This window comes from Schistocerca serialis, chromosome 1 (genome assembly GCF_023864345.2).
Source record: "Schistocerca serialis cubense isolate TAMUIC-IGC-003099 chromosome 1, iqSchSeri2.2, whole genome shotgun sequence".
Lineage (NCBI taxonomy): Eukaryota > Metazoa > Arthropoda > Insecta > Orthoptera > Acrididae > Schistocerca > Schistocerca serialis.
The window spans coordinates 290,233,885-290,378,063 of NC_064638.1; the positions used below are offsets into that span (position 1 = coordinate 290,233,885).

Genomic DNA, 144,179 nt, shown 5'->3' on the forward strand with positions numbered 1-144,179 from the left:
CCTTCACAGGTGGTGGTGGTCCAGATTGCTGTACACTCCAGTACCTCTAATACCCAGTAGCATGTCCTCTTGCACTGATGCATGCCTATATTCGTCATGGCATACTATCCACAAGTTCATCAAGGCCCTGTTGGTCCTGATTGTCCCACTCCTCATCCCAGGCATGTACGATAGGGTTCATGTCTGGAGAACATGCTGGCCACTCTAGTTGAGTGACGTCAATATCCTGAAGGAAGTCATTCACAAGATGTGCTTGATGGGCATGTGAACTGTTGTCCATGAAGACGAATGCCTTGCCAATATGCTCCTGATGTGGTTGCACTATCGGTTGGAGGATGGCATTCGTGTACATACAGCCATTATGGTGCCTTCCATGACCACAAGCAGCATACGTCAGCACACAGAATGCCACCCAAAAACAGCAAGGAACCTCCACCTTGCTGCACTCACTGGACGGCGTGTCTAAGGCATTCATCCTGACTGGGATGCCTCCAAACATGTCTCTGACGATTGTCTGGTTGAAGGCATATGCAACAGTCATTGGTGAAGAGAACATGATGCCAGTCCTGAATGGTCCATTTAGAATGTTGTTGGGCCTATCTGTACTGTGCTGCATGGTTTTGTGGTTGCAAAGATGGACCTCACTATGGACATCGGGAGTGTAGTTGCATATCATGCAGTCTACTGTACACATTTTGAGCCGTAACATGACATCCTATGGTTGCACAAAAAGCATTATTCAACATGGTGACACTGCTGTCAGGGTTCATCCAAGCCACAATCCGTAGGTAGTGGTCATCCACTGCAATAGTAGCCTTTGGGCAGCCTGAGCAAGGCATGTCATTGACAGGTCTTGGCTCTCTGATCTCCTCCATGTCTGAACAACATCACTTTGGTTCACCCCAAGACACCTGGACACCTCTCTTGTTGAGAGCCCTTCCTGGCACAAAGTAACAATGTGGACATGATCGAACTGCGGTATTGACTATCTAGGCATGGTTGAACTACAGACAAAATGAGTGGTGTATTTCCTTCCTGGTGGAATGGCTGAACTGATCATCTGTCATTCTCCCTCCGTCTAATAGGTGCTGCTCATGCACGGTTGTTTACGTCTTTGGATGGGTTTGTAACATCTCTGAACAGTCAAAGGGACTGTAATTGTGACACAGTATCCACAGTCAACATCTATCTTCAGTTCTGGGAACTGGGGTGATGCAAAACTTTTTTTATGTGTGTAGTTTCTTGAACATTAATAAATGGCTTTCTGAAAATGGATTCTCAGTGTGTTCAAATAAAGAATAAAGAACACTATTTGCAGTCCAGTACTGCACCAGTCCTGACCACACATTTAGAAATCATTCAATAAATGAAACAAAATATTTTAAATTCTTAGTTGTTCATGTGTTTACATGTTACAGGTCTTCTTAAATATATAAGCTCCAGAATCTTTGAAATATAAATAATATCAGATTTTGGAAATGGAAATGTCAAAAGTTAATCTATTTTTCCAATTGCATAAATATAGTGACAGAAGGAGAAATGATTTACACTGTCCATCACTCAGCATTAGTGTGGCATAGAAAAAGTGTAGGATCAGACACAAAAATCTTTGATCAACTACCCAATGAAACTAGGAATTTCATAGATAATAAAATAACTTCAAATACAAGCACAATGCCTACTCCATAGGAGTTGTGTGTGTGTGTGTGTGTGTGTGTGTGTGTGTGTGTGTTTGGCACAATTAAAAGAGGGTGAATAAACTGAATGTTGATAAGTATTAAATCACTGCATGAATGTAAAAAAGTAAAATAATAAGAAAGGGAGAAAGAGATAGGACATAAAACATAGCTAAGTATAAATCACTATATACATGTACAAAAGAAATAACATAAGAAAGGGAGAGTGAGGCTGAATGTAGTTAAATATAAATCACTATATTTGTGTAAAAACATAGATTATGAACTTATGTAAATCGGTCAGCATATTGTCACATTTTTCACTGAGGAAGTGCACTGTAATTGAAAACTGAGTCAACCCACATCATATAGAGGTTACAGTTATGATCCACTGGCATGTCAAAAATACAAACTAACTAGCTAACTAACTAGATCAAGCAATTTCATGAGAACACACTGTAAAGTGGACCTTCATGGCAGATTTGTATGAGTAGACAAGTTTATTTTGGCATGACTGTGCTTATAGCTTGCAAACTGTTAGAGAAGAGTGTACTCATTGTCATACTAACTGTCCCCAGATTTCTTCATAGGGTTAATGTTTGAGATTTGCATTTTCAGATATCTGTACCAAAGTTGCTTCTTAAAAGCAAGTACATGAATGTGAGTACTATCTCAGTTTACATGCTGTAAGTGACCATTAGCAGTTTTCAAAATCTGCTGATTGAATTAAATCCTGCTTCTGTACATGAGTCAAAGCTTTCGAGCTCCACGTCTTTTTACAAGATATTTCTTTGTTTGAAACACTTACTTATATTACAGAAATGGACATTAATGGCTTAAACAGAATAAGAGGTTTCTCATTAGAGTCATTCCTCCATAAGAGAATGAAGAATGCAGTAGATGTGTTATACAGCTGCTATTATTGTTGTGGTCTTGTATAGCTGAACCACATCAATTAGGGAAGATGTATGGCACAAGTGATAGTTTACTGATGATCTGAGGAGAATAAATCATAACTACAATGTTTATTTTCTATATATTTATGTAGAAGCAACCACTCAATATACTGAGTATGAGGAGTTTTACAAATTCGGGGCTTTCTGTTTTTTCTGGAGCTCATTTTTGGTCCTTCTTGTAAAACCATTTAGATTATCTTTATTGCATCAGAATATCTGAAGATTAAGGGGTAAGCTTAATGATTTACTTATTTGTTTTGAAGAATTAGAGTTGAGCAAATCATTTGACATAATCTGCCTCTCCGAACATCATGTGACCACTGGTATAGATACGTTAAATGTTACAGGATTCAAGTTACCTTCTTACTTCTGTATAGATAATATGGAGAAAGGAGGAGTTGCCACATTTATCAGACACTGTTTTGATTTCAAGAATATTGATATTAATAAATTTTGCTCAGAGCAGCACTTAGAAGCTTGTGCAACAGAAATAGTATTTCATAATAAGTGCTTTATAATAGTAAATATATACAGATCACCTTCAGCAAATTTTAACCTCTTCATAAAAAATCTGGAAGCTCTGCTGTCCTATCTTGTTGTAAAAAACCAGGAAATAGTGGTTGCTGGTGATTGCAATGTGGAGTTATTGAAAATCCCTGTCACTGAACAGTTATTGCAGTCAATAACATTATCATTCAATTTAGTTCCTTCTGTGATCATTGCTACAAGGATACGTAAATTCTCTGAGACTGCTATTGATAATATCTTTGTAGACTAATCTATGGAAAAAAAAGTCATATCACAAAACCAATAGCAACTGATAATGACATGCAGCATCTTGTGTTAAATGTTGAAACTTCTCAGGATAAAACGTCTATTAAATCTGAGCAGAGGAGGGAAATATATAAGTCAAAAACTGATAAATTCAGGAAATTGCTCAAAGACATGAACTGGATAGATGTTTGCAATACTTCTCACTCAAATGGAAAATATAAAGTGTTCATTAATAAAGTTACCTCCACTTTTGAAAATTGTTTTCCTCTAATGCTAACTCAAATCACACAGAAGTCAAAAAATAAACCATGGATTACACAACGAATAAAGATATCATGCAGGACAAAAAGGAGATTGTATCTCCTATCTAGGAACAGCTCTGATGTTACAATGGTAATGCATTCCCTGTCTCACTCCTTTCTCAACCAATGCTTCCCTTTCATAACCCTCGACTCTTATAACTGCGCTCTGGTTTCTGTACAAATTGTAAATAGCCTTTCACACCATGTATTTTATCCCTGCCACCCTCAGAGTATGATGAACAGCTTTCTCTAAGTCTACAAATGCTAGGAATGTTGGTTTCCCATTGCTTAACCTATCCTCTAAGATAAATTGTTGGGTCAGTATGGCCTCACGTGTTCCAATATTTCTATGGAATCCAAACTGATCTTCCCCAAGGTTAGCTTCTACATTCTTCTGTATAGAATCTGTGTTAGTATTTTGCAACTGTGATGTATTAAACTAATAGTTTGGTAATTTTCACACCTGTCAGCACCTGCTTTCTTTGGGATTGGAATTATTACATTCTTCTTGAAGTCTGAGGGCATTTCACCTGTTTCATACATCTTGCTCACCAGATGGTAGGGTTTCGTCATGGCTGACTCTCCCAAGGCTATCAATAGTTCTAATGGATTGTTGTCTGCCTCCAGGACCTTGTTTCAACTTAGATCTTTCAGTGCTCTGTCAAATTCTTCATGCAGTATCATATCTCCCATTTCACCTTCATCTATGTCCTCTTTCATTTCGATAACATTTCCCTCAAGTACATCACCCTATATACTCCTTTCACATTTCTGTTTTCCCTTCTTTGTTTAGGACTGGGTTTCCTTCTTAGCTCTTGATGTTCATACAGGTGGTTCTCTTTTCTCCAAAGGTATCTTTAATTTTCCTTCTACACCCTTACATTTTTCCTCTAGCCATCCCTGCTTAGCCATTTTGCACTTCCTGTCAATCTCATTTTTGAGACATTTGTGTCCTTTGTGCCTGCTTCATTTACTGCATTTTTATATTTTCTCCTTTCATCAGTTAAATTCTTTATCTGTTCTGTTACCTATGGATTTCTACCAACACTTGTCTTTTTACCTACTTGACCCTCTGCTGCCTTCACTATTTCATCTTTCAAAGCTACCCATACTTCTTCTTCTGTATCTCTTTCCCTGCTCTTGACAATCGTTCCCTAATGCTCTCACAAAAACTCTCTACAGTATCTGGTTCTTTCAGTTTATCTAGATCCCATTTCCTTAAATTCCTACCTTTTTGCAGTTTCTTCAGTTTTAATCTACAGTTCATAACCAATAGATTGTGGTCAGAGTCCACATCTGCTGCTGGAAATGTCTTACAATCTAAAACCTGGCTCCTAAATCTCTGTCTTGCCATTATATAATCTATCTGAAACTTTCCAGTGTCTCCAGGTGTATTCCATGCATACAAATTTCTTTCATGATTCTTAAACCAAGTGTTAGCTATGATTAAGTTATGCTCTGTGCAGAATTCTACCAGGTGGCTTCCTCTTTCATTCCTTACCCCAAGTCCATATTCACCTACTACTTTTCCTTCTCTTCCTTTCCCTACAGTCAAATTCCAATCCCTCATGACTATTAAATTTTCATCTCTTTTAACTATCTGAGTAATTTCTTTTATTGCATCACACATTTCTTCAAATTTCTTCATCATCAGCGCAGCTAGTTGCATATAAACTTGTACTACTGTGGTAGGCACGGGCTTTGTATCTAACTTGGCTACAAAAATGCAGTCACTATGCTGTTCATAGTAGTTTATTTGCATTCCTACTTTTTTATTCATTATTAAACCTACTCCTACATTACCATTATTTGCTTTTGTGTTTATAACCCTGTATTCACCTGACCAGAAATCTTGTTCCTCCTGCCACCGAACTTCACTAATTCCTGTTATATCTAACTTTAATCTATCTATTCCCCTTTTTTAAATTTTCTATCCTACCTGCCCACTTAGGATCTGACATTCCATGCTTCGATCCGTACGATGTCAGTTTTGTTTCAGCTGATAATGACATTTTCTTGAGTAGTCACCACCCAGAGATCCAAATGGGGGACTATTTTACCTCCATAATATTTTACCCAAGAGAACTTCATCATCATTTAACCATACAGTAAAGCTGCATGTCCTTGGGAAAAATCACTGCTGTAGTTTCCTCTTGCTTTCAATTGTTCACAGTATCAGCACAGCAAGGCAGTTTTGGTTGATGATACAAGGCCAGGTCAGTCAATCATCCAGACTGTTGCCTCTAAAACTACTGAAAAGGCTGCTGCCCCACTTCAGGAATCACATGTTTGTCTGGCCTGTCAACAGATACCCCTCCATTGTGGCTGTACTGTACACCTATCTGTATTGCCGATGCATGCAAGCCTCCCCACCGTCGGCATGGTCCGTGGTTCATGGGGGGAGAAGTGTTTTAGTAAGAAGGAATATATGTATTAACATTTCACACATAATGTGGGATTTTGACATGCATCTCAATGTTTATGACATCATATCTCTTGAACTATGTGTTGTACAATGACATACTTGTGTAGGTATATTTAGCAGCATATGTGTATACTGACTGTGAAACATGTTATGAATAGAGTTACTAGCAAAAAATGAATTAAAACATCATGAATGATACGACCATTTCTGGCATCTAGTGTTTATGATGTCATATCTCGTGATCTATGTGACCTACAATGATTTAATTTTGTAGGTACATTCATAAGCCTACTTGGATGCTGTCTGCAAAAGTGTTGTGAACAGAGTTAGCAGCAAGAAAGTAATAATGCACAATGCAACAGTTTTTCATACATATCACTGTTTATGACATCATATCTCCTGAACTATGATAGGTAGGTGGTTCTTACCCCCACAGCAATCTTGCCTGACAATAAGGGATATGTGAGCCAAGCCTGGTTGATCACACTGTCTATTCTTCTTCAAATCCACATCTCACTAACCTCTAAGTGCTTCTCTTCTCTTCAACTATTCTTGATTTTATTTCTTGATTACTTGCCATATCACTGGTTATTTTTTATCCTTAATATCTGAAAGTTAACACGTTATCACAAAGTAGCAGTTTCATCTTCCTTGATTGCCTCATGAAAATAGTAGTTTTCAATGATTTCTTGGGAAGAGAGCGGTTTCCAATAAGATTTACAAAAGGGATAACAGGTTTACAAAACTTGAAAATGTTGTAGCCTTTGAATGTGCAGTTAATAAACTTATTAACTGTACATTGGAACTACTCATATCATGCAAGTACTTAAGACTACTAATAGCATCCTGATGTAGGGGCAGTTGTAGGTAAAGCAGATAAAATACTTCCATTTATTGGTGGGATACGGAGAATCAGCTTACTGTTATGGAACAGTTTACTAGTATAGACTATGATGGAATACTCCTTAGGTATGTAAGAGTCATGTTGAAATGGACTAATGGGGTGAAGAAGGGCAGTGCAATGCTCATTGGCATGTTGACTTGTGAGAGTGCATGACAGAAATTCTGAAAAACATTCATCTCTGGATGGAAATATGAGGGTTGGAACTGTTTATTCTGCTTATCCATCAGTATGGCTGTTGGTTGGCTGGTTTATTTGGGATAGGGGACCCAACAGCAAGGTTATCAGTCCCATCAGATTAGGGAAGAGTGGGTAAGGAAGTCGGCCGTGCCCTTCCAGGAAGTTGGCCATGCCTTTTCAAAGGAACCATCCCAGCATTTGCCTGAAGCAATTTAGGGAAATCATGGAAAACCTAAATCACAGTGGCCTGATGTGGGTTTGAACTGTCATCCTCCTGAATTCAAGTCCAGTGTGCTAATCACTGCACAACCTCACTCGGTGAGTATGGCTGTCAACCATTTTCATTTCTGTATAGCATTGTAGCACTTGAATCATTTCCATTTCATCTCTCTTCTTTTTACTATCTTGTCATCATTATTATTATGGTTTACGTACTTTTTATTTCACTTCTCTTTCATATTTCTTTTTTTTTCTCTTTGAAAGACACATATATTTCTTTATTTAAATCATCAGTTTTTATAATTGTTATGATTATAAATTATCCACTTTGTAACTGTTCTTCTCTGTTTTCAAAGTTTGTTTTTCTTATAAAATTCCATCCTTATTTTCTTCTGAACTTCACCCTCTTTTTTCACTTTAATAAAGTTTTATTTAGTACTACTATCATAATTATTGTTATTATCTGTATTTTTATTTTGTGGCCTGTCTCTTTTAAGTATAAGGGTCTTCTAGAGATTATATTCCAATTTCAGTTCTTCATCTTTTGTTGTTACTTGCTTTTCTTCCATTACACCTTCATTGGTTCATAGCATTTCCTTTACTTTTCTTCAGACTGTATTGTTCCTGTTTTCTTTTTGTTTTGTTTCCTTGGAAACCTCCCATTTCTAAATTTTTTTCCCAAACACATTTCTCTTTCCATTACATTTTCATCTCTTATGTTCATTCTCTCCAAGTCTTTCTGGACCTCTCATACCCAGGTGGCTGCTGATATTTTCTCAAGGTACTTGAAGATCCATTTGGTTAGCATATTGTCTTTCACTCTGTAAATACAGGAATATCAACAATGCAGGAAAAGACAGATTGCTACTTACCATAGGGAAGAGACATCAAGTTGCACAAAGTGAACATTGTCTCTTAATTTTGCCTGTCTGTAGCTTGGCATGCCTTCTTTATAATAAGTAGCAATGTGCCTTTTCCTTCATTGTTGTAAATACAGGAGGTGGACAAAACTATGGAAACATCAAAAATGCCATAAGCTGCACATCAGTACTCTTCCACCACCACTGCCATGGCATATGTCACATTTGAGTAGCGTACCATTCAACAGGTCCAGGCACCTCCAACAGAGACCACTGATCATGGACGGCACCTCAACTGCTAGCAGCAGAAAGCCAGCAGCCCCTGGTGTGCAAATACCCTTTATATTGTCATGTGCTGGCTCTGGCTGGCCTCTTTTGTATCTGTATTGAACTCTCTACATTATGGTGTCACGTAGTGACTGAATAAATAGGTGTTGGTTTCTGATAATGGTGTTTCTGTTTTGTTCGGAGTTAGAACACAAGTGGTGATGAGAAGAACTTTCGTGTTCTCAATTTCTGTGACTGTTTTTTCATGTAAGTTTTCCATGGAGATGGTACTCAATCACTTCTCCACCATCAGCAACTTACTATTGCCACCTCGGAAAACTTGTGGCTAAGTTGACTGTTCATGCTCTACCGTCTCAGATGCATCCACTGCTGTTTCAGCTGTACAATGACTCTGCTGAAGATTGGGATGGTTGTGTAAATTGGCTCCACTAGCACTTTGTTGCATTATGGTTTTTGCATTTAGCCAAGACGTTCGTAAGGCTCTGTTTTTGTCATGGATTCCTCCTTGTGTGTAGCAGTTGTTGTGTCAGTTGACCCATTGCAGGAACCAGCCTCACTCACCTTTGATGAAGTGTGTAGTTTTGTGTTCTCTCATCATCAGAAGTGCACCCATGTTATTGCCCTTGCATCAGTCTTCTGAGAGTTGGGTGGCAGAGCTGCAGGGTTTAAGCCTTAAGTGTTGCTTTATTTCTAAAACCTCAAAAGAGAATCCTATGCTGACTCCATGGCTCACAACGTGATCATTCACCTCACATTCAATAAGGGAGTTCAACAGAGGACCCTTCAGTATGAAGATCCATCCTTGGAAGAAGTTTCAGATATTGCTTGGTCTTTTGAGGTGTCCCGCGCAGTGAGCCACCAAATCAAAAACAGGTGTGGAGGAATGTTGTCGCCATTGACAGTCACAGTAACACATAGCAACTGTGTCACCAAGTGAAGAGGAAGTCGACACTGCACAGACCAGAAAATCTGCTGCAACAGAAAGCAACATCAGCAGCAACAACCACAAGAATGTCGCATGACACTTCTGTCATGTCCCTCTTGTTATGTCCAACATGAGAGAGCTGCATGTCCCAGGTGGTGGGCATCATGTTACACATGTCACAAGAAAGGTCACATTGGATCTGTTTGTTATTTTCAGCCTTCCTCTAAACAAATGGATGTGGACATTCATTCTGTTTCATCATTTTTTGCAAGTAAGAATAATTTCTTATTGAAGTGTCTGTGTTGTATAAACCATTGTCACTGCAAGTGGATACAGGAGTAGCTGTTGTGTTCCTCAACTCTAAAAACGTATGCATGGTTGGACTCCTCAGTTTCGGCTCCCATCAATCATCATCTCATAAGCAAAATATTGCTTTTCTCAGTCAATTTACTGTGGCCAAAGCTTATAAATCTGTTCTCTGTCCTGTCATGTATTTGGTTGGCAACAATCCTCATACTGAGAATATGTTTGGCTTGAACGCTTATGTTTCTTTTGAATTTTCTGTTACTGACTCTGTACATCTTGTGTTGGATCAGGTTCCTTATCAAGACCTAGAGTAATTGATCCCTGAATTTTCAGATTTGTTTTCTGAGGTTTTATGGTGTGCAAACTATTTCACAGCACATACCACACTTAAAGCTTTGGCTGGGTCAAGTTCTTTCCAGGAACATCACATACCATAATAAAAAACAAAAAAAAAAGATTGTTTGCTGTTAACATGCCATTTGGTCTTCATCAATATCAATGTTAATGTTTGGGGTAGCTAGTACCCTGGTTACATTTCAATGCTTTTTGGAGAGATTTATGGTAGGTTTTCATGGCCACATCAACTATCTTGATGATATTGTTGTAACTGGCACTATGACAGAAGAATATTCAAGTAACTTCCATTCTCTCTTTACTGGTTTGCACGCCACATGCCTTAAGGGTAATCGTAGTAAGTCACAATTTTTTCAACCATCTGTTGCGTATTGCAATTATGAACTTTCCCACCAGGGTGTTTGACACCTGGAAAAGCATGCCAACACTACCTTAGCTTTGCCTCATCCAACCAATTTGAGGGAACTGCAGACATTCTTTATTAAAATAGCATACTTCATCACTGGTTTCTTCCAGGTGTGGCCACTTTGGCTCACTCTCTTCACAGGTTGGTTCATACAAATGTTCCTTTCAAGTGGCTGTCAGCCTGTGAGCATGCATTTGTGAAACTCAAAAACAAATTATGCTCTGCACTTTGCCTTGCAGCCTGCTAAAAGTTTAGTCTTTGCCACAGATGCTTCCCAGTATGGGATGGGAGGATTCTGGCTCATCATCATACAGATGACTCTGAGCAGCCTATCGAATTTGTTTCCAAAATGCTCACCACACTTCAGCAGCTCTATTTACAAGTACAAGAGGAAGCTCTTGTGATCATTTATGGCATAAACACATTTCATGTCTTCTTCTGTGGTACAAAATTCAAATTAATAACAGATCATAAGCCTCTAGTTCTCATGTTTCACTCTTCAGCTGCTTTCAGGACAAAGCTGCTCATTCCCTTCAATACTGGGCCTTATTTTTGTCATAATATAATTATGAGATCCATTTACATTATACATTGCAGCATGAAAATATAGGCACATTATCTCAAATGCCCCCCTCCCCAGGGGGCCCAGTATGTTGTTTGATTAAGAAACACTGTTTTGTTTTCAACTGGACACAAAGCAAGACAGACTGTTGATCGTTTCCCAATATGAAATTCGCCTGACTGTCTGCCATGCTAGGCATCTGGCCCACTACAGAACTTCTATGACTTCTGTCTTTTCTTTCCTTGTTAGATGGTGTCACTTTCTTGTAGCAACACTGCATAGGGAGATTCTCAATCTAGAACATTGGAAAGCTGCCCACATTACACAATTGGCATGTCAGCATATGTTGTGATCTGATATAGATTGTGACGTGGAATGCCAAGTCACAGGCTGCCACCAGTCCTTCACTCAAAGGGTGGCACTGCACACTATTTTTTCTCTTTGGAGAGTGCTCACCCTACCTTCATAAAGAATCCAAATAGACTTTTCTGGACCTTTTCACATATTTTTTTGGTTGTTGGTTGTTGATGCCTTTTCTAAGTTTCCTTCTCCATCCACCAAAACCTAATTGACAGTTGGGCACTGTTTGCCATTTTTTCTATCAAAGGCTACCTTGCACAGTAGTTTTGGACAATAGTCTTCAATTTTTGGCTCAATCATTTAAGGATTTTTGCTCACACATTGGCATCCACCACGTCACAGCACCTCCATTTCTTATGAAATCCAATGGCAAGGCAGAATGACTCCTATGGACTTTCAAAATGCAGATGTGCTAATATGTAACAGAATTTATGGTGGATGAGACCCTCACATTCTTTCTCAGTTCTTACAGAACAAATCTAGTCAAGGCCAAGAGCCTGGCCAAACTCTTGCACAGCAGCAGCTGTGAACACTGCTCCATCTCCTGCTCTCACACAAGTGTCCTACAGCAATACCGACAGCTTTGTGATTTGTGCCTGAACCTGTGGTCTGGTCCTGAGGTTTTTTACAACACCCTTCTTGGATTCTAGGCACCATCCACAGTCAGTGAAGGTGCCCTGTGTTCATGGTACACATTGCCGACCACCTTACGGCATGCCCCCTCCAAGCAGCTGCAACCTCGGGTAGGCACGGATGTCTCCCAGTGGCTCACCATGCCAACAACTCTTCTACTGGTGCCTCTTCCACTGGCATTGAAAATTCACTGCTGGCATAATGCCATACAGGCCATGCCCACCCACCCTCCCAACATGGTCTCCAGCTGCTATGCTGGTGACCCAGTCACACGCGAGTGACGCAGCTCAACTTCTCAATGCCCCTCAGTGCCTGTTCTTATGGTGGATGGGAGAAGGGGAGGGGCGCAAACGCTGGGGCTTCATCGGTGCATATACAGATACCCCCTATTCCTGATGCGGGCTCTTCCTCCACTGACACTGGCACTGCCTATTCCGCTGTCAGCACCTGCCACACGCTAGCCAGTGCCACCTACATTGCATCCAGATACCTCGGCTCCCTACATCATCTACATCTACATCTACATGATTACTCTGCTATTCACAATAAAGTGCCTAGCAGAGGGTTCAATAACCACCTTCAAGCTGTCTCTCTACCATTCCACTCTCAAACGGCACGTGGGATGCTATTCACAATAAAGCGCCTAGCAGAGGGTTCAATAACCACCTTCAAGCTGTCTCTCTATCATTCCACTCTTGAACAGCGCGTGGGAAAAATGAGCACTTAAATTTTTCTCTGCGAGCCCTGATTTCTCTTATTTTATCGTGATGATCATTTCTCTCTATGTAGGTGGGTGCCAACAGAACGTTTTCATAATTGGAGGAGAAAACCGGTGATTGAAATTTCACCAGAAGATCTCACTGCAGCAAAAAACGGCTTTGTTTTAATGATTTCCACTCCAATTCATGTATCATGTCTGTCACACTATCTCCCCTATTTCACGATAATACAAAATGAGCTGCCTTTCTTTGTACTTTTTTGATGTCATTCGTCAGTCCCACCTGATGCAGATCCCACACTGCACATCAATACTCCAGAATAAGGGCGGGCAAGTGTGGTGTAAGCAGTCTTTTCAGTGGACCTATTGCACCTTATAAGAGTTCTACCAATGAATTGCAGTCTTTGGTTTGCTCTACCCACAACATTACCTATGCAGTGGCTCCAATTTAGATTATTTGTAATTGTAATCCCTAAGTATTTAGTTGAATTTACAGCCTTCAGCTTTGTGCAACTTCTGGTGTAATCCAAATTTTCTTTTAGTTCTCATGTGCATGACTTAACACCTTTCTTTATAGAGGGTCAACTGCCACTTTTTCGCACCATACAAATATCTAAATCATTTTGCAATTCGTTTTGGTCATCTGATGACTTTGAAAGATGGTAAATGAGAGCACCATCTGCAAACAATCTACGACAGCTACTCAGATTGTCTCCTATGTCATTATTATAGATCATGAACAATAGAGGGCGTATAACACTTTCTTGGGAAACGCCGGATTTACTTCTGTTTTACTCCATGTGGAATTTCTGACAGGAAATCATGAATCCAGTTGCACAAATGAGGCGATAATCCATAGGCATACAGTTTGGTTAGAAGACACTTGTGGGGAACGGTGTTGAAGTCCTTCTGGAAATCTAAATATATAGAATCAATTTGACATTCCCTGTCCATAGCTCTCATTACTTCATGCATGTAAAGAGCTAGTTGTGTTTCGAAAGAACAATATTTTCTGAATATGTTCTGGGAGGAACCTGACTGGTATACGATCTGGACCAGAGGCCTTCCCTTTATTAAGTGATTTAAGCTGCTTTGCTCCACGGAGGATATCTACTTCTATGTTTCTCATCTTGGCAGTTGTTCTCTATTGAAATTCAGTTTTATTTACTTCACTTTCTTTGGTGAAGGAGTTTTGGAAAGCCATGTTTAATAACTCTATTTTAGTGGCACTGTCATCAGTGACTTCACGGTTGTTATCGCACAGTGAAGGTATTGATTGCGTCTTGCCACTGGTGTGCTTTATGTATGACCAGAGTTTCTTTGCGTTTTCTGCCAGGTTTTGAGACAGAGTTTCATTTTGTAAATTTATAAAAGCATCTGGCATTGAAGTACGCACTATATTTTAAACTTCTGCAAAACTTTGCCAGTCTTGGGATTTCACAACCTTTTAAATTTGGCATGATTTTTACTGCTTCTGCAACAACAATCTGACCCATTTTGTGTGTCATGGGGGATCAGTACAATCACTTATTAATTTATGTGGTATATATCTCTCAACTGCTGTTGATACTATCTCTTTGAAATCATTCCAAAACGTTTCTACCCTTACAAGATCAGGTCAGAAGGAGGGAAGACTGTCTCTTAAAGAGACATTAAGAGCATGTTTATCAGCTTTTTTAAGTAGATATACTTTGTGTTTCTTTTTTATGGTTGTAGTTGTTATGGTATTCAGCCTAGCAGGAACTGCCTTGTGGTCACTAATCCCTGTATTTTGTCCTGGATTATTTGTTGCTAAGAGGTCAAGTATGCTTTCGCAACCATTTACACTCTGAGTGGACTCATGAAATAATTGTTCAAAATAATTTTCTGAGAAAGCAGTCAGTCCAATTTCAGATGACGTTTTATGCCTGCTGCTGGCTTTAAACGTATATTTTTTCCAGCATGTCAAGGGTAGATTGAAGTCATCAGTGACTATAATTGTGTGAGTGGGGTACCTATTTGAAATGAGACTCAAGTTTTCTTTGAAGTAGTTTAGTCTGACTATCAAGTATAACCTCTACCAATACTATTTCGCAGGACCTATCTACTTCAATTTCACTACAAGGCGAACTGCTTCTGACAGCAATAAACACTCCACCACCAACAGTATTTAATCTATCCTTACTGAACACTGTTTGATCATTTGAAAAAATTTCAACTGAACTTATTTTCCATGTTAGCCAGCTTTCTGTACATATAACTATTTGAGCTTCAGTGCTTTCTATTAGGGCTTGGAGCTCTGCTTCTTTCCCAACACAGCTATGACAATTTACAACTACAATACTGATCATTTCTACAACTACCTTACTGTGTTTTACCTGCCCCATTTCAGACAGATGCCTTTTACTGTGGTTCCCTGAGACCCTCTAACATAAAAGACTGCCCAGTCCCTTCCACACAGCCCCCACTACCCATGTAGCCACTTCCTGTGTGTATTGGACTCTTGAGCTATTAAACAGAACCCGAAAACCCGCCACCCGATGGCACAAGTGAAGGTATCTGCAGCCTACACAGTCACAGAACCATCTGAGCCTCTGATTCGGACTCTCCACTCAGCTCTATACCAAAGGACCACAGTCAGTTCTATTGACGATGCTGCACATGGTGAGCTTCACCTTAACCTCGCAAGCAAGACTGGTAGTCTTTACCATTTTTGCTAGCTGCCGGAAACCAGAGAGAATCTCCTCCAATCTAAAGCAACACATGTCATTTGTACTAACATGAGCCGCCACCTGCAGTTGGCTGCAACCTGTACTCTTCATGGACTCTGGAAGTACCCTTTACACATCTGGAATGACTCCCTCAGGTATGCACACAGAGTGCACCCTGGCTTTCTTCCCCTCCTTTGCAGCCATGTTCCTAAAGGTCCCCATTGTGTGCCTAACATTGGAGCTCCCAACTACCAGCAAACCCACCCTCTGTGAATGCCCAGACCTTGTGGACCAAGAAGCTTTCTCTGGAACAGGGCGGATGATTGCATCTGGCTTAGAGACATCGTCAGCTACAGATAATGCTGGAAACATGTTCATCAAATGAACCGGAGAGGCCCTATGATTGGCCCCTATGAATGTTTTTCACTGCCAGTCAGACTTTGTAATGATATCCCAACAGACCACAGGTGAGGGGTCAACCTCAGTGCAGGCAGTACCTGGGGTGGCCACAGCACTGGACTGATCAGAGGGCCCATGGGACATGCTCGATGTCTCTTGCATCTCCATGTCAAACTCCCCACAGTGATACCCCTTAGCAGCAGCCTCAAGCTGTGAGACGAAGCCAACACAGCCTGGAGCTGTGAATGAAGGGTCGCCAACTCAGCTTGCATCTGTACACAGCAATCACAGTCCCTTGTGCCATGCCTGATGTCAATTTGACCCTTGCCTATGGGATGCCTGAGACATCCACATGCTCTCTATGATGGGGAGAAAATAGCATGTGTTTGCACTCATGCCAATTCCACCCCTACACACTAGTTTTTTTGGAATGGGATCTGTTCATGCCCAGGACAATTGTTTCCAACACCATGGATGCATCAACTATCAGAGCACCATGGAGGAGCCATCACAAGTGCACTCTTCACCTTAAAGAAGGAGGAGTGTATTAACCCACACATTACTATACCTCCACCACCACTGGTGCAGTGTGCATGACATTTGGGTAGCATGAAGTTTAGTTACTATGGCCCTTACAGCAGAGGCTGCTGACCATGGACAGTGCCTCAATCACTGGCAGCAGGAAGCCAGTGGCCCCTGGCAGGCAGATACCTTTTATATTGTCATTAACTGGATCCAGCTGGCATTTTTTGTATCTGCATTAAACCATCTATATTATATTGTCTCACCATGACTGAATATTCTCATAACCCTGTTTCTTACTGTACTGAGAATTAGAACAAAAAACACAGTGCATTATCATGTCATGCCTCACACAGAGTGGGAAAACTGTTGGCACTCAAAACAGATTCCAGTCATCTCAGATTGGATAAATACAGGTCCAGTATGGTTTTCAAGGAAACTTATACCATTCTTCCTGCAAAACAGTAGCAAGTTCAGATAACAATGATTGAGGTGGATAGTGATCATTCACCCTTCTCTCCAAAGTGGACTACAAAGGCTCAGTAATATTGAGATCTGGTGACTGTAGTAGCCAGCAGAGATCAAAAAATTCATTATTGTGCTCACAAAACCAGTCCTGGATGATGCAAGTTGTGTGAACAGTGGCCCTGTCATCTTATAAGACAGCATTTGCGTCTACATCTATATATATACTATGGAAGTCACCATACAATGTGTGGCAAAGGTACCCTTTACTGCTATTATCCATTTCCTCTCCTGTTCCACTCGCAAATAGAGCAAGAGAAAAGTGACTATCTATATGCCTTCATATGAGTCGTAATTACTTGTATCTTTTCGTCCTTGTTCTTATGTGAAATGTACGTTGGTGGTGGTAGCATTGCTGTGCAGTCAGCTTCAAATGCTGGTTCTCTAAAATTTCACTACACTGTTACATGAAAAGAACATTGTCTTCCCTGTAGGGATTCCCTTTTGAATTCTCAAAGCATCTCAAACCGATTGGTAACAAATCTAGCAGCCCGCTTCTGAATTGCCTCAATCTTCCTTTAATGTGACCTGGTGTGGATCTGAAACACATGAACAGTACTCAAGAATATATCACACTAGCATCCTATATGTGGTCTCCTTTATAGATGAACCACATTTTCCCAAAATTCTCCCTATAAACTGAAGTTGACCACTTGTCCTTCCTACCACAATTTCACATGCTTGTTCCATTTCATATCACTTTGCAACATTATGCCCAGATATTTAAACAATGTGATTGTGTCAAGCAGGTCACTACTAATACTGTATCTGAACATTATGGGTCTGTTTTTCCTACTAATCCACATTAACTTACATTTTTCTACATTCAGAGCAAGCTCCCATTCATCACACCAGCTAGAAATTTTGTCTAAGTAACCTTGAATCCTCCTAGAGTCACTCAACATTGACAGCTTCCCATATACCCCAGGTTCATCAACAAATAATTGCATATAGCTTCCCACATGGTCTCACAGATCATTTATGTATGTAGAAAATAATATCAGTGCTATAACATTTTTTTGGAGCTCACCTCACAATACCTTTGTCTCTGATGTACACTCACCTTTGAATTATGTTACTTAAGACGTTCTATTACTTAAGAAGACTTGTGAGTCACTTAAATATCTGGGAACCTATTCCATATGCTCATACCTTCATTCACAGTCTGCAGTGGGGCACCATGTCAATTGCTTTTCAGAAATCTAAATATGAAATCTGCCTATTGCCCTTCATCCATAGTTTGCAGTGCATCATGTGAGAAAAGGGTAAGCTGAGTTTCACATGAGTGATGCTTTCTAAAACCATGCTTATTAGTGGATATAGGCTTTTCAATCTCCAGGAAATTTATAATATCTATACTCAGGATATGTTCAAGAATTCCACAGCACTCTGATGTTAAGGCTATTGGTTTATAATTTTACAGATCGGTTCTTTTTCTCTTCTTACACACAGGTGCCATTTGTTCTTTTTTTCGATTTCTTGGGACTTTGCACTGGGTGAGCAATTTGTGATAAATGCAACCTAAGTAAGGGGCCAGTCCCATAGAATACCCTTTGTAAAACCAAACTGCGATTTCATTTGGACCTGGTTACTTTTTTTTTCAAGTCTCTCACTTGTTTCTCTATGCCAGCGATGCTTATTTGTATGTTGTCCATACAGGACTCTGTGCAATGGCCAAATGATGGTGTGTTTGTATGATTCTCCTACATGAATAATTTCTTAAATGCTAAATTTAAAACTTTGGGTTTTGTTTTCCATCTTCTGCTGCCATACCAGACTGGTTAACAAGTGACTGGATGAAAGCCTCAGACTTGCTTAGCAATTTTACACAGGACTGGAATTTTCTCAGGTTCTCAGCCAGACCTTTTGCTAAGAAATGATGGTGGTAGTTGTTGTATGCTTTGCCCATAGATCTTTTCACAGACACATTCCCTCTTGAATCAATAGTGTAACAATCTCTGCTTCTTCAGCATTTTGCAAATTTCATATTTAAATTTTACATTCTTAACCGATTACAAGGCACATACTTCTCAAGAGCATGATTTGCAGTCTGTTTAAACTTTGGCCATCATTCCTCTATGTCCATCATACCAGAACTAAATGATGTCAATTAATTATCTAAGTGATGTGCTAACGACTTCTCATCTGCTGTTTCTGGCAGAAACAAACTCCTGAACTTCTTGAATGATTTATTTACTTTTGCAACCACTGTCACTTTGATAACATGTTCACTAATCCCCATCTCTATATTGACACTGCGTTAGAGTCCAGTCTGTTTGTATTACAAGGTCTAAGATATTTCCATTGAATGTGAGTTGCTAAACTAGCTGCTTAAGACAGTTTTTGGAATATGTATTCAAAAGTTCTTCAAAAGACTGTCTGGCTGTACCCCCTGCAATAAATCCATAGATGTCCCATTCTAGGTAAAAGTCACTCTCAACTGGTATGGCATGATCTGGGTTGTTTGTGCTACTGATCATAGACTTTATTTCAATGACTGTAACTGTCACAATGGAATCAGATAGTCAGTAAAAACATCCACCAATTAACTCGGGTTCACATAGACCTTTTATATATAACTTTTATATGTAACTTCACTGTTACACTCAATTTAGACCTCAATAGAGACAATATTCTTGTCAACTGTAATGAAGACTTCTCTTTCTACGGCATATAACGCAAATGTCCAGAACAGAAAAATGTGGTACCAAAGCCATAAAACCTGGACTCTGGACCAATGGAAGAAAGACATTCAGTAGCTGAGTCTTTTTGTACACTGTTTCCAACATGTGAGTTTCCGTCCCAAGAGTGTAACATGGCATGGGTTTGGTGGTGATTTGGGCAGCTGTATCATGGTATTCATGGGCTCATGGTTACTCAGTATGGTCACATTACTACCAAAAATTATGTGAGCATTTTGGGTGATCAGGTCCAACCCATTGCGGAACAAACATTGTACCGTGGCATGGACCTCATTAGCCAAAATTGTCACATAATCCTTGGTAGTAGAATACTACAACACAGATATCCTAATTGTTACTGAACCCTACCTTGTTGCACTTTTGGAAAGGAAACTCAGGCAGATTTAAAAACAGTGTACAACAAGACTCAGATGACTGAACGACTGTCTTTCAGTACTCCATAGGGTTGGTTTTATGGGCTTGGCATTATGTTTTCCTGTTACAGACATTTGAATTGGTGATGTGTGGCTTTTGAATTCCAACTCATCTTGCAATTCCCTGCTTATGGAGCTCCCTTCAGGTTATTTTGGTGCTATGAGGTTTCACAGGCAACAGCCTTGCCGCAGTGGATACACCGGTTCCTGTCAGATCACTGAAGTTAAGTGTTGTCGGGCATGGCCGGCACTTGGATGGGTGAAATCCAGGCCGCTGTGCACTGTTGCCATTTTTCAGGGTGCGCTCAGCCTCATGGTGCCAATTGAGGAGCTATTCAACCAAATAGTAGCGGTTCTGGTCAAAGAAAATCATCATAACCAGTGGGAGAGTTGTGTGCTGACCACATGCCCCTCCTATCCACATCCTCAGCTGAGGATGACATGGTGGTCAGATGGTCCCGATGGGCCACTTGTGGCCTGAGGATGGAGTGCTATTTATGAGGTTTTGCAGGTGCAACATTATGTTCTATAGAAACTATTGCAGCTGTTGTCCTGCTATTTTTTATCACAATCCTCTTCAATGACCATCTGTCGCAGTCAATAAACATGCACTTTCACCTTCATTGGGGCTTAGTGGATGATGTTTTTCTGTTTTCCCTGTAGGTGGTATAAATCTTGTATCTGGTGTCTCTTGAAACATGAAAAACTTTGGCTACTGTGGTCATGAAAGCACCCATCATACAAATAACAACAATCTGGCAACATTTGAAGTTACTTAGGTCTAATATAATACACTCACAACTACACAAATCGTTTTCTGACCATGACTGAAAGTTGCAATGTATTGAGGACATTCCTCAGGTGCTGTTCATGCTCAAATACAACAGTGCAACCTATAAACTTGACTAATATCTGCATTTATGTTCAAGCTTGCATTTCTCACAATGTTTCCATAGTTTTGTCCAGTCCCTGTATATCTAAAAGGATAGCAGTTATCCCTTTCTTCATTGTTTCTAACATGCTACTACATTTCATTGTTATTTTATAATATCCAATAGCCTTAAGACTTTAGAGGATCTAATGTTTTGCTTACATTTCTTCTTTCTAATACTTCTAATGTTTCATGTGTATAATTCAGTATTAATCGCCTGATGGCTTATAGACATCCTGGTTTCACTACTGTGCTGCAGCATTTTATTTTACACTTTTTAGATAAGTATCTTTTTGTTGCATGTATTCTTGTACATCATTTCCTCTATAGAACACTTTCCTTGAATTGTTTTCCCAAAATATATGAATAGTTTTATCTTTTCTATTGCACCAATATCTCTTCTTAAAGTTTAGAGCTATTTAAAATCCTCATCAATTTTTATTTTCCCTGCAGAGACTTTTAATCGTGCAATGTTGGCTGCCTCTTCTAGGAAATGAACTTCTGTTACAGCATTTGTCAGGCTTTTGGAAAATATGTCATTATCTTCGGCAAATGCTATCAATGCATTTCAACACATTTATTCTTTCTTCTTAGCATGAGTGGTAATTTTTTGTGTCCTTTAACTTTTTCATTCGAAATTTTTACAATTTTTTCATGAAAACACTTGAAAAGTAGTGGAGATAAGACATTGCCTCGTCCAACCTTTATATTTGTTTTGAAAGGTCTGCATACTTGAACCATAGTTTTTTTGAGATTATGTCTGCAAAGATTTCATGGATTAGACTTAATGCAAAATTCATGGATGATTTTATCTATGGTTTCTGTATCAACAGTTAAAAGATGTTAGAATTTTATCTTTGGAGTTCATTAATGTCTGAAAAACTACAGGCTTTAACCTGAAAATCTTGTTTCAAGCATGATCTTCCCTTTTTTAAAACCAGCTTGATGTTCACTGAGTTAACAATCACATGTATATTATACCCTGTTCAGTAATACTGTTGAGAATGTTTTATAAGCAGTTATTAAAAGGGGCACAACTCTCTAATTGTCAATAATGTTCTTGTTACCCTTCTTGTGCGATGGTTATATTGGAGTCGCTTTCCATTCCTCTGGGACCTTTCCTGTTTTCTAAATTTCTGCAAAGATTTTTTGTAGATGTTCAGTGATTCTTGAATCAGACCACTGTAAAAGCTCAACTTTTATGAAGTCCTCTGCGTTGGCTTCTAGAGCATTCCTATGTTTCCCCTGTTTCTTTCTTTTTGTTAGTGCTTAGTCACACACTTTATTCTACCATAACTTCTTTTAGTTTTCACTGCTCCATATGTTTATAGCCCCTATTACTGTTAGAATTCTTTAATTTCAAGCAATAAACAAACTCCTATATGAGAGATAAAAATTGCATTAAGCAAAGCAATGTTTTGAAAAATTTCATCTGTATCTCCAGTCTTCTTATATCCCTGTTGTTCAGTGTTGTGAGTCTAATTGAATTGACAGATGGTAGTAGATGAATGGACAGACATTAAAATAAGTTGGTGGCATTCTATACTCCCTGGTCACTGCCAACTTTAGCTAGCAGACAACACTATTTTCAATGAATGTCATAGTGCAGTATTATTTCCATCTCAGTGAAGTACAACATTTCAGTGATTGTTAACTCAGCATGTCACTTCTGCTTTAGTAAACATCAATGCATTATATATATATATTGTCATCTGCTAGCTAAAATGGGATCAATCAAACAACAACTAATATCAGTTCATTTACTCACATCAGCTGTCTTGTGGAGAGTCTTCTTGGAGCACAAGTATAGCATGATACTTTCCTTTCTCTGCACTGATTTTCTTACTTGGTAGGCTATTCTCAAACAACCATTCTGGCAGTTTTACATCTGCCTTTACTGTTTTAGAAGGCTCTTATAACAAGAAGGTTTGTTTGAACTCCCAGCCCCATTACATTTTTTTACCTCATTCTGCTGATACACATTATCAATTTGTGCAAACTAGGAGCGACAAGTTCCTGTACTCCAGGTAAACAATACAGTTTTGGTAGGAACTTTTTGCTGATTTTATTCAAGCACTGAACATCTTCAGATCATAATGGATGCTCTGTAAAAATTGTGACCTGAAAATGTTCAGTACTTGAACACAACAAGTGACTGGTGTAAAAAAAAAAAAAAAGAGAGAGAGAGAGAGAGAGAGAGAGAGAGAGAGAGAAGAGTGCACTGTAGGCTGCACAAATGATATTTCAGAACTTATTTTGTTGTAGTTTTCTCCACTTACCAACATGTGAAGGCAGCCTAAAGTTTTTATACTTTTCCTGTAATAATTTTTAATACAGGGACAAGTCAATTAGTAAAGGTGATTATTTTCCTGCTCCTTAAGCTGATAGCACTGATTCAAAACAATGTGCCTTATGTCACTGTTGTTTTTTGTGTGTTAGCTGTGTTGGTTCAACGAATAGCTCTACTCATAGTAATTTCACAGCATTTTATATGAGTGCCGCATTGTCAATTTGCTGTATTAATGAATAAAACAGCTAGTGTGGAAAAATCACTTTAAAAGTGAATATATATTTTCCTGCAAAGAATAGCAACTGAGTAGGACATTGACTTCAAAAGTAGATAGGAATATCAAGACAGCTGAGTGAATGGTTTATGATGATCATCGTGCCAGAATTGATGATTATACATGAGTTGGAGATTATCCATGGTTCCTCATTTGCAATCACCCATGAATCTCTAAACAATCACTAAGTTTGTACCACATCAGCTGACCAGACAAACACAAACAGGAATGTTTCTTTGGAAATTTCAAAATCACCTGTAACACATTCTGAAGAGGAAAAAATGTCTTTCCAGTTGCATAGCAAACACTGATAAGACCTGGGTGCATCATTATGAGCCACTAAGTAAGTGGCAAAGTATGAAAACTTCCATCTTTGCTTACAGTAAAAAGGTTCAAAAGCAAAGCCTCTTCAATAAAGTTGGTTATGACAGCGTTTTGGGATATGAAAGGTCCACTGCTGCTTCATTACTTTTCTAAATGTCAAACATTGAACAATGACAGCTACAGTGAGGTACAGTAGGTTCTGAAACCTAAAAAATCAAAAGGTATTGTTTTGGTTCAAGATTATGTCTATCTTCATACTGCTATAAAAACAATTCAGTGCATTCATAATTTTGGTTTTCACCTGCTAGAGCACCAGCTGTACAGATCTGACTTAGCTACAAGTGATTTTAGCCTTTTTGTTTCTGTGAAGGAGTACCTGCATGGATCTGAGTTTTCACTGGGTTACATGCCTAAGAAGGCAGTGCAAGAATCGATGGGTATGGTGACACAAAGATTCTTTCAGGAATATTGTCAGTAGAAGGAACAAGTGCATTGAGTTTGTGGGAGATTATGTAGTTAAATTATGTTCTTGCAATATTGTTTTTCCACCAGAATGTTAGGTTTCAAAAAATTTCATTTACATTTTGATTAGTCCTCATATCAAATAATTTATAACTCTTAACATTTCTTTACTGCCATTAAACTCATTAATAGCTGCAGGATACTAAAAGAACTTTGATATACATTTTCAACATATTTTCTAATATAAAAGTAGATGTGTATTGGCTATTGTGAATTGTTTGAAATGCGTTTTATTCATCTCATAATGTACATTTGCAATCCATTTGGTTTGCATACAGGAGACATCTCAAAAATTAATAATACAGTTACAATGATTTTTACACTAATAAATAACAGAACTACAATAAATAATAACACTGTAATGATATTTCCTGGAATATGTAATGCATTGTATCCAGCTCAAACTCCCAGCTTGTCCTGCATGAATTCATCCACTGAATAATAACATTTGAGTGAGAGTTCCCCGTATAGCTTTGTTTTAAATAGACTTAAATGCATCTGCACCAGCTTGTTCACTTTTAATTTATTACACATTTTCATTCCTATGTATTTAGGGTCTGTGATCATACAGTCTGAGGCAGTCGGTGGGGAGCTACTTTTCATGTGTCCATGTCAGTTGCAGTTGATAATATTTGTACTGAAAATGCAAAGATGCTCAGTTTGTTTGCTAGGTATTCAATGTGTGCCTGCCAGCTCAAATTTTTATCTACATTTAAACCTAAAAATTTGACTGTGTCAGTTTCTTCTATATCTTGGCTAGTGTGAACAATCTTAATCTGCTCACATTTTGACTGTTTGGTTTTGAATTGCATCATGTGAGTCTTAGATATATTTAGATTCAACCCATTTTTCTGAAACCAGTACTCAAGGCACTGATCACAGACACTGAACCCTGCCTTAAACAGTTCAGGCCATCATCCCAACTTGATCCACTACCTCAGAATCATCCCTTACAAGCCTTACAAAAATTCCTCACATCCAATATTGCCTCACAACCCTTCCTCAGATCCCTACAACATGACCCTAAGCTGTCCTCTGCAGAAGTCCAGGCTCTACATTCCCTAAAAGCTGATGACTCCATCATTGCCCTCCCAGCAGACAAAGGATCTACCACTGTAGTACTTGACCAAAAGGAGTATGTTAGTGAAGGTCTACGCCAGCTGCCTGACACCTCTACATACAGTGTCCGCCGTCAAGATCCCAACCCTGTGATTCAAACTGACCTGCAGTCCCTCCTTAAAACCTCAGGACCCTCACAAGAACTAACACCTCAATTCACAGAACTTATCAACCCACCCACACCACGCACCCTCACCTTTTACCTTCTTCCTAAAATTCACAAACCCAATCATCCTGGTCGTCCTATATTTGCTGGCTTAAAAGCACCCATTGAACATATATCTGCCTTAGTTGATCAACACCTGTAACCTATAGTACAAAAACTCCCCTCCTACATCAAAGATACCAACCATTTCCTAGATTGTCTGAAACCCGTGCCCTTCCCACTCCCACCACACACCTTGCTTGTCACCATTGATGCCACCTCCCTCTATATGAACATCCCCCACATACATGGTCTGTCTGCTGCTGAACATTTCCTCAGTCAGCGTCCACCTGATTCCAAACCTATGACATCCTTCCTACTCACCTTAATCAACTTTATACTTACCTACAACTACTTCACCTTTGAGGGACAGACATACAAACAGATCAGAGTTACAATCATGGGAACCAGGATGGCTTCATCCTATGCCAACCTTTTCATGGGTCACTTGGAAGGGGCTTTCCTGGGATTCACATGTCTTCAGCACCTAGTTTGGTTTAGATACATTGATGACATATGGATTCATTGATAACATATGACAAATGGACTCATGGTGAGGCTGACCTGCTAAAATTCCTGGGATCTCTGAATACCTTCTCCTAATTAAATTTCACATGGTACTATTCCGAATTCCATGTCACTTTCCTTGATGTTGATCTCATTCTCACTGAGGGCCAGCTACACACTTTTGTCCCCATTAAACCTACCAACAAACAATAGTACTTACATTTTGACAGTTGCCATCCTTTCCATGTAAAACGATTCTCTCCCATACAGCCTTGGCAGCCAAGGCAAACATATTTGTTCAGATGCAGGCTCTTTACAGCAATACACCACCATTCGCAAATCAGCCTTCAGTGCATGTAATTACCCCACCAGCCTAGTTAAAAAGCAGATTTTCCAGGCCACCACATCCAACCCTGGTACTGCTGACCCCTCCACAAAACAGTTTTGGAGCACACCATTGGTGACTCAATATTATCCTGGTCTGGAATGTGTTAATCAGCTACTTCTACAGGACCATGATTTCATGCCATGAAATGAGATCCATTCTGTCTGAAATTTTGCCCACTACACCTAGAACAGCTTTCATCACCCTCCCAATCTCTGCAAGTCCGCCCCGGTAGCTGAGAGGTCAGCGTGACAGACTGTCAATCCTGAGGGCTCGGGTTCAATTCCCGGCTGGGTCGGAGATTTTATCCACTCAGGGGCTGGGTGTTGTGTTGTCCTAATCATCATCATTTCATCCCCATTGACACGCAGGTTGCCAAAGTGGCATCAAATCGAAAGACCTGCACCAGGCGAACAGTCTACCTGACGGGAGGTCCTAGCCACACGACATTTCCATTATTTATCTCTGCAAAATCCTTGTCAGACCCTATGCTTCTTCTGCACCCATCTCCCTACCCTATGGTTCCTACACCTGTGACCATCCCTTCTGCAAGACTTTCCCTATGCACCCTCCTAGCACCAACTATAATAGTCCTGTAACTGGCAAAACATATAGTATCAAACGTCATATACCAGCTATTATGTAAACACTGTTCAGCCTTCTACATCAGCGTAACTACCACCAAATTATCAATTAGAATTAATGAGCATAGGCAGAGGGTATATCCTGGCAACTCACAATAACCTGTTGCAGATCATGCTCCACAACATGACATTTGTGATCTCGGAACCTGTTTCACCGCACATGCCATCTGGTTTCTTCCCCCAGACACCAGTTTCTCAGAACTATGCAGGTGGGAACTAGCACAACAACATGTCCTCAGTTCTTGCCACCCACCTGGGCTTAATTTATGTTAATTTCTTCTGTCTCAGCTTTCTTCACTACAATTACTCTTTGCTTCAATCTGTTTTAATTTCCTACATCTTTCGTTGTCCTCCCCACCTATTTTTCATTGCCCCCTCCCACTTCTGTTACATACAATGCACTTAGCTTCTCACTCTTTTTAACTCATGTATGATGTTTTAGTGGTAATCTCTGTCTTGCATATTACCCTGTCTTCCACCTTTATGCTCTCAGGTTTTCAAATCTCGTCTGAAGGAGTCCCCAATTATCAGTCTTTCCTTCTAATCCCCTATGGTAAGTCTCCCCTGACCTGCAGTTTTGGGTGACTTTCCCAAAACCTACCCATTTTCCTAGGCCTCTCCAGTCCTTTTCCTTCATCCCTCTTCCATCCCCTTCAACCCTTCTGCCGGAAGAAGCCACTGGCTCTGAAAGCTTTTCAATCACAACAGTCTTCTATGTGTGTGTTTTCTGCCACCACTTGGTGAGTAGAGTTTTTATGTATTGAATTAAATAATTTTATCACAGGTTTGGAAATTTTTTCTGAATCTCGATCTTGAACTAAGATAGAAGTATCATCTGCTAGCAGAACTGGTGGGGAGCATATTTTGGTTTACAATTAAAAATGCAGGCAGTTTATTGACATGTTACAGGAAAGTGCTGGGGAATGCAAATAATGGTCAGAGCTATGCATGGCTGCTTTGCCTTGACATTGCAGTTGAACTTGCTCAATTAGACTGCAGTACCAGAACAACATAGCTGTATGGTTTATATTTGTTAGTTTGTTAACGCTCAAGAAGGACTTAGTCTGAAAGCTTATTTATTTATCATTAGTGTGCTGAGGATTGTGTGTGTAAGTAAGTTGTATATCGCTATACAATAAATATCATGAACATGACTGAATTATATTTCTTGTTCTCATTGCTTAAATACTTCTATGTTTCCTTAGTTTAAGTCATGTATTAGTTAATTAACCTTTCTCTGCCTTTCCCCAGGGAGTCTGACAAAGCACTATAAAACACATGCAGGTGATAACACTGTGACATGTAGAACATGCCATGCAACATTTCCATCAGTGGCAGGCCTGCTGAACCACCGCAAGACACATGCACCTCCTGGCTCCTCTTCAGATTGGGAAATGAGTCCTGTTGCTACCAGTTCTGTTACTAGCACTGCTCCAGTTTCAAATTTTGCTGGAGGGGTGCCTCTCCTAACGGCTACACCAGTTTCTTCCCCTTCCACAACCAACTTAAATAGCAGTGGCTCAGAGAGTTTCCGCTGTCCAAGGGTTTGTTACATGTTTTTGCTTATGACATTTTTAAAGTAATTCTTTATTATAGATTTTAGGTTGTGTATTGTGAGAGCAATAAAATGCATACAAAATATGTAGTTTACTTAAAGCTGTCATTCCAGAAAACCATAGATAATGATTATTTTTATGTCCAAGCAATATTTGTCATCTGCTACATGCTTTATTAAAAGATTTCCAGGCTGTCCTAGTCACTAAGAGCAAGATACACTGTTCATCCAACTTGGATTAATGTCAGAAATAATAGTGCAATGGGAAATAGTGCTACTACTATGCCATAAAACTACTGCAAAATTTTCAGTTTGCTAGAACTGCTACAAAAATTACTAGATCATTTTAACTCAGAATTTGTACATCCATCACATTAACTCACTTAATAAATCAAAACCGTTTTTTAAGTTTTTCTGGCCACTCAATAATAAACATTTTTACTGCTGTAAGTAATTTTTATTTATTGCTGCATATATTGACTATTGAATATGTCATATTAATATAAAATGTTTTTATACTGAATAAATGATTCTGACATACACAAAAGTACAAGGAACATAAATAAATTTGTCCTCAAGCTGAAGCTTGGTTTGAATGCCACAGTGCCTTACTTGGCATGGTCCTATTGTTGATGGTATGTCCTTACCTTCCTCTGACATTCAAACTGTTTGCACAAACGGTTATAGGGGTATCTGTTGTTTAGTGTGGACTCCAAACCACAGAGCAGCTCAGTATTTTTCACATTAATAAACATTACCATAGCTGAAAAGCAATAAGAGTCAAATGAAAATCTTAGGACTGACAATTGCATCCAAATCCATTCAGGACTAAATATTACAAGCCACCACCTTAGAGACAAACTGTTATTAATTGGTGCAATCATTTAACCAAAACTGGTTGTGTGTCACATAGGACGCAAGGCCAGGGTTGGCCAGCATTCTCTGACACAGCAATCAAACAAGTCTTGGAGTCTTACATTTATAGTCTCTTCCTGTTTCATTCACATGTGGAGCAAGGGAGAAATTATTGTTTGAATCCTTCTGCGTGTGTAGTAATTATTCTAATCTTATCTTCATGATCCCTATGTGAGTGAAATGTAGGGGGTTGTAGTATACCCTAGAGTAATAATTTAATGCTGGTTCCTGAAACCTTGTTAACAGACTTTCTTGGGGTAGTTTACACTTCTGACTTCAACAGTCTGGCAGTTCAGTTCCTTCGATATCTCTGTGACACTCTCCCACACATTAAACAAATATGTAAGCATTCATGCTATCCTTCTCTTTATGCATTCAGTATACCCTGTTAGTCCTATCTGGCATGGGTCCCACACACTTGAACAATATTCTAGAGCAGGTTGCAGAAGTGATTTGTAAACAATCTCTTTTTAGACTGATTGCATTTCCCCAGTTTTCTACCAATAAACTGAAGTCTACCACCTGCTTTACCCACAACTTAACCTATGTGATCTTTCCATTTCATATCTTTACAGTGTGTTATTCCCAGGTGTTTGTATGAGCTGGATAATTCAAACAGTGACTCATTGATATTACAGTCATAGGATAGTATATTTTTTAATTTTGTGAAGTGCAAAATTTTATGTTTCTGAACATTGAGAGGTAGTTGCCAATCTCTGCACCATGTTGAAATCTTATCAAAATCTGATGGAATATTTATGCAGCTTCTCTCACATAGTACTTCATTATAGATAAATGCATCATCAGCAAAATGCTTGATTTTTACTATTAATATTATCTGCAAGATCATTAATGTACAACATGAACAGCAAAGGCTCCAACACACTTCCCTGGGTAAAACCCAATGTGACTTCTACATCTGCTGATAACTCTCCATACAAAGTAAGATGATGTGTCCTCCCTACCAAAAAGTTCTCAATCCAGTCACAAATTTCACTTGATACCCAATATGATCATATTTTTGACAATAAGCATGGGTATGGTATTCAGTCAAATGCTTTTCATAAATAAAGAAACACTACATCTATCTGGTTTCCTTGATCAAAAGCTTTCAGTTTGTCATGTAAAAAAAGTGCAAGTTCACAATAATAGAAATTCCAAGATGTAAACTAGAAAAGTTTTCCTCCTCTTACATTTTCTACATCACATCTCCTCTATGCAAATCTTCAACTTTGTGTACATCACATTTTTCAATCTTCATTCTGCTGCTGCCACTTAGAAGTTCCTATCTCCCCATCTAGCATACCTTCAAGTTAATACACATCTTTCCTCTCCCCATCCTGTCAATATCAATAACCATTCATAAGCAGTAAGTGCCTACATCATCATGGGTGGGCACATTTAAATGTCAGTTGTAGTTACACACATTTTCAATGTAGAACTATGATGGTAGTTTGAAAGCTAGTAATTTCTATGTTGAGTTACTTATTTCTATGAGCTGGAAATCAATCAGCAATAGGTGAGTGGTTGCTGTAGAAACTTAAACTTATCTCCATGTGTATGAGGACATATTTATGAGAGATCATTTAAAAAAAAAAATAGTGTTTTGAGTGAACCACCATCAGTAAATAACTTAAATAAATGTCTGATGCAACACCAAATGCAGTATATTTTCAAGTTTTACTTACAAATATTCAAGGTGTCTACCTTTTGAAACTTGAAAAATGTCCCATCTGTAATCAGTTTCCTGCCAAATCCTATAAAACAAATCCTGATGATTGGGGGCAACTGCTTGTGTTATCAAATGTCACAGCTTGTTGATGTTTCCTAGAAGCAGAGGAACAAATACTCTGCCTTTAATGTAACCCCTTACACAGAGCACATTGCAGTTAAATCAGATGATCGTGGTGGCCAGTCCATGTCCAATCCAAGTCAACATGTTCCTATGGAGAGTTTAAGTTCAAAATGATAATGTGATGGTACACCATGTTACTGGGAAATAAATTCTGTGCCCTTATCCTGGCATTCAACAATGTTCAAGCAAAATTTTCAATGTGATAGGGTCTGCAGCTGTGATGAAGCTCTTATCAAGCTTTGCAACAACTGCTTGAAAATAATGTGCTCCTAAAATACTGAAAAACATCTCAGATTTATTTTAGGAGCATATCATGGAATCATAGGAGCAATGACATACACGGCATAATTCACAACTAAAAGATCATCCATGAAATATTCAAAAATGGCCTAAGGTCAAAATTGTACAATTATACTTGAAATGGCAGCTGAAGGTATCATGAAATCTTTCAAAAAATATTCAGGCATATCCATTTATGATATGCCAGTTGCAGGTGACTTAGAAAAAAATAAAGGATCGTAAGTCTTGTTACAGCTTACAGCATAAAAAAATACACACATCAAAAAAAGTTTTGCATCACCTCGGTTCCCAGAACTCCTGAAGATAGACGTTGACTGTGGATATTGTATCACAGACACAGTCCCTTTGACTGTTCAGAGATGTCACTAAACCCACTCAAAGATGTAAACAACCAAGCATGAGCAGCACCTATTAGATGGTGGGGCTCCAACAGCCAATCAGTTCCAGTTATTCCACCAGGAAGGAATTACATGACTCATTTTGTCTATAGTTCAACCATGCCTAGATGTCAATACCAGGGTTCAATCATGTCTGCATTGTTACTTTGTGCCAAGAAGGTCTCTCAACAAGGGAATTGTCCAGGTATCTCAGAGTGAACCAAAGCAATGTTGTTTGGACATGGAAGAGATACAGAGAGACAGTAACTGTCGATGCCATGCCTTGCTCAGGTCGCCCAAGGGCTACTACTGCAATGGATAACTGCTACCTACAGATTATGGCTTGGAGGAACCCTGAGAGCAACATTGCCATAACACTTTCCGTGCAGCCACAGGACATTGTGTTACAATTGAAATTGTGTGCAGTAGGCTGCATGATGCACAACTTCACTCCTGACGTCCATGGTGAGGTCCATCTTTGCAAACACTACACCATGCAGTGTGGTACAGAAAGGCCCAACAACATGCTGAATGGACCAATCAGGACTGGCATCATGTTCTCTTCACCACTGAGTGTCGCATATGCCTTCAACCAGACAATCGTCGGAGACATGTTTGGAGACAACCCAGTCAGGCTGAATGCCATAGACACACTGTCCAATGATTGCAGCAAAGTGGAGGTACCCTGCTCTTTTGGGATGGCATTATGAGGGGCTGACATACACTGCTAGTGATTGTGGAAGGTGCCGTAACAGCTATACGATATGTGAATGCCATCCTCCACACAATAGTACAACCATATTGGCAGTGTATTGGTGAGGCATTCATCTTCATGGACGACGATTCGCACCCTCATTGTGAAAATCTAGTGAATGACTTCCTTCAGGATAATGACATTGCTCAACTAGAGTGGCCAGCATGTTCTCCAGACATGAACCCTATTGAACATGCCTGGGATAGATTGAAAATGGCAGTTTATGGATGACATGATCCACAAACCACTCTGAGGGATCTAGACTGAATCGCAGTTGCAAAGTTGGACAATCTGGACCAACAGTGCCTTGATGAATTTGTGAATAGTATGCCATGATGAATACAGGCATGCTTCAATGCAAGAGGACATGTTACTGGGTATTAGAGGTATCGGTATGTACAGCAATCTGGACCATCACCTCTGAAGCTCTCACTGTGTGGTGGTGCAACATGCACTGTGTGGTTTTTCATGAGCAATAAAAAGAACATAAATGATGTTTATGTTGATCTCTATTCCAATTTTCTGTACAGATTCTGGTACTCTTGGAACCAAAGTGACCCAAAACTTTTTTTGATGTGTGTATTTACCTTAAGTGTGACTCATACATATTTGATAATGTGACATGGTTTCTGTACACGCCATATCCAGACATTATTCCAATTCACTTTCTGCAGGTATTGAAGGTGACTTCATCAGTGAAAACAATTTTATTAAGAAAATTGTTTTCAGTCTTCATTTTATTAAACATTTCTACAAAAAAGTGCTCATTTATCTCATCACTTTCTCTTAAAGCTTGCAACAGTTCCAATTTCTGGGGTTGAATGGCATGCATTTACATAATACCTTACACACAGTAACATGACATATTCAATTCTAAGCTGGTAAGTCTCACTGTATTAGCTGGACTGCAAATGTAAGACTGCCAAACTCACTTCATTGCTGCATCAGAGAATGCTGGGCAACCCGGCCTTGCCTCCTATGTGATACACAACCAGTTTTGGTGAAATGATTGTACCAATCTGCACAACTCAGAAAAGCTGGTGTTAGTGGGAAGGATCCAGATGGCACAGGCTATGAAGCAGCTACTGAAATGAAAAACGTGAAGTCAGGCAGCTTGCTCAGCAATGGGGTGGTCGAGTTGTTGCATGGGCACAGTTTGTCAGTGGCCATTCATGTGGACAGACAGATTGATGGTTGTCATGCTCACATACAATGAAGCACAGTGGTTGCAACTGAGCTGATAGATCACAACTGGTTTCACAACTATCCCTGCCTTTGATGGGATAGGTGATGCCTGTGATCAGTCTGGAGTAGGTAGTGGTGGAATGATGTATGGGAAGGGTCTTGCTTCTAGGTGTATGACAGGTATGTTAGCCATGAGACAAGGGGTTGGGAGCAGATGTTGTGTAGGGATGGACAAGTACATTGTGCAGGTTTTAGGGTGTGGCAGAATACCACTGTGGGAGGGTTAAGAAGGATAGTGGATAGGGCACAGTGGGAGCTAGTCGGAACCATACTGGAGAATGTGATTGTTGCTCCAGTCCTGAGTCCTGAGGGGAATGCTCCTCCATGGTTGGATGGTGGGACTTTGGGAAGTTGTGAGTGATTGGAGAGTTAAGGCATGGGAGATCTGCTATTGTACAAGGTTAGGAAGGTAATTATGGTCAATGAAGGTCTAAGTGAGACCCTTGGTGTACTCCGAGAGTGACTGCTCATCACTACAGAGGTGACAGCCATCAGTGGCTAGGCTGTATGAAAGTGACTTCTTAGTGTGGGAAGGGTGGCAGCTGCCATAGTGGAGGTATTGTTGGTGGTTGCTAGGTTTGATATGGACGGAAGTACTGATGTAGCCATCTTTGAGGTGGAGGTCAAAATTGAGGAAGGTGGCTTGTTGGATCAAGAAGGACCAGGAGATGTGAATGGGGAGAAGCTGTTGAGATTCAAGAGGAATGTGGATAAGGGTTCCTCACCATTGAGTCAGATCATGAAGATGCCATCAGTGAAACTCAACCACGTGAGGGATTTGGGATTCTGGGTGTTTAGGAAGGTTTCCCCTAGATGGTCCATGAATAAGTTGACATAGGATGGTGCCATGCAAGTGCCCATAACCATACCCCAGATTTGTTTGTAGGTGCCCTGCAGACCAACTACATTTACATCATTCTCAAAAATTCCCTCCCACCATCGTACAGAATCCAGAACCTAAAGACATGAAACACAGTCATGAACCCTTCCTCCAAAAGCCTTAGCCTCACAGAAGTATCAGTCCTTTCAAAAGGCCTCACTTCTTTCCCCACTCCCAAATTCAATCATGCCAGACTTGTCAAAGACCTTCCCTCCTTCTCCCGGTCCCTACAATGGAAAAACTTTTTCCCCGCCAACCCTACTGATCAGACTCAACCTAATACCAGTGTTGAACCCTGCCCAAGTCAGTTCCCTTCTCCACTCCCACTGCCCCCAGATGACCCCCTGCTAATTTTCCAGAATTTCTGAATCACAAAACTTGCCTCCCCATCATCCCGCAAATCTCTCAACATGCAAACTAAACTTGCATCTGCAGAAAGAACTGCAATCTACCACCTAAAAACTGATCCCATCCTTATAATCCTGCCTACTGACAAAGGCTCCACCACTATTGTTTTGAAATGCAAGAATTGCCTGGCAGAAGAACTCTGCCAGCTATCAGATTCATCCACCTACAAACCCCGCCACAATGACCCCATTTCAGAAATCCAGCAGAGTCTCCAGTCTCTCCTCAAGTCTTTGGGCCCATCCCAGGACTCTCCCTGGAGCCCATCTCTCTCCTCACCCCTACCACTCACTGCACCCCTACCTTCTACATGCTTCCTAAAGTCTACAAACCTAACCACCTGGATGCCCCATTATGGACTGTTATTGTGCCGCCACTGAGATAATCTCTACTTTTGTAGACCAACACCTTCAATCTATTACCTGTAACATAACCTCCTACATAAAAGGTGTCAACCATTTCCTCCATTGGCTGTCCGCAGTTCCTGTTCCTTTACCACATGGTGCCCTGCTCGCCACTATTGATGCCACTGCTCCCCCCCTCCCCCCCCCCCCCCCCCGCCCTTACACTAACATCCATAATGCCCATGGCCTTATTGATATTAAACCCCATCTTTCCCAACACCCAGCAGATTCCGAACGTACAATCTCCTTCCTATTTGCCATGACCAATTATATCCTCACCTACAATTACTTCTCCTGTGAAGGCATTACCTACAAACAAATCTGGGGTATGACTAAGAGAACTCACATCTAGATGAATCGTCCCTAAACACCCAGAATGCCAAACCTCTCACCTGGATCAAATTCACTGATGACATCTTTATGGTCTGCAATGTGCATGGTGGACACACTATTTACATTGCTCCTGAACCTCAACACCTCTCCTCCATTTGCTTCACCTGATCTTACTCAGCGCAACAAGCCACCTTCCTCATTGTTGCCTCCACTTCAAAGATGGCTACATCAGCACCTCCATACATATCAAACCTACCACCCATCAACAATACTTCCAACTTGACAGCTGTCACCCTTTCCATACAAAGAAGTCTCTTTCACACAGCCTAGCCATTTGTGGCAGTCACATCCGTAGTGATGAGTGGTCCCTCTTAAAACACACTGAGGGCCTCACTGAATCCTTCAAAAACCATAAATACCACCCCAGTGGTATCCCGCCATCCACTGAACCTACACAATGTACTCTTCCATCCTTACACAACCCCTGCTCCCAGCACCTTACCTCATGGCTCATACCCCCCGAATAGACCTAGATGCAAGATCTGGCCCTTACACCATCCCACCACCACCTGCTCCCATCTGGTCACAAACACCATCTATTCCATCAAAAGAATGCTTACATGTGAAATATGTCTGTGATCTACAAGCTAAGCTGCAAGCACTGTGCTGCATTTTATGTGGGCATGACAACCAACAAGCTGTCTGTCCTCATGAATGGGCACTGACAAACTGCGGCCAAGAAATAAGTGAACCTCCCAGTTGCTGAGCCCATTGCCAAACATGACATCCTTCATTTTAATGACTGATTCACAGCTTGTGCTATGTAGATCCCATCAACACCAGCTTTTCTGAATTGCGCAGGTGGGAACCCTTCCTGCAATATATCCTGTGTTTACATATCCCTCCTTGCCTCAACCTTTGTTAGTCATTGTCCTTGCCCCCTATCCACTTCCCTGTTTCCATTCCAGCACTAAACAGTCCTCTGTTCCCCCTATGCACATACTGTCTTTTTACCTCTTTCCTTCTCTGCTAACCCCCAGCCTCCGTCTAATGTCCCAACTGCACCTACCTGCCTACCCTCTCTCCATCTCATCTCTGTATGCTCCCACAAGCAACATTTTACCATCCCCCAGCCCTACTCTGCTATCACTCCACCTCCATGCCCAGCCTCCTCCTTACCCTCACCACCTGGCTGTGTCTTCCATAATGCGCTGATCCTCACAGTGTGGCCTCAGCAGCCAGAGACTGCGGTCATATGTGTATGAGTTGTGTCTGCATGAGTATGCGTGTGTACATTCTATCTCTGATGAAGGCTTTGTTGTGCAAAAGCTCATTTTCTGACAGTCTTTGTGTTAGGCCTATCTGCAATTCAGCATCTTTGCTATATGGTAAGTAGCAACTATCCTTTTCACAATACATTGTAAGAACAGTACGACTTTAAATATGCATCGTTTAGCACATGAGGTATATGCACACTTCAAATTTATAATTTCTTTGGATTTCATTGATTTGCATAAAAATGGGAATGTTACTCTACTAATTCATTGTATTTATTTGTCCTCAGAGCTTTATTTCCACCAGAATCTTTTCTCCTACCGTCCCAACTTCACAGCCACTCTCCTGCGAAACTTGCAATGCTAGCACTCATGGCAGAAAGGATATTATGTAGAATTGGTTTAGCCACAGCCTGGGGGCTCTTTGCAGAATGAAATTTTCACTCTGCAGCAGCTTTAATCTGTCTGGAAATTTCATATCAGCACATGTTCCACTACAGACTGAAAATTTCATTCTGGAAATGTTCCCCAAGCTGTGACTAAGCCATGTCTCCACAATATCCTTTCTTCCAGGAGTGCTAGTCCTGTGGGTTTGGAAGGTAGGAGAGGAGGTACTGGCAGAAGTAAAACTGTGAGGATGGATCAAGAGTCCTGCTTGGGTAGCTCAGTTGGTAGAATACTTGCCCATAAAAGGCAATGGTCCTGAGTTTGAGTCTCTGTCAGACACATAGGTTAAATCTACCAGGAAGTTTCATTATAACCACCTGCTTAATAGTATGCTAGTACACAAATGGAACACAATGCAGCTACTATTCTGATAGGCATGGATTCAGCAACTCCTTCTGAGGTTTCAGGAGATATGTGGCACTATAATATCTATGTGGAGGTCATACAGTTCCAGTAAATTACAGGATGATAGTTTGGAGGCACAGACATCACACCCGCTACCATCCTGTGTTACATCATGTTCAGATCAGGCAAATTTGGTGATGAAGACCTTAATGTGAGTTCACTGTCATTCTCCTCAAACCAATATAACAGAGTTATGACTTTGTGACATGAACAGTTACCCTGCTGAAAGGTGCCATGGCCACCAGGGAAGACATCAACTATGAAGGAATAAACATTGTCCACAATAATGTGCACATGTGCACATTGTCCACAGCCTTCAGCTGCTGTCTCATATCCCATGTAAGTCGAGGTCAGTGTCCCTCATAGTGTAATACTGCCCTCACTGTCCTCCATCCATGGCACACAGCATTTTTCAAGCACAAATTCATCTTGTTGACATATCCGCATGCAACCATCAACTTTGTGCAATGAGAAACATAATTTGTTTGACCAGAAAACAAAATTCCATTGAATCATCGTCCAATCTTGATGATACTGTGTGTACTGAGATCATATTGATGAATTTATTCGGTCAATATGGGTAACACATTAGTAGGGGCTGTGTGCTGTGGAGCTCCGTGTTCAACAGTAAAAGCTGAATGATGTACTCTGTGACACTTGGGGCTGCACCAGCATCATACTCTGTCATCATATCTGCAAGAGACTGCTACCTACCCTGCTTTATAGAGCAAGTAAAGATCTACCTACACGTTCTGTGATGAGTTGTCGATATTCAACAATTCTTGGTTTAATCATCCTTCAGCCACTTTTCATAGGTTCACATGATTGGCAACTCATAAACAAGTGACCAACTTTTCCATTTCCTAGGTGTTTATTCCCAGGTGTTGGGCCATAACACTCTGTGCTTTGTCAATATTGCTTAGTTTAGCGGATATCCACTTACGTGGCCTGTATCATTCCTGTAGTGATTCATCATTCATCTCTCCCCACTTACACACTTTCTTTAGTGAGTTACAAGCCCTCAGTGCCATCAGCTGACATTCAATCTCATGGTGGGCGGTGGTCATAATGTTTCAGCTCATAATTGCGTCTTTTCATTTCAGTAGTTTTAACATATACTTTAGGGGTTCTGTTCATCCCAATTTTATCTGGGACAGACTCAATGTTTAAGAAAGTGCCCTGGTGCTTCAAAAACATTACATTTCCTTTGCAAGAAAGAACTAAACCATGTTCATGGCAAGGTTCAATATAATATATCAACAATGTAGAAAAGACAGATTGCTACTTACTGTAAATGAGACACATCAAGTTCCAGACAGGCACAATTAAAAGACACTCACTAATAGCCTTTGACCACAGCCTTCATCAGTAAAACACACACACACACACACACACACACACACACACACACACACACACACACACAAGCAAACACACCTTACACACACGATTGCCAACTCCAGCATGTTGGCCCAAAATCATGTGGGATGCAAGCAGCAAGCTGGAGGGGTTGATTAAGGGGATGGGGAAGAGGAGTGTACAGGTGGAGAGAGAGATTAATACTGTCTGGTGGAGTGTGCAGGGTCTAGTCTGCCAACAGGAACAGCATCAGTAGGTTGTGGGGCAGAGAGGTGGGGAACAAAGAAGCAAAAAAAGGAGAGGAGTCAGAAAAGACAGGCTGATGCATTGGCAGAGGGCTGCAAATAAACAAGTTGGGAGATGAGAATGAGGAGGAAATGATAGAACACAAAGGGTGGAGACAGTTGGGTGGAGGGTGTGGGGACAGTTTGTTACCGTAGGCTGAGGCCGGGATAGTTACGGGAGCGGAGAATGTGTTGTAAGGATATAAGAATAACTCCCATCTGCGCAGTAAAGAAAATCTGATGGTGGAGGGAATAATTCAGATGGCTTGGATAGTGAAGCAGCAATTGAAATCAAGTGTGTTACATTCAGCTGCATACTGTGCCACAGGGTGATCACTTTGCTCTTTGCCACAGTTTGACAGTGGCCCCATTGTAGCTGGCCATTGTGCCCCCACTGAAAGAATTCTGGCCCTCATTCACCAACACCTCCAACCAATTGCCCATAATCTAGCCTCACTCATCAAAGACACTAACCATTCCCTTCACCGACTCTCCACCATCCCAACCCTTTACCTCCTGAATCCCTACTCTTCACTGTTGATGCCACCTCCCTATACACCAACATACCTCATGCCCATGGTCTCACTGCTATTGAACACTATCTTTCCCAGTGTCCTTCAGACTCCAAACATGCTACCTCACTCCTCATACACCTTACTAACTTCATCCTAACCCATAACAACTTTTCATTTGAAGAGAAGGTGTATAAACAAATCCATAGACCAGCCATGGGCACCCACATGGCATTCTCCTATGCCAACCTTTTTAGGGGCCATCTAGAGGAGACCTTCCTAGCCTCCAAAAACACCGAACCCTAGTCTGGTTCAGGTTCATTGATGATATTTTGATGATCTGGTCTCAGGGCCAAGACACTCTCGATATCTTGATGATCTGGACTCAGGGACAAGACACTCTCTCTTCACTCCTTCACAACCTCAATACCCTCTCGCCCATTTGCTTTGTGTCGTCTTCCTCAATTCAGTGTGCCATGTTCCTAGATGTTGACCTCCTCCCCTCTGATGGCTCCATCTGCACCTCTGCCAACATTAAACCCACCAACAGCCAACAGTACCTGCATTTTACAGTTGGCATCCCTTTCACACCAGAAAATCCTTCCCATATAGGCTGACTACCGAAGGACAGCATGTCCACAGTGACAAAAACTCCCTTGCTCAGTATGTTGAGTGTCCCACAAAGGCCTTCACAGACAGGCACTATCCACCAGACCTAGTCTGTAAACTGATCTCCCATGCCATTTCCCCTCACACTCTAATTCTCCCACCACCCCCAAGAAACAGCCACAAAGGAGAGCCCCTTTCATCACCCAGTATTATCCCAGACTGGTACAACTGAACCACACCCTTCTCCAGGGCTTTGATTACCTATCATCATGCCATAAAATGAGGGACATTCTACCTGAGATACTTCCCACCCCTCCTAGAGTGGTGTTATGTCACCAACCCAACTTGCACATCATCCTTTTCCATCCAAGTGCCACTCACAATCCCAACCCCTTGTCACATATCCCCGTGGAAAAACCAGATACAAAACCTGCACTATCCACGTACCCAGCACTTCCTATTCCATCCAATCATGGGTTTATCTTTCCCCATCAGAAGATAGGCCACCTGTGAAAGCAGGTTACAATCATTGCACAGCTCTTTATAATGGTATGACTACCACCTAGCTGTCCACCTAGATGAACAGCCACTGCCAAATTGTGGTTATGAGCAAAGTACACCACCCTGTAGCACAGCACGCAGCTGAATATAACACACTTGATTTCAGTCACTGCTTCACTACCTGAGCCATCTGGATCATTCCCTCCACCACTATATTTTCTGAATGGCATAGATGGAAGTTATTCTTACATGTTCTCTGCTCCTGTAATTTCTCTGGCCTTTACAGTAACATACTGTCCTCACACCCTCCATCCAACAGTTTCCACCCCCTCTGTCCTATCATCTCCTCCCCATTCTCATCTCCCACCCTGTTTGTTTGTAGACCTCTGCAAACGCATCTGGCCATCTTTCCCATTCCTCTCTTTTTTGCTCCTTTTTTCCTCACCTCCCTGCTCCACAGCCTCCTGATGCTGTGTCTGTTGACGGTATAGTGCCTACACACTCTAGCAGGCAGTGTTTGACTCTCTCCCCACCCATACACTTCCCTTCCCCTTCACCTTAACCACCCCTTCCAGGTTGCTGTTTGAATCCCACGTGATGCATTCTGGCCCAAGATGCTGGAGTTGGCAGTCATGTGTACAGAAGGTGTGACTGCTTGTGTGTGTGTGTGTGTGTGTGTGTGTGTGTGTGTTTGTGTTTTACTGATGATGGTTGTAGCCGAAAGCTGTATGTGAGTGTCTTTTAATTGTGTCTGTCTGCAACTCATGTCTTCTTTATGGTAACGTAGCAATCTGTCTTTTCCTACATTGCTAATATTCCTATCTGGAGTTTCCATTGTGCAATACAATGTATCAATTTTTTCAGAATACTAATGGTACCATTATATATTAAAATGTTTCATGTGTTTTAACTTGAGTGAGTTGTACTGCTGTACAGAAGTTTAATATTTACAGTGGTTACAGTAGTGACTTTCACAAACTTTATCTTAACATTGTCTATGTTGATGATGGGAAATTATAAATCCAAAATAAACAGTAAGTCCCTAAAATATTTCCCAGTTTTAAGAGACATTGTGAGGAAGTGATAGGACAGTTCACAGTGCAAAATTTTGCATTGGACATAGACGACACACTGATGTAGTAACTTAGATCCAAGAATCATAAATGTGCACTTCACATTAATGTGAAGATCAAAAATAGGTAACTACTTATTAGTGAAGTCAGCTTCAGACATGGATAAAGAACTTTTGGCACATTTGGCCACATTTGTATACTAATCAGAGTTTCAAGTCCAAGGCTGCATCACTGATATAATTATATCACTGTTCAATAAGAATCTCTTGTGCTTGTAGAAAAAAGGCAGATCATTTATCATGAATGTGATTGTGCTGTTTGCTATGGAACAAATAATGAAGGAACTGAAAGCAGTAGTCTATTTCACTGTTGATCAATGTCCATAAGAAAAAGTTTGAAAACCAATGAAAGGGTGACTTATTAAAAGCTAAAATGTAGAATATCAGAAGTTTAAACATGGTAGGGAAGCTAGAACATCTCAAAATGGAAGAGCAAAAGTTGAATCTACATATTGTTGGGATCATCGAAGAGAAATAGAACATATTTAAGTTTTTTCTGGTCAAATGAACATAGGGTAATATCAACAGCAGCACCAAATTATATAACAGGCATATGATTCATTATGAATAGGAAACTATGGCAGAGAATGTGTTATTGTTAACAGTTCAGTGATAGGTTTTTTCTCATCAGCATTGATAGCAAACTAATGCCAGCAACAATAGTTTAGGTACACATGCAGTTATCACAAGCAGAAGATGAAGAGATAGAGAAAATATATGATGATATTGAATGGGTAATTCAGTGTACAAAAGGAGATGAGGATTTAATAGTCATATAGGATTGAAATATGGTAGTAGGCAGAGAAACAGAAGCAAGAGTTGTGGGAAAACATGATCTTGGAAGTAGGATGAAAGGGGAGAAAGACTGAGTTCAGCAACAAAATTGAACTATTAATAGTAAATATACTGTTCAAGAATCACAAGAGGCAGGAAACATGGGAAGATTCCAAAATCAGACATTGGATTGTAAAGTTTGCCCTAAAGCAGATGTAGACTTTAATCACAATTAAGTAATGATGAAGAGTATGCTGCAGTTTGAGAGTATCATCAGGAAGAATCTGTGTGCAAAGAACTCGAATACTGGAGTACTGCAGAATGATGAGATGCACTCAAAGTTTTCTAAGACTATACATACTGTGATAATGAATACCACAGCTGGCAGCTCAGTTGAAGAGGAATGGACACCTTTCAAAAGTGCATTCACAGAACGTGGACATACAAACATAGATACATAGGTAACTGCAAAGAAACCTTGGGTGACAAAAGAAATTCTTCAACTGATTGTTGAAAGAAGAAAGTACAAAAATATTCAAGACAATTCAGGAACATGGCAGCAAAAGTCACTTAGGAATGAAACAAATAGGAAGGAAGTGCAGGAACTTAGAAATATGAGCCAATTAAGAGTGAAATAAATGGGAAATGCAGGGAAGCCAGGGTGAAACAGATGAAGGAAACATGTGAAGAAATTGAAAATGGAATTGTCGTCAGAAGGGTTGATTCAGCATACAGAAATGTCAAGATAACCTTTGGTGAAATTAAAAGGGAGTGTATCAATGCAATGAGAATTCCACTGTTAAGTGCACAGAAAAGAGTGTATAGTTGCAGAAAATACATTAAAGGACTCTAAGAGGGAAGGGACTTGTATGATGAGGTGACTAAAGAAGAAATGAGAGTCAGTTTGGGAAATATGGAGGATCAGGTATAGGGTCAGAGTTTAATAGAACTTTTAAATACTTTTGTACAACAGACAGATAATATTCCTTCACAATTTCTGAAATGATAGTAGGAATTGGTACCCAAGGAACTATTAAAATTGTTGCATAGAATCTAAGAGCTGCAGACATATCACCAGACAGTCCATTATAATTATCCGGGCTGTTATGCCATGGTCGGTTGATGAATTCTGTGTCGATTCCCAACGTTTCATCTCTGACTGCGGGACACATCTTCAAGGGGGTCCGTAGCTCAATGGAAGGTCCAACACACCCACTGGCTCGCTACTGACTGCTGCTAAATTCCGTGCCCGCGCACTCCCATGCCGCGGCATGACCTCACGTGTTTTTAAAACGTCAGTGCAATTGGCCGCAGTCCGTTGCCGTCGATCGCCATTGCCATCGCCCACTAGTGGGTGGGTGGTACACATCTTCTTCAACACCGGCATCCATATGCCATTTAATTTCACACCCTCCTCCTTATGGTTGAAATTATTAGGGTGTTTAGTGATTTCGATTGCCTCCCTGTAGAGCCTTTCGTAATATCCGCTTGTGGCCGCTAGTACTTGCGTCTCCTCGAAACGAATATTGTGGTTCCCTGGCTGGAAAGCATGTTCCGCAACAGCTGATCATTCCGTTTCTCCTCTTCTGCAATTTCCCTTGTGCCCTTCCAAACGTTTAGAAATAGTTCTTTTAGTGGTACCCACATAAACATCACCACAGCTGCATGGGATCCTATACACTCCAGCTTTTTCCAGTGGTTTGCGAGCGTCCTTGGCAGGCTTAAGGTATTCCTGTATCTTCCTGGTGGGCTTGTAAATTACGGTAATATTCCACTTCATCAAGATTCTCCCTATTCTTTCCGTTATATTTTTAACACACGGCAGGAGAACCTTAGATTTTGCAGTAGCCTGTATGTCAGTATGATTTCTGTGTGGGTGCCTCAACGCACATTTTATTTTGGCGGATGAATATCCATTCTTCATTAGTGCATTGTGGAGATGTTCCATCTCAGCGTCGAGCAACTCAGGTTCACAAATATTTCTAGCTCTGTCCGCTAATGTCTTGATAACACCCCGCTTCTGTTGTGGGTGGTGGTTCGAATATCGGTGCAAATAACGGTCCGTGTGCGTGGGTTTGCGGTATACTGAGTGGCCCAAACTACCATTTTCATTTCTAAAAACAAGCACATCGAGGAAATGTAACTTACCGTCTACCTCCTCCTCCATTGTAAACTGAATTCTCGAGTTTATACTGTTTAGATGTTCATGGAACCAGCCTAGTTCCTCCCTACCATGTCTCCACAGCACAAATGTGTCATCCACATATAGGAAACATACATTTGGTTTTTTGCTGGCAGTACCTAAGGCCTGTTCTTCGAATTTCTCCATAAAGAAGTTTGCAATTACGGGACTTAGGGGGCTTCCCATAGCCACGCCATCCATTTGCTCATAAAACGTTTGGAAGAGCATAAGGGAAATTGCAGAAGAGGAGAAACGGAACAATCAGCTGTTGCAGAGCATGCTTTCCAGCCAGGGAACCACAATATTCATTTCGAGGAGACGCAAGTACTAGTGGCCACAAGCGATATTACAAAACGCTCTACAGGGAGGCAATCGAAATCGCTAAACACCCTAATAATTTCAACCGTAAGGAGGAGGGTGTGAAATTAAACGGCATATGGATGCCGGTGTTAAAGAAGATGTGTACCACCCGCCTACTACTGGGTGATGGCAATGGCGATCGACGGCGACGGACAGCGGCCAAATGCACTGACGTTTTCAAAACATGTGAGGTCACGCCGCGGCGTGGGAGTGCGCGGACACGGAATTTAGCGGCAGTCAGTAGCGAGCCAGTGGGTGTGTTGGACCTTCCATTGAGCTATGGACCCCCTTGAAGATGTCTCCCGCAGTCAGAGATGAAACATTGGGAATCGACACAGAATTCATCAACCGACCACGGCATAACAGCCCGGATAATTATAATGGACATGATATTTCTGGTCGTGAAAGTCTACATTTTAGTATATCACCAGACTTTCAGAAAAACATCATCCACTCAATTCCAAAGATAGCAATGGAAAAAGTGTGTGAGAACTATCACATGGTCAGCTAAAAGATTCATACATCCAAACTGATGACAAGAATAATGTGCAAAAGAATGCAAAGGAAACTGAGGATCAGTCAAATAACAATCAACTGCCTTTAATAAAGGTAAGGGTCCCAGTGAGGCAGTTCTGACATTGCAGTTGATAATGGAAGCAAGATTTAAGAAATATCAAGATGCATTCACAGGATTTGTCAACCTGAAAATGCATTTGCCAACGTAAAATTTACATCTAGATCTATATTCTGTTAACCACTGTGAGGAGCATTGCAGAAGGTATGTCCCATTGGACCAATTATTAGGGTTTTTTCCTGTTCCATTAACATATGGTGCAAGTGAAAAATGATTGTTCAAATTCCTCAGTGTGTGCAGTAATTATTCTGATCTTATCCTTACAATCTCTACACAAGCAATACATAGTGGGTTGTAGTATATTCCTAGAATAATCATTTAAAGCTGGTTCTTGAAACCGTGTTAATAGAATTTCTCAGGATAGTTTACATCTGTCTTCAAGATCCTGCCAGTTCAGTTCCTTTGGTATCTCTGTGACACTCTCCCATGGATTAAACAAACCTGTAACCATTCATGCTACCCTTCTCTGTATACATTCAATATCCCCTGTTAGTCATATCTACATACACTTCGGCAATATTCTAGAACTGGTTGCACAACTGATTTGTAAGGAATCTCTTTAGTAGACTGATTGCCCTTTTCCAGTATTCTATCAATAAACTGAAGTTTACCCACACTGAACCTATGTGACCATTCCAGTTCATATCACTGTGAATTCTTACACCCAGATGTTTGTATGAGTTGGCTGGTTCAAAAGTGACTCATTGATAATATAGTCATATGACACTACATTTTTCCACTTTGTGAAGTGCAAAATTTTACATTTCTGAATATTTAGAGCAAGTTACCAATCTCTGCACCACACTGAAATCTTATTAAGATCTGACTGAATGTTCATGCAGCTTCTCTCTGATAGTACTTTATTATAATAACTGCATCATCTGGAAACAGCCTGACTTTACTATTAATAGTATCTGCAAGGTCTTTAATATACAACATAAAAAGCAACATACTTCCCTGGTGCACACCCATAGTTACTTCTACATCTGATGATGACCCTCCATTCAAAATAATGTTCTGTATCCTTCCTACCAAGAAGGCCTCTGTCAAGTCACAAATTTCACTTGATATCCCATATGATCATACTTTTGACAATAAGTGTACATATGGTACTGAGTCAAAGGTTTTTTGGAAATCAAGAATCACTGTTTCTACCTGATTGCCTTGGTCCAAAATGTTCAGTATGTCATGTGAAAGAAGTGTGAGTTGGGTTTCACATGACTGATGTTTTCAAAATCCATGCTGGTTAGCATTTAGGAGGTCATTCTGTTCAAGATACCTGATTAATGTTTGAGCTCAGATTTTACAACAAATCGATGTCAAGCATACTAGACAGTAGTTTTGTGGATCATTGCCACTGCCCTTCTATCAGATGGGTGTGACTTGTGGTTTTTCCAAGAAATGAGCATGGTTTTTTGTTCAGGGGACACACTACAGATTATAGTGAGAAGAAGGACTAACTGAGCCACAAATTCAGTACAAAATCTGACAGGGATTCCATAAGAGCCTGGAGCTTTGTTCAATTTTAATGATTTCTGCTGTTTCTCAACACCACTGAACTAATACTTACTTCATTGACCTTTCAATGGTATGAGGATTAAATTGGAGCAATTCTCCTGGGTTTTCCTTTGTACAGCAACATTTGAAAACAGAGTTAAGTATTTTGGCTCCTGCTTTGGTATCCTCAATTTCAGTTCCTGTCTCATTCACTAGGAACTAGACACTAACTTTGAAGCCACTAACAGCCTTTATGTATGACCAGAATTTCTTTGGGTTCTTGACAATATTCTGCTATGCTAGTCACTGAAGGCATCATGCACTGCTCTCTTGATAGCCAAATGCGTTTCATTCAGCATCTCTCTATCTGTAGCCTACACTTTGTTCTAAACCTAGTATGCAGTAATCTATGTTTCTTTAGAAGTTTCTTTACAGCTACTGTATATCATGGAGGTTCCCTCCCACTGTGAACTGTTCTACTGGGTACATATTCATCCAGCGTGTGGTCAACTATTCTTTTAAACCTGAGCCTTAGTTCCTCTACATGTGCCTGACCTGTGTTGAAAGTTTCAAGTTCCTCACTGAGATATAACACTACTGATTTTTTTATCAAGTTTACTGAACATATATATCTTCCTGCTTGTTTTAGTTGTACTTTGTACTTTGGTAATCATTGTTGCCATAACCGTGTTATGGTCACTGATACCAGGTTTGATGCAGACAGCCACTAAGAGGTCAGGTCTATTTGTTGCCATTATATCCAATATATTTTCATCAGAGTGGCATTCCTAATTATCTGTTCTAGGTAGTTTCCAGGGAAGGCATTTAGTAAAGTTTCACAGGATGTCTTACCATGCACACAATTAACAAAACTGTAATTTTCCTAATTAACTGTTTGATGATTAATGTCTCACCAATGATTGTGGTATGATTGGGGAATTTACATAGAAGTACACTGAGGTTTTCTCTAAAATTTTTGGTTACATAGGAGATGAATCTGGTGGGCAATAGAGGGATTCTATTATCATTTTATGCCCATCCCCGATACTGAGTCCTACCAAAACAGTTTCTCATGTAGCTTCCATTTCTATTCAGTGGATTTGTGTTTCCTGTCTATTATGACAAATACACCACCTCTGTTTCCCATTTGCCAATGCTTTCAAACCACACTTAAATTTCCCCCAAAAATCTTACTGCTATCAATTTCAGGTGTCAATCAGTTTTCTATACGTAGTATTATGTGAGGTTCACTGCTTTTCACAACCACTTCAAACTCTGGCACTTCATTGTGAATGCTTCAGCAGTTTACCATTAGGATTTTAATACTCTCACCTTTGGGAGTCATTTCTTTCAATCTTACATTGGTACTTCTGGGTTTCTTACAGCTATAATTATGTGGATTGGGTGGAGAGTCACCTAATCTAAAATGCTCTTGTGTGCACCCCACACACATTCAGCTACCTGATCTGTAGTGCTGCCTGATGTGCAGTGCATACATGACCCATTTAGGGGGACCGTAATTTTTCTCAACTGTCTGGTGCAAGTGCAGGAAGTCACAGCCCAGCTTGCCATAGAACTTTCAAAGTGTCTGGTTCAGCCCTTCCATTTGACTCAGAACCAAAGGGCCACAACCAATTCTGGAAACAATGCTGCAAATTGTGAGCCTCATTGAATGGTCACTGAAAATGGTGCAAGATGTTCAAAATTCTGAAAAAAGTATAAGTACACTATAGGCAAAGACAAATACTATATGATACACACAGGAACCAAGAGGAAGAGCAAGAATGAAGTGCTCTGGTTAAGAGGGTGTAAAACAGCAATGTACTTTTTTGCCACACTGTTCAATCAGTACATAAAAGAAGCAATGGCAAAAATAAGAGGAAGTTTGAAAGAGGGATTAAAATTTGAGATGAAAGGATATCAATGAGAAGATTTGCTAATGTCATTGTTATCCTCTCTGAAAGCGAAGAATTACAGGACATTTTGAATGCAATGAACAGTCTAATGAAAATAGAATATGGACAGAGAGTAAACTGACAGAAGACGAAAGTAATGGAGAATAGCACGAATTTGATTAGCAATAAACTTAACATCAAAATTTGGGAGCACAACATTAAGGAATTTCACTACCTTGGAAGCAGACCAACACATGACGGACAGACGGGGGAGGAGGAGGGGGGGGGGGGGGGAGGGGGGGGGGAGGGGGGGGAAGAAGAAGAAGAAGAAGACTGGCACAGACAAAGAGGGCATTTCTGACCAAGAGAAGTCTGCTAGTATCAAAAATCAGTCTTAATCTGAGAAAGAAATTTCTGAGAATGTACATTTGGAGTAAAACACTATATAGTATTGAATAATTGAATGCAAGAAAACTATTAAAAGAGAGAGGGAAATGAGATTAGAGACTGGAAGGATTTAAGATGTTGTGCTATAAAAGTATATGAAAAATTAGATGAATTGTTAAGTTAGTGAATTACGAGTTTTTCAGCAGAACAGGCAAAGAAAAAACATATGTAAAACTCTGCCAAGAAGAAGCAACAGGAAGATAGACCATGTGTTAAGTCTTCAGGGAATACCTTACATGACACTACAAGAAAGTTGTAAAGCATAAAAACCGCAGAGGAAGACAGAGATTGGAACACTTCCAACAAATACAAATGTAACTTAGAGTGTATGGTGCAAGTACTACTCTGTACTCTGAGATGAAGAGGCTGTCACAAGAAAAGAATTCCTGATGGGTCCCACTAAACCAGTCTGGTGGCTCAAGCTGGTTCCTTCAGTGACAGAGTTGTTGAAGTTGGTGGTGAAAGTACATAGCATTTGACTTAATATGTATCAGAAATGCTGGAAAAGTTTGAGCATAAGAAAAAGGATGTATCAGTTTGGCTGATGACACAAATACCGGCTATGGAGGAAAGGAAAGCAGAGTTAAAAACAATCTTTACTTTAACCTGCAAGAAAAGTGCGCAAATAAATTAACAGGTGTAGGTGTCATGCTCATATTGCACACAGTGCTGTACAAACTGGCACAAATGGTTAACTCATTGATATGAAGCCTAACTGATAAAAATCTACCCACATTTCCATATTTATGGAGCATGTATTGAAAAAACTGATACAGGTCTGTGAGAAGGCTGAAGTAAAATACAAGAAAGACTTAGGTCATACTAAAACTAGGTGATTATCTCTTCTATCAATTGCTGAAAGAGCTATTTATGATTTCTAAGCATTAAAATTCTGCTTGCCATCCCTTGACAAGTTTCCCATGTAACCAAAGAATATTTTTGACATTCCATTCTCCTTCATAACCCTTCACTTCCATTCAAGCCAGTTAATGTTTTCTCCAACAGTATTCTGTGTATCAGAAAAGAAAGTGTAGCTATAATTGAAGTTGCAGACAACATAAATATATTGCTCAACAACTTAAAAGCCAGTAAATCTATAAGATTTTTGACACCTGCAGTAAAAAAGCATTACATGAGCTACAAAGTGAGGGGCTTGTGACGTATGATCAGTTTAATGATATCACCACAGCTTTATATGATATCTGCATTGGATATATTCATGAATGGTGTGAACCATTTTTTGAATCTGTTCAGCTACTGTGACTGAAATAAGAACAAGATGCTTCAAGTCAATCTAAGAACAATAGACCTAATGGATTATGTGGTACCAATGAGAAATAAGTTTGATTACCTGCACACACATGAGGATGAAGAAAGGTCAAAAAATAACATTAAGATGGCAAAAAGAGCTGTAAGTCATGCATGGAGTATCACTGAAATTGTAAGAAGAAACTATAGTGTAAAGGTATTGGTCTTTATTAAACCTAGTGCTGCATCATCTGAAACACTGAATATGGCAAAATACTCAGAAGGAAACAGTTTGAATCTGATCAATTTTGTTGTGTTACTAGTGGGTTGAACTGGCATGTACAGAAACCAATTGATTATGGCTGCCACAGCTTTAAAAAATCTACATCAAAAACCTAAGAAACGTGAGTGTAATAATCATAAACATTCTTCAATGCTTCAACTATCACCATAGTGGTGCATTAAGACAGAAATCTGTGGCACAAATCTGAAGTAAAAAAAAGAGAGAGTGGAGAATGTTTAAGAATGCAGAAACTGAAGGTATACACAGCTTGTGACAAAGATTTCACACCAATTATGGACTGCACCTTAACAACCTAGCAAAACATTTACTCACAATGAAAGTAATCTCTGCTGTAGGATGACTGGAAATCAGAGGCACATGCAAAGCAGCACACAAGCAATTGCTGATTACAAAATAGTTAACATGAAAAATAAGAAGTGAGATGAAAACACCAACAAAAGCAAATGTGATATGTACTGAGCCTACTGTCATAAATGACAAAAGGCAGTTAATGTCAACACCATGAAGAGGATACTTCCAAATACTGAATCTTCCAAACTCATCACCATCAATAGCAGTAGTAAGCTAACTAAGATAAAAAGCTCCATAGAAAAATCAGCAGCAGCAGATTCTGAAAGTATCAAGAGAATGACCCTGAGACCCAAAATATGTACAACACAATCATCGTCTGAAACAATAGCAGCAAGGACCCAGAGAATGTGACTGGCAGACCATGAAGGGCCACAATACAGGATGAGGGTTTTTCATGGTATCATTGCAGAATGAGGAGAGATCCCTCCCATATGCAAGTAAGATGGCCCAGCCCTATAATGATCAGCATCATTACCTTTATAAGAAGTCTTCCTTCTCTACAAAGAATAGATCCTTTAATATGTTGAAAGAAATAACAAAATCTGGCTCACTGGGTCCAAGCACTACAGAAATAAAATACTTATTGTGCTGTAAATCAATATGTGCCATGTTAGAGATAAGATACTAGAATTAGAACATTATGGTGGAAGGAAGAAAGTGATTATACAAGGGTAAGTTAATTATTATCTGCAACTTAGAGATATTTTTGTTTATTTTGGTTGTACTGTCATTTTACATTGATGATGCATGCTTTGTTTATTTGTTGCTACATCTTTGCAATTTTCAAGCTGTTAGGTTGATTTGTTTGTTGCTGCCATACTGTTAATAATGGCTGCTCTTCTGTCTATTTACACCAGAGAAGAGCAACGTTCAGTGATCCATTTTTTGTGGTTGGAAGGCATATTAGGGGCCGTAATTCATCAAAGACTTTTGGTACAGTATGGGAATAGTGTTTTGCCACAACTGAGTGTCTATGAATGGATTGAAAAATTCCAAAATGGTCACACAAGTGTTACACACGATGAAGGAACTGGATGACCATTTACCATCACAAATGAAGAAACAATTGAGAATTCACGTGAAATGATTCTCTTAGACAGATGATTAACTATTGATGAAGTGGCGCATCGTCCGCAAATTAGTCATGGTTCTGCCTATGAAATCATCTACAACAGACTTGGGTTTCATAGAGTTTGTGCAAGATGGGTCCCAAAAACCTCATCTGGTTGCATAAACAAATGCACTTGGAGATCTGCAAAAAACACTTGGACAACTGTGGTAATGAAGGGGACAACTTTTTGGATGGGATCATTACTGGTGATGAAACATGGATTTATCATTATGAGCCAGAGAGTAAATGGCAGAGTATGGACTGGAAACATCCAAATTTGCCATGCAAGAAAAAGTTCAAGACCCAACCATCCACAGGAAAACTGATGCTTACAGTTTTTTGGGATGCACAATGTCCAGTACTGGAACATTATGCAGAAAAGGGAAGAACAATAAACAGTGTATGTTACAGTGAGATGCTTACTGCCAGGCTAAAGCCTGCAATTTGAAGCAAACTCCAAGAATTGCTGTCAAAAGGTGTTGTGTTGTTGTACGACAATGCCCATCTGCATACTGCTGCCCACACTGCTGAAATGCTCCATAAACTCAAATTTGAAGTACTGGATCATCCTTCATATAGTCCCAATCTTGCCCCTTCTGACTATCACTTGTTAGGTCCACTCAAACAGCTATTAAGGGGCTGTCGATTTACCTCAGATGAAGCAGTGAAAGAAGCTATGCATTCCTGGCTCGCAGCTCAACCGAGAACCTTCTTTTATGAGGGTATCAGGAAGCTCGTACAGTGATAGACCAAGTGCATTGAAATGCAAGGAGATTATGTCGAAAAATGATGTTCTTGTAAGTTTCTTATTTGATTACAATGAAATTTTATAGCTACTTTGTGGATAATAACTGACTTACCCTCATAGTTTGTATATCAGAACATTGGCTAACTAAACCTGAAATAGACATTTTTTTGTCTCTGAGTGATATCAAGTGAAGGTTGATTTCACCTGAGGAAAAGTCATCACAGCATGATGCAAGTTGCTATTTCAAGTGAAAAACTTTCTGCTGATAATGATGCAGGTAGGAAATGTACAGAAAATTTTGAAAACAAAATAGTCCCAGAAAATAAACTGGTAGCTGATCAACTACACAGTGTAGATTACATGGGGCTAAACAATAAAATGCTCCCCTCAAAAAACCCTTGTCTCAAAGAATGAAACATTCACAGGCAAAAAACTAGTAAAGGACAGGCTGACCACTGCAATATGCAGCAATGCAAGTGGTCACCATAAATTGTCATTGTTTGTAATCATCAAATCTAAGGAAATGAAGCACTTTCAAAAACATAAACACCTCAGCGCATCCTATTTATTAGAAAACTCAAAAAAGTGCTTGGATTAATGTTAATTTGTTTAATGAACAATTTTTGATGCATTTGTTTGGCTGTTAAAAATTATTTGAAATCGAAAAGATCTATCACGCCATGTAGTTGTATTGCTAAACAATGACCCAAGTCACCCCTATGATTCTGAACTTCAACACAATTACCTACATGATATGTTTTTGCACACGCACATACACATACAGGGTGTTTCAAAAATGACCGGTATATTTGAAACGGCAATAAAAACTAAACGAGCAGTGATAGAAATACACCGTTTGTTGCAATATGCTTGGGACAACATTACATTTTCAGGCAGACAAACTTTTGAAATTACAGTAGTTACAATTTTCAACAACAGATGGCGCTGCGGTCTGGGAAACTCTATAGTACGATATTTTCCACATATCCACCATGCGTAGCAATAATATGGCGTAGTCTCTGAATGAAATTACCCGAAACCTTTGACAACGTGTCTGGCGGAATGGCTTCACCTGCAGATGAGATGTACTGCTTCAGCTGTTCAATTGTTTCTGGATTCTGGCAGTACACCTGGTCTTTCAAGTGTCCCCACAGAAAGAAGTCACAGGGGTTCATGTCTGGCGAATAGGGAGGCCAATCCACGCCGCCTCCTGTATGTTTCGGATAGCCCAAAGCAATCACACGATCATCGAAATATTCATTCAGGAAATTAAAGACGTCGGCCGTGTGATGTGGCCGGGCACCATCTTGCATAAACCACGAGGTGTTCGCAGTGTCGTCTAAGGCAGTTTGTACCACCACAAATTCACGAAGAATGTCCAGATAGCGTGATGCAGTAATCGTTTCCGATCTGAAAAATGGGCCAATGATTCCTTTGGAAGAAATGGCAGCCCAGACCAGTACTTTTTGAGGATGCAGGGACGATGGGACTGCAACATGGGGCTTTCCGGTTCCCCATATGCGCCAGTTCTGTTTATTGACGAAGCCGTCCAGGTAAAAATAAGCTTCGTCAGTAAACCAAATGCTGCCCCCATGGATATCGCCGTCATCAATCCTGTGCACTATATTGTTAGCGAATGTCTCTCGTGCAGCAATGGTAGTGGCGCTGAGGGGTTGCCGCATTTGAATTTTGTATGGATAGAGGTGTAAACTCTGGCGCATGAGACTATACGTGGACGTTGGCGTCATTTGGACCGCAGCTGCAACACGGCGAACGGAAACCCGAGGCCGCTGTTGGATCACCTGCTGCACTAGCTGCGCGTTGCGCTCTGTGGTTGCCGTACGCGGTCGCCCTACCTTTCCAGCATGTTCATCCGTCATGTTCCCAGTCCGTTGAAATTTTTCAAACAGATCCTTTATTGTATCGCTTTTTGGTCCTTTGGTCACATTAAACCTCCGTTGAAAACTTCGTCTTGTTGCAACAACGCTGTGTTCTAGGCGGTGGAATTCCAACACCAGAAAAATCCTCTGTTCTAAGGAATAAACCATGTTGTCTACAGCACACTTGCACGTTGTGAACAGCACACGCTTACAGCAGAAAGACGACGTACAGAATGGCGCACCCACAGACTGCGTTGTCTTCTATATCTTTCACATCACTTGCAGCGCCATCTGTTGTTGAAAATTGTAACTACTGTAATTTCGAAAGTTTGTCCGCCTGAAAATGTACTGTTGTCCCAAGAATATTGCAACAAACGGTGTATTTCTATCGCTGCTTGTTTAGTTTTTATTGCCGTTTCAAATATACCGGTCATTTTTGAAACACCCTGTACATGCACCAACACCCCCGCTCCCACCCCCCGCCACACATGACTGCAATAATCCAACCAACGGACCAGAGTGTTGTTGAGTTGGTTAAAACAATGTTACAGGAAGAAATACCTCAGCACTTTGTTAGAGAAAACAGAGGAGGGTAGTAAACTTCTTGAAGCAATGAAATCCTCAGCATAATCCCTTTGTCAAAAAAGTTTCAGGACAGGGTTTTTTTTTCTGAGTTTGTAACACATGATTTTCGCCATGTTTCCACAAAACTCACTTGGTGGCAGGGCTGTGCTTACCAAAAACTGTTTGGGTTTTTGGCGCATCAGTTACTGTGACACAATGGACACTGACTGTGAGCAAAGAGTGAACATCAAATTATGCATTAAGCTTGGAAAAGCCCATAGTGAAATGCATCCAATGCTTAAGCAAGCATATGCAGATGAGGCACTTTCAAGAAGTATATTTTCCTAGTACACAAAAAGGTTCCATGAACTCAGAGATTCAGTGCAAGATGGTACCAAAGCTGGTAGCCCATTTATGGCACATACTGATGCAAATGTGGAGTATATAAGGCAGTTATTGCAAGAAGACCATTATGTTACTGTGCATACAATATTGGTAGAACTTAATTCCAATCATGACATTTATCATAAGATTTTACACAAAGATTTAGAGAAATGAAAACTTAATGCAAAACTTGTCCCTCACACACTAACAGACGAACAGAAAGAGGAAAGATTTGAAATTCTGCTGAGCTACTGGGTGGAGACAGATGTACTCCACATTTCCATCAAAAATTATTGCTGAGGATGAAAGTTGGTGCTATGACCCTCATATGGAAGTTCAAAGTGCTGAATGGTGGAGTCCTTGATCACCGGCCTTGAAAAAACCCAAACAACAACCTTCAAGAGCAAAGACAATGGTCATACCCTTTGATAGTAAAGGAGTAGTTCATCATCATGAGTATGTTCCTCCAGGTCAAACAGCAAACCAACCTCTTTACATCCAACTCCTGAAACGTTTGCAACAAGCAATTCGATGCTGCTGCCCTGATTTGTGGCATCCTCAGGACTGGTTCTTATTGCATGACAATGGAAGACTCCATATTGCTTTATCTGTTACCAAGTATCTGGCCAGTTAAGTTACATCTACATCTATACTTTGCAAACCATCGTGAGGTGCATGCCAGAGGATATGCCCCATTGTACTAGTTATTAGGGTTTTTCCTGTTCTATACACATATGGAGTGAGGGAAGAATGGTTGAATACCTCTGTATGTGCAGTAATTATTTAAATCTTATCCTCACGATCTCTATGTGAGCAATACTTAGGAGGTTGTAGTATATTCCTAGAACAATCATCTACAGCTGGTTCTTGAAACCTTGTCAATAGACTTCCTCTGGTCAGTTTACATCTGTTTTCAAGAGTCTGCTAGTTCACTTCCTTCTGTATCTCTGTGACACTCTCCCATGGATTAAACAAACCTGTAACTATTCATGCTGCCCTTCTCTACATACACCCAATATCCCCTGTTACTCCTATCTGGTTCGGGTCCCACACACTTTGGTGATATTCTAGAACTGCTCACATGAGTGATTTGTAAGGAATCCCTTTAGTAGACTGATTGCACTTCCCCAGTATTCTACAATTAACCTGAAGTGTACCACCTGCTTTACCCATGACAGAACCTATGTGATCATTTCATTCCATATCCCTACAAAGTGTTACACCAAGTATTTGTTGAGTTGGCCAATTCCAAAAGTGACTCATTGATATTATTGTCATAGGATAATACTATGCTTTTTTGTGAAATGCAAAATTTTACATTTCTGAACATTTAGAACAAGTTGCCAATCTCTGCACCATGTTGAAATCTTATCAAGATCGGACTGAATGTTTATTGAATTTCTCTCAGATAATACATAATTGCATCATCTGCAAAAAGCCTGATTTCACTATTGATATTGCCTGCAATGTCATTAATAAACAACATGAACAGCAATGGTCGCAATACACTTTCCTGGGGCGCACCCGATGTCACTTCTACATCTGATGATGATGCTCCATCCAATGTAACATGCTGTGTCCTCCGTATCAAAAAGTCCCCAATCCAGTCACAAATTTCATTTGATACCCCATAGGGTTGACAATAAGCATAGGTGTGGCACTAACTCACATGCTTTTTGGAAATTAAGAAACACTGCATCTAAGTGGTTGCCTTGATCCAAAGCTTTTAGTATGTCATGTGAGAAAAGTAGGAGATGGATTTCACACAATCAATGTTTTCAAAAACCTTGTTGGTTGGCATTAAGGAGGTCATCCCCTTCAAGGGACTTCATTATGTTTGAGCTCAAAATATGTTCTCAGGTTCTGCAACAAATCTATGTCAAGCATATTGGACAGTATTATTTGTGCATCACTTTTGCAATCTTTCTTGTAGATGGGGGTGGCCTGTGCCTTTTACCACTAGCTGGGTGCAGTTTTTTGTTCAAGGATGCTACACAGATAATAGTGAGAAGAGGGGCTCACTCAGCCACAAATTCAGTATAGAATCTGACAGGGATTCCATTGGGCCCTGGAACTTTGTTCAGTTTTAACAATTTCAGCTGTTTCTCAACACCTCTGACACTAATAATTACTTCATTCATCTTTCCAGTGATACGAGGATGAAATTGGAAAAATGACTAAATGTAAGTACTGTTGTTTGTTAGGGGTTTAATGTAGACAGAAGTTGTAGCTGGCCTTTGATGATAGTTGCCATCCTTTCCAAGTCAATCAGTCCCTCCCGTAGAGCCTTGGCATTTGAGGCAAATACATTTTTTCAGATGCAGACTCTTTACAGCAATACACCACCATTCTCACCTCAGCCTTCACTGGATGTAATTACCCCACCAGCCTAGTTCAAAATCAGATTCCTTCCTAAAATCATGGCCTGAAATGAAATCCATTCTGTCAGAGACTTTTCCCACCACACCTAAAATAGCTTTTCATCGCCATCCCAATATCTGCAATATTCTTGATAGACGCTATACTTCTTCTCCACTCATCTCCCTACCCTATGGCTCCTACCCCTGTGACTGTCCCCACTGCAAGACTTTCCCTATGCACCCTCCCACCACCACGTATACCAGCCCTGTAACTGTTAAAACATATACTATCAGAGGGAGAGCCACTTGTGAAATGACATTCAGCCTTTTACATCAGCAACACTACCAGCAAATTATCAATAGGATGAATAGGCATAGGCAGAGGGTGTATACTAGCAGGACACAATATCCTGTTGCAGATCATGCTCTACAATACGGTACCTGTTTCACCACAAGCACCATCTGGATTCTTTCCCCAGACACCAGTTTCTCAGAACACCGCAGACGGGAATTAGCACTAAACGTGTTCTTGGTCCTTGCCACCCACCTAAACTTAATTTACATTAATTTCTTTTGTCTCAGTATTTCTTCACAGTAAATACTCTTTCCTTCATCTGTTTTAGTTTTCTACATCTTTCAATGTCTCACCTGCCTATTTTTCACCACCCCTCACCCCTCCCCCCTCTGCCACGTACAATGCACTCTTTACTAACTCATGCATGATGTTTAAGAAGTAATCTCTGTCTTGTATATTAACCTGTCTTCCACCTTTAAGCTCTCAGGTTTTCAAACTTCCTCCAATGCAGTCCTCAACAATCAGTCTTTCCTTCTCATTCAGTCCAATAAGTCTCCCCTGACCCACAGTTCTGGGTGACTTTACTGAAATCTATCCCTTTTCCTAAACCTGTCCAGTTCTTTTCCTTCACCCCTCTTCCTTCCCCTCTGACCCTTCTGCCTGAAAAAGGAGCCACTGGCTCCAAAGGCGTGCCTAATTATAACTTTCTTTTATGTGTTTGTTCTGTTGCCACTTGGTGGGTAGATTTTTTATCTATACAATTAAATTATTTTGTAAAAATTGATTGTTTTCATTGTTATATTTACTACCTACAGGGTATGTAACAGAGAAGAAGTAGTTTGCATGAAATTTGTATAAATACTGTAATTCTGCTGTCAGCAGCTAATGTGTAATACATGTGAATGGAAAAAAAAAAAAAAAATGAAGACGTAATGCTACTGAAGGCATCTGATATTTTTTTCAGTTGTAGGGCATATAATTTTGAGATTTCATCACAAATGGCTCTGGACACATTTGCTACTTTTAAATATCCAGTACATCCTATGGCTTTCTTCAGAGAATACTGAACTGATAGGTCTGTCTACGTCTTGGAGAAGAATGTGGAATTTGAGCTCAGTTCACAAAAATTGAGATTTTCTTTATGTGTGTGTGTGTGTGTGTGTGTGTGTGTGTGTGTGTGTGTACGTGTACGCGTGTGCTTGTCGGAAAGGGGGGGGGGGCAGAGGGAGATGGTGGGGAAGTTGCCCTTTCAGATGTTGGGCAAATTATTATTCGTATAAGTGTTATATTTCACTGAATGATTTTAATTGAGAATCAATGCCTCTTTTTTGCTGACAAATTGCATAACTGTGCAGGCTACCAATATCAGCAGGAACATATATCAGTTATGGTGATGTTGGTTGAAACTATTCATTAGTACACTTTTTAAATTGTAGCTTTAACTACTTGCAAATTAATGTACATAAAATCACATGTAACTTCTAAAGCTCAGTTGCAAAATATATGTTGACTACTGTAATTTCTTATGTTATGACTTACAATAGTGGCATAACTTAAATATGTTATTTTAAATGTGAAACTAATGTAAATATTAACATGTAGCTGTAGGTACCCATCATAGGTCTTCATGTTTATGATATATCATCGAAATTCTATCTTGCAAAATTTGGCATGTTCCATGTACTAGCAACAAATTTGGATCAACATAATTCACACCAAAATAAATAAGTAAATAAAATACAAAAATACCTTGCATCATCCACTATAAAAGCTGCAATGCTTCAAAACAGCTGCAGTCTGCAGCTTACTGATGAGCCAAAACATTACTACCACTGCCCATCGTGAGACTGAATGGCACCTGGTGTCATTTTGGGTATGTGACAAAGTGAGGAAAGTTTATAAGTAGAGCAGAAATGTAGGGTGAATCATCCTAATGACAATATGGATTGCAAATTGATAAATCCAATTGACTAAACTGCTCTTGAAAGGGGAACATCATTATGGGCCAGTGCCTGGGAACAAGCATCTTGGAAATGTGAAGCTTGTTGGCTGCTCACATGCTAGTGTTATGACCATCTAAGGAAAGTGGTTAAAAATGGTGAAACTAATGAATTGGTAACAAGACATTGGATGTCAACAGCTCATCAAAGAATGTGGAGACCAGAGGCTTGCTTACTCTGTAGAGCAGGACAGACAGTGGCAATGTTTGGGTATGATTTTCCATGTGAACAGAAGCTCAAAACACATACCACACCACAGATACAGATTAGTGGGGACAATGTAATGCTAAAGGGGGCATTTACCTTAGCGTCCAGTAGAAATGTGGTAGCAATAGCGGACACTACGATGGCTGTGGACTGTGTGAACATTACTGTGGTCACTCATCAAGTCACATTTGACGTCTTTCCTTATGGCGAAGGCACGTTCCAACAGGATAACTGCTGCCTGTGTCACACAGTCAGAATCATGCTACAGTGCTTTGAGGAGTATAATAGCAACTCACATAGTTTTTTTTTTTTTTTTCAATAAATTTGCCACATCTCAGCTCCACAAACCACTGGTCAATAATTTGTGGAATTGTACAAATTACGTGTAAGGATGTAGCGCCACATATCTCTGGAAACCTGTCAAGAACTTGTTAAATCCATGCATGGCAAAAGTGCTGCTATTTTGTGTTTGAATTCTTTTTTTTTATTTTGAAAAATATTTTTTGTTTAATAGAATTGCTAGCTAGTCCTTATCTTCAAGAGGTGAAACGTTTAGTCTCGATGACAGACACACATAAAATGAAAAGTGATGACACTACCCTTCCTCGAAGACAAGAGAGTGGTAGGTTGGGAAAGGTTAATAAGGAGGACAGACCCTAGGATGAGACTGAGCTACCTAAGTTGAAAGCCAGCTGTACGATCATATTTTTATCACCTACAATGTTCCTGTTCCCTTTATCATGATGATGACACACTTTATAAAACTGAACAATGGAAAATCCAGGATGGAATGTAAACGACTCAGCACCTCCGCTAAATTGTTACTTTACAAAACTGGTTACACATGTGGTTTATGGTGGAATCGAAGTATCAGATCTAAAAATAATCACAGTTGATTGAAATTGATAACCTATTGGTGTTGTTTCTTGATTGTCATCTCAATAATGAAGAATGTTGGCTTTGATTTAATACCAGTTACATTTCGGACATGTGGCATACAAATCTGCAGTGCTAACAATATTGTGTCTTCAGAGGCTACCACACAGTTTTACATGAGTGCTATCAATAGCAAGTAACTGAGTCTCATGCCATCCCACAATGGGTTCACCTTCAGCAGTAATGATCCATTATATGACTCATTAGCTGAATCTCCCAGCTCCGTTTCATAAACATAATCACAATTTTCTTAACCATCCTAGCGATGACAAGCTTGCATGGGTGGCGCTAGAAGTTTTATGAATTGGTCTTCATTTTCCTACCTTACAGTCAGACCATACTCATAGGTCAGGTCCCATTATTGGGTACCTATTTGGTGAGCAACTTGTCCTGAGAAGTAATATGACATGTTTTATGGGCTGAGGGATAACAAATTGTACTGTTCTAATAAATGTTCCTTTCTGCCATCAAACACTATCTGCAATTTATCAGCGCACATTGATTCCAAGTCTCTATCCCCAGCCCTTGATTATAAGCAGATACCATGCTGATCATTAAAATTACAACACCAAGCAGCAAAGCAACTAATGATGTTTCACTTATTGTGATTATAGTTGTAGATGATTTGATAAGGTACATCATTCTGTGCTGCTCCAACTCCACACTGAAGTTCACCAGTAATTGTTCAGTGGCAGCATGTCAGCCTCTTGGCAATCCTTGACCAGATATTTTCTGAGGAACATGCTAGTCAGGGCAACTGCTGAACACTCTCCATATTGAAGAAGGTCAGGTCAGCAAGGGTTAGATGTGATCATTTCATGGAGACCTCAAAGGCAGGGCTCAGCCATCAGGCTTAACACAGCACAAGTTGAACTACTTTTGTCCAAATTAAACAAACCAGAGATAAGTGTTGATGTTATGTACCAAATGGCACTTCATACAATCACACGAGCTGTTGGGCCAGTACGATGGCAACCAGTGCCGTCTGACAGTGTTCTTTCTGCCCAGAGTCTGCTCACAACAATACATCAATTGTGATGCTATACAGAGAACTGGAACTCATGTGAGAAGATGATGTGATGCTTCTCCTGAGTGCATTATTGACGTTAGGTGCACCTCTACTACTGATGCACCTCTCTCTGCTGCTGTGTTAAGGGCAGCTGGAACAATGGTTACCGTGCTGACAGTCTAAGTTTTTGTATAGTCCTGTATGGTTGAGTGAACAATGCTCCCTTGGATCCAGAGGCATGGTGCCATTGAGATCCCACATGGTGATGAATATGGAATCTTGAAATCACTGATTCTGTGTTAGCACGGGAATCATCGGGTCCTTACCAATGAGAGCAGAATATTGGAGAAAAATAAACTACAATTCAATAGGCCACAATCCTGCTGCTGCCAAGTTTCAAAATATCCTGCTGGCCATTTCTACTTTTATATGAGACATAACACAGTCTCCTCACAAACTACAAACTTTAACATACCATCTAATCTTTCCTTAAATACATAATACAGAACGCATTACTCCTACTTACTTTGGTTGACTGTGCTGAAATGCTGTTCATTTGCATATCCAAGTATGCAGTACACTTCCTGCTGATTCAATGTTGTTGGATGCTGCCTTGCATTTTACAGTTTTAATGACCAGTAGTGTACCATTGTGTTTACTTCAGAGATGGTAACCATCACTTGGGTGCTGCAACGCATGTAGAGTCAAGGAAGCAAAGATCTTCCTCTGAGCAAAGATCTTCCAACTTGTGAATCAATAAGTGAATAATATGTAATTCAACAGTATTTTTTGACAAGAAGTGCCAAAATGTGGGACCTCATGATTTTTTGATAAGGGTTCATTGTGCAGCCACCATGATTACATTTAATAGACACCAAATGACATGGATATTTTAAAAGAACAATTCTTGTTGTCTGAAAGGCCTAGGACATTACTATGAGAAAGATTTTGTGTTTATAATTTCCAGTCAGGTACCTGATTAGAGATAATTCTAGGACAAAGACTAAGAAATTGCTGCCTTTGTCTGCAAACTAAGAGATCCTGTCTTTAAGTTATGCCAAAGGCCCATTGTCTACTTCCTTTTGCTTCTCCACTCTTCTTTCACATTTCTGCTATGATTTTTAATTTATAATTTGTGTTTTTGGTATCTTACATATTTTCTTGTATTAGCTTTATTTTTCGAAAAGGGGGGCTGCTCCTCCTCCATACTTTGTTTCTTCTTTAATATTACCCTGTTACTGCCTGTATTTCTCTCATATATTCTCCTGTTTCAATTTGTCATTACCTTATCTGTGACATGTCAACAGCCCTTTCTTTGATTTTCAAATCCTCAGGGTTCTGAATCTTGTCTGCTGTTAGCATTTCATTATGGTATTACTGTGTCTTTCTTGAAAGAAATCTGTAGTGTCTTTCTTACTTAATCTAAAGTAGTTCAGATCTGTTGCTTGTGTCACTTTTTGTTTGTTGTGTTCACTTCTTTATAGTAATATGTCTTCCTTTTCTACTTGTATTAGATCACTGTTTCATATTGAAAGTCACTCTGAAGAGCCAAAGAAACTGGTACGCCAGCCTAATATCGTGTAGGGCCCCCACGAGCACACAGAAGTGCTGCAACATGACGTGGCATGGATTCGACTAATATCTAAAGTGGTGCTGGAGGGAACTGACACTATGAATCCTGCAGAGCTGTCATAATTCTGTAAGAGTGTGAGGGGGTGGAGATCTATTCTAAGCAGCATGTTGCAAGGTGTACCTGATATGCTCAATAATGTTCATGTCTGGGGAGTTTGATGGCCAGCAGAAGCATTTAAAGTCTAAAGTCAGAAGAGTGTTTCTGCAGCCGCTCTATAGCAATTCTGGACATATGGGGTGTCACATTGTCCTGCTTGAATTGCCCAAGTCTGTCGGAATGCACAATGGACATGAGTGGATGCATGTGATCAGACAGGATGCTTATGTATGTGTCACCTGTTAAAGTTGTATCTAGACATATCAGGGGTCCTATATCGCTCCAACTGCACAAGTCTGACACCATTACATAGCTTTCATCAGCTTGAACAGTGCCCTGCTGACATGCAGGGTCCATGGATTCATGAGGTTGTCTCGATACCCTTACACCTCCATCTGCTCAATACAATTTGAAACAAGACTTGTCCAAGCAAACAACATGTTTCCAGTCGTTAACAGTCCAATGTCGAGGTTGATGGGCCCATGCAAGGTGTAAACCTTTGTGTCATGTAGTCATCAAGGGTACTCAAGTGGGCCTTTGGCTCTGAAAGCCCATATCAATGATCTTCCATTGAATGGTTCGCACGCTGACACTTGTCGACAGTCCAGCATTAAAATCTGCAGCAATTTGTGGAAGGGTTGCACTTCTGTCATGCCGAACGGTTCTTTTCAATCATTGTGGGCTCATTCTTTCAGGATCTTTTTCCAGCCACAGCGATGTTGGGGATTTGATGTTTTACTGGATTCCTGATATGTATGGTACACTCGTGAAATGGTCGCATGGGGAAATCCCCACTTCATCTCTGCCTCAGAGGTACTGTGTCCCATTGTTCATGTGATGATTATAACACCACATTCAAACTCACTTAAATCTTGATAACCTGCCATTGTAGCAGCAGTAACCGATCTAATAACTGCGGCAGACACCTGTTGTCTTATATAGGTGTTGCTGACCACAGTGCCATATCCTGCCTGTTTACATGTCTCTGTATTTGAATATGCAAGTTTATTCCAGTTCCTTTGGCACTTCATTGTATTTTCCTTACACATGAACTAATAATCAACATATTTTCACTGCAGTTGGCATTTTTACTGTGAGTTATTATGGTAATTTTGGTATTGGACTTCATGCATTTCTTTAATGATGTAAGTATACTTCACTTTTCTCTGTCATGAAGAAATCCAATGACAGGGTTGATTAATTGATTTGTTATCAGTCCAGTTAAATCATACAGCACAAATTATACAATTTATACTGTACAAGTCAATGAAAAGTTGAAGTAATACATAGTCTTAGCAAATTAAAATTAGGTACATATTCTTACAATTTAATTTTTTGAACTAAATCTTCCTATGAAACAACCATATATGTATTTAATGATTCACAGACAGACGTAGGCATTATGAGTAGACTTGCCTTAGATGAATGTGTAAACTCACTTACACAACTTATTCTGACATTTTTATATAGTTCTTTATGTTTATGGTCATTTGAATTTATTCTGACTATGTATTAAGTGTCTTCGATACTTGTCTGATTCAACAGCCATTAAAAAGTTATATTTTTTGAAATTTTCAAAATCTGTTTTGCTTATGCTGTAGTGTATACAATTTACACTTAGTTTTTACATTTTATATAATGAAAGACTTCATTTTGCAAAGACTATCATTATTGTGTATTTTAATACAGTGTGACAAGCTTTTGTCTTCAAAATTGTCTCTGGCTCTACACACCCGTGTTCACACAGGAGAAAAGCCTTTTGAATGTGGAGTGTGCCACAAACGTTTTACTCAGAAACCAGCACTTACTTATCATATGCGACTACACACTGGTGAACGTCCTCATATTTGTCGCTTTTGTGGAAAAGGATTCAACTCAAAGGTAAATACACTTAAGAATTAATGTGGAGAAATGCAACTATTACTAAAGTGAACACAGTGAAAACAGTGATGCATAATACCTGCCTTAAATCAAGGGGAATATGGACATCAGAGGAAACACAATAAAGAAAATTCTAGTTCACAAGGGTCACTTGTGAAATGAATACCGTAACTACAGAGTTTATCAATGGGGACAAAATTAATACCATTTATCAATCGAAAAAAAATTCACAAAAGCAAATGTGAAAAATCAGTTAAAGCATAAAATAAAAAAGTTATTAGCCTTTATCTTTTCATAAGGAATATAGTCATTCAGAATAGTAATTTAAACATCATAACAACACTGTGTTACAGGTAGAGCATAAATCTGCCTGTTGACAGACATGTATTCATTGTTTTTCATGAACTTTTTAAGGCTTATGATAGGAAGAGGGCATTCAAATTTCCCTTTTGAGAAAGTTGGAAGTATGGACAATGATACTGCTATGTGCACCATTCTACAAATTTTATAACTCTGCTAGTAATGGATAGATAGAGATACTTTCATTGAATCTTGGAACAGACTGGCAGCCACTGCTCATAAGTGCAGATCTCATGTTCTGAGGCTGATTCCAAATAAACTGTTCACCAATATTGCATAGGTAACTCCCATTCCACTTGTGTCGTTGGACCTAAACTACTTAATAAAGATCTCTTCAAGCCAAATTTATGATAAAGATAGCTAAATCATGGCAGAAAATCTGTGAGATTTAATATCCCAATACATAGAGTAGCACAGTGATGTCACAGCATGTTGTTTTACAGCAGTAAGCAACATTAGTTTGCCTTTTCTGGATTTTCTAAACTTTATTCAGCTTTTCTTTCTATTTCTTAATTTGAGATTTTGTTTATTTATTTATTTACTTGTATTTTTTGGTCTCCATTGCACTACTTCAGTCAAATTTATGAAAAGGGTTTTTCAGTTTTCCTTTGGTTCAGTACAGCAGTACTTCTTCATTCTCTCTCATCTCAGCTTTATTTCCTCATTTGAAACCACTCTTTCCGCCATTACTTTGTTGATGTGTGTTTTTAATCTGATTTGTTTTTCTTTGACTTTGTTGATTTCATTTGTTTTGTTTCTCAAACCTTCAATTTTAATTTTTAGTTACCTAATATCTCCCAAAGATTTTGATAAGCCATCTTTTTCTCTTAACTGTTCCACAATTTCTCTATTATTCTCATGATAATTCTGTTTTATGACGTTCTAGTTGCATTTCTCCCTAATAACAATCATAATCACATCCATTTTGTTGTGTGCTGTTCTATTAGAAAATAGTCTCCAGTGTTTATTTTGTTGGTAATTTTTGTTTATGCATGTTCTTTTCTTTATATATTGACTGTGCTATTACTGCAATATTAGCTGTTTTCTCCCATTACCCTCAAAAGGAAAGTTTAAATAAGTGATGCTAATGAAATAGCAGTCTAACCCAGTGTCATAAGAGGGTGAAAAGATATTGAAAATCTCATGTTGCTCACATGCACTGTAGATTATGTGGCTTTAATAGGTGAATTTGAGGCTATTTCCAATCATGATTTCTTAGGGTTGTATCATTGTATATTCCATATTCCAATACACAGCTGAACAACATTGAACAAATGGTCATTAACCTGTTTTTACAGGGAACTGATCAGACAATTCTTTTTTGAATCTGACTTTGAATTTTGTGTTGGTTATGGTAACTTCTCCTGACATGACTAATTTTGAGTGGATATCAAAATTTCTTAAGAATCTTAGTATTGAAGGTGAATCAATACAGTCACATGTATTCACACAAATATGTATAAAGTTTATTGCAAGAAGCTTGTTTTGTTCCTGCAATATTCCATTACTAATTTTAAAGTGATTATTTGTTCTGTGCAGTTTGTCTTTGGTCTGAAGCTTTACTGGTGTTCACCAACATTTTGCTCTAGTTGATGATTTAATCCTACCATATAAAATCATAGGAAAAATCTTGTAATTGCAGTCCAAAAGACGGTTCTTTAGATTAGGCAACTCTCCATCCAATCCAAATAACGATAGCTGTAGGAGATCCATCAGTGTCAGTGTAAGCTAAAAAGAAATGTGCCCTACAGGCAAGAGTATTATATCCCTACTGATTAACTACCAAAACATTTGCAACAAAGAGCCAGTTTGATGTGCATGTAAAAAACAATAGAGCTCACATAATACTAGGTACAGGTAGCTGATGAAAATGCAAAACTGTTAACAATGAGGTTTTTGAAGTTAATCTAAGTGTGTATCAAAAGGATAGGCTAATGGCAAGTGGAGGTTGTGTATTTGTCACTGTAGACAAGCTATATTTCTTCTGTTTTGTCAGTTTGAGGTTTTAATAATGCCTGATGTCTTTCATCATGAACTTCATCAAAATCTTCAGTCCACCAGGCATGTTTTTTATACATGTTTAATAGGTCTAATTTTTCAGCTTTTTGTTTGATGACTGAAGTCAGTTCTTCTAAACTGAACATTAATTTTGTAATTTATAGAAAATTTTCATTTCTGATTAATTTGTATGGGCTGTAATTCCTCTTTTCTTTTTTGATATTTGGTTTTTTCTTCTTTAGAAATGTGAATTTAATTTTGAAATTGACTGTGTAGCTTTATGGGCCTATGTCTATTCCTCTTACTATTTTAACATTGTAGTTTTATCTGTGATAGGATATGTCCATGCATACATAACTCAGTTTCCATTCTCATTTTCTCCAGTCAGGATATTTCCAAGCTTTAAATTCGTTTGGGCTCCTTTTGAAGAATGTGAATTTAAAGATGAGATTGTACTGTCTGCAGAGTTCAATGAGGTTTGGCTGTTCTTACTAACATGTTTCCATGTCTACATCTACATAGCCTAAAACTTGCCCCTTCTTTCTTGGCCTCCATTAAAAAAATTTTCCTGCTAAACATTTTCCTCATTAATGGAGGTATGACATTTGTGACAGAGTAATTTTTGTTGTTGTTTATAAAGTTAAAGTTGCAATTTTTTGTGAAAATAGTTTGAGAAAATCTATTATTCTTACATTCATTATGAGCCCTGTTCCTAATTGGGAATACTGTTTCATAACACTCCTGTTGGCAATCCTGTGCATTTCTAACTGTTAGTTCCTTCATCATGGAGGAAAGAGGGATAAGCTTGGGGGATTATAAAGGATAGGCAGGTCCTTAGACAATAAACAAAATAAACAATGCATTATGTCATTACACTGAAACTAGCATCCTGATCAGCAACCTAGTGACAGCATCTATTTGCAGGCAACTTCTGGAATACTGTTCAATTTATTTTGATCCTAACAGGGGTATTTACCTTTACAAAAGGTTTATTACAATGGTGAAATATTGTGCAGCTTTTGATTACACCGAAAGACATGTGAGCAGAATTAGCATTCATTCCACAGGTAAAGTGATTTTTCTTTTCTGAAACGACTTAAGCTATATCTACCTCATAAAAACACACTGAGATTTTGAGATGACAATTTTAATACCCAAATCACTACAAGGGTGTTCTCTCTAATCAGTGTTTTCTGATATATTAAACTTTTAGTCTTGATACTGTTGTGCTATCTGTAGGTCTATTGTAGTAAGCAAAACTTATGAAACATGCAGTCTCATTTTGTGCAAATACCAGACATTATGGATAGAAACAGATGTCATTTTTTGTAAAAGGAAACAAAATCACTTTAAATATACCAAATAATTGTCACAAAACTACTTGATGCTTCCTGCCAAACTGATATTTGGTCTTCTACTCAAGTAGAAGTGATAAACGAAATTCTTCATAGTAAATAAAAGTAGGAATTCACTGACAGGCTGTAATTCTGTCATTTGTAAAAGAAAGAACTGTCTGTAGAATGTTTCAAACTATCCATTACCCTTTCACCTGACCAAATGTAAAAACAATAATAATCTCATTAAAATTTGGAATTTCAGAAAGAAAAAAAAGAAAGAAAAATTGGAGCGTTTATTATTATTATTATTATTATTATTTATTTTATGACCTTCATTGGACCACTCTAATCAAAAATACAAAGTTTTAAATGAGTTGTAACACAGGGATGCAATTTGGCTCAACAATAACTTAAAATCATATTTAGGTAATATAATTATTAGAGTCTATTCTTATATGAAAGGTGTTTTGCTCTTCTGTCTGCCCAATATTTCTTCATTCTTTCAGAGATTTTCTTTCTTTCTTCATCTGAGACCACTCTTCCTGTACTCCTTTTTTTTATTTTCATTTGTAGTCTGGTTTGTGGGTCTTGCAGTATTCTGGTTTTCTCTGTCTTGTTTTTTAGGTCATTTACTGTAATTTGGAGGTCTTTTACATCTTCCTTAATTTCTGTGATCCATTTAATGTCGCTCTTGCTGTTCCACAATTTTTGTATTATTTTTTTACTAATTCTGTTTCTGGAGTTCTCATCAGATGTCCAAAGAATGAGATGCATTTCTTCCTGATCCTGTTCGTGATGGGTTCTATTTTCTTATATACTGTTTCATTTGATGCTATTCTCCAATGTCCATTTATTTTATACTGTTTATTTATACATGTCCTAATTATTCTTCTTTCTATTTTTAGTATTCTGTCAATTTCTGCTGTATTAGTTGTTTTGAATATAGTTTCAGCTGCATATGTTATTTCTGGTTGTGTAACTTTTTATAGTGTTTTAATTTTGCATCAATAGATAGGCTTTTTTTGTTGCATGTAGTTTGGTAATGTAGTTTGCGTAGTTCAGTTTTTTTATTCTCTTCTGCCATGATGGCTTCTCATTTAGATTGTATGTTATTATTTCGCCTAAATATTTAAATTTCCTGTTCTCCTATTGTAATTTTGTTTGCAAGTGGTGGATCAGTTAGCATAATCTCCATTTTTTCAAATGATATTCTAAGGCCTACTTTCTCTTTTATTTCTTGTAGTGATTTCACTTGTTTCCTGGCTTCTTGAACGGTGTTGGCTAGGAGAGCAAGATCATCAGCGAATCCCAAGCAGTTTAAGCTAATATCATCTTTTGCACTTCCAATTCTTATCATCTTTGGATTGTCCTTGTACCATTCTCTCATTACGTATTCCAGTGCACAGTTGAACAGTAATGGTGATAGGCAGTCACCTTGTCTTAAGCCTGTTTTTATGAGGAATGGTTCCGAAATTTCTCCTCTAAACTTCACTTTTGATTTGGTGTTGGTTAGAGTGAGCTGTATTATTTTAATTAGTTTTGGATGGAGTCCTAGAATTCTTAAAATTTTTAATACTGAAGGTCTGTGGAGACAGTCATACGCCTTCTTAAAATCCACAAATGTTACTGCCAGAAGTTTGTTCCATTTCTTGTAGTATGCCATAATCAATTTTAAACTAATTATCTGCTCTGCACAGCTTCTCCATGGTCTGAAACATCCCTGATATTCCCCTAACTCCTGTTCTAATTGCTCCTTGATTCTTTCATATAGGATCTTGGATAGAATTTTGTATGTGCAATCTAGGAGAGAGATTCCTCTGTAGTTGTCTGGGATGCTCTTATCTCCCTTTTTGTGTAGTGGGTGGATGATAGCTGTGGTCCAATGTTCGGGGAATCGTTCTGTAACCCAAATTTTTGTTAGCGCCATGTGTAAGGAGGTCTTGAATGTGTCACTTGCATATTTCCACATTTCAACAAAAACCTGATCTTCTCCACATGCCTTATAATTTTTTTGTTCTTTATGAATTTTTTCTATTTCTTGGAAAGTTGGAGGGCCTAGTGTTAGTGTAGGGACCTCATATTGTTGTAGTTGTTTCCCAAAGATTTTATAATAGTTCCTGGAGTTGGTTTTATGATAATTACCTTCTATAGAGTTTATAATATCTTTATGGAATCCTCTCTTGATTCTTCTAATATTTTGTGTGAATTTTTTTCTTTCATTTTTTAGGTTGATGGCATTTTCTTCAGTTTTATGTGTTTGAAACTTTAACCATTCTTGGTGTCAATCTTCATGGAATTTGTCACATTCTGATGTCCACCATGCATGTTTCCTTCGTGGGTTCAAGGGAGCTAGATTCTCTGCTTCTTTTTTAAGATTAGGCACTAGTTGTTCTAGATCGTCTGTTAATTTGATGGTTTGTGTTATTTGTTGGTATTTATTATTTTTAATTAGCTGATGTGGGTCAAACCTCCTTTTTATTTTGTTAGTTTTTCTGGTCCTCTTCTTTAATGGAGTGAATTTGATTTTAATTTTAACTATATAATGGTCTGAGCCTGTGTCTACTCCTCTCAGTACTTTAACATTGTGGATTTTTGTTCATACAGACATGGTCTAGCTGCCACTCCCCCTTCCTCCAGTCTTGATGTTTCCATGTTGTAAGTTTACTTGGCTTCCTCTTAAAGTATGTTGATTTAGATATAAGGTTGTGTTCTCTGCAGAGTTCTACAAGTCTTTGACCATTTTTGTTCGTAAATTTATGTGGACTCAATTTTCCAATTACATCTTTATATTTCCTTTCTTTTCCCAACTGAGCATTGAAATCTCCCAATAAGATTTTTACATTCTTTTTATTTACTCTGTTCACAGTTTGTTCTAGAAGGTCCCAAAATTTATTTACCTCTTCCTTTGTTTTTGTTAGACAATTTTTTTCATTTGTTGAGGCATGAGCATTTTTATTGTATAGGTTTTATACATTGTTTCAAAGCTTAGAGTCGCAATTCTTGGTGATACTGCTTGGAAATCCGTCACTGAATCCATTATTTTTATGTTTACTAAAAACCCTGTTCCAAACTGGGAACATTGCTTCATTGCCCTCGGTCCTGGTTTCCCATTATAATTTCTGTATCCTTGTGATTCGAATGGATCCTCTGTGGTGTTTCTCATTTCTTGGATCCCTGTTATTAAAATTTTTTGTTTATTTAGTTTATCTGTGAGCTCCTTGAGTTTTCTGGTCTGAAGTAGTGAGCTTATGTTGTGTGTTGCTATATACACTCCTGGAAATTGAAATAAGAACACCGTGAATTCATTGTCCCAGGAAAGGGAAACTTTATTGACACATTCCTGGGGTCAGATACATCACATGATCACACTGACAGAACCACAGGCACATAGACACAGGCAACAGAGCATGCACAATGTCGGCACTGGTACAGTGTATATCCACCTTTCGCAGCAATGCAGGCTGCTATTCTCCCATGGAGACGATCGTAGAGATGCTGGAACAGCTTGCCATGCCATTTCCACCTGGCGCCACAGTTGGACCAGCGTTCGTGCTGGACGTGCAGACCGCGTGAGACGACGCTTCATCCAGTCCCAAACATGCTCAATGGGGGACAGATCCGGAGATCTTGCTGGCCAGGGTAGTTGACTTACACCTTCCACAGCACGTTGGGTGGCACGGGATACATGCGGACTTGCATTGTCCTGTTGGAACAGCAAGTTCCCTTGCCGGTCTAGGAATGGTAGAACGATGGGTTCGATGACGGTTTGGATGTACCGTGCACTATTCAGTGTCCCCTCGACGATCACCAGTGGTGTACGGCCAGTGTAGGAGATCGCTCCCCACACCATGATGCCGGGTGTTGGCCCTGTGTGCCTCGGTCGTATGCAGTCCTGATTGTGGCGCTCACCTGCACGGCGCCAAACACACATACGACCATCATTGGCACCAAGGCAGAAGCGACTCTCATCGCTGAAGACGACACGTCTCCATTCGTCCCTCCATTCACGCCTGTCGCGACACCACTGGAGGCGGGCTGCACGATGTTGGGGCGTGAGCGGAAGACGGCCTAACGGTGTGCGGGACCGTAGCCCAGCTTCATGGAGACGGTTGCGAATGGTCCTCGCCGATACCCCAGGAGCAACAGTGTCCCTAATTTGCTGGGAAGTGGCGGTGCGGTCCCCTACGGCACTGCGTAGGATCCTACGGTCTTGGCGTGCATCCGTGCGTCGCTGCGGTCCGGTCCCAGGTCGACGGGCACGTGCACCTTCCGCCGACCACTGGCGACAACATCGATGTACCGTGGAGACCTCACGCCCCACGTGTTGAGCAATTCGGCGGTACGTCCACCCGGCCTCCCGCATGCCCACTATACGCCCTCGCTCAAAGTCCGTCAACTGCACATACGGTTCACGTCCACGCTGTCGCGGCATGCTACCAGTGTTAAAGACTGCTATGGAGCTCCGTATGCCACGGCAAACTGGCTGACACTGACGGCGGCGGTGCACAAATGCTGTGCAGCTAGCGCCATTCGACGGCCAACACCGCGGTTCCTGGTGTGTCCGCTGTGCCGTGCGTGTGATCATTGCTCGTACAGCCCTCTCGCAGTGTCCGGAGCAAGTATGGTGGGTCTGACACACCGGTGTCAATGTGTTCTTTTTTCCATTTCCAGGAGTGTAATTTATTTGCTCATATTTAATCTTCTTTTGTGTTTTAGTGTGCATTTTGATGGTTGCAAACGCTCCGATTCGTTGCTGTCTTCTAGTTGACTACCCACCGAATCCGATGTAGCCTTTTCCTGCCTTTTTGAGCAGGTCTGTGGAATTTTTTTCCTAAAAGACCTTTCCATTTTTGACTTTCAAAGGTTGTCAACCTTAGTTGGAGCAAGCTCCGATTTACAACTATGGTTGTTAACCGCAGAGGGTGTGTTTGGTCCACGAGAGCTATTTTATTTCACTCAAGTCTGCCGGTAAATCGGTGGGGACTTCCCTGTCTGCCACCTGGGATGCACCACATAGGAGTATCATCTCTCCTCCTACTATGACAGAATAGTAGGTTCGTGGAAAAAAACAGAGCATAATAGTAATACAACAACTCACTGTGTTACTAAAATTGACGTTTAATTTCAGCTACAAATGAGAAAATTGTAACTTCTGGGCCCACTTTGTATAGTACTTAATGGTATAAAATCAGCATCTTGCCTTCTGCCATGTGACTTAAATGTTGGTTAATACCTTAACACAGCACAGATATGAGTGTGTGCAATCTACATATATCTACAGTCCAAGGGTGGACCACTCAAATCCCAGACTCAGAGGGGCCAACCCACTCAGATGACAACAGAAGACAAAGATAAAGTGAAAGGTGTCAGAGGGACTATGAAGACAAAAGTATTACAGTGCTAGGAACAGTACCATTTTCAATCCAGAGAAAGACAGAGGACAAAAGGACAGAACGAGAACTGAAACTGCAATAAGAGGTATTGAAATTAGAAGTGGAATGAGCAGTGCAATTAAGAACTAAGTGAAAATGGGAAAAGTGAGAGTGGAAAAACTCAAAAGAGAGAGACAGAAAAATGTGAAGATATAAAATAAAGGTAAAGAAAGAGAAGAAAATAAAGGAGAAAGAAAGAATAAACTCTATGTACTTGATCTAAGTTGACACAGACTTTTGCTTCTATCAAGTTATCCAAAGTTTGGAAAATCATAATGACCTACATCATTAATTAATTTCTGGTTTGAAACTTCCTGGCATATCAAAATTGCGTGCCAGACTAAGACTCAAACTTGGGATCTTTGCCTTTTGCAGGCAAGTACTCAGCTGACTGAGCTACCAAAGCATGAGTCACAGCTCTCCCTTACAGGTCTACTTGCACTATTAACTCATCTCCTACCTTCCAAATTGGCAGAAGTAGAGCTGTGACGCCAACTCCTGAGTCATACTTGGGTAGGTCAGTCGATAGTGCACTTGCCCAAGGAAGGCAATGGTCCCGAGTTCAAGTTTCAGTCCGGCACCTATTTTTGTTCTGCCAGGAAGTTTCATGCCAGCACAAACTCTGCTGTGGAATGAAAATTTCATTCTGGAATTTCTGGTTTGATTATTTTATAGGGATAGAACTGCATACAAATGCTTTGGTGGGGATGCATTCAAATCTTGTTTCAGTCAACATGAAATAAAATCTCTTTCTATCTTCCTGTTAATGATTTAAATTAGTTTTTTGTCCTCAGTAAATAACTCCCTCAGTTCTCCCTTCTTTAATCTAATACATACACTAACAGATGATAGCACAATGGCACATTCAGACTCACAATTTGACAGTTTGGTTGATATGGGTTTGTTTTGCATCTGTCCTGCTTAAGATTCCAATGATTGTGTAATGAGGACTACCTGTTTATCAAAGTAATAAACAAACACAAAAGCTAAATCATAAATAAATGAAAGATAAAAGTTCCCATCGTTACTTATAATGAGATTAAATACCAAACAATAAGGTTTCCTTCTGCACCTTGAACAGACAAAAAGTACTTACAAAAATTGCTTTTTCTATTTTCTCTCATCATAATATTTAATAAAATCTCATGAAAGAACTACTTGGAAAAATATTTTTTGTGCATGTGCGAGGCATTATGAATTCAGAGATTCTCATTCTAATCAAAATTCAAACCACCTGTGTGCTGAAGTAGGATACAAATTCACTGGTATTGCAACATGACAGGATATTGTGTAATTAACTGTCATCATCAGTGTGTAAAATCTATTTGTTGCTGAACATTTCTCCAATAAGTGTCCCACCAAAATAATAATGTACTTGGTTTTTTAAATGTTGACATTGTTTCCATGTGAAACAATCCCTCCTCTACAGCCTATGAAATTGTGATGACTGTATCTGTCCTAATACTACTTTGCTACATGAATGTACACTTATTCTCTACTGTCTTTCCACTTCGTACAATTACACAAAACATATTTACACTCCATTTCAGCAGGTATTACAATTAGCAACTACTATCAGTACTACAAAGATGTGTATCATTGTGGCATAATACTAAGCTAATGCGAAATACATCCACCAACATCTCAATGAGAAATATGATTTTCTGAACTCATGCCCTGAAATGTGACCTAACTTACTTATTGATCTCCTCCCATTTCCTGTGGTAGCTTTTAGTCTTAATTCCAATGTCTGCAAAACCATGCACTTCAAAATTTTACAGATAATAAATTTTTCTTTAGTATTAGCTTGGTTCTTAGTACACAACTAGCATTATCTGCTTCTTTTCATTTCTTTGAGTCCACTATTCATCACCCTTAACATAGCCACTAATGACCACAACCATCATTATCAGTTTATTTATTTTTATTTTGGATCTGGTTTTAATTCAATTTTCATTATTTTTTTTTCCATTACACACTAAAAGAATGCAATAATTCCAATCCCAAAGAAAATAGGTGCTGACATGTGAGAATTACTGAACTACCAATTTAATAAGTTGTGGTTGCAAAATACTAACAGGAATCATTTATAGAAGAATGGAGAACTGACAGAAGTTGGCTTCAGTGAAGATCAGTTTGGGCTCTAGAAAAATATATGAACATTTGAGGAAATGCTGACCTTATGACTTATCTTAAAAGATAGGTCAAAGAAAGGCAAACCTATGTTTATCATGTTTGTAAACTTAGAGTAAGCATTTGACTGGAATAAACTATTTGAAATTCATAAAGTAGCAGGGGCAAAATGTTATTTACAAATTGTACAGAAACCAAACAGCAGTTGTAAGAGTCGTAGAACACAAAAAGGAAGAAGTGGTTGAAAGAGCAGTGAGAAAGAGCTGTAGCCATCCCTGATTTTATTCAGTCTGTACACTGAACAAGCAGTAAAGGAAACGAAAGAAAATTGGAATAATGGATTAAAGTTCATGGAGAAGACATAATAACTTTGAGATCTTCCAGTGACATTGTAATTATGTCAGAGACAGCAAAGGGCCTGGAAGGGCAGATGAACAGAATGGACAGTGTCTTGAAAGGAGGATTTAAGATGAATGTCAATAACAACAAAACAATGAAAATGGAATGTAGCTGAATTAAATTAGGTGATGCTGAGTTAATTAAATTAGGAAATGAGACATTAAGTATAGTATATTAGCTTTGCTATGTTGGCAGTAAGATGACTGATGATTGATGAAGTACAGAGTATATAAAATGTAGACAGACAATTGTAAGAAAATCATTTCTCAACAAGAGAAATTTGAAACATTAAATATAAATGCAAGTATTAGGAAATCTTTTCTGAAGGTATCTGTCTGGAGATTAGCCTTGTATGGGTGTAAAATGTTGATAATAAGCAGTTAATTCAAGAAGAGAATAGAAGCCTTTGAAATTTGGTGCTACAGAAAAATGCAGAAGATTAGATGGATAGATCACACAATTAATGAGGAGTTTCTGGATCAAACTGGTGAGACAAGAAATTTGTGGCACGCCTTGACTGAAAGAAGGGATTTGTTGATAGGGAAATTGGGCTTCAAATTGAAGACTACAAGAGCAACAACAACGATAGTTCTTTCCCAATTTTGTCTGCTCCTGTAATTTAGTTGTTGACTTCTCTCTCAACCTGTGTTTTTCTTGACCCAGGGTGCAGGATACATTTCTTGCTAAGGCATTGGCACATTTAATTAACTTCCACTGGTTTGTTTCTAATGTATCGTACTCTGATAGTCCTGGTTCTGAAATATGGAATACATTTGAGTTTTTTTGTGCCTGTGACTGCTACTGTATGGTGGTATAATTTTTTCTACCACTATACACTATCTGATCAAAAGTATATGGATACTTTCAGACATTAATATGGAGTGTGTCCAACCTTTGCCCTTATGATGGCATGAAGTCTGAAGGCGACATCTGCAGTGAGGTGTCTGAATGTGTGTGGAGGAACAGCAGCCGATTCTTCAAGATCTGAAAATAGAGATGGTAGTGATGTTGGTTCTGGAATCTGGAGTGAAGTTGGCACTCTAACACATCCCAAAGGTGTTCTATTAGGTTCATTCAGGACTGTGGGCAGGTCAGCACATTGCCTCACAGATTCTGCCCTGTGGCAGGGTACATTATCATGCTGATACAATCAGTCACTATCTCCTGACTGCTCCTGATCTGCACACAGTATGCAACACAGTCAAATTGTTTATATCCTTCTGAATCTAACATTTTCTTAAGCATACTGAGGTGAGCACATCCTAACATGAAAAGCACTACCATATTGTAACACCACCTTCCTCATATTTCAATTTTGGCACCACACAAGATGGAAGGTAACATTCTCCAAGCATTCTCCAAACTCCAACCCTTCCATTGGATTATCACAGGTTCTAGCACAATTCATCACTCATTTCAAATCATCCACCACCCAATGGCTTTCCTCTTCACACTACCTCAATTTGTGCTTAGCACTGACTACAGAAATGTGCAGCTTATGAGGAGTTTCTTGACCATGATACCCCATTCTTTTTAACTTCCTACACTTAGCCATTGCACTAGTTTGGCTGCCGATGGCATTCTGGAATTAATGAGTGGTTCTTTCACTGATCTCGTGTGATTTTTCAGAACCACCCCCTGCACTGCTCAACAGTCTCTGTCCATCAGTGCACGAGATCTGCCTGATCATGTTTTATTGATGGTTAATCCTTTGCTTTTCCACTTCGCTATTACATCACCGACAGTCATCTTGGGCAGGGTTGAAATGTTTATAGTGGATCTGTTACTCCGGTGATGTCCAGTGATAGTCTATGTTCAAAGTCACTGAGCTCTGCTGAGCACCCCATTCTGCTGTTACTGCTTCTTTGCTGACAACCCAATGCATTTTGCCTCCTTTTATATTGACAGATCAGGCTCTGGTGACATTTAGTGGTCAATTCCACATTAGATAGGATTGTCCAGATACTTTTGATCAGATAGTGTACGAATGTACTTTCACTTTGGAGATAGTCTCTGTAATAGATAATTATAATATTTCCAAGTATATTCTCCTTCTAATGGTTAATAAGTCATTATTTATTCCCAAATCATTTAGAACCACAGAAATTATTCTGTTAAGCAGTAACAGTTTGCATTTACCTTGGCAGGTCGGCAAAGAATCTCATGAAAGGATTCATACTGGTGAGCGACCTTACAGATGTGGCCAATGTGGAGTTGGCTTTCGTTGCTCAGCTAATTTACGCCAACACACCTGGATCCACACAGACTCAAGGCCTTTCACATGCAACATATGTCACAAACCATTCCGTCGTCGGGAAGCTCTTCAGGTAATTATGTATGACATGTTTCATACACACTTCAAGTAATGCAGATCATAATGTCAATGCTGCACTAATTAGAGACAGCTGTTCTCTTAAGGCTTTACATGAATATAAAGTAATGGTGTTATAAAAATAATCATGAATATCACCTTTGTAGTTTACACTTGTCACGTGTAGTGCTAGCATCCGCAAAAAGGATTCTACATTGACTTGTCTTATGTTTAACAAGGTACACATCAGTCAGCACAGTACTATTAATAGCTGTATACTTACCATCAAGAGGAGCATATGATTAATATACTACATTGTCTCTTATTTATAATGTGCAGGAGCATACAATCTATTTTATTTTGAAGTCTTCTTTATAGAGACATGTTGCTGTTGTAAAAACCAAAGTATGTTAGAAATTTTGGTAGTAACAGCAGCACAGTCTCCTAATAAATAATCCTTCAGGAACTTTCTAATATTTTTGAGAAAGAAAATCCTGAAAGTGAATCAAATGGAAAACACCTTAGACCATTGTTTTATTGAACATACCTCACCTAAATTGTTCTGTTAGGAATGGATGTGAGACAATAATATTGTGCCAATACTTCTTGCAATTGCATCTACATCTACATCCATACCATACAAACCACTGTGATGTGTCTGGCAGAGGGTACTTCCCATTGTACCAGTTGTTATGGCCTCTTCCAATTCCATTCACATTTGAAGTGTGGGAAGAATGACTGTGTAAATGCCTCTGTGTGTGTCATAATTAATCTAATCTTGTCTCTCAATCTCAATGAGACCAATACATAGGGTGTATAGTATATTTCTAGGGTCATCATTTAAAGCCCTGTCTTGAAAGTTTGAAAGTAGGCTTTCCCAGGTTAGCTTGCATTTATCTTCCAGCATTTGACAGTTTAATGTCTGCAGCATCTCTGTGACACTCTCCAATGGATCAAAAAAATGTGTGACAATTCATGATGCCCTTCTCTGTATACACTCAATACCCCTGTTAGTCCTATTTGGTATATGTTATACACATTTGAGCAGTATTCTAGGATGGGTCACATGTTTTGTAGTTTGATTTCATGTCCCCAGTATTCTACCAGCAAACCAAAGTCTGCTATCTCCTTTATCCTCACCTGAGCCTATGTGGTTATTCAATTTCATGTCCCTAAAAAGTGTTACACTCAGGTATTTGTATGTGTTGACTGATTGCAACTGGGACTAATTGATACTGAAGCCATATGATTTTTCACTTAGTTAAGTGCACAAATTTGCATTTTTGAACATTGAAACCAATTAGCCAGTCTCTGCATTACTTTGAAATCTTATCAATAACTGACTGAAAATGTGTGAAGCTTTTCCCAAATAATATTTCATTATAGATAACTGCATCAACAGTGAAACAGCTGAGGTTACTATCAATATCGTCAGCAAGATCATTTGTATATAACATGAAAGTAAGGGTTAAAAACACACTCCTCTGGGGACTTCCAAAGTTACTTCTACATCTGTAAATGATTCTCCATCCAAGATAACATTCTGCATCCTTCCTACCAAAATATCTTTGATCCAGTCAACAAGTTTGGTTGACATCCCATATGATCATATTTTTGGTATTAACCATAAATGTCATACTGAATCAAATGCTTTCTTGAAATCAAGAAATACTGTACCTACTTTACTGCCCTGATCCATGGCTTTCAGGATGTTATTTGAATGAGGTAGGTTTCACATAACAGATATTTTTGGAATCCATGCTGGTTGACGTGGAAGGGGTCATTCTGTTCAAGACACCTCATTATGTTTGAGGTCAGTATATGTTATAAGACACTGCAACATAAAAGTAACCAACCTTCATAACTAAATTTAAAATACTTAACTTGTTGATCTTGCCAATCTTAAGAGAGGCATGTAATTCAGCTTTGTTGCATTTATTCCTCCTGGAATGTCTGAGCCCACTTAACATTAGATCAGGTAGTTTGTGTGAAGTTAATCAAGTATATGACGTGCACAAAACAGTCATAATACTTTTAAAACTTGCTTATAGTGTCACAAACTGCCGAAGACTGACAAGGGTTTTGTGCCCAAAACATGACGTAGGACTGACGGTCCCACGGCTATTGCGACTGCTCTTTATACAGGATGAACATTAATAAAACTGACAAACCTCAGGGACAAATTCGAGACTGAAATAGAGAAATAAAGGTCCTATGGACATGTGTATGGAAACTTACAACATGTCAGTTTCACAGTATATGATGCTGATGAATGACATTCCCTCTGACCACATGCCGAATATTCCTCATGTGTTGCAGGCCACGTGACTGATGCAGCATACTGTAAGCAGCATAATGGTCCCATATTCATGTTGGGAATGAGCCAAGACAGTGTTTGAATATGGCCAAGCAGATGGAAACTGTCGAGAGGCAGCATGGCTATACCAAAATAAATACCCTCACAGACACCAACCATATCAAACAACATTTCAAACCCTTTTTGGGCATTTGTGTGATCATGGGTCCTTTCAGACAGATGAACATGCAGGGAGGTGGCAGACAGTGCATACACCAGATTTGAAGGACCAAGTTCTACAGGATATTGAAATAAATCCTGGCACAAGCTCCAGCCAAGTGGCCCACCAACATGGTATAAGCCAAAGTACAATTATGTGTATCCTGCATGACAATTACTACTATCCCTATCCCTAGGGGCCCCTTTGAACATGTGTCATGACACTGATGCGACGCAGCTCTGTACTGTGTTCTGGGATAACTTGCATGAACACCGTCCATTTCTGGAAACACGTTCATGGTACCTTTTTCCTCCATTTCCAGTCAGGAATCTGTCCCTGCAGTTTGTCAGTTTTATTATTGTTTGCCCTGTATAGCTTCCAACAATAAAAAAACTGTACTATACACTGTTTTATTCACACTTATTTGAGTTTACAATTAATATTTCATGGGTTTTACAAAACTGGTTAAGGAATCTTGGGTTTTACAAAACTGGTTGTGGAATCTATCTTCACAAACCATTGCTATGTTTTCAAATTAGTTAGCATATTAAAATATTACAATGTTCATGACAAAATTATGTGAAATATATGTTCCTATAAATACGTTAATCATTTTCATTGATAGTTTTATAAATACAGATTGGTTTTTGTTTGTAACATAATTCATGTGTCTTTACAATTAGCTGTACCATAATTACTATCACCATTCTATGTATGAATTTTGTGAGTGATAAATTGGAATTCTGTTTACATTTACTTTGGTTTCCAGTTAAAGTGGTTCACTGACTTTATACATGAAATAAAAATCATTGCAGATGGCCTCAAAACACCTCAAGTTGAATTAATTTCACCAATACTCTAATTCAACAATATTACAATACAATCTCTTTCACTTAGTTAACTTCACGTAAACTTCACAACCTAGTATTGGATACTTCTTTATCGACAGAATCATAGTTTTCGTTAATTTTTGTCCCATACAAACACATCCATGTCAAGAATATTGGATGGTAATTTTTTGTATCACTTCTACCCAATATGCCCTGTATTTTCTTTTAAGTACTGGGCAGAGGTTTATGTTTGAGACATCTACAACTGATTATAAATAAAAGTGCAGTAACTCAATCTCACATTAAGTATACAATCTGATAGAGATTACACCAGTTTCTCAACATCACTGATGCTAACATCTATACCATTCATTTTTTCTGTGGTGTGAGAATTACACTAATGCAGTATCCCTGGATTTCATTTATAAAGGAATGTTTAAAAACTGAGTTCATCATTTCTGCTTTACCTTCTCTCAATTTCATTGCCTGTCTCAACCATGAGTATCTGAATGTTTGACACCTCTAACAGCCTCTACATACAGGGTGCAGCAAAACTGACTAAGCAGTTTTAATGATCAATAAAAAGTAAATCTGAGTGTATAGAGAAAAAATGTTTTTATTTTCTAAATTAGTACAATATACGTCTACATCTACATATATACTCTGCTAGCCAACAAGCAGTGTATGGCAGAGGGCACAATTCGCGCCAAGTCAATTCCCCCCCCCCTCTCTGTTCCACTCGCAGATCGCAGGAGGGAAAAATGACTGTCTGAGTGCCTCAGTATGAGCTCTTATTTCCCTAATCTTTGAATGATGATCATTACACAATTTGAAAGTTGGTGGTAATAATATATGCTCTACATCCTCAGTCAAGATTGGATTTCGGAATTTAGTGAGCAGCCCCTTCTGTTTAGCACATCGTATATATGCAAGTGTGTGCCACTCCTAACTTTCTATGAGATTTGTAATGCTCTTGCGATGGCTAAATGTACCAGTTACAAATCTTTCTGCTCTTCTTTGGACCTTCTCAATTTCTTCTATCAGACCCAACTGGTAAGGGTCCCATACAGATGAACAATACTCTAAGACTGGATGAACTAACGTGTTGTAAGCTATTTCCTTCGTTGAAGAACTGGATTTTACATTCATTTAGTTTTGAAAATAATGTCCTCAAGATGGCAGCTGTTAGCATCAGCACATTATTGTAGACAATCCGAGAAGTTTTGAGGAGCTCTTGCATACATATTGCGGGGTACGGCATTCACTTTATCAATAATCCACTCTTATAATTCTGGTAGGGTGTGAAGGTGGCTTTTGAAAACCTTTTCCTTGAGATATTCCCAAAGAATGTAGTCACAAATGCTGAAATCTGGTGACAGCTCAGGTCACCCGACATCACCCCTCAAGGAGACGAGGCGTCCTGAAAACATTTCTTTGAAAGCATCAAGTGAAATCGAGCTGTTGGATCCACAAGTACCCCAGTCCATGTTCTTCAACAATCCCATCCATTCTGGGCTGCAGAAAAGTTTGTGGCACTGAAACATAATGTGTGGAAGTCACTGTCATGGTCACTCCTTCCTCCTCAAAAAAGTAAGGGCCTACCACGTCGAATTGTGATATGGCACACTGCACTGTCACTTCAGGAGAATGTTGTGGTCTCTTATGAATAATTAAGGGGTTATTTTCAGCCCAGCAGCAAAAGTTTTGCTTATTCAAGCACCCACTAAGTTGAAAATGTGCCTCGTCACTAATGAAGAAAGCTGCATTTGGAGGGATCTGAGCAAGCATTTGCTCAGATTTCGACGGTTGGCGTAGTCTTCTGGGTGTAATTCCTGAGCAATCATTATTTTGAAAAGATGGAACTTCAAATCGCATTGCAGAATCCTTCTCAAACCGCGGTCTGAAATCCCCAACGCAACAGCATGTCATCGAGCAGAACGTTGCGGCAATTGTTGAACTACTGTTCTCATCCATTGCACATTTTCTGGCATTCTGATGGAACTGCGTTGACCATGCGTATCTATTCTTAGTGTGCTACCAGTTTCCTCCAACTGCCAAACCCTGGGCCAAAATGTGTTTGCATTAGGAGCAGCACTGTTGCGTGGAAAGTTGACCTGTTGCCGAAAAACTCGTTGTGTAGTGATCAGAGATCTATTGTTTTCATAATAATTATGTATGGCAAAACTACGATGTACACCGGTCCAGACCATGTTGCCTACTGAAATGGGATCAATGACTGAACAAAGGCAGACCACATGCAACTGCCTACCCCTACCACAGCCCCAGCAGTAATTGATAGAAAATGCTTAGTCGGTTCTGCCGCACCCTGTACAACCAGAATTTCTTTAGGTTTTCTCAGAGATTCTTCAATAATATTCTGCTATGGTAGTCAGGAAGGCTTCATGCATTGCTGTCTCACCAATCAAATGCTTTTCATTCAACATCTTCCTATCCCTAACCCTATGCTTTGTTTTACATTTATTAATGTGGTAATCTCTGTTCCCTTAGAAGTTTCTTTATAATGAGAGTAAACCATGATAAGTTCCTCCTATCATGGACAGTTCTACTGGGTACATATCTATCAAGTGCTTGGTCAACTACTGTTCTACACCTGAGCTACAGTTCTCCAACATTCTCATCTCCAGAGCTAAATGCTTTGAGTTCCTTACTGTGATATAACACTGTGTCCTTAAAATATGAATAACTTCTCAGGGGCTACAATGTAATCTTTGATACAAACATTGGCTTTCAGTTATTGGCACTGTTCACCCAAAGTGTATAGACTGATTGTGCACACACAGTACTTACACTTTGCTGTGAGCGGATAGGTGTGTCTCGGGGGCTACAATGTAATCTTTGACACAAACATTGGCTCTCAGTTATTGGCACTGTTCACCCAAAGTGTATAAACTGGTTGTGCACACACTGTACTTACACTTTGCTATGAGATGATAGGTGTGATACTGTTGAGAATTAGTTGTGTTAGAGCTTTGATTAGCTAAAATTAAAAAAACTATAAGTGACTTCAAAATTGTCATATGTTAATCCAAGCACAGATAAGAATCCCAATAAAAAGATAAAATACTGATGACCAATTTCATTTTTTTTAATGAAGTGCATATGTGTAACAAATGAGACACAAGTTGGTCAGTGCTCCAACATGGCATTAGCCCAGTTCTAAAAATTAATTAAATGAATTGTTGATTGAAAATATAGCTGTAACATTCTTAAGCCAACAGACTAGTAAATAATTTTTCATAACTCGTTTTACCTTACACAATAAAAAAAGTAGCTGCAGACACAGCACATTCCATCACAAAAGAAAAGCCTAAGGTCTGAATGCAGTAGCTATGGCTGTGGAACCTAGAATAGTGACTGACATAAAAAAGCTTGTGAATCCTGAGCCATTGAAGAAAACTGAACCTTACTGATAATCTATTGAGAACTTATTCGACCTCATGAGAATGTCTTGTCCAGATGTCAGTTTTACAGTTAATTACTTTTGCAGGTTTAGTAACAACCTAGTTGATGAGTTGATTGCAAATGACGAAACACATTTTCAGCATCTAAAAGGAACTGTTGTGTTGTAGTCTTTAGTCCAGAGACTGGTTTGCTGCAGCCTTCCATGCTTCTCTATCCTGTCCAAGCTTCTTCATCTCCAAATAACTACAGCAACCTACATCCTTCTGAATCTGCTTAGCGGTATTCATTTATTGGTCTCCCTCTACGATTTTTACTCTCCATGGTTCCCTCCAGTACTAAATTGGTGATCCGTTGATGCCTCAGAATGTGTCCTACCAACTGATCCCTTCTTCTAGTCAAGTTGTGCCACAAATTCCTCTTCTCCCCAATTCTATTTGGTACCTCCTCATTAGTTATGTAATCTACCCATCTAATCTTTAGCATTCTTCTATAGCAGAACATTCTGAAAGTGTCTATTCTCTTCTTGTCTAAACTGTTTATCATCCATGTTTTACTTCCATACATGAATACACTCCATACAAATACTTTTAGAAAAGACTTCCTGACACTTAAGTCTGCACTCCATGTCAACAAATTTGTCTTCTTCAGAAATGCTTTCCTTGGCATTGCCAGTCTACATTTTATACCCTCTCTACTCCAACCATAATCAGTTATTTTGTTCCCCAAATAGCAAAACTCATTTCCTCAAACAAAAAATAAATAAATAAATAAATAAATTAAAAAAAGGAACCTGTGTTAAATATTCCTTGCTATCGATTCAACAATGCTTGTCTATTATGATTCTGACTGTGGGAGTAACAACTAGATGTTCCAACAGTGGAGTTCTCAAGTTCTCATCACACAAGGAGGGCCCATTGTGTGGTACAACCTAACAAAAAGACTTATGTCAACTAAGACAGGAGAATACTGAGCCACCAACTCTTAATTGAAAATATATATTGGATGTAATGTGGTGGAGATGAACTTGGAATTTCAGGTTTAAATCAAATAACAGAAGTATGTATTGATAACCTAGCTGTCATACTTAATGTTGTAGCACTGTAATGGTGAGTTCTTCGGTCTGACCATCTGTCAATCACAGTCATTTTTTGCTCCAAGTAAAAGTGAAAAATATGGTCTGTAAATACTGCTCAACAATAATTTATCTTAAAAGCATCAGATACTCACTCTAACGTCATGACTTGCCAATGCTTCTACCCTAAAAACAGTTCCATAAATTAGCAAAATCTTTAACAACATAGATTTGGTAAAGGTTTATAGAGCAACAAGATGACTGATGCTTGCCAAATGCAGAAGCACAAATGAGCAATAGAAGACTGGAATAAAGCATTGTCTAATATACAAGATACTATCAGTGAGAGAGAGAGAGAGAGAGAGAGAGAGAGAGAGAGAGAGAGAGAGAGAGCAGGCAGCATTTAGATGCTGCAAACAATCTTCTGAGTTGCAGAAAAAAAGGGATAATCAGTGAAAGAAAGATACAATGAACTACAATATTGGTTCTATGGACTAATAAAGAATTATACATTATAGTGATAGCTATGGCTGCTTGTTATTCAACTAAAGACTATAAAGATAGGTGCTATAGTAAAGCTAAATGCAATGTACATCCAAATATTGTTATTTGTGAGAGAGCTAGCAGCATTATGTTTATTTGAGAACATCTGGAAGTATTTGCATTGGTCTTACAAAGTTCGCTGAACAGATCAGTGCGTGCTCTATCTCTGTGATTCATCACAAAACTCTTTTTCCTCTTTGCTCTTAAATGACTCCCTTGCAATTTTTACTTGACCTAGCTTTCACTTTCTTATATGAACCATAATAAACCATACAGGTTGCTGAGGTGTGGCGGCTTGTATTCTTCAACAATACAGTCATACCATATGTGCAACGCCAATGGAGGTGCATCTTCTGTGGAGAGTGGCGGTAGTCTTTTTAGCACTTTTTTTTTTAGTAAGGACCAAACTGCTGAGGTCATCAGTCCCTACACTTAGACACTACTCAATCTAACTTAAACTATCTCACACTATGGACAACACACACACCCATGCCCGATGGAGGACTCGAACCTCCGATGGGGTGAGCTGCACAAACTGTGGCAAAGCATCTCAGACTGCATGGCTACCCCACGCGGCTTTTAGCAATTGTAGGGGCATCAGTCTGGATGAATGATCTGGCCCTATAACATTAGCCAACACGGCCTTGCTGTAGTTGCACCGTGAATAATTGAAAACAAGGGGAAACTACAGCTCCCCAAGGGCAAGCAGCTCTACTATGTGCCTCAATGATGATGGCCTTCTTTGCTAAAATATACTGGAGCTAAAATAGCCCCCCCTCCCCCCCCCCCCCCCCCAAGACAGATCTCAATGAAGAGAATACTCAGCAGGATATTGTTATCAGGAACAAAATAAAACAGGCATTCTACAAGACAGATCCCTCAATCAGGTAGGTATGTTAGAGGATTTAAAAAGAGGAGTGGATAATTGAAGTTAGATATATAAGGGCAGTGGTAAGAAGAATACATCTTTTGGTCAGTTCAGTACAGTATTACCAACACAAAACCAGATAGTGGTAATGTAGGAGTATGTCTAAAATGCATAAGAAAACAGTCATACAATTAAGCTACTATGAACATCATAGTGAACACATTATTCTAGCCAAAATAGATACAAAGCCAACACCCACCACAGTAATACAAGTTGATATACCAACTAGCTTCTCAACAATGGAGAGATTGAAAGTGTGTTTGATGAGATAAAGGAAATGTTACAGATAGTTAAAGAAGATAAAAATTTAATTGTGATGGTGTCTGGAATTCAATAGTATGAAAACTAAGAGAAGAAAAAAATAATAGGAGAATGTGAACTGCAGAAATGAAATGAAAGAGGTAGCTGTTGAGTAGAATTTTCCTCAAAGCATAATTTAATCATCACTAACACTTGGTTTAAGAATCAAGAAAGAAGACTGTACAAATGGAAGTGATCTGGGGACATTGTAAGGTGTCAGATTGAAACTATTATAACAACACAGAGACTTCAAAATCAGATTAAACTGTAAGACGTTTCCAGGGGCAGATGCGAACACTATTCTCTTTACTTTTCTCCACAAGTTTTCTGTTTCATGAAACTCAGCCACCATTTTACTAATCCCATAGTGGGCTTAGCTCTAATGTAAATAGTCAATCAATTTGTCTATATGTTATTCATAGAAACATAGTTTCCAGTCTAACTTATCTAATGATTTGTGAGTAATGTAATAATGTCTTTCTCCTTGGTATTCATCTGAATTATATTGCTGTTTGATTATTTCAGTTTTGTATCTTCATTTTGCTCTCTTTGCATATACTTACAAATGACACTAATTAATTTCTCATCGTGCAGTCCTTCTAAATAAAGCCACTTGATCGCCACTGTACCTTGACCATCAACATTCCCTTTTCCCACTGGCATTCTAAAAAGATTATCAGGCATAATGCTGTCTTTATTTTTTTGTTTATAGTCCCTGGCATCTTATGGTGTACAATGTACAAAGATATAGAACACATTTTACAGTAACTGTATGGTGATTGTCTGCAGCTCGTGGTCTCGTGGTTGCGTTCTTGCTTCCTGAGCATGGAATCCTGGGTTTGATTCCCGGCAGGGTCAGGGATTTTCACCTGCCTTGAGACTGGTTGTTTGTGGTGTCCTCATCACTTCATCATCATCATTCATGAAAGTGGCAAGACTGGACTAAGCAAATGTTGGGATTTTGTACGGGCGCTGATAACTGCCCAGTTGAGCACCCCTCCAACCAAACTTCACCATCGTCATCTGTATGGTGATTGTTTCATTTTTTATGAAAAATAATACAAACAGTATTAAAGTTAAATACTTTCAAATGCATAAGCTTACATTTATGAGGGCATTAAAAGTTGCCAATAATACAAACAGAATTAAAGTTAAATACTTTCAAATGTGTAAGCTTACATGTATGATGACATTAAAATTTGCCGAAAGGCTAAAAAATACATAGAAGCACTTGACATGTATGACTGAATTAATTTTTTTTATCTATGTCTACATCCATCATCTGCAAACCACCATGAGGTGCATAGCAAAGGGTATGTCCCATTGTACCAGTTATTAGGGTTTCTTCCTGTTCCATTCAGGTATGGAGTATGGCAAGAATGACTGTTAGAATACCTCTGTGCATGTAGTAATTATTCTAATCTTATCCTCCCAATCCCTATGTGAGCAATATGTAGGAGGTTGTAGTATATCCCTAGAGTAATCATTTGAAGCCCATTCTTGAAACCTTAGAATTTCTCAGGACAGTTTACATTTGTCTTCAAGGGTCTGCCACTTCAGTACCTTCAGTAGCTCTGCGACAGTCTTCCAGGGATTAGAATAACCTGTGACTATTCACGCCATAATTCTCTGAATGTATTCAATATCTCTGTTAATCAAACAATGGAAAATCCAGGATGGAATGTAACAATACTAGAGAAGGAAAGTTGCTACTCACCTTATAGCAGACATGCTGAGTCGTGATATGCACAACAAAAATATTCACACAATTGTAGCTTTTGGCCATAAAGGCCTTTGTCAGCAGTAGACACACCACATACACACACACACACACACACACACACACACACACACACACACACACACACACACACTCACATGCAAACACAACTTGCACACATGTCTGCAGTCTCAGAGAGCTGAAACCACACTCAGTTCTCTGAGACTGCAGACATGTGTGCAAGTTGCATTTGCATGTGTGTGTGTGTGTGTGTGTGTGTGTGTGTGTGTGTGTGTGTGTAAGTGTGTGTGTGTGTGTGTGTGTGTGTGTGTGTGTGTGTGTATGTGTGTGTGCACGTGTGTGTATATGTGTGTCTACTGCTGACAAAGGCCTTTATGGCTAAAAGCTACAATTGTGTCAATCTTTTTGTTGTGCATATCGCGACTCAGCATATCTGCTATATGGCGAGTAGCAACTTTCCTTCTCCAATATCCCTGTTAGTCGTATCTGATACAAGTCCCACACACTTGAGCAATATTCTAGAATCAGTCGCACAAGTGATATGTAAGCAATCTCCTTTGTGGACTGATTGCACTTCCCCAATATTCTACCAATAAACCAAAGTCTACCACCCACTTTGCCCATGACTGAACCTATGTGATCATTCCATTTTATATCCCTGCCAAGTCTTACACCCAGCTATTTGTACGCATTGCCCAATTCCAACAGTGACTCACTGATGTTATATTCATAGGAAACTATGTCTTTTTCATTTTGCGAAGTGCAAAATTTTACATATCTGAACATTTAGAGCAAGTTGCCAATCTCTACACCACGTTGAAATCTTATCAAGAACTGACTGACTATTTATGCAGCTTCCCTCAGATAGTACTTCATTATAGATAACTGCATCATCTGCAAAAAGCCTGATTTTACTATTAATATTGTCTCCAAGGTCATTACCATACAACATGAACAGTAAGGGTCCCAACACACTTCCTTTGGACACCCTCAAAGTTATTTCTACATCTGACGATGACTCTCCATCCAAGATAATATGCTGTGTTCACCCTACCAAAAAGTCCTCAATCAGTCACAAATATCACTTGATATCTCATATGATCACACTCTTGACAATAAGCAGAGGTGTGGCACCGAGTCAAATGTTTTTCAGAAATCAAGAAACACTGCATCTACCAGGTTGTCTTGATAGCTTTTATCATATAATGTGAGAAAAGTGTGAGTTGGGTTTCACATGATCAATGTTTTCGAAATCTATACTGATCAGCATTGAGGAGGTTATTATTTCCAGATACCTCACTATGTTTGAGATGAGAATATATTCTAAGGTTCTACAACAAACTGATATCAAGGATATTGGACTTTGTTGTTTGTGGATCACTTCTACTACCCTTCTTGTACATGTGTGTGCCATGTGCCTTTTTCCAAGAGTTGGACATAGTTTTTGTTTGAGGGATCTATGATAGACTATAGTTACCAGAGGGGCTAACTCAGTCACAAATTCAGTACAAAATCTGACAGGGATTCCATCGTGCCATTAAACATTTTTCAATTTTAATGATTTCTGCTGTTTCACAACACCACTGACACTTATATTTATTTCATTCATCTCTTCAGCGGTATGAGGATTTGATTGGGGCAATTCTCTTAGGTTTTCCTTTGTAAAGGAACATTTGAAAACAGAGTTAAGCATTTCAGTTTTTGCTTTGGTATTCTCAATTTCAGTTCCTGTCCCATTCTCTAGGGAGTGGACACTAACTTTGGTGCCACTAATGGCCTTTATATATGACCAAATTTTTTTTGGGTTCTGTGAAAGATCACTCGACAATATTCTACTATGGTAGTCATTGAAGGCATCGCGCATTGCTCTCTTGACAGCCAAATGTATTTCATTCAGCATCTCTCTATCTGTAACCTTATGCTTTGTTTTACACCTATCATGCAGTATCTTTGGTTACTTGAGAAGTTTCTTTACAGTGACTGTATACCATTGATGTTCCCTCCCATTATTAGCTGTTTTACTGGGTACATATCTGTCCAGAATGTGTGCTCAACTATTATTTTAAACCTGAGCCAGAGTTCCTCTAAATGCCCCTGACCTGCGCTGAAAATTTCAAGTTCCTCGCTGAGAAATGACACTACTGATTTTCCACCTAGTTTACTGAAAAACTATTTTCTGCTTGTTTTAGTTGTTCTTGTATTGTATTGTATTGTATGTTAACCAGGGACCTAGAAATGACGGAGAGGCTCCGTCCCCGCCGCAACTGCACTGGTCCACAGCCCCACGACGACTACCGCAGTCCTCTTCACAGCTCCGCCACCCCACACCGAACCCAGGGTTCTTGTGTGGTTCGGCCCCCGGTGGACCCCCCAGGGAACATCTCACACCAGACAAGTGTAACCCCTATGTTTGCATAGTAGAGTAATGGTAGTGTACGCATACATGGAGAACTTGTTTGCACAGCAATCGCTGACATAGTGTAATTGAGGCGGAATAAGGGGAACCACCCCGCATTCGCCAAGGCAGATGGAAAACCGCCTAAAAACCATCCACAGACTGGCCGGTTCACCGGACCTCGACACTAATCTGCAGGGCGGATTCGTGCCGGGGACCAGGCACTCCTTCCCACCCAGAAAGCCGTGCGTTAGAGCACATGGCCAACCGGGCGGGCTTAGTCATCCTTTGTACTTTGGTAATCATTGTTACCAAAACTGTGTCATGGCTACTGATAGGTTCAATGTGGGCATCCTCAAAGACATCAGGTCTATTTGTTGCCAATATATTTCCATCATGAGTGGGATTCCTATCTGTTCTAAGTAGTTTTCAGAGAAGGCATTTAGTAATGTTTCACATGATATCTTATCACGCCCACCACTAACAAAACTCTAATTTTCCCAATTAACTGTTGACTGATTAAAGTCTCCACTGGTGATTATAGTATGGTTTGGGAACTTATGTACAAGTGAACTGAGGTTTTCTCTAAAGTTTTCAATTACATCGGAGATGAATCTGTTGGGCGATAGAAGGATCCAGTTATCATTTTATACCCACCCCTGATACTGAGTCTTGCCCAAACAGTCTAACTTGCAGCTTCAATTTCTATCTCAGTGGATTTGAGTTTCTTGTCTACTGCAACAAATACCATCTCTATTTCGTATTTGCCTTCCTTTTGATATATACTTAAATTTTGCCCAAAATTCTCAATGTTATCAATGTCAGGTTTCAACCAGCGTTCTGTGCCTAGCATTATGTAAGGTTCACTGCTTTTCACAACCACTTCAAACTCCAACACTTCACTGCAAATTCTTCGGCAGTTTACAATTAGGATTTTAATACTCTCACTTGTAGGAGGCATTGCTTCCAATTTTATACTGATATTCCTGGGTTTTCTACAGCTATCATTATCTGGATTGGACGGAGAGTCACCTAATCTAAAAAAAAACTCTTGTGTGCACCCCACACACAGTCAGCTACCTGAGTAGAAGCCTCTGATGTGTAGTGCACCCCTGTCCTATTTAGGAAGACCCTATAGTTCTCAGCTCTATGGTGCAAGACCAGGAAGCCAATGCCTAGCTTGTCACAGAACCTTCCAAGTTTCTGGTTCAGTGCTTCCACTTGACTCAGAACCAATGAACCACAAACAGTTCTTGAGACAATGCTGCAAATTATGAGCTTTATTGAAGCTCAGCACCCAAGGCTGGTCTCCTCAACCTCCTCTGCCAGTCACTGGAATGGCCCAAGTATGACCTCTGATCCCAGACAGCAGGCATCATTTGTAATGTGCGCCAAAATCTGCACTTGGTTGCAACCTGTTCCATCAGTGTCTGCTGGAATAGCCTCAACATGTTGAAGGCAGACACACTGAGTGCACCTGATGTCCTTTCCTCATCCTTACTGCCATTTCCCTAAGAGGTACGGTACCACCATTTGCTGTACATTTGAACTGCCGACAATTCATAGACCCCTACCCTTTATCGTTTGCCTCCTTCTGATACTGGGCAAAACAAAGGTGAAATGAGTCCCACTGGCTCAGTTTCAGTTTCGAAAGACAGCACCTCAAACTTGTTGGTTAGAGGGATCGGTACCCCACCCTGAGTCCTCCCTGATCCCCATCCACTCTCTGCAGGATACCTAGATCTGCCATTGACACGCCATTTGCAGTCAAGTGGATAGGTAATCACAGCCTGCAAAGGAGACAGGATGCACAAGAGAGGATAGTACTTGAGGTACCTTTGGTATAGGTATCACAAATACATGACTGATTCACAACAGCTGCCAATCATTTGCAGTATTCAGGGAGATTTCCAGCTGCTTGCAAATGTCAACCAATTCAACCTGTGTCTGAGAACAGCATTCACAATGAGGCTGCATTGTGGCTGGTGCAGCGTATTACAAGGCAGTGAAGAAATAAATTAAAATTAAAGCTGCTGATTATCTTTTAATCTGTTGAGCTAAGAAGTTGCTAATTTCCCATACGAATTGAAGCAGATACACAAAACGAGATTTCTCTTAAGGCAAAACAAAAATCTGTGGTAATCATTACCAGTTTTCTAAAACGTTTTGACGGTGAATAAGCTGTTAGCAAACTCGCAAACACATTTCATTTATGAGAAATGCATATAATATATGAGGCCTCTCCTCTTTAAGGGAAAACTGGATGTAACACAATGTTAGTTAGAAAATCTGCTACAATAACGAAATCACAAATGCCTAATCTGTTACAGATTGCTCATAGATTAAGCAAAGGACAATGGTACTTTCCTAAAATTCACTGATATAGAATGAAATTCAGGGGTGATGTATTAAATGCGCAAAGAAAGTTGACACTCGGCGCACTAGCTGATGAGAGCGGTTGTAAATGGGGAAATACTCTGGCTGAACTGTGAACCACAAATGTTGATTTTCTATGAATTAAATTACGAATCCGAAGCACTAGTACCGCTAACTTACGAAAATATAGTTTTATAAACGTCCAAAAATTCTCAAACCTATTTCTCACATTATTGGGCAAGAAACTGGGGAAACATTGTTTTGAACGTGGATAGACCTACTGCCCTCAAAAATTAAAAAAACACATACACACTCAATTTAGTTTAAGCCTATAATTGGCGATATCAGTACTAGTTTATCGTGGCACTCACGAATATTCTGAATAACTGAACGTAAGTACTGAACAGATTTTTCACTTAACTGATTCTGGGCACAATTCTACACTGGCTTCGTGTTGAGGAAGAATACTGTGGTGTAAGTTTAGCTCAATCAAAATCGGTAATATGTGCAGCACCAACAAAGCACCGTCTTCTGCCTGTTGTAGCTAACAATGCAAATTTATAAAACGTAATAATAACAGTATTAAAGTTAAAAATTTTCAAAAGCATAAACTTACACGTATGATGGCATTAAAACTTGTCAAAAACATAACACCCATAGGGAACAGTTTACATATACGCCACACAGCTAAATGCACATAGGTGACAACTTACATTTGTATGGGAATGTATAATAGAACATGAAGAAACACTAATTTATGTGGGCTTACAATTCATGACGGATATTAAGAAATCACAATAAGTACAAACATATGGGCTTATTTCTCTACAGTGCCATTTATTTCAGTATATGAAACAAGATTAAGAACAGATAAAAATAAATTTAGTGTGTTATTTGTTGATTAGAGAGCTCGTCTTCTTACTTTTTTGGCAAGGAATTTTGGAGAGCTAGTGTAAATGTAAATTTTAAGTATTCATAGTAGAGTAAAAGGGGTCCATGACAAGTAGTCCTTTTACTTTTTTCTTGACTGATAGCCCTTCACTATTTCTTATGGTCATAGGAAGTTTATTTTACAGCTGAGAATATGTATTACTGACACCAGCTTGACACCTAAACAGTCTCTGATGCAACATATGAATGTTCAGATTTGTTCATGTATTGCGACCAAGTATATCCCTATTTATTGAAGAGGTGCATGTTTTCTTTTTTTTTTAACATATATGACTGTTTCATTATATAAATACAAGGTACTGGCAAAATTTTCAGGTCTTTTAAAACTGGTTTTGCTGATGACATAGGATGTTCTTGTTTCATTATCTTTAACAGCATTTTCTGCATTATTAAGATTTTTTATGATGCCCCCAGAGGGGATGCCAATTCAATTCAGTTCAATTTATTATCATCCATTTTATCATATACATGACATAGGAAAAATTATATATAAAAACAAAGATGAGGTGACTTACCGAACAAAAGCGCTGGCAGGTCGATAGACACACAAACAAACACAAACATACACACAAAATTCAAGCTTTCGCAAAAAACTGTTGCCTCATCAGGAAAGAGGGAAGGAGAGGGGAAGACGAAAGGAAGTGGGTTTTAAGGGAGAGGGTAAGGAGTCATTCCAATCCCGGGAGCGGAAAGACTTACCTTAGGGGGAAAAAAGGACAGGTATACACTCGCACACACGCACATATCCATCCACACATACAGACACAAGCAGACATATATATGTCTGCTTGTGTCTGTATGTGTGGATGGATATGTGCCGAGTGTATACCTGTCCTTTTTTCCCCCTAAGGTAAGTCTTTCCGCTCCCGGGATTGGAATGACTCCTTACCCTCTCCCTTAAAACCCACTTCCTTTCGTCTTCCCCTCTCCTTCCCTCTTTCCTGATGAGGCAACAGTTTGTTGCGAAAGCTTGAATTTTGTGTGTATGTTTGTGTTTGTTTGTGTGTCTATCGACCTGCCAGCGCTTTTGTTCGGTAAGTCACCTCATCGTTGTTTTTATATATAATTTTTCCCACGTGGAATGTTTCCTTCCATTATATTGACATGACATAGGAATTGTGATATGGAACGAGAGAGAGGACAATTTATATTTTTAACAATTAAGGGGAATAACATTTTCTTAATTTACGTACACTTTACATATTTTGTCTTCTTTTCACACGCAAGACGAAAGAAATAAAGGATTACACAACAAAGTCAAAAGGTGAGCACTATCTGTTTAGATAATAAAGAAACTCATTAACATTATAGAAACTTTGACCTCATAGTAGCCTCTTTAACTCTTATTTAAATATATGTGAGTTTTGTATTTTTTTATTTCTTTTGGTAAGGCATTGAACATTATTTTGGGTAGATACATCACACTATTTTGGTACAGGGCTTTTGAATGTATGTTTCTATGGAAATCAAGCCTGTTTCTGGTTTGATAGTTGTGCACTTCACCGTTTAGAGAAGAGAATTCTTGATTTGACTTAACAAAACAAACTGATTCATAGATAAATAAACTAGGGGGGGTCAAAATTTTCAACTTCCCAAAGAGCCCTCTACATGGATCTCAGGATAGTGGATTCAGTGGCAAGATGATGCTGGTAGGATTGTGTGATGACAGGATGCACCAAAATCAGGTGAAATTAAATGGTTCTTCGTGCAGAAAGTGTAAAAAAACGTATAGTCAAAGGAATTCGGTGCATTAAGTGCAACTTTTGGTTACACGAGAAGTGCGCAAATGGGTGTCTGAAATTTAGGAATAACGATATTCAGTGGACATGCCTCGACTCTATAACTGATGAGAATGCGCAATCCGCACTAAGTTCTCATGACAAAATTATTCGTGTTCTTCAAAGTGACATTGATGATCTGAAAGCAGAACAGACACTGCTAAAACAGGAAAATACTGCATTGAAACATAAAGAAAGTTGTGTAAGACTATGTGAAAAAACTCCAGTATTAGATGGACTTACATCGGAAAATATGCGGTGTGATACAGCTAACAAATGACGAAAAAATTCAGCCATCTTTAAGAATGGAAAAGAAACTGAAGATACGAAAGAACCAAACAAATGTAAGTGGAACAGCATAACGTACAAAAGGGCAGAAAGAAGCATTATTATAAGACAGAAAGTGAATTCTTTATTATAGGTGACTCATTGTTGAAAAACATAATCGTTCCAAACTCTGAAATCGATGTTCGACCAGGAATCAGGACACATCAATTGCATATACACCTAAACTACATCTTAAACTGAAGAGAGAAAGCAGCACATAGGCTTAACAGAAATGCAAAAGGTGTTTTTATTGATGTGGGACCAAATTCACTTCAAAACAACAGCGAGGAAGAAATTGTAAGCCACACAAGAAACCTCATCCGAACGCCTAGAAGAGTCCACTCGAATTTCAGAATAATAATAACTGGCATTGTGTATAGGAGACTGGTGAGTGATGGCCATGTGCAGAGAATAAATAACAATATTAAAGAACAGTGCAATAAAGTAGGAGTCGTTTTCATTGATCCCAACAAATTTCTAAGTGCAAAGTGTCTTGCCAAAGATGGCCTACATCTGAATAGGTTTGGTTCAAAAATATTTAGTAAGATGTTGATATAGGTCATAAAAAATAAGGGAAACTGATAAGTAGTGATGGGGGAGAAAAAAGATGTGTAGCATTAAGAAAGACAAAAGCAAACCATTATCTGGCAAGAAATGTGCTAAAGCCCGTAACTAATAGTCAAAGTAGATATGTTATCCACTGGAATATGAATGGTTGAAAACATGCTTCAAACAATAAAAGCTCCAAAATAGATGAACTGGAAATATTTCTGTCAGAATGAGCAAATATTAGAGTTGTTTGTTTAAATGAGCACTGGTTTAATGAGGACACAATTAAAATTTTAAACAAAATAGGGAACTTCAGATTAGCAACCAGCTTTTGCAGAAGAAACAAGTCGTGTGGAGGCTCATGTATATTTTTACATAGTGATATAAATTATGAGACCAGAAACTGTTGAAATTATTTAAATGAAGAACATGTGTTTGAGAGCTGTTGTGTAGAAATAGTGGACTCACTAGCAAATGTTATTATAATCTCAACATACAGAATTCCAGGGACGTCAACAACAGAAATAATTTATCTGAGCTTCAAATTATGGTAGAAGACCTTTGTAGAGAAAAAAACTGTAATAGCTGCTGATTTTAATATTGATGTCATATGTGATAGTAGCTATGCTTCAGGATTAGCTGGCTTAGTAAAGAAATATGGTTTCAAATTGAATTTCTTTCAATCTGCCAGAGACAATGGGCAATCAGCAACCTGTATTGACAATATTCTAACTGATTATGTATATTACGATGTGTATACATTTCATCTAGATCTAGGTATTTCAAGTCATTATGCATTGTTCACTGCACTGTCACAGACAGACAAGAACATTTCAGATATGAGAACCAATATGAGCATGAACTTTAGCAAAGAAAACTTGCTAGCATTTAGAGAGAAGCTAAAAGAGAAAACATGGCTTTTTGATCATTGTAACTCAAGCAATGAAAACTTTGAGAAGTTCCTAAATAGTTTCCTTGGTGTCTTTAATTAAACATTTCCACCTAGACTATGCAGCAATAAAATAACAAATAAAATGGATGACCCAGGGCATAAAAATTTCCAGTGTAAGGAAAAGGCAATTGCACAGAGAACTAAAATATAATGAAGATATTGATTTCATTAAATATGTTAGGTTTTATAAAACTATATTTAATAGACATTCAATAAAAATTTTCTGGGTTTGTGACCACATTGTCAGTGCATGTAAAACTACTGATGTTTCGATCCCTGTTGCAAACAACCTTTTTCAGGATGTTTTTATTTACCGCTGAATGAGAGAACTTTGTTTCTTATATACCTGCAGACATGGCTGTTACCTAATTCTGATAGGCTGTTTAGGTTGAAGGGGAGGGATGTTAAAAGTCTTTACTGGAATTATTATTATTTCTTTTCATTGGTGGAAACCCAGCATTTTGATTGGTGTTTGCATTACTACTTGTGATTGGTGTAAATCAGCAAATGGAAAACCAGGTGGCAACTGTGAGGGTGCGTTGTTATCCTGCTTTCTGGTGCCGGCCAAGGCGCACCCATACTCTATGTACCTGCGGCATCTGCGGTCTCCCTCACGCCTGTATGTGTTGCTTCACGTGAGCTGTCATAGCTATCATCCCGTAGCCAAGACGTCAGAATCCATTACCCGTATTCTCTGTTCATGTTGGCTGGTTGCTTAGCTATTTCTATTACTTCTCTAATCTTCTTCCTGAAAGTAAGTGGTTATTTCACCAAAATCAATCTGTTTGCCACACTCATCCTGGTGTTCTGCCACAGCTGACTTGATGTGCTGTCTTAGTCACATATATCTTCCGTGTGCAGATATCCATGTGCTGATGGTTTGCCCCATCTCGCCTATATACACTAATCCACATTCACACCTGATTTCATAAACTGCAGCAGCATTTAATTTGTCAGCTGGATCTTTCATTGTGCGAAGAACATATTTTATTCTGTCGCTTCAGAAAATTGGCTTGATGCCTGCTCAGCGGAGAATTTTGCCCAGTGACACCTTGAACATATGGTAATAGAGCAATATTTTTTGCTTCCTTTTGCTCTCCTCTATTGCCTTCATTCTTTGTTGCCACAGTTTTATCTATTTCTTTCATTCCATAACCATTGGCACAAAAAATGGACTTGAGGTTTTATAGTTCAACCTTTAGATGTTCCTTATTGCTGATCCTGTGAGCCCTCTAAGTTAAAGTGTGCAGGGCAGATTTCTTCTGCATAGGGTGATGACTGGAAGAGGCATGCAGGTACCTGTCAATACTGGTTGGCTTCCTATATACTCTATGGCTCAGTTTACCATCAAACATCCACGTCGAGGAAAGGCAGCACCCCATTCTTTTCTATCTCCATAGTGAATTGGATTCTGCTGTGCAGCTGGTTGAGGTGTTGGTGAAAATTTCGTAGCTTTTTCTCTCCATGCAGCCAGATAACAAAAGTGTCATCAACATATCAGAGCCAACATTCTGGACATAATGGTGCAGACTGGAGCGCTGTTTCTTCAAATGCTTCCATAAATATGTCTGCCGCAAGAGGCAAGAGGAGGGAGCCCATAGGCCATGCGGTTCTAGTTGCTTCAGTCTGGAACTGAACGACCGCTACGGTCGCAGGTTCGAATCCTGCATCGGGCATGGATGTGTGTGCTGTCCTTAGGTTGGTTAGGTTTAAGTAGTTCTAAGTTCTAGGGGACTGATGACCTCAGATGTTCAGTCCCATAGTGCTCAGAGCCATTTGAGGGAGCCCATAGCTAAACCATCTGTCTGCTCATTAAATTCCCCTTTCCATCTGAAATAGGTGGCTCACCAGATATCGGAGCTTTGGAGCCAGTTCTTTTGCTAGGCTGTATGTCAGTGAATTAATGGTACTCACAATCGGTCATAAAGGTAAGGCCTCTTTATGGACCTTCAGTGCACCATATATTCTTGATGGCTGTGGAACTTGTTGGATGAGACTTCTGGCGATGTCGGAATTCATTCTATTTCACTTTAGCAGTGCATGTGTCAATCTGATTATCTTGGCCGTCGGATTGCCCTTAAGTATCATAAATCTCAGAAGATCCTCCATTCGTTTGTTATAATCTTCAGTGTCCAGTGCAACAGTTGCATTTCCCTTTACTAAATGAGAGCTGTTCTTCAGTTCCGTGAGAGCATGATTTTTCTCCTTACTGATATTTTGTTTCAGAGACTTTGCGTGGGTCAGTACCCATACTGTTTCTTGTTTAATCTTCTCTTCCTCAGTTTGTGGTAACTGACAAGTCAAAACCTCAACAGATTTGATGATTTTTTTCTTTTGGGACTCGTTATGGTGCGACAGCAAAATTCATCCCTTTAGCCAGAATTTATGTGGCTGCATTGCTTAAGATGTGGATGGAAAGGTTATCCACCATCCGTCAAGTGTCCAGCATCAGTCGTTCCTTGGTGGTTTTCTGCTGCAGTTTCTCAAACTTCCTCATCTGTTGGATGGCGGTACTATCGCTCGAGGTTGTGGCCTGTTAGAAGGTTAACATGTTGATCATCTCCCAGTCATCCTTGCCCAGCTTTCCAGCAAGGAAAAGGTGCAGTTGATAAAGATTCCTATTGTTTGTGTCGAAACTTACTCAAATGTGGCGGATCCTTTCCTGTAACAAAGATTTGCTGGCTTGTACACAGATATTCTTTGCCACGTTCCATTTTATATGGGACGTCAGCCGTAAGAATGGCAAGACCATTCAGCAGTTTTCCTCTTCTTAGCCGCAGCATTTCCAACTGCCTGATGTTCCCATAGACTTCCTGCCCATACAGGTTAGTTAAATATAAATGTAGACTTCCGCAGCCGTTGTCACATTCAATAAAATTTTTGTGGGTTTGTGACCGCATTGTCAATATATATAAAACTACTGATGTTTCGGTCCCTCTTGCAAGCGACCTTCTTCAGGGTGTTTTTGTTTACTGCTGAATGAGAGAACTTTGTTTCTTATATACCTGCAGACATGGCTGCTACCTAATTCTGATAGGCTGTTTAGGATGAAGGGGAGGGAAGTTAGAAGTCTTTATTAGAGTTTTTATTATTTCTTTTCATTCGTGGAAATTCGACGTTTTGATTGGTGATCACATGATGCAGTTCAAAAGCAAACAGCCAACATATGAGCAGATTAAGATTGTAGACAACAACCAAGATATAGAAGAAGGTGACTCAGTCAAATTCATAGTTTTATATGTAGATAAAAATTTGAACTAGCAGGCACATGTTGAATACCTAGCAAACAAACAGTGCAGCTTTGCATTTGCAATGCAAATATTATCAACTGCAACTGACATGAACCATGTCAACAATTATTTAGAAAACTTAAAATATTAACTCTGCTATCCTTATACATATATGAGATTATTATATTTTTGTACACCAGACATAAATTATTTGAAGGAAACCATTTTGTCCATTCACATGATACGGTACTAGAAACAAAGAAAATTTAAAATTTTATGCTCCTCAGACACCGCCTCAGACTGTATGAACACGGACCTCAACATATGTGAATGAGTATTTGCAATAAGTTAAAAGGGAACAAGTTGATGTAGATGAATTTAGGCCCACTTAAAAGAAAGCTATATGAAGTATGCGCACTAAAGTGTTATTACTCAGTGGATGAAGTCATCAGGACACAGTGGAAATTTCAGCTAGATACAGTGTGTTACATATTCCAATAAATATCCTTATAGTGTTATTACTTATTGTAGTGCTATTATTTATTAATGTAAAAATCATTGTAACTGTATTATAAATTTTTGAGATTTCTCCTGTATGCAAACCAAATGGATTGCAAAAGTATGTCATGAGATGAATAAAACACAATTCACAGTTCTGTAGGCAACACCCTTGGGAATGTGAATAGCTCTCTTTTGGAGCTTAAAACAACTTTTTGTGAAACCTGTATTCCCTCAAAATATAATATATCTTGGATAACTATGTATGTAAGAGTAATAGGCACATATTACCCAAAATTGCAGTTTTCTTAATGTATAACAGTACTTACTAATTTTTTTTATTCAATAGTTTCAACATGTTTTCCCATCTTCATTATTGTTCAGCCATACACATAAAATTTTTGTAAAATAAGTTTGTTCTGTTAGACATTTCCCAATCTCTACTATTATGTTATTTTTTATTGTGTTCCTCATGCGCCTAAAATTCATCCAAGTGGTTGTTTTTTTCATTTATAATTAAGTAATTGTTGTTGAACCATTCAGCTACCTCATTCATTGTTGCAGTTACTTTTTCTTTGTTATCAGCTTCACTAACTCCCTTGACAAAAAGGCTCATATCATCTGCAAAAAGTACTGGTTCTGCTCTTGTTAGACGGTTAGGGAAATCATTAATAAAAACTAAGAAAATTAGAGGGCATAGTACAGAACCCTGGGGTACACCACATATGACTTTCTGATATGTTGAGTAATGTTTTGTGCCATTATGTATTATTTCAACACTTTGATATCTGTTGATAAGATCGAAACCTGCTGTCCAAGGAGTCCATAGCAGTACAGTTTCTATAGCAAAATATCATGGTTGATGAGGTCAAATGCCTTGGATAGATTTAAAAATATTCCACAGTTTAATTCCTCATTATCCATTGCAGTTAAAACCTGTTCCAAGAAGTGATATACAGATGTTTCTGTAGACCTGTTTTTCCTGAACTGATTCTGTGCACTGGTTAGAATTTTGCATTTGTTTACGAAACTCAACAGTCTCTTGTACATAATCTGCTCAATAACTTTAGCAAAATCTGATAGCTGTGACAACGTTCTATAATTTTGTATGGTATATGGACAGTCTTTTTTATATAGCGGCTTTATTATTTATTTTTTAATTGTAGAAGGGAATTCACCAGTTTTCAATGGTATAATCAACATCTCCACTATATGGTGAGTAGCAATCTATCCTTTTCATATTATTGACAGTATAACATGAGTTATTTTCAGGAACAATTCAGCACTATTGTGAAGAGGCATGGGGAAACTGTAGAAAATTTTGTTGATAGGATGTGGAAATGTAGTGAACACATGTGCAAGATAACACAGTCTTGTTGCAAGAAACTGAGCAAAGGGTTCTCAATACTTTTCTGAATGGATTGCTGTTAGTCATGTCAAGGAGGATATGTAAGGGTGCACCAAAGTATCTGTATTCTGCTGTTAAGTTAGCAGTGGAATGCAAAGAAATTGACATGGGAGCAGTTGTCCGAGAGAAACATAAGGTAGGTATTTTCTGTGAATGTCAAGTGTCACAGATGTGGCCAGAAAGAGCATTTACAGAGACAGTATCACCAGCCACATGGTAGTAGAGGAAGTGGAAGACATCAGCAGCAGAATTTTGGTAATGAAAACAGGGGTGGGTGAGGGGATGGTAATCACCCATTAATCTCAAGAGGGACACCAAAGTTCACCTAAAGATGTTCCTCTTAAAATTAGATGGAACAAATATGTATGCAGAGGTGGAGCATACTGTAAGAGATGTTGTAGGTGGTAAAGAGTATAAGTTTTTGTTGGACACACGGACAGTTGCGTCAGTGCCAATATAGACTTAGTGGGTCAAAGGCAATAGACCCCACCATGCTATAAGTTATGTGGGGTCAGTGATAATGATATGAGACCATGGGGTTGGTGGAAGCAGATTTTCATATTTGGGCTGTTCGATTTAAGCATGTGAGAGGTACTACTGCTTCTGAGTAAGAACTGTGGTATGATTTTGGGGTTACACATTGTGTATCAAAATTGTGGTACAATTAAGCTCTGGCAAAGTACAGTAGCACTTAGTGGAAAGACATTCTTGCTAGGGCAAACAGTTGCCATTGTAGAATTGGAGGGGTATCTAGTGTATTGGACTAACCAGCTGAACTGCATACTATTGGACTAAGGCTTGATTTGCATGACTGCTTGCTATGTGGCACCAGGAAGTTGCTTTGGGTGAATGTGGATCCAGATTCACCTGTGAGTGTGTTATGTGCTGTGAAGCCTCTGAAGGAAGATGATTTACTGGATGCAGTAAGTTGTTTTGTTAAGAGAAGTTTTGTACCCATGCAAATGAGGTATGGTGGAAGAGTGGTAAATATAGATTAATTTTAGCATCAAGGTAGTGAAGTTAAGGAAGATGATGTTAATAGTGAGTTTAGACATTATGGATGAGGGTGAGTGGTACACAAGGAGTGTAAACCACAAGCAATTGCAAACCACTATTAAGACTGCATTATGTAGGAAAGTGGGGCATCTAAAGGGAACAGAGAGAGAGCAGATGAAGAATTAGTACTCAAATTTGAGGATTTATTTTTTCCACAGGGTCTGTTGCTGGCAACACCCGTGATCCAACACTGAATACCCACAGGGAACAAAGCGCTAGTTTATTGGAAACTATACTACATTCCTAGGTATTTAAAGGCAACTATGGGAGCTTTTATTAACCAGCAGTTTGATGATGGAATAATAGAAGAGAGTAATAGTCCATGGGTACAGGAACTGTGGTCATGCCAAAGAACTCTATGTAGGATGTACACAATATAGACTGTGCTGTGATTACCATCACCTGAACAGCAAGACTGTAACAGATGGATACCCCATCCCACACATTACTGAGACCATAGATGATTGGGGCAATGATGATATTTCATCAGTTGAAGAGAATGGCATATTGATTAAAAATGCATCTGTAATGTTTCAGAGGTTATTGGAAGGTATGTTGAGAGTTTTGAAACTGCATCAATATCTAGTTTACTTAGATGATATTGTGTATTCAGAAGATAAGAGCAACATAGACAATGTCTGAAGGATGTGTTTAAAAAATTGAGGGCTGCACACCTGATGCTGAGCTCAGAGAAGTGCCATTTTGCATTAGAAGAGGAAGGGTAGTTAGTCAAAGTAATTAGAAAACATTGAGACAGGACAGACGTGGGGCCAGTAAAAGCTGTACAGGCATTCCCAGTACCTAAGTTGATTAAGCAAGTGCAATCTTTTTTGAGGACCTCAAATTACTATAGAAAATTCATGAAAGAGTTTGCTGACATAGCACAACTGTTCATGCAGTTGCTAAGGATAGGTGATTGATTAATATGGACAGGGGAGTGCCAGGACACATTTGAAGAAATGAAAAGAGTTTTGACATCCAGCCCAGTTCTAGTATTTTCAGAGGAAGTTTATTCTTTCACGTGACTCGTCTAATCATGGTTAGGGATGAGTTTTTTGCCAAGATATTAATGGTGAAGAGTAACGTAACACATTCAGACAGCTGAATGCAGTAGAGAAGAACTATTCAGTGACAGAGAGGGAGATGTTGAACCTCATTTATGGTGTCACATACCTAAGGTACGTTATGTCAGTATGTAATTTAAAAGTACACATATGAGGTTGTGTATGGCAAAGAAACATAAAACTGGAGAGTCTGTCTGTGAGTTTTCAAAAACAGTATGAAGCAAGCATCATACCAGGCCATGAGAGCCTAAGGGATGTCTACCAGCCATCCTGCATCATGTGGTTGCAGTATGGAGGCACATATGGCCATCACACTGATCTTCGAGCCATTTTGCACACTTTCCAGACTGTGGAGCCACTCTACCCCGTCAAGTAGCTGCTCAGTCAGCATCATGAAGCTGACCTGTACCAGTTCCCCCACCAAGAAAAAAATCCTTGGCAGTACCAGGGATTGGACTCAGGTCCTTCATGTGGCAGCCATCTACAGTGACCACTCAGCTACAGAGGTGGGAGGGAACTGTGTGAGAGATATGGAAATGAATAGTGGGGTGAATACAAAGGTGTTATAGAAGCAAGAGGAACCAGGAATGTGGCAAATTTACTGCAGTATGAGGTAGGGTGATGGGTGATATTATCCAGTCCTTAGATGCCAACAGCAAAGATGAAGAAGTTCATCACAACGTATCAAGGACCTTATCAGGTGGTGGAGACTACTTCACCAGTTACTGTGGAGCTCCAATTACCAACAAGAACAATAGTGCATGTTAGATGTCTATGACCCTTTTGAGGTAGTCAGAGATGATTCCAAGAGTGTCAAGGCCAAGTGCTCTATCATCTGAATGAAAGGCAAAGGTCCCAAGTTCGAGTCTCAGTCCAGCACACAATTTTAATCTGCCAGGAAAGGTTTCATAACAGCGCACACTCCACTGCAGAGTGAAAATCTTATTCTGGAAACAACCCCCAGGCTGTGGCTAAGCCATGTCTCCGCAATATCCTTTCTTCCAACAGTGCTAGTTCTGCTAGGTTTGCAGAAGAGCTTCTGTGAAGTTTGGAAAGTAGGAGATGGCACACAGTTTTAATCTGCCAAGAAAGTTTCATAACAGTGAACACTCCACTGCAGAGTGAAAATCTCATTCTGGAAACATCCCCCAGGCTGTGGCTAAGCCATGCCACCGCAATATCCTTTCTTCCAGGAGTGCTAGTTCTGCTAGGTTCACAGGAGAGGTTTTGTGAAATTTGGAAAGTAGGAGGCGAGGTACTGGGGGAAGTGAAGCTGTGAGGACAGGGTGTGAGTCGTGCTTGAGTAGCTCAGATGGTAGTGCAGTTGCCCGAGAAAGGCAAAGGTCCCGAGTTTGAGTCTCGGTCTGGCAGACAGTTTTAATCTGCCAGGAAAGTTTCATAAAGTGCACACTCCACTGCAGAATGAAAATCTCATTCAGGAGTCACATGTGATCACATCTGGCCTGGCCACATAGAGGCCTGTGTCAGTGGTCTCTGGGTACCCCAGAGTCAGAATGCAGTCCCTAGAGTGCTCCTTCAGTACATAAAACACCCTCTTGCTTCAGTGGGGTCAAGACCCGTCATGCAAGAACCACATATTGTTGAAATTGGGGTCACTTTGGATAATGGGGATAAAATCAACTTGCAAAACCTTTACATACTGTTTGGTAGTCACTGTGCCATTAAAAAATATTGCACCAATTGTTCCATGACTGGACATTGCACACCACACAGTCACCTGTTGAGGGTGAAGAGTTTTCTTGATCATGAACTGTGAATTCTCAGTCGCCCAAATGTGCCAATTTTGCTTATTGATGAACTCATCCAAATGAAAGTGGGCTTCATTGCAAACCAAATTGTACTAATTCTCAACATGTCCTGCAGCCAACCATACAGTGCGAACAACCTAACGTGAACTGTTCAGAATTTATGACAATTTTATTTCATATAGTTCTGTAACTGTCACCCTGTTGACCAGCCATGTACTTTTACCCTACAATCAATTGTGTACCTTGAGATGTACTCATCATTTTAGAGAATTGGTGGGTTGCGGTCACTGTCTTCGTATACAACAAAAGATGATTGTGATGTTTAATAACTTCTTCTGTTTATTACTTAAGGTTTGGACAGCATATTGTGGGTAAAATGGCATATTAATATGTGCAGGTTATATGAGGTACACGAGGACAGCATCTCTACAAGACGGGATGACAAGTTTAGCATCTCCAATGGCTGTGTGCTGCTTGTTCTTAGACCTTGCAGTTTGGAGATGTGTTTAAGCCATGGAAAAATGGTGCTCACAATAGTAGTAGTCACATCATAGAAGCAAAACCAAAAGAAATTTTTTAACTGTCATTCTGACATTACTCATTCTTTGGTGTTTCGCTTTGTCAAACAGTACTCACATTATACTGTCTAATGAGACAAGACATTTGCAATTCAGCAGCTGTAATACAGTTGTAATCTGGCAGGAAAGTTTCATAACAGTGCACACTCCACTGCAGAGTGAAAATCTCATTCAGGACTCACATGTGTTCACATCTGGAGAATATGGTGCCCATCGAGGCCCATGTCAGTGGTCTCTGGATACCCCAGAGTCAGAATGCAGTCCCTAGACTGCTCCTACAGGACATAAAACACCCTCCTGCTTCAATGGTGTCACATTTATAAAATACATTTCTACAATACATATGGCTGTTGGTAAATATTGCATCAAGTAATACAGTTGTGTTATACATATCTTATGGATGTTATATGTCTATGTATAAAGAAGCATTAATTTATTGATAATTTATTTATTTATTTATTTATTTATCTTACAGCTCGAAACATGTATTTAACATGCATGGGCAATGTTATAATAATTACATTCAGATTATTGATACACAATATAAATAGATTACATGCTACTAAGTAAAATATCATTGAATTATATTTAATATAGCATTCCTGAGGTCAAATCATGTCAGCACCATACTGTATGGGCACTTCAATACAAGCCATTTTTTTAACTCGTTTTTAAAAATTCTACCAGAAAGCTGTTTCAGGTTGTTTGGCAGAGAATTATAAAATATTGCTCCCTTAATGAATGGGGTATTTGTTGTTAGATTCAATCGTCTGCTCACCATATGAAAGTCTGATTTTTGTCTTGTATTGTAATCATGGATTTCCATATTCCTGTTTGTCACTTTTTTGTCTTTTTTCACTAATAATATTGATTGAAACATATATACTGCATAGATAGTCATAATATTAAACTTAATAAACAGGTTTTTACATGAAGTTCTGGGTCTTACTTTTGCCATAGTTCTTATTACTCTTTTCTGCAATACAAATACCCTTTTTATATTGTATTGGCTACACCCACCCCACAATACAATTCCATAAGATAGATGGGGATACACCAACCCAAAATACGCTATTTTTATTGCTTCTATATCTAAATATTGAACTAATCTCCTTAGTAAATACAGACTAGATGTTATTTTACCACAGACATGATCTATTTGCTGATTCCATGAAAGTCTGTCATCTATATATATCCCCAGAAATTTACATTCTGAACAGGTATTTTCCTGAATGTCCTCATTTAGAACAGTATTTTTATTTGAACTACTTGTCTTAAAATAAATTAAATTAGTTTTGTTAATATTGACCCTCAGGTTTTCTTTTTCAAAATGTGTTTGGGCTTTTTCAACAAAATTCTGTACCACTGAATTTAGGCCATCATTACTATGTGCCCAGCAAACCCCAGAGGTGTCATCAGCATACATAGTAATACGATGACTGGTGTCTAATACTTTTGGGAAATCATTCACGTAGCAAATAAACAAGAAGGGGCCCAAGATAGAGCCTTGTGGCACACCAAAATTTATGTTCCTTATCTTCGATCTTCTTTTTGCAATTACCTCTCCATTATCATACACAACTTCTGTGCATTGTTGTCTATCTTTAAGGTAAGATTCTATTAAAAGCAACAGTTTCCCACTGACACCATTAGAAGCAAGTTTACTTAAAAGAGTGCCATGATGGACTCTGTCAAACGCTTTGGAAAGATCTAAAAACACTCCTGCCGTTTCGTATCCCTCATTTATTTTCTCCATCAGACAGTGTACAAACTGTACTGCTGCAGATATGGTGCTCCGACCACTTCTAAAGCCATGTTGGAAATCTCCTATTAAGTTATTCATATTATAGTGCTCAATTAGGATTTCTAGCATTATTTTTTCAATTAATTTACCAAACACTGACGTTAAGGCAACTGGTCTGTAGTTCTGTGGTTGTTTTCTTTCCCCTTTTTTATATAAAGGTTTAACTAAAGCAAGTTTCAGTTTCTTCGGAAACACACCTTCTTCAAGTACACAATTTATTAGATGGACTAACGGTCTGGCTAGCTCACCCTTGCATTTTTTCAGTAGAAAAGGAGAGAATTCATCCCATCCAGCTGATCTTTTATTTTTTAGGTTGTCAATTAGCTCAGTTACGTCCTTGATGGTTACTGTAGGTAGCATACAAGAGTCCCTTTCCTTTTCCTTATCATATTTAAACGGCCTCTCCTGTTTCATGCAAGTATCATTTTCAATAGCATCTATAAAGTAATCATTAAATATATTGCTAACTATATAAGGATCAGAAAAATTATCATTATGTATACTTAACTCTATATTATTAATTTTAGTTTTTGAATCAGTGTTCCTCATATCATTAACTACTGCCCAGCACGACTTTGAGACACAGTCAGAATTTCGGATCTGTTTACTAATATGTTCTACTTTCCTTCTCTTTACTTCCTTGCGATACTCATATTTATATTTTTTATAATCCTCTTTATATGAATCAAGACTGGTTTCTCTGTGTAGCTTATACATATACTCCATTCCTTCTTTGAGTCTTTTCGTTTTTTCATCAAGTTTTACATGTTTGACTATTGGAGGTTTATTTTTATTTACATTCATCTTCTTTGCCGGGATAGTAATATCAATATGTCTAGTTAAAATTTTTAAAAATACTTCCCATTTGCTGTCAACTCCCCTTTCTCTATAAACTGATTCCCAAGATTCTTGACCCAAAGTATTCTTTAGCAAGGTGATGTTGTATTCAGAAAATAATCTTCTATTCTCAAATTTTTTGTTTTGTTTAAGTTTATTAAGACAACCAATCACTAATAATTGTCCTAGATGATCAGATATGTGCCCGTTTACAGTCTGTGCCGAAACAACATTTTCATAATTGGTCATCACATGATCTATGGAACTGCTGCTTGACTCAGTTATTCTAGTGGGCACATGACCAAGTAGATCTTTAATATCATAGGATCTTATGCAGTCTTGTAAACCTTTGCATTCCTGGCTGTTGCTTAGTGTGTTTATATTAAAGTCTCCTAACATTACAATATTTACTGTATTGCCACCCTTGCTTAGCTTCCCCAATACACTATCCAGTGCTTCCAGGAAAACCTCGAGATTACCAGAAGGGGCTCGATATATACCTAGCACAATAAGTGGGACGGATACAATCATTAACTTAATTATCACTGCTTCAAAGTCTTTCTCGATACAATAATCCTTAACCCATGATACTTTTTCTACAGAACTTATTAGGTTACATTTCCTTACGTAAGTAGCAACACCCCCTCCTTTATGTTCTGTTCTACAAAAAAACGATGTAAGATTATACTCCTGTAACTTATAATACTGAATATTATGGTTAGCTTTTTGATGCTCTGTAACCACGATTACATGTGGAGCTAGATCTGTAACTAAGGCCTCAAATACATCGATTTTGTTACCTAAGCCCTCAACATTATAATGTAAAAATGATACATTGGTACAATCATGAGAGGATATATCCTTCTCAAGGTTAACATTATCACACAAATTGATAGTTTCTAAATTGGGAACACTGAGGGACTTTTTTATCCTAAAAAATCCACAGTCTTGACACTGCAGTGAGGAATTATTTCGGTTTGCTTGCTCTGCAGGCATATATAATTATCACTTCCGTCTTTCGTGTGTATGACATCTGAGGTACAAGGTATCACATTTGAATTATCGCATTTTGTTTCCTCAATAGCTCTGTTGATGTCAGTTGCTAGAGTATTCTTGCCCAGACGATTAAGATGTAGTCCATGTACAGAGAAGCTGCTTCTTTGATAACTGTTAAGGTCCAGCAGTCTCACATTTTTTAACTTGGAGCAGAAATGTTTTAATTTTTTATTTGTAGATCGGATTTCTCGGTTCACACACGACCAGTCAGGCAGATCAAATCTCGCCGGAATATTTGACAAGATCACATTTGTATGGGACAACATCATTAACATAACAATCAACTTTTTAATAAATGAACTGGCCTCGTTGCAATAAACGTCGTTTGAACCTGCTATAATAACAACGACATCACTTTCTGTAAAATCGGTGCAGTCGTTGTTTACAGAGCTTGTTACATCAACAAACTTCGCCCCTGGTTTAATAACGGATGAAATGCGCACGTTTTCTGTGGTCGAGTTAGACATACAATCTGAAATATTGCGTGCATGACTATCTCCGTAAATTTTAACATTCTTTTTAGACTGAAATTGAGCTTGTTTAAACTTAGGACCACTTTTTGTAGTTTTGGTGACACTACTTGCATTTGCAGTTGCACTTTCACACGTGGTTTTCAATTCTTGTTGTTGTTTTGTTTTATGTATTTCACCCACATCGGACTGTTTTTCAAGTATTAATCTAGAGTTTTCTTCCTTTAAACATAGTATTTCAGTTTTTAATGCCTGAATGTCCTTTTGAAGTAATTTTATAATTTCATTTTTGGAGTCCACTATAGTTGCAAGAGCGGCCGTTTCGTTACGTAAACAAGCGTGACACGTCCACGGAAAATCTTCACTGATGTATTTTAAGTTTATTTTCGCGCACTTTTCGTGTAACCAATAGTTGCACTTGACACACCAAATACCTTTCATAACTCGCTTTTCACATTCTTTACACAAACTGCTTATTTTTTGCCTTTTGGACGAGAGCACAGTGCCACTACACTTTTCTATCGGCGCCATCTTGCTGTAATTGAAAGAAGAAATTTTCTTAGTCAGTACAAAGATTTGACAAGGTTTCCAGCTTTCTTTCAGCCTTTAGCACTGAATACACCACAGTGGAAAAGAAGTCTGTTAAGAAGATCAGAAGCATGGTTATTTGGTTCTGATCAGCAGGTCTGAATCATAGCATAGGTGTCCACAGAAACTATTTTATGTACCGTCTATTGATCAGCTAAGTAGGCAGGTTAAAAAACACTTCAATACACACACACACACACACACACACACACACATTTTTTATGTTGTTATATGTGTTATTGTTTATATTCCTATTAATTTCTGCTGTTAATTTCCATATTCTGCTGTTCAAGTATTTACAGGTGAATTACTTTTTGTTAACATGTTGAGTTTTGATTATATTTGGCATTCACTTGCAGGTTCATACACGTACACATACTGGGGAGCGACCATACCAGTGTCCTCGCTGTGGACGACGATTTACACAAAAGGGCGATATGCTTAAGCATGCGAGATCCCATGATCGCCCAGGGGGAGGACGTGCACCAGCTGCTCCTGCTGCAACATGTGGCACATGTGGGCAGACTTTTGCTCAGAGGAAGCATCTCAAAGCACATCGTTGCCTTCTTGCCACAAAACCCACTGATTCACCTGCAGATATCATTGCCATTGATACTGATGATATTATCACATTTCCAGAAATAACAGTCGTTACTAATGACACTCAAGACTTTGATGTGGGGTATGTGTCATGACCTCCATTGACAGTACTCCTTATGATGTGAAAAGTGCATAATTCCTGGTGATTCCACCAAAGGGGTCTGTGTATACTCCTCTAACGGAAATATGTAGGAAATACTACTTCCCACCATTAATTGTGGCCTTGTGAAAAGCAGTGAAAATTACTATAATTTTTAATGTTGTTGAATAATTCTTATTAAGCGCCATGAAATTATACAAAAGACTTATGTAATGCACTGCAACATTGTGACTTAAAGGATGTGTAGCCAGTTTCCGGTATATATTAAGAAAGACTTTACATGAAGTGATCCACTATCCTTGACATTTGTTAACAATATTTGTAATTTCCTTACACACTATTATAAACTGGATTTCATCAGGCACTTTCAATGTGTTACTTCATGAAGCAAGATGAGCCTCTTGAGTGCATGATGGATGTTGCAGAAACTGAAATCATCATTAAAAAGAATTCTGCTGCAAAACATAGTACAACTTCTGTCTTTCATTTGAATGTTTTAATCCACAGAAGCAGAAGCAGATTATTTTGTAATATTGCCCTTTTTTTATTCTTAATCTTAAGAAATAACTCCTCTTTGACAGTCACAGTAATTGAAAAAATAAACAAGTATTTTTTTTTATATTTTTCAAATACTCAAAAGTGAAGAAATACAGTGACCTGCAAGTGAATGGTGGGTGGCACTCAGGCACACTGAAAGACTGTATAACCTCATTAGCTTTCATGCTTCTGTTTTAGTTTTAGTACAAACACACTAACGCATGTACCTGTAGATGAAAGATGATGCACTAAGGTACAATGAAAGTATAAAGTAATGAGCTTTTGACCTTCTATACTTGGTGTAGCCACACACACACACACACACACACCTCTACAGCCACAAAGATGAGCACACTTACTAAGAGTGGAAGAATAATGATGGCTTGAACACTAATGAGTTCATGCAATCCTTACATGTACAACCCATCATTCTTCTGCAGATGAGTGGTTGTAAAAATTTATTTTCATATATCATTTACATTCTGGAATTCCATTGTTATAAATTTTGAAGACATATTATTAGCATAGAGATGACCTAATCTTAGCTGATTCTGTCCGACTTCTTCTCGGCAGGATGTCCCAGAAATGTGACAAACTTCAAGGGACTCTAGAGGGTGTCTTGAGGAACAAATTGAGGAGAGGAACCCCTGTACAGAAATGTTGCCCAATGTTGCTACAGAGTGTCAAAGTTATAGATGCTTCAACAGTAAATTTGGCTTTGTACACCAACAGACTGAAGGTGGAACATCCCACATTATTGTTTAACAATGAAAATAATCAATTATTGACAAAATTAGGTCACAGTGAGGCTGACATGCTAAAATTCCATATTCCTGGAATCTCTTAATACCTTCTCCCAATTAAATTTCACATGGTACTATTCTGAATCCCATGCCACTTTCCTCAATGTTGATCTCGTCCTCACCAAAGGCCAGCTACACACTTCTGTTCACATTAAACCCACCAACAAACACCAGTACTTACACTTTGACAGTTGGCTACCTTTCCATGTCAAACATTCCCTTCCATACAGCCTTGGCATACAAGGCAAATGTATTTGTTCAGATGCAGTCTTTACAGCAATACATCACCATTCTCACCTCAGCCCTCACTGCACATAATTACTCCACCAGCATAGTTAAAAATCAAATTTCCCATGCCATCACATCCAATCCTGGTACTGCTGATCCCTCCAAAAAACAAATTTGGGACACACCACTGCTCACTCAATATTATCCTGCTCTGGAATGTGTTACTCAGCTACTTCAACAGAGCCATGACTTCCTAAAATCATGCCCTGAAATGAGTTCCATTCTGTCAGAAATTGTGCCCACCTCACCTAGAACAACTTTCCATTGCCCTCCCAATCTCCATAATATTCATGTCAGTTCCTGTGGTCCTTCTGCACTCATCTCTCTACCCTATGGCTCCCACCCCAGTGACATCCCCATTGCAAGACTTCTCCTACACGCCCTCCTAACACCACCTACAATAGCCCTGTAGCTGTCAAAACATACTACCAAAGGGAGAGCCATTTGCAAAACAACACATCATATACCAGCTGTTATGTTAACACTGTTCAGCCTTCTACATCAGCATGACTACCACCAAATTATCAATTAGGATGAATGGGCACAGGCAGAGGGTGTATACTGGCAACTTGCAATATCCTATTGCAGAGCATGCTCTACAACATGACATACATGAGCTTGAAACCTGTTTCACCACACGCGGCATCTGGATTCTTCCCCCTGACACCAGTTTCTCAGAACTCTACATGTGGGAACTAGCATTACAACATGTCCTTGGTTCTTGCCACACACTTGGCCTTAAGTTATGTTACTTTCTTCCATCTCAGCATTTCTTCACTGTAACTACTCTTTGCTTTACTCATTGGCTCTCCTGTCCATTTTTAACGCCCCCCTCCCACCACTGTTACGTACAATGCACTTAGCTTTTCAGACTTATTAACTCATGCATGATGTTTAAGCAGTAATCTCTGTCTGCATATTACCCTGTCTTCCACCTTTAAGCTCTCAGGTTTTCAAATCTCATCTGATGCAGTCCCCAACAATCAGTCTTTCCTTCTCATCCCATACAGTAAGCCCTCCCTGACACACAGTTCTAGGTGACTTTCCCAAAATCTACCCCTTTTCTTAGACTCTCCAGTCCTTTTCCTTCACCCCTCTTCCTTCCCCTTCAAACCTACTGCCTGGAGAAGGAGCCACTGGCTCCGAAAGCTTGCAAATTACAACCATCTTTTATGTGTGTGTTCTGCCACTGCTTGACGAGTATATTTTTTATCTATCACAATATTATTTGTTATTCAATGATTAAGACTGACTGCCACTATCACCAGTGGAGAAGATGGAGGAAGCTACTGCATAGAGAGGCCTTGTCTCCTATTATGAAAGTGATGCTCTGCTGCCTCAGTGGATGATGGTTTTCAGACACAGTTTTCCATCTATAGTTTATTTTTCTCCTGGATCCCTCTAAAATCTCCAATATTTCTCAGTACACAAGAGAAAAAGAACTGCAGACGGAAACCCATGTCCAGAACCAACATACATCAAGGCAACAGAGTATCAAATTCATATGAGACAAGGTCTCTTTGTGGAGTAGCTAGTTCCATCTTCTCCACTGCTGAGTGTAGCAGTCACTTCTCATCACTAAATAACAAAATGCATTGCAAGACGTTCTGCCTATAGTCTGTCAGCATACTAATTCAGATTTCCTGTGGAAGGGGTGACCTAGTGGCAGGCACTGTTGCCTGTAATTTTTCACTCCATAGCACTCTTTGAATGATGCTTCCAGGCATAAATTCCTATCCTCAATTTGATACTCGAGGCACCATTTGCAACCCTTCAAAGTTTGTCACAACATTTCTGGGACATCCTGTACAGGTCTTTAGTAAAACATATTAATACTGTTTCATGAATTTTATAATAAATTTTTGTCCTGGACCAAAACTTGCTTTGCATCCTTGCCTCACTGGTGAGGGCAGGAGGTGGGGCCAGAGGGAGGTAGACATCCATTGTTCTGTTTTCTGTGCCAACTCCACCAACAATGATGCCATTGGCCAATTTCATTGAGTCAACAAAAAAGGTGGGAGAATTACCTGCACTGGTAGTTGCTGCATTGCGGGTAGGGTGTATTGTTGATCCAGCCAACAAGGCTGCCATGTTGTTGTCCAGCATGTTTATACAAAATTGTTCAATATTTTAAGCCATCCACTGAGCTCAGCAATTTATCTTTGATGAGCTTCGTCAGTTGCTCGTGCATCAATTTTGAATATCAGACCCATGTGTCAGTGGCATGGTAGCAGTTTAACCAGTTCAACAAGCACCCTGGGCAGTCATTTGGGATGTGTATTAGTGATTTTCAGAGCCTCTCACACAAATTTTGCTTTGAGTGCTCCAAATGTTCTACCTCTTATGCAGATTGATTAATTTGCAATGTGACTGTCATGTTAGCTCCAGATCACAAGTTTTGAACTAGGGCATTGACTTTTTCTGACCCTTCTTTAGCTAAGGTTGCCCAAATTACAGAATCCTAGGAACTTACAGAGATGGCAAGGTATGTCCTCTCTGATAATTGGCAGGTGGCTCAACTGGGTGCACAGGTTGAACAGTGCCCAGTGCCCAGAATACACGAGGTGGCCTCACTTCTCACCAAGTCACCAGACATTGCTGCTGTTGACAGTTTTCATGCTGTGGTGATGTGACACTAGCTATACTCACCCATGTTGAGATCAGCATGTCCTTGCTGCTCGCAGCATCACAATTCCAGCTTGCAGTGTTTCTCAGATCCTCAGCATGATTTTACTTCCACTCATTGTGCAACCTAGTGGTTCTCCCATGACTATAATTTGTTGCATGTCCGCCATGACTGCTTATATGTGGAGGCCATATATGCCACATGCCAGTGGATAAGCCATTTGGCAACTGTTAGTGACAGTCAATGGGTCATGAATCAGTCATCAGATGCCCCACTGTTTTCACTGGACTCTGGGGCTGCCTCTATCAGTACATGTGTAACTCCAGCTTATTTTGCTGGAGTTGTGAGTGGATGGGTACTCAGCCGAATTTCAGGTGTACACAGGCGTGATGATCAGCCTAATTGACTTAGATATGTATAGGCTTTTGGAGTTCCTGTAGTTACAACAGCCACTCTGTCAGGTTGCATCTTATAGTAAACAGTGTATTTCTTTACAGGTGCAATTCCCCATCTTTACACTATATAAGTAGGAAGACAACCTACCTCGTTAGTGGTCAATTCACTGTCAGTGCAAAATATCTTTGAGATCAATGTGTTTTCTATTATTAGATTCCAGATGACTAGTACAGTGCATTTAGTGTCTCAATCCATAATTTTTCATGATTTGGACTCCTTACTGCAACCCTACAGCCCACTGTTTGAGAATACATTGGGTCAAGAAGAACATTTCAAGGAAAATCTTTCTCCTAAGCTGTCAGTTCTACCCAAATTTTGTCATTCCCTGCATATTCCCTTCACCATGTGCAATAAGCTAAAGGCTGAGTTGGAAGGATCATTGCATCATTTCTCCTGTTTCATGTAGTCAGTGGGCCATGCCTTTGGTGGTGATTCAGAAGCCCAACGACACCATGTACTTTTGTGGTGATTTTAAAAAGATGATGAATGAGCAATGTGTTGTTGCAGATTTGCACCCAATTACTTGGCAGGCAGAGTTGTTGGTGAAGCAAAGGGCCAGTATCTTTTTTCTGCATTGACAAGCATGATGCTTATCTGTAGCTACCATTGGAAGCAGTTTCTCAGACTGGTCCTCTACACCCCCTTTGGGTTTTGCAGTTTTATTGTTTGCCTTTTGGTATCTCATATGCACCACGAATACAACAATGGTATTTGGAGTAGTTGATTCAGGACATTCTGTGTTGTGTGAATTATTTTGATGACACGTGTATCAAGGACCCTACTCAGGAGGAGCATTTATGAAATCCCCAGTCAGTTCTCCAATGCCTCCTGGAGATGTCCTTCATTGCAACCTAGAGAATTGCAGTTTTTTTCTCCATTAAGGTGCATTTTTGGGTCATCTGCTTAGTAAAGATATTCTCTCAGTGAACTACCAAATCAAGACCACTGTAAAACTCTTAGCACCCAAGAAACTGGAACAGTTCCATTCTTTTTTGGGTAAGAATTCATATTATGCCCAGTTTACTTCCCTGGTTGCACACATCTGCCAATTGAAAAGAAGGGTGTTAAGTTTATGTGGTCTGTAAATTGTCAATGAGCTTTCCAGTTTCTCAAGCAGCATTTGTGCTCTGCTCCATGTCTGACTTCCAGCCAAGTAAACCTTTAACCCTGGACTGTGATGCATCCCAGAACAGCATTGATGCCATCCTCTCCCATCAGAAAACAGATGCCACCAAACAGTCCATTGCTTATGCATCAAAGATGCATTCTGCTGTACAGTATAATTATTCACAGGTGGAAAAGAGGTGATAGCTATTATTTTTTGGGGTGAAAAATTCCACGTATTCCTGAATGGGGTGAGGTTCCTCATCGCTGATCACAAGTCATTGCTTGTTGTATTTGGCCCTTATTCCAAGCTGCTGGTGGCCACGGTGGTCTAGCGGTTCTAGGCGCTCAGTCCGGAGCCGTGCGACTGCTACGGTCGCAGGTTTGAATCCTGCCTCGGGCATGAATGTGTGTGATGTCCTTAGGTTAGTTAGGTTTAAGTAGTTCTAAGTTCTAGTGGACTGATGACCATAGATGTTAAGTCCCATAGTGCTCAGAGCCATTTGAACCAAGCTGCTGGATAGGACTGCCCACCAGTTGCAGTGGTGGGAATTCTTTCTTAGTAACTATTTTTGTGTCATTTCTTACCACTCCTCCACACAGCATGGAAATGATGATGCACTATTGCAGCTGCCAGTGTTCCAGAGATGCCTGGTCCAGAGATCAGACTTCCCATTAATCACACATGAAGTCATGACCGCATTGGCCACTGACCTGCTTTTCTGGAATATTGACGGTCCAGTTGGGTTGTCCAGAGCACAATTCTTTGGTTGTGAATCAGGTGTTGCATAAATTTTTCTCCTATGTGATTGCCTCATTGTTGTCCAGGGGATTTTCATGCTTGCCATAGAGGAACAATACTGAGATTCGGTCATTTATCCGGCCTTGTGTCCTCACATACTCCAGTTGCTGCATGTGCCGCACTGGGGTATGACTCATATCCAGGCATTGGCACAACATCATGTCTACTAGCCAGCTATCTATCACGACACTGAACATCTGGTGTGTTCTCATGGTGCTTATGCACAGAACCATGCTCACTCCATGCCAGTTCTCCCATTGGCCAGTCCCATAGCACCCTTGGGACAGGGTATATGTCAATTTTGCCAGCCCTTTTTTGGACAACATGTGGTTGTTGGTGGTTCATGCATTGTTCAGTTTCCTGTACATAGCCAACTGTCCTCTACATTGTCAACTGCCATGGTTCATGCATTGTCAATTATCTTTGCATTGAGGATCACCAATGATCCAGGTATCTGACAACATTCAGCAATTTGTGTTATGGGAGTTTGAGGACTTTTGCATTCACAACAGTATCCAGCATATGACTACCATGCCATTACACCCAGCTTCTGATTTCGAGGTGGAGCACTTTGTGTGTACATTTATGACCCAAATGAAGAAGTCTGTATCTGCTGCTTCCATGACGATGTGTAGTCAAGCTTTCTGGCTGTATATTAAGTGACGCCAGTCAGCAGGTGCAGTCCAGCAGAACATTTGCACATGTGTGAGCTGTAGGACCTCCTGGATTTGCTGCACACTGTGTTGCATGTCACAGACCCCCATGGACAATTGTGTTTTAATCCTGGGGCTGGCATTCGGGCTCAGCACTTCAGCCAGTGACAGGGGAAGCTGCCACGTGTTACGACGGGCCAGAAATGTTGGCAGTTGTTTGTGGTGCATGTTGGTAGGGAGCAACTGACCTACATTCAAATCAGTTACACCCACACCCTGTTGGGACTTCCCTACCACAGTCTTCTGGTTGCCATGCGGTAGGTTGGATCATGATGTTGTTCTAGATGAGGGCTTCCACTTGCAGCAGTGTTCTTTCCCATTGCCACTCCCACCGTGAACTCTGCTTTCCTCCTGACACCTGCAGCAGTGACCCCCAGTGAAGCCCACACCTGCACCTACCAATGTGAACTTACTTACTTACTTACTTACTCACTGGTCATACCGGACTCGAGAGTCCATTACCACGGCAACATATTTTCGCCATCTGTCCCTGTCTTGGGCTATTTCCTTCCATTCACCTTCAATACCTAGGCTCCTCAAATCAGTCTTCATATTGTCCTCCCGTCTATGTCTCGGTCTCCCCATAGGACGTTTTCGCTCTAGGTGCCCTACGAGTACTCTGTGCGCTGCCCTGCCCTCATCCATTCGAGCTGATTCTTGATGAATAGATTTGATAGTAAGAGAAGAAGAAACAGGGATGGTTCATCACGCCATCGCCTGCTCCCCACCGGCTGTCCGTAACTGCCCATGGAAATTGATCTACCCTCTTAGTCCTTCGCTTCTTCCTTCCTTCATCAATGGAGATGGTGTCACCTCCATTACTGCCAGCAGACCACCCATTGCTGCTACCTTCGTGATCTTCCACCCTTGTGGCAGAGCCAGCAGCATCAATGTTGCCCCCTCCAGTTCTGATCTGGAGGTCACAGCCATAGCCTGGTCATTTTTGGGCCTATGTAGCATTTTCAGTGAGGAACAATTTAATATCCTCACCAGTGGACCTCACAATGGAGGCAGATGAGCTGGCATGGGTAGTGCAGCAGGATACTGTGAAAGTCTGCCAACACAACACACAGTATGTGCAGACCCACTGGCGGAAGTATTTACCTGCAGGCAGCAGTAGGCTGGGTGAGCCAGTGCTGACTTGCAGTGTCAGTGCAGACTTCACCTAGTGTATCACACTGCGTGTTGTGCTGAGTGCATAGCCATTAACCATCCATGCCAGTCATATGCTAAGTTCTTCCTGTGCTAATCTGCACCTGGGTTCAGACTCTCTGCTTTCCGTAGATTGACTTGCATGGTCAGTTCATTTCTCTCTCACAGTGTTCCATTCTCTGCCTATTATTGAGTCACTGTCTGTCTGTCTGTGAAGTATCTGTAGCAAGCATGTACTGGAGTGGCATTGTCACATATATGTAGTTACCAAAATGTTATTTGTCATGATTTATGTACTGAAAAGAAGACATGGAATAAGTTACAAAAACTGATTTTAAATTATGAACTGAGAATAACATATTGTGATGACAAAAGGGTTGAAACAGCACCGATGTCAAAAATGAAGGTTAACAATGTCAAAGGTGCAAACAAGCTTAATCTGAAGCAGAGACATTAAAAATGCCTCATTAGAAAAGGATGAAGATGTAAAATGCTTTTTGTTTGGAGAAGCAGACCCCTTATCACAACAATGTAAAACAGTATTGGTTTGTTATATATGTAAGAAATAGGGCCATTGATCAAATGAATGTATTAGCATGGACAAAAGAGAAGACTGTGCCATGTTGTTAGCCAGTGTACCATCAATGATAAATTTAAGACGTTGTAGTCACAGATGCTTCAGATACTGAGAAAAAGTTTTAATGGTGAGATGCAGCAATTTTTTTTGTTGATGTAAATACACTGGGCTGTGATAAGTGGCAAAGTGACAATGTTGCGACACACATAACAGATCAGCGTGATTGGTACACTATGTATGAACCATTTGGAACTCCAAGGGAGATGGATGGTGTCAAGAATGGTGTGCAAATTGAAGCATTTGATGCAGGTTAAATTGATGTATAGGTATTCAATGGACAGAGCAATATTTTGAAGATCTTTGGTTTTGCACTGACAGATACTGTAACTTATTTTCTGTTAAGAAACCTGCACAAAAAGGAATAAACCAAATAATCAAAAATGGTGGCAAATCATGGGTCTTTTTCAAAAACAATATTGCAATTGCCTTTGCTACATCCAGTAATGAGAAATGAGTTTTATCATTTAGATCTGCATCTACATGGATACTCTGCAAATCACAGTTAAGTTCCTCACAGAGGGTTTATTAAACCATCTTCACAGTAATTCTCTATTATTCCACTCTTGAATAGTATGCATAAAAAATGAACACCTATATCTTTCAGTGTGAGCTCTGATGTCCTTTATTTTATTATGAACATCATTTCTCCCTATACAGGACAGCATCAACAAAACATTTTTGCATTTGGAGGGGAAAGTTGGTTATTGAAGTTTCGTTAGAAGATCCTGTTGCAGTGAGAAACACCTCAGTTTTAATGAAGTCCACCCCAACTTTCTTATCATGTTCACGGCACTCTCTCTCCTATTTCTTGATAACACAAAATGCGCTGTTCTTCTATGAACTTTCTTTATGTGCTCCATTAATCCTATCTGGTAAGGATCCCACACCATGCAGCAGTTCTCCATAAGAGGACACAGAAGCACAGTGTAGGCAGTCTCTTTAGTAGATCTGTTGCATCTTCTAAACGTTCTGCCAATAAATTGCATCCTTTGGTTTGCCTTCCCCACAACATTTTCTGTGGGTTCTTTCCAATTTACATTGTTTGTAATTATAATTCCTAGGTATTTAGGTGAATTTACAGCCTTTAGATTTGACTGATTTATCATGTAACCGAAGTTTAACGGATTCCTTTTAGCCCTTATGTGGATGCCTTCACACTTTTCATCATTTAGCTTTGAAGATTGTTCGTCAAGAAAAGTCTTGTGTTATTGCTGAAACTGATGATATTTTACAGAGATGGCATGAAAAATTGGATATCAAAATAAACATTATGTGCACCAGTTTTTGAAGGATCATAGTAAAGAGACAGAGATTGATTCTAGGTTTTGTGAGGGATGTGTCAATGGTATTTGCTGAAAGAGTACTGAAACCCACTAAACCTGGAGGATTGGTTTATGCAGATGTTTGAGGATCAATGGAAGAAAAGTGTTTGCAGGATCATCAATACTTTGTTGTTTTTGAGGATGATTTTTCCAGTTTTAAAGTAACTACCTTTTGCGTTTTTGATGAAGTCAAAGAAAATTACTACTGTTTATTAAAATGACAAAGACTCAAGCTGATGTTACTGTGAAAGAATTATGTGTAGATGGTGGGAAGGCGTTCCATAATAAACATTCAATTTCTGCACCATAAATTCCTCAGCAGAATAGAGTTGCTAAACATTAAAATATAATCCCTTGTGTGGTGGCACATTATTGGCTCTGCTTTGCTGAATACCTGCTAAAAGCATTGTGGGTTGAGGTGGTTTTAGCTACCACACACATGTTTCATTAGTCTCATCCTCCAAAAATTGAAGATGAAACTCCAACTGAAATATTTTTGACGAAAAAAGGTCATTTTAATAATTTGGTGGTATTTGGAGTGGAATGCTTTGCTTCAATTTCTACACAAAACCAGCAGAAGTTTGATGCTAAATCTGCAAAAAGACATGTTGGTTATGATGACAAACTGAACATGAAACAGTTGCAAACAGTCTTGTCCTCCATGCTCTGCCCTCACTGGTGATACACCGCGTCTTGTACTCGTCCACCATGGCTCTCAGGGTCACCGCACAATGTGTAAGTGTTCTGGTGTTTATTGTATATTTCTTTACTCAGACAGTCATCCGTAGTATTTTCTAGTGTCACTTTACCATTGACTTTGGTTTTACAGTACCTAGCCCAACCATTGGTTTACTTCTTTTTTACTTTTTTATGTGTACTACTGAATTCAAAAACTGTTATTAGCTCCAGTCTCTTGTTTATTTTCAGTATAACATCTGATGATGGGCATATAATAGCCAAAAATCAGTCACATTTCAAACGTAAAGAATCATTAACTGAAGTATTTTAAACCTCTGATGAAGCAGTTGAGTCTGAAAAGGGTAGTCAATGGAATTGATTGTATGAACCAATTTCTAGCAATAAGTGACAAAAGGGCTAGCAGTCATTTATATGACACTGAGGAACAATTTGACAGCAACTTGGCAACGTGATATGAAGACAAAGGAGACCACAATTTACATGAATAGTGAAATTTGAAGAAATTTTTATGTTACTGTGAAGATTCAGCCCATCAACCAAGAATGATGTTACTTTGCAGGACACTAAGGCACGATAAAGAAGCAGTGCAGTCAGGAAGTTCTTAAGAATGCAAGGAAGCAAGAGAGGAAGGAATGAATGCTCTGGAAAAAAATAAAATGTGGAAGCTAGTTTACAAAATGAAAACAAATGTGTAATTGAAAGTTGATGGGTCTTTTGGTTTTTGTCTTTTGTATCTTCCATGCACATAGTGGAATTTGTGCATAGTTCCCTGTATGTTATTTTTAATTGCAAGCTTGGAACAATTGTACAAGCCATATATTTACCACCGTCTCCAGTGGCTGCGGTCAATAAGCTGCTGTTAATTGTTAGAAGGAGTGTTTGTTTAGTCTGGTTCCGTCATATTAATTACACGCAGGTTCTAATGGTCAAATGACAATCTGCACAACTTGTACTGACAAAATGGTGACTCTGAAGTGATTTAACTGCATAGTATAATTGAATTAATGAGCACTCACAGAAGAGATTTGCAAGTGACTGGCATAAATCCCATTGTGTCATGACTGCCTGTATGACTACCACCTTTCTGTCAACACAATCCAGCTTTGTGGTTTGTGCAGATGGAGATCAGTTTTTTCTATTCTGGAATTTCAGTGGATACTACCAAGCATGCACTTGTAGGAGTAATTTTGCTACATAAAGGAAAATGCTTGTGTGGATTTTATACTGTGAATGACCACTGTTATTGTACTGCACAAACACAATACATACATACGTTAACGCGGGAAATGAACACTGGTTGTTTCCTCCAAAGAACCTCACTCACCAAGAGAATGTTTCAGTGTCCTGTTAACTATCGACTTGTCACTCCCACACAGTCCCCCCCCCCTTCCCCCCTGAAGTGTGGAGCACCCGGTATGATGGGGTACGTAAACTTCACCTCTCGGCCTGCCCGAGTGCGGATAGTGCGGGTGTGGGTGCTGCTTGATGATTCCGCTGCTGCATTAGGTCCCCTGGTGTGGAGCTCCAGTGGGTCACAGCTGTCTGGCTCTGCGGAAGGTGTGGGTTCATTGCGAGTTGTGTCTGAAGTTGTCTGTGAGACTGCAGTCGGTGCTGTCATTGTCCAAGTGGGTTTTACCCGCTCAATGGAAACCCTGGTCGACTTTCCCTGGAGGAGGATATCCATTGTGTGTGTGTCCTGTCCTAGCACTTAGTATGATCCAGTGTATGGTAGCTGTAACGAATGATGTACCAGGGCTGTGCGAAACATGATGTGGGAACAAGTATCGAGGGACTTGTGTATTAACACTGGATGCGTGCCATGCTGAGATGTCAGGGCTGCATGTAGCATCTCTGCCTGCTTCCTCATTTGTTGCAAGAGCTGTGGTAGTAGTGTGTCATCTGGGAGAGGAACTGGTGCAAGGAATTCTGCTGGAACACGGAGTGGTTCCCCATATACCAACTCTGCCGAGGAACAACTGATGTCTGTTTTTACTGCAGTCTGTAACCCCTGCAAAACCAATGGCAATGCTTGAGTCCATGAGTCCTCGTGGCATATCAGGGCAGCCTTTAAAGTCCGGTGCCACCTTTCCACCAAACCGTTGCTGGCTGGATGGTAGCTAGTTGTGCGGTTTCGTTGGAAGCTGCAGAGGTTCGACAGTTGTTGGAACAGTGCAGTAGTCCCTGCAGAAATGTCCCTGATTGGTGTAACCTCTGCCCACCGTGTGCAATGATCCACTGCCATAAACAAGTACCTGTAACCTTCTGAAGGGAGGAGGGGTCCAACCAAGTCAATGTGTACATGCCCAAAACGTGCTGTTAGGGTTGGGAATTGTCCTACTGGAGCGTGAACATGGCGTCCCACTTTGCTACGTTGACACTGATAGCAGCTGTGGGCCCACTCTCGTGTATCTTTCTTGATTTAAGGCCACACAAAACGGTCCGTCACTAACTTCACTGAGGCATTGGTTCCCAGGTGTGCCAGGTTGTGAATGCTGTCAAATACCTTTTGTCGGAACTGCATGGGCGCGGGGCGGGGGGGGGGGGGGGGGGGGGGTGATGTATGGGCATGGTCTAACCATGGAGGTGTCGCACCATACCTTAAATATGCTGCAGGGAGCGTCCACAAGTTGTTAACGTAGGCCGGTGGACGGGTCCACCAACAAGGACTGCAGCTGTGCATCTGAAGCCTGTGCCCTTGCCAATTCAGAATAATCCAACATTGGACTTATCCTATTAATACGTGAGAAATAATCTGCCACAATGTTGTCATCACCATGGATATGATGCACGTCTGTCGAAAACTGGCATATAAACTCTATATGGCGGGCCTGGCGGGGGAACATGAATCACTGATTTTGTAGAGAGGTTTATGGTCGGTGTATATGGTGAATTGCCTGCCCTCAACGAAAGGGCGGAAGTGCCTGACACTTTCATAAATTGCGAGGAGTTCCCTGTTGTATGCACTCCAATGAGTTTGACTCATCTGTAGCTTTTGTGAGAAAAACATAGTGGCTGCCAATGACCCTTCACACTCTGGGGCAGTGCTGCACCGATTGCAGCTTAGCTTGCGTCCACTACTAGGGCTAGCTGAGCTGCTGGTGCAGGGTGTGCAAGTCCCACTGCGTTTTGAAGGCTGTTTTGCAGTGCCTTGGAAGCATAGTCCATCTCAGGCGTCCATGGCAGTGCGCTGTGGGGCGGCGGATAGAATTAATTGTTTAACTGTTGCATAAATGTTTGTTTGAATGAAGAAACACTGCATTTCCCGGCCGATGCACAATATGTGGGTTGGCGGATAGAATTAATGTTGTTAAATGTTCCTATTATTTAGAATGTTATTTATGCTGTCTTTCGCCATTCTCAACACTGGCTCTCTAACTACAATATTGGCAACCAGAAAGTGATTAGTAAAACATGAAGCCTGTAATTAGAATTCCTAGTGCCCACTTCATCTGAGAATACACTTATAGTTACAGCTTATAGCTCTGAGGAATTAGGAGATTGTCCGGGATTTATAATCAAAAACGATTTTCTAAAATAGTTGAGTATATTCTGAAAGTCACAGATGAAAAACAAAAGAATCCACACAACCTAACTAACAGAGCAGTTCAGAGTCTAATGCGCTGATGCAACTATAATTGCCCAAATTGAATATTTAAATGAATGCTCGCCATAATTTGATGATTAGTTTCATCAAACGCCACGCTAAATAAAAGTAGAATGTTTGTCCCGCGACGGCATGTGAAAATACGACAATACGCAAACTGAAGATCGATAATTAAAGTCAACCCAGAATTAACACTTCACTCGCAAACGATTTCATGGTTACGCGTATCTCGAGTAACTTAATACGGCATCCGAGGCTGTTTGTAGCAATGATACCGACGCGACGCGACTCCCGACACAGATGACGTGCTATTCCGCGTCTGGAGAGAACTGGGGCCTTCCTTCCTCGCGCAGTGTTCTTATTTATAAAGCCGCGGTGTGGACGGCTAAGGGAACGCCTGATCAAATCGGCTCTCCCGACTAGCCGCTGGGCTAGTAATGCACCACATTAAGTTACCGAATAGCTTCTCTTGCTGATGGCCGATGAAGCTCTTAATTTAAATGTGCATTCAGCACGCAGGTAAGTATTCACATCTTCATAGTTATAGCGGATCTCCAACCTACTTAAATATAAACACCCTAGCCTTATTTATTAGCCTACTTAATCTATCTTGCTTCCTTACGTTTTAAGACAAAAACCAGAAAATCATGAATTTCCACTAAAATTTTAATTTGTGAAACCCAAAGTACTGTTTTTATTAAATTATTATGAAAGAGGAATCTAAATATGAATTTTTACTTCTCTAGCTCTTTTCTGTTGCGCCAATGATTTTTACAGAAAAACGTCCAAATTTCGAAAATGGCTAAAGTTATCGAACTGATATTCAACACACATTAATTTAGTATTACTCCTGACATGCTAGAAATGTTTTAGGTTATTTGCTTGATTTTTAAAGTATTGCGCAACATTTATGACGTCAGAGCTAGTTACAGCAGACTGGCTGGCACACAATGGAAAGACTGATGTGAATTTACTACAGCGTGAGTAGGCTGCTCCCCTACATCACCCTTTACTTAATTTTTTTGTTTTTGAATGTTAATGAACGAAAAAAAAATCTAATTACAAAAAGGGAAGCAAGAGTACAGCTTAACTTCCTATGAAAATTTAAAATTGAAATGTAAACATATAGGTTACATACGGAAGTGAAACTCTTTTTAAAGTCACCCAGAAAAACAGAATTGACAAAATTTTAAAAGTAGAGAGAAGAATTGCTAGAACATGCATAAATAAGAAATATCAAAAAGCTGGGCAATGGCGGATAGTTCCAAATGAAGTGGTATACAGAGAACTGGAGCCCATCACTGATACTATACGAAAGAAAAGGATCTCTTTTTGTGGTCACATTCTGAGGACACCAGAAACCAGATTATCAAGGAAAATTATTGAGAAACTCTGGAATTTGAAACAACAAGGAGGATGGCTTAAGGAAATAGAGAGGATATGGAAGAACTGGAAATAACTCTGGATGATTTGCAGAACAAAACGCCAAATTTAAAGAAGTTGAGGGACACAAAAATAAGATTTAAACCAAAAATTGACAAACGACATACAATGAAAAGGGTATTTACAGATAAGGAACGACGAAAAGCATCGGAACGAATGAAGAGATACTGGGCCACTCGGAAGGGGAAAATACCAAAGAAGAGGACCAGAAATGATTGACTGAAGTGGTCCAATGAGGCCGTAAAAGCAGAAGAAGAAGAAGAAGAAGAAGAAGAAGAAGAAGAAACATTAAAAGAAAACTGATTACCTACATTAATTATTTAAATTGCGGGCATGTTCACTGCCTCTTAAGCAACATTATTACTCAAATTTTTAAGCAAAGTCCATGAAACACTTTGGCATACATATTGCCTTAGACAAACAAACACATAAAAATATGTAAAATTATGAAAATCTTAAATCCATTAAACACATTTTTACACACACAAATTCAAAGAACATAACATGATACATAAACAGATGATTATATCTTAGCAGTCTTTTCTAGACCTGAAAGAAAATTTCACAAATAATTTTTACACACGTGGTTGTAGCCGCTTTGGCTGGCGTTCTACACTTCCATTCACAAGGGTAGAGGAGGGGAAGTTGCTATGGTGTGCGTCCTTCACGTTCACTCAAAATTACATGGGGAAAGGGGAGGGGTCACTGTGAGTTGTGTCCAAGTCACTCCACGCTTTCACGCAGCTACCAGGCTACCATTATCTGGTTTGTCCTGTAGAACAAACAAAAAGAGTGCCTCAGACTCTGTTCACTTAACATCTAAGGGTGGGTCACAATGAAATGGGGATATATACATTTTATCCTTCAATATTGTGCTGGAACAAAGTTAACAGAACCTTTTTCAATTTTACTCTTACGGTTACTTAACTGTCATAAAATTGGTGAACAAATGGCTCAAAACACCGTTAGTCATGTACTAGAGAAAATTAATGCTCAAGGCATACAATCATGAATCCTCTTTAACATCAATTTATTATTTCTGGGCCGGAAAACTGAACCAATGCTTGGTACATTCCTGACAAATCTGTATTTTATTCATTTCACTGACTCATCTTTGATTACCTTATTCTTAGAGATAATATGAGTATATTTGATTAGTAGTTGTTTTCTCAGCTTCTTTGTACATGTGAGTAACTTTTGGTAATAGTACAGTTCTGAGTGTTCAAACACACTACGTTCAGTTGACTACTAAATCCACTTATTGGTCCTCTGCTGCTATGTCAGTTCCACATCTGCAATTGTGTACTTACTTCATCGAAGTGTATTTATGCTGAGCTAAAAATGTTTCACGTCTGTCATTATGTGCTTACTTACTTTGCTAGTGTATGAACTTAGGTAATACTCACTCCATTAAAATTTAAAGCACAGGATAGCACATTTATTTCATATTTTTAGTGTATTGCAGCTGATCAGTTTGCTCACGTGGCAATCTATTTCCACTCGATCGGACGCTGAAACCACAGGTAGTCTCTCTCGACCTACCACTAAAGTGCATTAAGTAATTATGGACGAGTGTAATGCTAAATTCCTTAAACCTATAGGACACCATGAGCTGCTCTGTCTCATCTAACATAAGGGTACCTATGGTCGATTCACGCCTCCAACTCATAACCTCATTACGTGTAGGTGTGTCCTGTCACACACTACACCAAAATAATGGCCAGCTCCAACCTTATAAATACTTCAGGGACGTGTCCTTCACGTCTCAACCACAAACACTGCTCAATTCTATTACACTGCCTTTCCTTGCTACACCAGGTGAGTTTATTCTTACAACTTATCTGCATATTTTCATAACACTAAGCAATCTCTTTTACTATTAATTAGTTAGCTCTACAGCATACAATAGGTTTCACTGCCACTTCAGATCCTGCTTGTAAACGAACTTTTATATCTTTTTAAATTACTGTTGGTGGGCCATTGCCAATAAAACAACACTTTGTACTTACTATATTACCTGGGTTCTATACATAATTGTTACTCAAATACATTTATATCTTAATTACATCATACTTCTCTATTGTTTATGTTACTGTTAGGTTTGTCACATTAGGTATTTTTCTTCACTAATCGGTGGATAGAATGGTTACAGAACTCATGGCTGGATAGCCATGACGGAAAATTTTTGTGTTGGAAAGAAGAGATCGAAATTTTTGTGGATAGGAAAGATGAAGATTGAGCGAGACCTGAAAAGGAAAGATGATCTCACACAGCTGGGACTGCACAGCTGCCACACTGTGTAGAGGTTACAGAACAACCTCCTCCCTACAGCATTCATTCACTACCTATGAATTTCTTTAGGTCGATCACGTTCCTGAGACCTAATAGCTTTTTACTTTTAGGGTACTCTAGCCTATATGCATTGGCATGTGGTTTTCCTATGATCCTGAAAGGTCCTTGGTATACGAACATGAATTTCTTTGTTTCTGCATTTACTTTCTTTGATTTTTCCTTGGTTTTTACAAGGACTAACCGACCTATTTCGAAACTAGTAGGTACAGCTTTTGCGTCATGACACTTCTTCCTTTCCAACGCTCTTTTTCTTATATTTTCCCTAGCCTTTAATTTCTTCTCATCTGTGGATATTTGCGTTATAATAGGGAATTCTACCATATCTGCAATCACATTGTGCGGTTCTTGGCCAAACATCAATTCGCAAGGCACAAAACCAGTTGCATCATGTCTTAAGTTGTTAATTACATTCTCAAAATACTTAATGTGCTCTGCCCAACTTGAGTGTTTCCGAGCACAATAAGTTCTGCAAAGCCTATTCAATTCTCTCATAATACGTTCACTCATATTTCCTTGGGGGAAATACGCAGATATTTTCAGATGTTTCACGCCGGCTTTATCTAGACATTCCTTAAATCTATCAGAAGTAAATTGAGGCCCATTGTCTGACAGCAAATTCTTCGGAACGCCAACGTTCACGAAGAAATCTTTTTCCAACTTTTCAACCAATGTTTTTTGCATTTGCTCTTTTAATTGGGTATAGCTTAACATATTTACTGAATCCATCCACAATAACAAAAACATGGGTGCAACCACCTCTCAAAACAGGAAGAGGGCCAAACAAATCACAAGCCAGTAATTCTAGGGTTTCAGTTGGCTCTACTGAATGCATATCTCCTTGTATTCTGGTGTTAGCAGCACGGACTTTCTGGCACACTACACAAGATGCTAGACGCTTGGCCACATGGCGGTACATGTTGTCAAACACAACCTTCTCTTTTAATTTTGCAATGCACTTCTTTGCACCGTAGTGCCCATACCTCAGGTGTACATAGTCGATTAGTAAGTCTACATGTTGTGAGGGAAAGCACAGCTTCCACTCAGAAACACCTACCTTTTTCCTTCTAAACAGAATACCTTTATGCAGACAATAGTATTGCGAAACCTTAGGATAGTTTGCATTTCCTAAATAGCTCTTCACTAATTTCAGTTGGTCATCTGCATTCTGCTCACGTCTCAAGTTCTTAATCACTCTCTTTAATGCACTTTCTTCCTTTACTTTGTGCAATGCAAACATTCGAACTTCATTTAGGTCTGTTGCTGTAATTCCCGCGTCATCACAGAGCTCCGCACTTCTAGATAACCCATCAGCTACCAGATTGTCTTTCCCTTGAATATATCTAACCTCAAGGTCAAACTGCTGGAGATACAATGACCATCTTACCAAATGAGCATTCCTCAACTTACAGGTCTTTAAAAAGGTCAACGCCTTATGGTCACTGTAAACAATTATCTTGTGACCTAATAGATACTGCTCAAACTTTTGTACCCCAAATACAATTGCCGATGCTTCCAGTTCTGAGATGCCATAATTTCTCTCTGCTGCCTGTAAAGATCGACTTGCGAAAGCTATAGTCTTGTGCACTTCTTGTTCGTTCTCTATTTCTACTTGGAATATCTCCACAGCTATACCATAGCCACTAGCATCAACAGACATGCAGAATGGTTTTCCAAAATCAGGATGATGTAAAATAGGACTATTAATTAAAGATTGTTTAAGCACCTCAAACGCCTGTTGACATTCTGCCGTCCAAACCCAAGGGGTATTCTTTTTCAGCAGGAGGTGAAGACAGGGCGCATTAAAAGCCTGATCACTAACAAAACGCCTATAGAAGCCGAAAAGACCGAACATCGATCTCAACTGCTTCTTGTTTCTGGAAGCCTCAAATTTTTCAATAATTGCTAGCTTGCCTGGGTCAGGCAGAATACCTTTTCCACTTATCCTATATCCCAAGAAACCTATTTCCTCTTTAACGCACTCTGTCTTTTCAATCTTTAGTTTCATGCCACCTCTCTCAATAGCCTCTAACACTTCCTCTAATAAAGCTATGTGTTCTTCCCAGGTAGGAGTTGCTATTAACAGATCATCTACGTAGACTGTTATTTTATTACTTAAAGCTGGTCCTAAAACATAGCGCATCACACGTACGAAGGCACAAACAGAGATATTAAGTCCGAAAGGTACCATACGGTATTGGTAACAAACTCCTTCGTACAAGAAAGCTGTGTACTTCCTTGAACTTTCCGCCAGTGGCAAATTCCAATATCCACACATGATGTCCATAGAAGTTAAGAATTTTACTCCCCAGAACTTTTGCAATAACTCGTCCATGTTCCGTGGTCTGTCACTTTCCCTAACCACTATTTCATTCAACCAACGAGCGTCCAAGACCAATCTGACACTCCCGTCTCTTTTTGGTACAACAACAAGAGGATTATTGTACTCACTGATCGCTTTTTCAATCACACCCCACTCTAGCATTCTCTGTATCTCCTTTCAAACTGCCTCCTTCCTAGCTACATGTATTTGGTATGGCTTCCTGAAAAACACTTGGCCAGGTTTCACCTTTAATTGACATTCATAACCTTTGACCACGCCAGGTCGATCTGAAAATACCTTATGATGCCTTTTTAAAACCTGTCTCAGTTCTTCCTTCTGATTAGCTGAAATTTTATCGTTTTCCTGCAATTTAGCTTCTATTTTGTCCAAAATAATTGCTTCTTCTTCTGTGTTTAGCTTACTTGTACTAAGATTAACACCTTCGTCCCAATATCTCCTATTTTTCAGAACTCGTATAGGCAGCTCCCAAGTTTCATCATTAGTTACTACATGGTTATCACTAAAAGGTACTGTAATTACTCCGGTTATTGGCAAGACCATTTTTAACTGGCTTCTTTCAAAATCAACAACACTCTGATATTTCGACAAGAAATCTATGCCAATTAAAACCTCAATACTGAGATTGTTTACAATTAAACATGGATGATCAATTAAATTACCATTCATGTTAAAGGGCAGCAAAGCTTCTTGCTTTACTGTTTTTGACACCTTGCCAGTAGCACCAATTATTCTTAGTCCTGATACCCTCATTACTGTAAGCTTGTCTTTACCAGGTAATGCAACAAAGAAGGACTGAGATATCGCACTCACTTCACTTCCACTGTCTAAGAGACAACGTACATTGATACCCAACATATTCACTATTATTATAGGGTGGCTTATTCTAGGTTGTACAGGTGGCTCACTATTATTATAGGGTGGCTTATTCTAGGTTGTACAGGTGGCTCCTCAAACTCATCCAATAGCTCCTTTTGGATTTGTCTCCAACTAAAGTGATCGACATCTGTCTTCATTACATTTAGGTCACAGTGTGTAGGGGTTTCCTGAATTACATTTTCAGCTGCCTTTTCCAGTCGGTCTATTAATTTCAAATCAAAACACCGCACGACTTCATTACATTTAGTTTGCTGAACATGACCCAAATTACTGTAGTCTGAGCGATTCTGCTCCTCCAGACCGGGCATAACACTAGTTACAGCTAAACCATTTTTACTATTTTCATCGGGTTCCTTCTCAAGTGACAACTGGTCACAGCTACTGGGTTCATCGACCCCCAACAGGCTACCCTCTACATTCTCACTTATCTCCTGTCCTAAATCTATTAGTACATTATCCACATCCTGCACAGGCACTTTAGATAAGAGCACATTATCCTCATCGTAAATATAAGCATGAATTTCTTCTGCTTCTTCACCTGACAATTCAGTATTTTATAGCTCCTCCCTATCATTACACTGCTGCGCCTTCTCTTTCTCTTCCCACTTAGAAAGCATCTCTAACACGGTATCTATCAAATACTGTGAGTGATCTAATATTTCTGTTGTATCCTTAGATGCTACCGACACTTCATCCACATGTTCAGTCTGAGTATTCTGATCTGTCTTACCAATTATTGTAATTACTGGCTTAGGAAAAGTAACCGCCTGGTGAGCGCCAGTGTCCTCATAGACGGGAACTAGTTTTCCCGCCTCGGCCTACTGCTGTTTCCTTTATTTTCATTATAGTTAACTGGCACAGCATTGCTTTCCGCACTGTTGCTTACCTGCATAATTTTGTTTGGAACAAAATTACTATCATTTGGATGCCATTGTTGGTTCTGATAATTACTTCTACAATTCCTACCTCTCTTAGGATGTCGAACACCTACTGTTCTGATGTTTACATTGCCATTCTGCTCGTTCCTAAAATTACTACTATTGTTATTAGCATTTCTGTTATTACGTGCTTGCTCCTCATTGGCAGCAACACGTCCTACACGTTCCAGATACTCAATGAAATGATCCAGATTGTCTCTAGTGGCAGATATAATTATAGTTTGCCGATACCATGGCAGTTTGGCTTCAAGACCTAGTATAATCATTTCCGGTTTTAGCTTTTTGCCCAAATGTGACAGACGTGAGATCCATGAACTAGCAAACTCTTTAATAGATTCCTTGCCTGCATTGAAGCGTTTTCCACTCCAAAATTCTCTCAACACTTCATTTTGCTTATTGCTAGACCAATACTCATTAATAAAAGCTGTTTTAAACTCCGCTAATGTTTTACACTTCAACATAACATCAGCTGACCAACGCATGGCGTCACCTGCTAAATGGCTTCTAATAAATGAGATTTTCTCTCGTTCAGACCAAGTTGGTGGAATCACATCTTCAAAATCGTTCCAGAAATCTAGCGGGTGGATATTTTTATCTGGATCGAACCGCAAGAACTGCCGACACCCGATAAAAGTGGTGTTTGCAGCTACAACTTGTTGTATACTACCATTACCAGAAGTTACTGAAGCTACTTTACTCTCAATGTTAGCAATGTTAGTACTAATATTTTCTACTCTCATTTCAACATTATCTACTCTTTGCACAATATGAGTAGTGTCACTTTTGATTGTGTCTACTTCTGCTTGACATATGTTTACTTTTATGTTAATATCTTTAAACCTATCTGAGCACAGTTCAGATTCCGCCTCGATCTTTTCTGTTAACTTGTGCTCCAGCTTCGCATCTTCCATTTGGAAGTCTCTGCAAACCTCAGCAACTTCGGATTTTACTGTTTTATACATTTCAGAAAATTGTTGAGCAACCTTTTTCTTAATATCCTCATGATTGTAATCAATTTTATAATCCAAACTGTCCAGATCCTCTTTCAACTTATTGCAACCTTCCTTGAAGCTATTGTCCATTTCCTCCAATCATTTATTAAAATTAGTTTGGCTGGCCACAATTCTGTTATTTACCTCAATTATATCAGATTTTAATTCAGCTGTCATTCTAGCATTACTGGCTGACATTTTTGCATTACTGCTTTTGACTTCAGTTATTTCAGACTTCAATTCAGCATTACTGCTTTTGACCTGTTCACTTATTTCAGACTTTAATTCAGCTGTCATTTTTGCATTACTGGCAGCTATTGCTTGTAATATAACATTTAAATCAACAGCCCCAGCATCTTTGGGTTGCTCACACTCAGGTGACGAAAAACTAGCTCCAACACCAGAATCATCAAAACTAAATGAAACTTCTGATTGATTAGTCATATCTAACTTCTCCTTCTTAAACTCTACCACCTCTGTTGACTGATTCATTTTTAATTCAACAGAGAAACTATCATCCAATTAATTAACAATTTCTGCTTTCTGCTTTACTACAGGGGTCTCTATTATTGAATCATTGCCCCTTCCCACACTACTGTCAGGAGACAATACTTCATATTTCACTTTAACATTACTACTTTCATGCATATTTACACTTGAACCGTTGTCTGGATTTACAGTTCCCTCAACAGACATAGGTTCTGATATAAGTTTAGCCTCAGTTTCTTTTGGCGGTTCCATCGCCGACAGTCTTTTAGTGCAGGTTAGTAAAATTTTTAACAGCTTTTCACTTAACTTAGTTCCTTCTGCACAACATATGGTGTTGTCGGCGTGGCGTACCGGGATTACTGATGTGCCGCAGTGCGCTGAACTGCCGACGGCACGCCGACAGCTGTTGTGTGTTTGCGTGGCCCGCAACTGCAGGCGCGGCTCCGGCTGTTCCAGCGGACAACTGCGGTGAGGCGAAACTGCCTTCTCTCGATGCCGGCAGCGCCACTAGACTCAGTGCCAGCTCCGTCAATCCAGAGGCATTGTTAATCCAATTGCGTCGTCCACATACACACGTAACACATTCACTGTTCTATACTCAGCTGCGTGTCGCATTTCACTCGCGAATCCGAATATTTAAAAATCACTTTCACTTTTACTCAGTTTATTTCCCGCCCGATGCACCATAAGTGGGGCAGCGGATAGAATTAATTGTTTAACTGTTGCATAAATGTTTGTTTGAATGGAGAAACACTGCATTTCCCGGCCGATGCACAATATGTGGGGCGGCGGATAGAATTAATGTTGTTAAATGTTCCTATTATTTAGAATGTTATTTATGCTGTCTTTCGCCGTTCTCAATACTGCTCTCTAACTACAATATTGGCAACCAGAAAGTGATTAGTAAAACGTGAAGCCTGTAATTAGAATTCCTAGTGCCCACTTCATCTGAGAATACACTTATAGTTACAGCTTATAGCTCTGAGGAATTAGGAGATTGTCCGGGATTTATAATCAAAAACGATTTTCTAAAATAGTTGAGTATATTCTGAAAGTCACAGATGAAAAACAAAAGAATCCACACAACCTAACTAACAGAGCAGTTCAGAGTCTAATGCGCTGATGCAACTATAATTGTCCAAATTGAATATTTAAATGAATGCTCACCATAATTTGATGATTAGTTTCATCAAACGCCACGCTAAATAAAAGTAGAATGTTTGTCCCGCGATGGCACGTGAAAATACGACAATATGCAAACTGAAGATCGATAATTAAAGTCAACCCAGAATTAACACTTCACTCGCAAATGATTTCATGGTTACGCGTATCTCGAGTAACTTAATACGGCATCCGAGGCTGTTTGTAGCAATGATACCGACGCGACGCGACTCCCGACACAGATGACGTGCTATTCAGCGTCTAGAGAGAACTGGGGCCTTCCATCCTCACGCAGCATTCTTATATATAAAGCCGCGGTGCGGACGGCTAAGGGAATACCTGATCAAATCGGCTCTCCCGACTAGCCGCTGGGCTAGTAATGCACCACATTAAGTTACCGAATAAATCATAGCTTCTCTTGCTGATGGCCGATGAAGCTCTTAATTTAAATGTGCATTCAGCACGCAGGTAAGTATTGATAATAAAATTTTGACGTGGCTAAGTTAAATATTTTGGGCGAGAGAATTAATTTAATTACACTGCACGCAGTAGACAAGCTCTGAACTGGCCCTTTGGAGATACGCTATCGCTATAGTTTTATAGGTATTCAAATGAAACTTTTCACATTTTCATAGTTATAGCGGATCTCCAACCTACTTAAAAATAACCATCCTAGCCTTATTTATTAGCCTACTTAATCTATCTTGCTTCCTTACGTTTTAAGACAAAAAACAGAAAATCATGAATTTCCACTAAAATTTTAATTTGTGAAACCCAAAGTACTGTTTTTATTAAATTATTATGAAAGAGGAATCTAAATATGAATTTTTACTTCTCTAGCTCTTTTCTGTTGCGCCAATGATTTTTACAGAAAAACGTCCAAATTTCGAAAATGGCTAAAGTTATCGAAATGATATTCAACACACATTAATTTAGTATTACTCCTGACATGCTAGAAATGTTTTAGGTTATTTGCTTGATTTTTAAAGTATTGCACAACATTTATGACGTCAGAGCTAGTTACAGCAGACTGGCTGGTACACAATGGAAAGACTGATGTGAATTTACTACAGCGTGAGTAGGCTGCTTCCCTACAGCGCACTTGCCAAAATTGTTGTGTCCAGCCAAGGCATTGTTCAGTGGCGTCTGGATTGCTGCTGGTGAGGTGACGATGATAAAAATTTATCATCCCTAGTAATCGTAGGAGATCATGGTAGTTTTGAGGCCATGGTAGGGTATGCAAGAACTCCAGCTTCTCTGGCAGTGGGAAAATGCCCTGAGCTGACACTCTATAACCCAGGAAGGTTACCACGGGTTCCCCAAACGTGCACTTGTCCTTGTTGTGTTATTCCATGAGGACTAAGCCTGCTTTGCACCTCATTTACGTGTTTCTGATGGTCAGAAACGTTCCCCGAAAACACCTGAATATCATCTAAATAGGCGAAACAATATGGCAACCCTCTTAGCACGCTGTCTGGAAACCGTTGCCATGTTTG

The 144,179-nt window shown here is 39.4% G+C and overlaps 1 protein-coding gene across 1 annotated transcript; it reads left to right on the forward strand.

Annotated features, from left to right (window-relative positions):
- The first annotated feature begins 22,751 nt into the window (after positions 1-22,751).
- LOC126467333 (zinc finger protein OZF-like) lies at positions 22,752-117,591 on the forward strand. Its single transcript, XM_050096457.1, has 6 exons — positions 22,752-22,876; positions 28,207-28,295; positions 28,549-28,841; positions 67,448-67,639; positions 81,446-81,625; positions 117,008-117,591. The coding sequence occupies exons 1-6, from the start codon at positions 22,752-22,754 to the stop codon at positions 117,341-117,343; spliced, it is 1,215 nt and encodes a 404-aa protein (XP_049952414.1). The 3' UTR covers positions 117,344-117,591.
- Positions 117,592-144,179: the final 26,588 nt, after the last annotated feature.

Bases quoted from the DNA above. Each gene is read 5' to 3' on its own strand.
- LOC126467333 (XM_050096457.1), top strand. From the start codon at position 22,752: ATGGGATCAATCAAACAACAACTAATATCAGTTCATTTACTCACATCA. The intron at 22,877-28,206 runs GTAGGCTATTCT...GACATGTTACAG, and splicing joins TGCACTGATTTTCTTACTTG to GAAAGTGCTGGGGAATGCAA. The intron at 67,640-81,445 runs GTAAATACACTT...TTACCTTGGCAG, and splicing joins GAAAAGGATTCAACTCAAAG to GTCGGCAAAGAATCTCATGA.